This window comes from Platalea leucorodia (genome assembly GCF_965183815.1).
Source record: "Platalea leucorodia genome assembly, chromosome: 6".
NCBI lineage: Eukaryota > Metazoa > Chordata > Aves > Pelecaniformes > Threskiornithidae > Platalea > Platalea leucorodia.
The window spans coordinates 84,123,754-84,234,993 of record NC_138828.1 but is presented as its reverse complement, the minus strand read 5'-3'; the positions used below and the strand labels follow the sequence as shown (position 1 = coordinate 84,234,993).

General features: G+C 42.8%; 1 protein-coding gene across 1 annotated transcript; it reads left to right on the top strand.

Annotated features, from left to right (window-relative positions):
* Positions 1 to 33,881: 33,881 nt before the first annotated feature.
* Positions 33,882 to 110,867, top strand: DNAAF9 (dynein axonemal assembly factor 9; the record flags this gene model as incomplete). Its single annotated transcript, XM_082315670.1, has 37 exons — positions 33,882 to 33,967; positions 44,263 to 44,342; positions 50,560 to 50,679; positions 51,530 to 51,654; positions 55,250 to 55,346; positions 56,609 to 56,715; positions 59,053 to 59,130; positions 61,381 to 61,479; positions 62,089 to 62,144; positions 63,952 to 64,087; positions 65,719 to 65,800; positions 66,837 to 66,873; positions 69,481 to 69,568; positions 69,967 to 70,043; positions 70,330 to 70,374; positions 70,831 to 70,876; positions 71,228 to 71,339; positions 72,234 to 72,304; positions 73,080 to 73,130; positions 73,939 to 74,026; positions 76,559 to 76,662; positions 80,101 to 80,247; positions 84,052 to 84,140; positions 84,376 to 84,474; positions 84,742 to 84,859; positions 86,734 to 86,822; positions 88,140 to 88,298; positions 90,962 to 91,087; positions 93,099 to 93,136; positions 98,621 to 98,756; positions 99,113 to 99,199; positions 100,325 to 100,431; positions 101,149 to 101,223; positions 101,388 to 101,590; positions 103,328 to 103,393; positions 104,028 to 104,121; positions 105,678 to 110,867. The coding sequence occupies 37 exons, from the start codon at positions 33,882 to 33,884 to the stop codon at positions 105,788 to 105,790; spliced, it is 3,531 nt and encodes a 1,176-aa protein (XP_082171796.1). The 3' UTR covers positions 105,791 to 110,867.
* Positions 110,868 to 111,240: the final 373 nt, after the last annotated feature.

Genomic DNA, 111,240 nt, shown 5'->3' with positions numbered 1-111,240 from the left:
TATGATCATCTCCGTAGGCAGGGCAAATTCGACAGGCAGCCGTTCGCTCTTGGGTGATCGAGATGAGGAGGTTGCAAAAATGCTCACTTACTCTCCTTTAGCCCGGCAAGCAGACCTCTTGCTTTTTCCTTCCCTGCCCTCCTTGCATTTCTCAACCCCCAGGTTTGTGGCCCCCTTGTGGCATCCCATATTTTGGAAAGATCGAGTCCCTGGTGAACGGGAGACACAAAGCTGAAGCACAAGCGATGGAGCTGCCTGCTCACATCCATAGCTATAGGTCCCTGCAAGTGTGAACTGTAATCCTTCGTTATCAAGGATGCCGACGAGGTTGTCTTTTATCCAAGGGCCTTTTGACATCCCTGTTTTCTTCCCCCATTGCTGCTTTCTCTGCTTCTCCTCTTCCCTGTTAACAACCCCACAGAGATGCCAACCACCTTTTACAGCTCCTTTTCTTCCCGTGACCTTTCTGTACTTTTGTATTCACTGATCAAATGTTTGAGGAGGGAGGGAGGTAAAGGTGTTTCGTGGGTTGATTTATATCTTATTGATGGGATTCTCTCCAGTGCTTTTGATACACTGACTCAAGCCTATCGATCCCTCTGGCTGTATTTCCCCCCCCCGAGCCTCCCTTCCTACCAGCAGTGACTCAGGCCGCCGGCACGGCGGGTTTGTTTTCATGTGCAGACCGTACCGGTACTGACTCTGTGTGTGTGCGAGCATCCACAAGATTCATTTGCAGAACTGCAATGCAGGTAGCATCGAGATTGTCAAAAAAAAAAAAAAAAAAAAAGTTGAGGCTGTAGAGTTGTTTTTATTTCCAGCTTAGTCTTAGAGGAAGAAAATACATAGGGACCATCTTGTGGCTGCCAACAGCCCCAGGAGCGCGGCTGGGGAGAGAAGAGAGGAGGAAACTGGTTGCTCCAAGCGTGTCCCCATTAACCCAGTCTGGGATACCAGATTTTTTGCCCTGTGTCCCCTGAGCCTGTACAGGACCATCGCTTCGGTGTCACGTTAGGGGACATGGTGGGATGCTTCTGGATGAAGCTGAGGGCTCAATGGCTTGACAGTGCTGAGAGATCTCCGCGTTGTTTCCAAAGCTGGAGATGAGAAGCCCAATTTTCCAGCCCACTTCCCAGCCCGTCGTTGTCTCGATTAGATAAAATATTCTTTGTTTCCTGCCCTAAATGACTGGGTGGTGTTCCTCCACTGTGTTTCGCCCAAGCCCAGTATGTAAATCATCTCTAGTCACCGGTGGGTTACAGGGCGGGCACAATTTCAGCAGGAAAAAATGCCACACTTCCAAATCAGGTTCTTGCTCTGAGTCAGAAAAAACATTGCAACCTCTCCTGGAGAGTACCACTGAAAATCCCCCAAACCTTCTGGTCAATCAAAATGTTCTGTTTCTATTTTGACTCTTTTTTTCAGTATGTAAGACACTGAAATAAAAAGCCCTTCTGAAATGAAAATGAAAAGGCGTCACTCTTGAATGGTAAAATGTTCTGTTTTGATACCTTTAAAACACTTGTAAGCTATTTATATATTTTTTTCAAGCTGAGTTTTAATTAAATGCTCAGTCTCAGGGAAACTTACCTCTTTGATTTGCATCGGCAAATATTTCAGCCTGGTCCAATAAGAACTGCTAGCTGTAAAAAATATGGATCTGAAGGATTTGCCTTGTATCCTGCAGATATAGGCTGCTTTTTTATTCCTCCAACTTGAGGGCAAGGCCACTGCAGGCAGAGTTTCTCTGCACAGACCCATCCTTCCTCCAAAGCCATGAGGACCGACGCAAGCTCTGCTCCAGAGATGCTCTCGTCTTGCTGGAGCTTGCAAGTCCCGCTGTTTGGGTTCATCCTTTCTTGGTGCAGACCCGTCACGGAGGAGAAGCAGGGCTGGCTCTCTAGCTAAATTCTGCGCTTGCTTGCAAGTTATTTCAAAGTGCCCAGTTTGCCCTTTCGGAGTGAAATATCTCCCGAGTGATTTAAATATAAGGTAAATGGTTCAGAGGCTCTGTGGAACAGTTTTTTGGGCAGGGAAGGATTTTGTACCATGCTGGTAGATGCTAAAGGTCACTTTCTGATAATATTTACACAGACTAAATGAAGCAATTAAAATAACCAATCTGCTGCCCTTCTCTCTCACAGGAGACTGTCCCAGCAGTGGAAATAACTTATTCAGTGGGAAAAAATCCTTGGAAGTGTCTGTCTAATTGGCCAGCTGAGGCTCTGCCTAATTGGAGCCTCTATTTGCCCTGACATTTGTGATGCAGTGGGAGCAAAATGCTCTTTTGAACCCTGGCTCTCCAGGGTTGCTCCATTGCCTGTGCAGGCTCAGAGGGTTTGGGCATTCCCATACAATGCTAGAGGCAAGAAGCTGCCTGCAGCCTTCCTTTCTTAGCAGATTGGCAAGAAATGGAAAACCTCTCCCTCTCTCAAGCTATTTCTAACGCTCATTCCCATCACTGACGCATCCTAAAGGCTGCGGCGTGGTGGTCTATGAGCCAGGTGGATTGACCGTCAGCCGATACCACGATCGTAGACATCAGTACTCGGGTGGGATGCTTGAAGGGGGGAAAACGAGATTGCAAAGGTGCTCCCAGCCCGTTCACATGAGAGATGAGACACAAGGGGTGAATCTCGGATGGGCTGTAAATCAACGGTGAGACCTCACTGACTGCAAGGGGGTTAAATCTCACTTCTCGGAGGAGCTGAGCAATTGCACAGAGAGCACTGCGTTTAGCTGGATCAGAAATCCGCAGGAAGAAAACAGACTGGAAGTTGGCTGCCACAGTGAATTTGCCTTATGTTGCACTTATCACACTGTTGACACTATATAAATAATAACATTTTATGATTTATTTATGAACAAGCCTGGAGGTGACCTCCAGCTGTAGACTCGTGAAGCTGCAATAATCACACAGACATTTGGATATTGATCTCTCGGAGAAAACGAAATCTGTGGAGCTGGCACCAAAGGAAATTAAAAAGACGGGTTGATTTTTTTGGAGGCGTGAGTGCATGGGGAAGGTGTCCAGGGATCTTTCATCATGATGATGATGGGAAAATCAGTTGTGGGGAGGCACCTCAGAAATGGGGCTGAGGGGGTGGTCAGGGATCTCTGGTATCTAAAGGTCAAGGAAAGGAATTGAAGAAGATGTTGCTCCATGTGGACAAAAAAACCCCATGCAGTAAGGAATGAATACATTGGAGATAATGCGATAAAGACTGGAAATTTTCAGCTGAGTGGTGCCTCAGGGCTAATGTCTGCAGTCATTGCAGAAGTCCCTGTGTCTTGTGTGCACCTTTCTACCTCCCCACCTTGGATCTCCTTGCTCTACTGGGACCAGTCCTCACACCCTTGTCCTCCAGCACCCTTGGGGAAGCAGAAGGCAAATGTGGTAGAGCTCCACCATAAAAAGAAATCAGACACTCAGCCAAAACCTCGAGACCTGAAGAAAAACCCACCCCATTTCACTTGAATTAACTGAAGGTCCCAGACACCAGCTTGGAAGTCCAGCGACTCCTGATTTGTTTCATTTTTCCTGTGGTTCCCCATCGATGTGCTTGCAAGTCACACTATGTTGGGAAGTTGTCAGCACTTGTTTTTCGTAAGAGCCTCCAGACTGTCCACATGGGACGTGATTTACTCAGGATGGGGAAGAGGAGCCACCAGGGCTGTAGACCTCACCTCCGTACCTCCTGTCCATGCCCTACTCGCCCAAATCCACCTTGCATCCAAATCTGCCCCTGGACAATGGCCAGGGTTGGCATCTGCTGGACCACAAGCCAATGTCTCCACCAGCCCGACCAGTCTCCCTGGTTCTTTGGTTTGACTAATGGTGACAGCGCAGATCTCTCCGCGGCTCCCGCGGAGGTGGGGAAGCAGGCCCGCCTGCTGATTATTTATAGGGCACATCATTATTTGTGTTCCACTTATCTTCCTACTGTCATCATCCGAACTGCATTTCAACATCACAAGTTAATGATGGTGGCTCTGTGATGGATCTTTGCTTACATGTTCTTAACCAGACACAATTTTTTTTGGCCTGTGCAAATGTAAATCAAAAAAACAAGACTGACTTTCATTTCACAGTTCCTTCACTGGTTTCCTGTGCTCTTTGCTTTTTATTATTGCAACCAGCATTTATTCTCTGCAATTGGGAAGGGGGCTTGCTGTTGAATCATAGAATCATAGAATCAGAGAAACGTCAAGGTTGGAAAAGACCCTTAAGATCATCGAGTCCAACCGTCAACCTATCACTGCCAAGTCCATCTATACCATGTCCTCGAGCACCACATCCATCCGTTCTTTAAATCCCTCCAGGGATGGAGACTCAACCACTGCCCTGGGCAGCCCAGGCACCAGCACTCCTGGCACCAGCACTCCTGGATCTAACTGGCTTGGGGAGAAACCAGGCAGTGTGCGCTCAGAAGGTGATGTGAAACCCCTCATTTCTCCAAAGCTGGTGGGACAACCCCAGAAAGCACCTGAGCAAAGCGAGCAGAACAGCCTTTGGCTCTCGCGTGTAGAGGGAGGAGTACGGGGGGTGTGACACCTCCAGTTCTCCCTGCTTTCAGTGAATTATTATCAAGCCAATTAATCTGTCACTTGAAAATCTCAGTATACATAAATCGACCCAGATTCCACACTGGCATCAGTCCCTCCCTACCCAGCTGCTGCTGGAGTTATTTTTCCTTTATGTTTTATGCTCTGTTATTAATGGGAGAATAAAAAAAAAGCACTTTTGCTTTTTTTATGTCAGCTAGTGAGGAGGCATAAAAACCAGAAGATGAAAGATTAAGTATGTTTATTTATGTAACATTATTTTGTGTCTGTGGGTTATTTACCAAAACAGTAACTCTCTCAAACTATCACCCTAAAAGATACACAGCAGTTTATTTCATCACTAACTTAAACTTCCAGATGTTTTGCTGATGCATGCTTAAAATACCCACAAGTAAACCACGCATTATTGTACTTCTAACCAAAGACGACAGGATTTCTAGTCAGTAGTAGTATCAGCAGGGCTATTATTTAAGGCAATTCATTATTTAATGCTTCTTTAAGATTGCTCTTGTTCCTACAAAAATACACAGAATGACACGTTCCAAAATGCAACATAAAAGACCACAAATAAAGCTGACTGGAGGGTGGATTTGTCTGCGTTTTGCAAGTGCAAGGAGAATGATAAATAGCTGGTCCTTACTAAATCTGCCCAGGAGCTGCGCACTCACTCGAACCGCCTTGGACCGCAGTGAGAGAGAGGCTGCAAATCCAGCAAAATTGCACAGGGGCTTTGAGGGATGGGAAGAAGCAAAGGGGAAAAAAAGGTGTTGGGGAGGAGTTTTTCTTTTAAATTGATCAGAAATAACCCTGCAGGAGAGTAGGTGTCGTATGCAAGACCTTTTTTTGAGCATCCTTTGGGAAAGCAGTGTGCTGCCCACCGCCTTTTGCCTTCTGTGCCTGGAAAAGCCATTTTTCCTCTTCATTTCCCTCTCTCATCCCCTGTTAGGACTGTGCCTGTTTCGGATTATTTTTTGCTCTGAAGCATAGGTGCAGGCTGCTCAGCTGCCGTCCCAATTTACCAGTGTTTTTAGCCTCATGGGAACAACCTGTCTCCAAAGTTACCAGAGCATCTCGCACAGCCGTAGGCACTGGCGATGCGAAGTGCGTGGTGGTTCAGGGCGGTGTGCTCAGATCCCAGATGGTCCTGCCATGAGTCAAACCAAACAATATATGTTTTTTCCCTTCTCCAAACAATAAGTTTTAAAAACTTCTCCAGCCTTGCAGGGAGATTTGATTAATTTTATTTCTTCTGTGGTCCTGTGGAGCTTTTGGCAAAGAGGCAGGTCCTCCAAAAATCCCTCCCTCGTATGTTCTTCTCCTTCATCCCGTTAGATCAGGTCTAACAACTCTTCCCACTGGCGGTGATGAAGTGCAGCCCATCACAATTTACTTCTTTTCTGCCTAAAGAAGCAAGTAGCTGTGGAACACCAAAACCTGGGCTGTGAGTAATAGCAGAGGGATCTGAAGGCATCCCATCGCCTGAAACCTTGGGGACTACTGATGTTTTTAATAGCTGGCCACCTCCAAGGGTTCTGGACCACACAGTGTCCTTTCTGTGCCTGGGACATATAGATTGTGCATGTACCCACTCCTGCTTCATCCACAAACCCTGCTAAAAGCCTCCTTCTTAAAAATTGCTCGTTTATGCTGGTTTTTCCTGTCATGCAATTCTCGTCTTATAAAACCACCCATCCACTTGGCTGTGCTATCGACATTTGTAGTGAGGCATTTGCAATGAGTGATGCATCGTCCTCCTGGGAAGCAGTTTGTGTACCACCATCCTTCCTCCTCCTCTCACCCCCTGCAACGCAGCCCTCGTGATGAGCAACGTCCCTGTTGGAATAACCTGAGCCTGGCTGAGGTTGGTGAGAAATATCAGATCTCAGCCTGGAAAACCACGGGGACTCCAATTTACTGATTTAAAAGTGTTAAATTTGGACTTCAGATTCTGAAAACCTTTGATATAAATGGCGCCTGTGGCTTCATTTGGGCACAGTACTCATCATTGTGACCACGAATGACTGCGTAACAGTTTTTTGGCTGGCTATCAAATTCTGCCTTTCCCAGGAGGAGGCTGCATTTTCATGATTTAGGGAGGCAGTTTTGAAAACACTGGTGATGGAGCAGGTTCCAATATAGCGGTCATTTCTACCACGCTTTGGGATTCCCTTCTGGTGAAATGCCATGAGGGACATTGCTGAAGTCCCTCAAGACAAGAAGGGCTTTTAATAGTGAGCTTTGCTTAGGCTCAGCTTGTCATCGCCATTGATCTGTCCTTCCAGGATCTGGTCTTCCTCCCATTGATGGCCAATGATTAGGTGCTCCACAAAGCTGAGCAAGAAGGAAGGTGATGTAAAAACTCCTGGCTTACCACCAAACAAGCCTTCTGGCAGAAGCACTCTGTCCCTTCTTGTGAAGCATCTGACAGAGGTACCGGCAGTGACAGCCATGGACCTGGGCTGGTGCAGCAGCTCCTCTTCTGCTTGATTTTTTCTGGCCATAGGCAGATGTCCTCTTGCAGCTGGGAACACCTGAGCTCATTGTGATCATAAATGGGGAGTCTTCATTGTCCTCTAAGAACTGGCACCCAGATCAAGAGTTTCTTGAGATCGGCAGCAGAAAATTAAAAGTGTGACGATATTAACTCCCTGTCGCGGATGGAGTGATGCACTTCACTCGTAAGAGAGAAGCAGCAATATGTTTATTGGTAACAACGTGATAGCAAATGCGACAGTGGTTTCACAAGATTCAATGGCAAGGTACGCTTGGTTATTTACTGCATAGGGGATGGGGTCAGGGAGACCCTCCCGTTGAGTCATGAGGTTCAGAGAGGACCCCCTTGCTTTCTAAATTCCTTCCTCAGAGAGGAGTCTGGGTGCGGCTGGATCCAATCCTAGTCCCAGACTTGGTCAATGGTTTATGTCTAAAGGATTATGTATGCGCAATCAATCCTTTATATCACTTAGCTAAGATTTCAAAGTTTAGCATGCCATTGGTCACTGACCGAGGATCTGTTGCAGCAAGGAATCCCTCACCATCGAGGAGCAACCTTGAGAGGCGTCCCTGCTCAAGGGGAGATCCCGGCGTGCAGCCCGCTGCCGGGCGGGAGAGCTCAGAGGGCTCTTGGGCTGCTCACTATTTATGGGGGTCAGATGATTGACTCGTAGTCATATTTGCATATGCAGATGCCAGTTTCTTCCAAATCTGGCTTGAGTCGGGCATGGATCAGCACTGTGGTCAGGTGGACACGTTGCCATAAATTAGCCCTTGGCTGTTGTGTTGCTATCTGTCTCCCCTGAATCCACCTTGAGCCTTGAGCCGGCTGCAGCCATCAAGACCAGGTGCACCCATGGTGGGCACGGCTGGTCGTCATCGTTTGATAGAGTTTCGGGAAAAGGTCAGGTCGGGGGGCAGGGGGAGCACACCACCGCACTCCTCTATAGAGGACGTTCAAATGGGGAAGAGCAGAGCAGGATGAGCTACGCAGGAGGTGATGGACTAACTGGACAAGCTTGATGCTATGATAGGAGTTCCCCCCCAGGAGTTATGGGGTGTGATGAGCTTGGCTAGACGTTTCCCTGCTTTTCAAGCTGTGTGCATCCATGGCTTTTCTCATTTTCTCACCAGCAAGCTCTGAAGTGGCAAAATGGAGCTGAAAGCCCCATTGTCTCTTCTCTTGAGTCAGCCAGTCCCTTCTTCATGTCACAGTACACCACCCTGCAATGTCTGTCACAAGAGATTATTGCTCTCTGATGCCACTATGTTGTCATGTGTGGCAACTCTTCATGCAACAGGTTAAATTAAGAATAACATCCCTCTCACTGCTTCTGCTCTGCCTTCTCATCTGCCAGGCAAACATCCATCCCGGAGTCCACTTTTTCAATTAAGCATTGAAAGGTTAAGCACCTTAATCAGAAAGTTAATGTATCATCTCTGGCAAAACATCAGGAATTTCTGCTTGTTCTCCAGGACTCTGATTGTATTTGCAGGGTTCAACGGCTTCCCCCAACACGCAGAGCCAAGAGCTGTGCATCGCTACGGGACAACCTCGGTGCGAGCAGGACCTGGCGCGGGATGTGCCCGTCCCCGGGGGGAGCAGCCCAGCCCTTCCCAGCCCAGCCCGGCGGATGGGGAGCGGTGTAAGATGCCTGCTGGGTTTGCAAAGCTTTTCTGAAGCGAAACATCTGCTCAGGTCATCGTCTGCACTCTTCGTGCACTGCTGCGCTGAGCCACGCTGCTGGGGTCGCGGAGTGTGTTTTACAAGGGTCGGGCGTGGAAAGGCTGCAAGCTGGACCTGTGGGATTGACCCACGCTGTTGTAGGGGATTTCGGCTTTCATTTTAGAGTTGACATGTAAATATATTGTCATATATGTCAATATGAAAGCTGCTAGGCAGTGGTTAGAGGGTATGGGGCAGAGCTGTCTCCACCAGCTAACAGCCTACACTGCTGCCAGATGGGCATGGCTGGGAGAGAGCGGTGGAGAGGAGACAGATGGCAAGATGGGACCGACTGGGTTACAGCTCAGATGTGCAGGGATACGGCACTCTCTCATGAGGCTGCAGATCCTAAACTATAAGCAGAAAAAATGAAAGCCTGAGGAGGGAGGGTAGAAGGCAAGCAAGGCAGGTCCTGATACTCTGGATTAAGTTCATGCTGCTCTCAGGTCCTCTGCAAATCTCTGGCTTGGTCTCATGTGCTCAGTAAAGATCAGAGCACCAGGGACTGCTCCTAGGAAGCACTGGAAGGGGTTAAACTCCATCTATGGCCCCTATAGATCTTCCTTCCTCCAAAATTATTATCCCCCTATAGAGCAGATGTGTAGATACCCCATGTTTTTCACTGGTGGCCCTGGGTAGGCCTTCCCAGAGGACTGGTGTGTATGTCTGTGTGTGTAGGTGTGCATGCTTCCGTGACCAAGTGATTTCATTCTCTCTCTAGCTAATTAAGAGGCTGTTTGTGTCAGTTTGCATTCAGCTGCAGCAAATTCACTGCTACCTTTATGGATCGATTTTTCCCTCCTTGTTTATGTGGTCGGTGAACACAGTACAGCTTTGAACCGATCAAATTCATGCTCCACGTACCCAGAGAAGCTAATGAAATTACACTGCAGGATGTAGCCTGCCCAACATTAAATGTAGGGAGTTTCAGCTCCTCCTGGTAGAGTGTTGAACAAACAAGAAAGTAAAGATATTAAACAGGCAGCACGTTTCTGGTTCCCGAACAGCCTATGAAGCCTGGCCCAAGGATAACCCCGCAGATGAGTATAACCAGAAACACACCTGCGCCAGCTGTGCCTGCTCCGTGTTTGTGCAAATCAGTCAAGTCCCGCTGCATGTTCCCTCCTCCGCTGGAACGGCAGCATCCCTGCTTGTCTGCGTCCTCCTGGGCCGTGTCGGGCGCCCATCCTGCGCCTTCGATGGGCGACGTTCACAGATGCGTTTGGTGCCTTACGGAGAAACAGTGGCATGAAAACAATGCCATGTTTCTTTGCTGAGCAGGTGAGAGCATGACTGAAGTTGGTTTAATCTTGTCGTATTCCTATTTCCTTGGCTTCAAATGAACCAAGTGATTTTCATCTGACAGGCAAGGGTTGGTGACTTGCTGCCTGTGAAGTGTGCTGAGACCCTTGGGTGGAAGCTATTCTAGTTTATGGCTCTGTGTAGTTATTGGGCCTCAGAAATGTGGATAAACTACTTTTCTTTTGCATGGCTGACCCCCTTCACTTGCACTCTGACTGCTAATGCGTCTCCACCAGGATTGCTTGTTATATTGCAAAGTTCTGAGCAGCTTCCAAGTGGAGCCATTATAAGATATTAGATCTGGCAACGCAACTCTTTTTCTTCCTCCTTTAGAGACAGACGTCTACATCAGGTAAGAGCAGAACCCCTAAAAGACCAGGATTTATTTTGTTTGGTGCTGGACTCCTCTGAGCCAAGGACTTTGCAGAGCCCAGTAATTTGCAATTTGCCGTGGAGAGAAAGGCTGGCTTTCTTCCCACGGGAGCCCAGCGATCCGAGCGGTCCTGGGCATTGCTTTGTGTAGCACGTGCAGCCTCTGACCCTAATCGGGGTCATGATTTATAGGATCACACAAGTCCCCTGGTTTCCAGAGCAGCTGTCTGGGAGCTTGTTACAGACCTCACAGTTCAGGGCTGGCTTTCCTCCCGTTGCCTTTACGCAGGATTTACTAGGCTGGGGTGAGCTGTCTCTAAGAAAGAGAGAGACAGGGTCTCGAAATCACATGCAGACATAATTTATACCTGGGTAGGTGGGTGGACAGATGGATGGATGGACGGACGGACGGACAAAGAGCATTAAACACATGTGCGTGTGGAATAAATAGGTGTAATTATGCCTCGCTGGAGTAAAGTGTATCATTCACTCACTGCCTCCCTTGGATTTTGTGGTTATCCCAAACTCATGCCTTTAAGAGAAACGCTCATAAAATGTCAAATGATGTTTGCATGTGGATATAATTAAAATCCAAGCATGAACACACAATTATTTGAAACTTGTTTCTTCCAGCTTCCAAGCCCTACGAGGCCAGGCTGCAGAGATCCTAGCGAGATCGGAGTTTAAATGCTGATTCACTGTATCATGAGTTCCTGGCAGGTTATTATTAATTTTAATGACTTTTGTTTTCCTAGAGGAAGCCTGCTTTGGTTTTGGCAGTTATGAACACTGCTTACAGCAGCCTGAGTGTAATTGGCGTGCAGATCCTGGCAGCAGAGGAGAAGGGAGATGCATGGACAGATGACAAAAGCCAAGCAGAAAAGCTGTCTGAGCCTGCAGGAGGAAAAGGTTACAGTCAATCCCTTCTCTGCAGGTCCAGCAGAGACCAAACCTTTCTTCAGGATCCAGGTATCTCCAGCAGAAGCTGAAGATATGGCTGAGATTTCTGCAGAAGCCTACCATCAAACTTCAAAGAGCACATGAGGATTTGTCAAGCACCCAGGTGGTAAGATAGGAATCAGAGATGCCTGAGGAGTATACAAGAGGCAACCTAGCCAAGATGGTTGTCTTCATTAACACCATGACGAGGCTAAAAAGACTTGCAGGTTGGGACATGGACCCAGCTCGCGGCCGGTGCGAGATGGGATTGACGGATATTGCATTGCGCTGAGGGTGGTTTTGGTTTCTACCTCCAGGTATCTGCAATAAGACTGAAGATCCCAGCTGATCATTTTGCCACGCAGCAGTGGATCGTTTGCTGCTCGGGCGCTCCTGCTTCCTGACGAAGTCTCGGTTAGTGCAGTTAGGAGGGACAGGAGCAGATCCTGACCTCAGAAGCTCAGGTCTGAACTTGGCCGCTCAAGGCAGAGCCACTCCACATTATCCCAGCCTTTGCAATCAGCCCAGGGACCATCGTTGTAGGGTAGTTTAGGGCTGAGAGCCAGCAAATCTCTGCAGAATGATGGTCCTGAAAGGAGCTGAACTCCAGGAGAAAGAATAAACCTGAAACTACAAGCTCGTGGGGTGTCCTTAGGATCAGGTGATTTGAACCCAAAGCCAACATCCCCTTTCACAGCCGGACAGTGCAATGGGCTAGAGCAGAAACGAAAGCATCTGTGACAAATGTGTAGACGTGACAACCAGCCAACACAGCAGGACTCTCGATTGTCCATGCTAATGCTGCTACCTCCAGTGCAAATGAGGCAAGAATCCAATGTCCCGTTAAAAGCAGAGCTTCAGAACCAAATCCTGAATTACTTAACCTGTATGTAAAAGGAATTTTCTCCATCTTTCCAGGCTGTACAAGGACTTTACATGTTTTGGTGGGAATGAAAGGGTTCATCGCGGTCTGTGGGATGCTGTGGGACAAGGCACAGCCAGGTTGTCCCTCCTGGCTGGGTAGCTGAGGGCACGGACAAGGCGCCTGCATGCTGTTTTGCAGGAATAGTTATAACGAATCATCTTCAAACTATATGAACGAACCGAGGTGGAGAACAACTGTCTTCTGCATTGTCCATCTGCTGTACGGCGCAGCCCGTCAGAAATGCATTCACACGTGGAGGGATGCGGCCCAGACTCTCCTGTTTCAAGAGAATGGTGTCCCTCTCGATTTGGTCTGGAGATGGACGTGTGGGAGTCACCGCGATAGCTCAGACCAGCCACCACAGAGGTCCAGTCCAACCTGGCAGAGAGAAGGAGAGATGCAAAGGTCAGGTTTTGCCTTCTGCCTGTCATCCAGCAACAGAGGAGCCATTTCAGTGCAAGGAGGTCCACGCAGAGCCAAAAATCCAGACATCGTTTAGTTGGGCTGGCTGCAATGTGGATGTTTTTTGGGAAGTGGAGAACTTTTTTTTTTGGAGTTTTCATTCCAAACCAGAAACCGCTTCCCCCTTCCTCTCCCCTGGAAAGCTAGAATGCTTTGGGATGGAAGGGACCTTTAAAGGTCATCTAGAAGCCCCTAGACTTGGCAGCTGCTCATGAACTCTCCCAAAAAGCCTAGTCTTGCTGTGCAGAAACGCGGTCCTTAGCTTTGAGGTAGACTCACTATTGGGTGTCAGACGGAAAGCTGAACAAAACATTCAGGTGAACCAGCGTTTTTCAAAAGCAAGCCCATGATATTTCCAACCAGCCCAACCATGTACCGGCTGGATAGCCCAAACTGACTCCCCCGGGTCGTGTCCCTTCTGGCCCAGCCCACGGTGTTCGCAGTGGCTGTCGGGCACGGTGAGTTATTCCTGCTCTGCTTTGCTCCTGCAGCTGAAAATCTACCCATCACAACTGAAACCCGTGTCCAGTCTTACAGCATGGGCTATTCTGCCCTGGAGCAAAATGCATTCCCCCCTCCTCTCCACCCCGCAAGCATGTCTATGCCACTGCTTGTGATTCAAGGATGGGGAAAAGCTTCTCTAATCCCAAGGGAATTGTAGGAGATCAATGCCAAAAGTGAGTTTCTGAGTCTTTTTGACACGCTGTGCCCTGTGGTCTGTCAGACACATACCTGATTACTTTACCTTGTTGGATTTGTTTATCCTGTCACGCCAGTAGAGAAGCTGATGGTGTGCTGTTCTTGTTTCTTTTTCTTTCTTTCTTTTTCTTTTTTTTTTTTTTAACCTTGAATTTTGCAAGCATTAAAGGCTTCACAGTGGCTGAATAACTTGAAATTGGATTTTCAATCCCTGCAAAGCTCCTACAGAGGTATGGCTCCAGCACAGCTGATTTTAGCCTCCAAGTAGTCTAGCACTGAAGGCTCAGTTCCCACCCAGCTGTAGCAGGTCACTCAGCGCTAATCCTTTAAAGCATTTGCGTGCAAAATTTCTAAGGGAATCCATAAGAGATTGAAGCTTAAATGAATTTGGTGCTTGTTTCAAACACCTTTGAGCCAACGCTGTAAGGTGGGGACGACAGCATCTCTGCCACATCTGTGTTGGGAAGACAAATCCAGAGCATTGCAAGGACCTCAGCCATATTAGAGAGAGTCACAAATACCAGTTGCTCTTCACTTCACCTTTAGTTTTCAGTTCTGCCTCCTGCAGTCATTTATTCCAGCGGGGTGTTGTGCTTTGGAAGTAAGGCTGAAATACTCAAAAAAAAGTAATGGGCCTAGAAGCTTAGGTGCTTATTAACTTTTTTTCCTAGATGCAATACCCAACATCAATATTAGGGCAGTCCTCTTCAAGCAGCATGTTATGGTAAGCATCTCCACTTTCCTCCTCCCTAGCTGCACTAAGGATGTCATTCAGCGCACTAAAATGAATAAGTTATAGGTGTATTTATTCAGCACCGCATCTGTTTAGTCTGCAGATGATCTAAGACATTCATCAAGTTAGTGAAACTGGTATTATCCTGTGCCGACAGGCTGAATTACACGGTGGGAGAATTTGGGCAGAATCCTAAAGAGTTTGCGCATTTCCATCCCATTTAACTCTGGCCACGGACTCAGCCGTCCTGATGGGATCCCTAGAGCCGTGCTCAGCTCTTGGCTGGAAGGATAATAATTTTCCTGGGGAGGAAGAAATATAATTTTTTCCTAATATAAATTAGGAAAAAAATGGTATCGGGTCCTCAGGGCTTTTGCACATGCTGCAGGGAGCTTAGGGGAGTGAGCGAGCACTATTTCAATCCTGCTGTTTGCAGTTGGCATCGCTCAAGGTCCACAGTGAGACCAAACAGTAAATAGAGGAATAAGCAATATGTCACAGCACTGCCGTTTAGTTCATTTTGTGCTTTACTGAGTCGATAGCTGTTAAGGTACCTCCCGAGAGAGAGAGATGGAGAGAGAGCTTGATCCTCTGCTCATAGCGAACCTCCCAGCGCTATGAACTGTAAATACCCAGAGATCTCAGGTGTGGATTTGCTGTAAACATTTCAGAGAGGTGCCCCAGGACCTGAGCTAGGGCCTCCTGCAGGAAAAAGAAACCACCAGGTTGATGCCCTTTGGATCAGCAGTGATTTATTTAGACCTGCCTGTTGGTACTGAGCGCCATGTGAAGGAGCGGTCCCACGGACCACGATGGTTTCTTCTCACTAGAAGCTGCACCTGCAGCTTCTCCTCCAGGTTTGTGACTCCCCTCTTGGCTGGAAATGCCTCTTCTCCGTGCAGCTGGAGACCCCCATCACAAATGTCATGATCCCAGCCCGGGGATCCCAGCCCAGCACCTGGACCTGAAGCACGAGAGTTCGTGTTGCAGGCAACACGTGGCACAAGGCATCGCTGTACGCCTTCTGCTGCACGGTCAGCCCTTCCAGAAGAGGAAGCCTCCTTAAATATGCACCTCAAAATAAATACAAGAACCAAACTGAGTGTAGCCACCTCCTTTTGTAAGTCCTAGACTTCAGCAGTGGTTCAGAAACAACCTTGAAAGTCAAGCCAAACTTACAGTGATGTCTGCCTACAAATTTAGGGAGGTCAGTCACTTGGCTTTCGCATTTGTTTCTTTGCCTTACCGATGACAAAGAATATTCTGTTTCCTACCCAGAAATATGGAAAGCATCAGATCATGTCCATCCAGTACCATGTTTCTAGACATTTAGCTGAAATGCGTATGTCTGCATTCCTCTAGATGGTCTGCTCCCTGATTATCAAGCCACCGTGACCATTTCTGGAGAGGACGGTCACCACGTCACGATGCTGAATTTTGCTGTGCAAGTGGAATGGCTTAGTTATATCTATCTATTCCAGTACCAAATTTTTGGACTTAGGCTAACTGTGTGCCAGAGGAGTGCCCTAGAGAATCTGTCTCAGCCGTGTCAGCCCTGACACCTCCGAGGTCTGTCCAAGAGGGCTGACACAATACAGGGACATTGGGGAAGCAATAAAAACACAGATAAGCTGATTTATGGTGAAGTTTCTGGTTTGCTACCTCGCTTTCGTATCCAGCCAAGCTGCAAAATATCCACAGTGGGTTTTCTTGGACAACAAGGGAAGAGGCTGCGAGGCTGGAAGCACAGTGCACGTCTGGGTGACCTTCTGCCCCAGAGCCAGGGGTGACAGCCCTCTGCCACCTGCGGAGACCGATGGTGGAACCGGAGCACCTATGGTTGGAAGCATCTCAATGAACAGAACCGGTGCCGCAATATCCCCACCTACCCCTCAGCTACCTGTTCAGATAGTGAATCTCCTTTTCCATTTAAAAAACATGTTAAAAGCCCTTTTTATTTCCCATATAAATATTGCTTCATTAACTTCTGACTATCGGGTGTTGGTTATATCTTTCTCTGGCATATGGAAGAGCTATGCAATATCAAAGATCTGCTGTGCAGGTAATTCATACGTCTAATCCACTGCAGCATTTCTGCAGGGACTGTTTGCTGTACCAAAATTTATATCGCTTCAGATGAAGCTTTGAAGAAAATAAGCTGGTGGTGTAAGGGAATTCGTGCTGCTGTAGATGGACGTGCTCTTCTCCGTGGCAATCTCTCAAGAATCCTGTTTTGCCATCCAGGGTTAGACTCACCCTTTTGGCTTTTCACTATAACGGGGTGATTCTTTGGCATGGGGAGGAGGAAGAAAAAATGTTTTTTGCATGTAGCAGAGAGAATTAATCACTGAGCGCTCACACTTTGCTGCGAGGCCCTGGTGTCGCTGTCCTCCAGAAATGACTGCGTTGCTTTGAGGATGTAACCATCACGGGAAGATGATTTTGCCCCAGGGACCCGCTGCAACCGTATTTTGCTGGCCATGGTGATTCCTTCGCACAGCCTCCTTATCCCTTGCCTTAATTTGGGAGCTTCTCACCTGTGATTGCCCCCTCCGGTATTTTTGAGGATGGCATCGATATTTGCCTGCTCAGCCCAGAAAGAGCTCTCCAGCCAGTTTCCAAGCACCCGCTCGCGGGAGGCTTTGGAGGAAGGGCACCTGGTGTGTGCCCATTGCAGAGACGGGCACCAGCTAATGGGATCTCCCCCGGTCCAGGGCAGCCATTCTTGCATTCCTAGGAGTAAATCACAGACCCCACGTTACACCAAATTACCAAATTTTAAGGCACTGACACAACAGCCACTGTATTTGCTACCCCCAGGAGCAAGCTCCGTGTCCATGCAGAAGCCAGGAGGGCAATTCCTTTCCTGCAGAGTTTCCAGCCCTGGCACCAGGGCATAGGGCTCCTTTTAGGATCCAGCTGCATCTCATGGTGCAGCTAGAAGCAAATGTCAGGTTTTGCCTGGAGGTAAAGGAAAGGGACAGCGTGAGCCAGCAAAACTCTGCAGACCCAGAAGGAAGAAGCTGCTGCAATTAAAAACAGGAACGTGGTCGTACATTTTGCTGCTTCCTCAGCTAAGCAACAGCGATAGGAGGCAAAGCAACAGTCAGGATGTATTTTCTCTTTGGCTTTGCACCTTTGTTGTGTATTTGCTGCCTCCTGGTGCCTGCGAAGCAGGGAGTTCGCTGCGCACTGCTCTGTGCAGGCACTTCTGGCACCACTGCGGCAAAGGCGAGAGGCACGAAGCCACCGGAGATGTGGAAACATCAGCACACGACCCAAGGCACATCCAGCTGCAAATATTTTATGGTATTTGACAGCAAATTTGGGCCAGCCTCCATTGTTGATGCTGTTAAAAACCGGGAGCTTGCCCACCTATGCACAAATAGGTGCACCTACAGAGAAAGGATTTTGTTATAAATTCAGATAGTGGCAGGTAAAAACCTTTCCAGTGCAGAGAATCAGCTATATAAGCAAAGTTTTCTCAGGTGTGTAAATATTTCTGAGGTTTTATTTAAGTTAATAACAATGTGATTTATTTAAGTTAATAAGAATGTTAATTCCAGAAGCTTTTTGTAGCCCAAGGAGAAAATATACCCCGCTCAAGTGAGGGTTTTGCGCATACAGTGAGGACTTGAGTCGCATCCTGCTGACTCGTCATCTGCCCTTTCCTATGCTTTGGCTGAATCTTCTTCAAATCATAAACATGGTCAAGAAATGACCGGTCACCAGCTTCAAAGCTCCTGATATTTAGAAGGCGTATCCCCCAGCGGCGTGGGTTTTGTGCTTGACATTTATGTCTGCGCTCTGCGGATGGGTGCTGACTCGTCGGGTCGTGTTGCGGCAGCGTTAACAGAGAAGCTTAATGCACTGCAGAAGGGAAAATATAAATTCAGAGAGAAAAGAAATCCTGCCTCCTGTGTGGTTAACGGAGTCAAATCCAGTTGGTGGCCGGTCACCAGTGGTGTCCCCAGGGCTCAGTGTTGGGGCCGGTCCTGTTCAATATCTTCCTTGATGATCTGGATGAGGGGATCGAGGGCACCCTCAGTCAGTTTGCAGATGACACCCAGTTGGGTGGAAGTGTCGATCTGCTGGAGGGCAGGAGGCTCTGCAGAGGGCCCTGGCCAGGCCGGGGCGATGGCCCAGGCCCCGGGGTGAGGGTCAGCAAGGCTCAGGGCCGGGTCCTGCCCTGGGGGCACAGCAACCCCAGGCACCGCTGCAGGCGTGGGGAGGAGCGGCTGGGAGCTGCCCGGCGGGAAAGGGCCTGGGGGTGCTGGTCGACAGCCGCTGGACATGAGCCAGCAGGGTGCCCAGGTGGCCAAGAGGGCCAATGGCACCCTGGCTTGTGTCAGGAACAGTGTGGCCAGCAGGAGCAGGGCAGGGATCGTCCCCCTGTGCTGGGCACTGGTGAGGCCGCCCCTCGAATGCTGTGCTCAGCGCTGGGCCCCGCACCCCAAGGCGGCCATGGAGGGGCTGGAGCGTGGCCAGAGCAGGGCAGCGAGGCTGGGGCAGGGGCTGGAGCACAAGGCTGGGGAGGAGCGGCTGGGGGAGCTGGGGGGGCTCAGCCTGGAGAAGAGGAGGCTGAGGGGAGCCCTCATCGCTCTCTGCAACGGCCTGAAAGGAGGCTGGAGCCGGGGGGGTCGGTCTCTGCTCCCCAGGAACAAGCGATGGGACGAGAGGGAACGGCCTCAAGCTGCGCCAGGGCAGGGTTGGGTTGGGTATTGGGAAAAACTTCTTCCCCCAAAGGGCTGCCAGGCCCTGGCCCAGGCTGCCCAGGGCAGGGGCTGAGTCCCCATCCCTGGGGGGATTTAAAAGCCAGGGAGATGTGGTGCTCAGGGACATGGTTTAGTGTCTGGCCCTGGCAGTGCTGGGTTAACGGTTGGACTTGATGATCTTAAGGGTCTTTTCCAACCTTAACGATTCTGTGATTCTATGATTCTAAGTGGAGGAGCAGGCAGCCGGGTGTACTCTGCTCCTGAAAGCCACCGCGCATCCTCTGTGTCCACTCCCAAGTGCCCCATCGTGTGACTGGGTTATCCTCGCCTCTCACTGCTGTAATCCCCTCTCTGTGGCCGGGAGATGGTTCATGGTTTTCTCTTGGGACTTCTTCCTAAGAAAATCCTTACACGTGTTACGTATTTCTTCCTCCTTTTTTTTTTAAAGGAGAGTTTTCTAACTGCTTTTGAATACCAGGCGGAACTAGGGGATGTTGTTTGTGGCTGTCTGATTGCAGGAAGATTTACAAAGCAATTGCAACGCTAGCAACGTGCCCTTGGATAGTTTTAACTCATCTGCATGAAAAGCTTTACAAAGGCTGACGTGTCTTCTTTGCATTTTTTGATGGGATAAGTGAAGTGTGGTGATTTCATGACTTTTTTCCCTGAAACGAGATGTTAGGAGTGAAATCCCATCCCCTTGGCCCTGCTCTTCTGCCTGAGCTCAGCGACAGCAGTGAGATCTTCTGATATGAAACCAGAAAGACTAGATATAAGGAAGAATTTTTTTACGATGAGGGTGGTGAAACCCTGGCACAGGTTGCCCAGAGAGGTTGTGGATGCCCCATCCCTGGAAATATTCAAGGTCAGGTTGGATGGGGCTCTGAGCAACCTGATCTAATGGAAGATGTCCCTGCTCATGGCAGGGGGGTTGGACTAGATGGTCTTTGAAGGTCCCTTCCAACCCAAACCATTCTGTGAGTCTATGAAACCATTCATTTTATATTTCTGGTTCATCTCTTAAACCCATGACAGCAAAGTTATCTTGGCCACCTCTGGTAAAGGCTTCTTCCAGGATGGCGCAGCAAAGGCAAAGCTCCAGGCTTTAAAAAACTCGAAGGGTTTTCTAAGTCAGTGGATGTTTTTACACCAAGTGACCCGACTTGCTATAACTAGTTCATCCTAAAGCTCTCATGGAGACATGGACACTGTGCCTTCTCCTTCATGGAGAAGGTCAGTTACAATGTGGTTGAAGTAAAGCCTGCTTGTCTCTAGTTGTCACAGGGAGATTTGGGATGACACATAGATCACTCCTACTGCCGTGGAGATGCTGCAGGGTTAAGTGTAAGGTATGTGTTAAAAATGAAATGAGTTTCACCACAAATGTCCTTTTTCCCAAGCCCTTAGCTGAAGGTACATTTTGCAGGCTTTTGGTTTCATAGCAAGTTTTGAGCTGTTGGGGTTTTGTACTGGGCTAGAATTTCAACACAGCTTTCCAAGAAGTTGTCGTGGTTTTAATGGAAGGGAAGATAATGCTGTGATTTGCACCGAAAGTAGACATGAAGTCCCAACAGAGAGAGGGCAGAGGCAGGTACCTCTGCACGCAATATCAGTGTGGGGTGAACATTGCCCTTCCTCACCCCACACACCTCTGTGATGATAAAAGCTATCTCCAGTGAGTCATCTGATGATTGTAAAAACACCCCTTTTGACAAAAAAATAGGGTATTATTTTGGCCTTTGGAAGATTTGGTATCGTTTGCCTTCAGAGCAGCCCAAAGCTGGCGGCAGGCGAAGGGCTGTGCCTTGCTAATGAGATCAGTGGTACGGTGTCATTTAACGGGCTGCAAGAGAGCACTTTGCTGAAGGGCTGCGCTTGAAATTAGTGTTGCCAGGAGGCCGGCGTGTAAAAGCCCAACTCCTTTGTTTCCGATGTGGGCGACAGCTATAAATTGCCATTTAACTTGACAGCTCGGTTCCCATTGTTCCCTTTTTGAAGATCAAGCAAGGTAATGGGCTAGATGAAAAGCTCAGGATAACACAAGACAGAAGGCAGACAAGGTCAAAGTCAAGGTCAAAGACGGGAGATTCCTCACGCCCTTCTCTTGACAATAGGACAAGCTTATTTCTGTGCTCTCCATGGAGGACGCTGGTTTATATCCTAATTTTAGCTTCCTTTTAGCTAGTAAACAGGGAACGTTGTTGTGCTGGCTAAATAGGAATTATACTCACACAAACCCCGCTTGCATTTTGCAGATACTTCCTATTCAATACCCAACCCTATTTCCTCACGTTATTATTTTACAGTTAGGAAAACGAGCAGCAATGAAATCTCATTTTATATCACCGGACCTCAGACCTTGTTTTATTATAATACCAGCGCAGCACGGAGGAGCATCGTGCTATTTGCTCCCGAGCGTGGAAAAAAGCACAGAGCATGAACACGAAGGGTTTTGTGGACATTTCCACAGATGCTATCGCAGTGATTATCCCGGACAGTTTTCCCCCCCTCCTCCCTTTTTAGGTCTCATCTGGCTTTTATGTAGTCCCCTCCTCTGCATAAAGCACTCCTGGACTCGAAACCTCTCCCAGCTGGTGGGGGAATAGTTTCTGATCGTTGTCCCCAGATCTGTCACGCAAACGCAGCATCTCTGCTGTGCCAGGCGAGCGGCACGCTCCTCCTTCCCCTCGCTCAGTGCTCTCTAGAAAACAGACAGTATTTCGAAGGTATTCTGATGACAGTATTTTGGCCATTTCGCTGACTCTGGGGCAAAAATGGATCATTTCTGATTATCTGTGATTGCATCTTAAGTGTCCCGTTTTGCGCAGGAAGACATCAGATTTCTTAATTTTTTTCTATTTAGGAAAAAAAGCTTTTCCTTTGTCTCCCATAGAACAAAGAAATGCGAACGCGCTATTTAAACAGTGAGGGCTAAGCCCATCCCCAGGGTAAAGGCGCTGCCTTAATGGGGTTACATGCAGAAGCAATTTGGCTGGGAGTGTGTAATCACTGCCTGAATTAATGAAAAAAGGGTTTCTTTGGAGTAGGCTGAATAGCCCAGCTGCAGCAATTATCTCGTCACTCATCAGAATGACGACAAAATTAGTTCCAGATATAAAACTGGACAACGGCGGTGAGACACCTAGCGTGTATTTATTTTCCCAGTTAATGACACTTGAGGTTGTCTTTCTGTCCCCATATGTTTTGTGCAGCCTGTGGCTCACAGCAAAGCACGGGGGGTTCACGTAAAGCGAGACGGGGCCCTGGGACGTCAGTTTGTGCAAAAATTGGCTGCTTTTTCAGGAATCTGCTGCAGCTCCATCTCAGCTCTCCTGGGCGGCCCCCAGCTCCTGCCTTTAAAATGGAGATCCCAGCCTGGCTGAGCCCCATCGTTGTGCTCATTGCTGGGGAGACGGGGAGCAGCAGCATCACACCACGCAATGTGCACGGATATTTATCCATCCATCGGGGGCCCACATCTCTCTCGTGGCTTCTAGGTGCCACCACGGTGCCCATAACAGCCAAGATGGGCAATTGGTTTCTTGGGGAAGCCAAACACGGGACGTTTCCCCTGTTGCTGTTTGTAGAGCGGGGGGCTGAGCCTGCTGATTTGGTTATCATCTCTTCCGAAAACGCTGGGACTCAGTTTGCACGGCTGTGATTCATGTCTTGTGGTGAGTGTCGAAACAAAGAAGTCCAGTTTAGGATGAGGAGGGAACGGAGACATCGTTTGCTAATAGCTCTGTGCGTTGGCTTACGGCTGCTGGCCAGCCTCCCCGTGGGTCTGGGAGCCAACAGACATTCGCAAAGGGCTCGTCCTCTAGCCCTTGTGAGTGAAAAAGGAGAAAAACAGTAAGACTAAGAAATTTCGTTACATGTTTAACAGGATTATGGACTGAACACCCCTTCTGCGCTGCCTGCTGAGGGCTATCGGCAGGAAGCTTCATTGCTGGGGGAACTGGCAGCAGAACTGCCCCTGGAAAGATGGGAGCTGCGAATTTTATCACAGAATCATAGAATCGTTAAGGTTGGAAAAGACCCTTAAGATCATCGAGTCCAACCGTTAACCCAGCACTGCCAAGGCCACCACTAAACCATGTCCCTAAGCACCACATCTCCCCGGCTTTTAAATCCCTCCAGGGGTGGGGACTCAGCCCCTGCCCTGGGCAGCCTGGGCCAATGCTTGACCACCCTTTCAGTGAAGAAGTTTTCCCTAATACCCAACCCAACCCTGCCCTGGCGCAGCTTGAGGCCATTCCCTCTCGTCCCATCGCTTGTTCCTGGGGAGCAGAGACCGACCCCCCCGGCTCCAGCCTCCTTTCAGGCCGTTGCAGAGAGCGATGAGGGCTCCCCTCAGCCTCCTCTTCTCCAGGCTGAGCCCCCCCAGCTCCCCCAGCCGCTCCTCCCCAGCCTTGTGCTCCAGCCCCTGCCCCAGCCTCGCTGCCCTGCTCTGGCCGCTCGATGTCCTTCTTGTAGTGAAGGGCCCAAAACTGAGCACAGTACTCGAGGATTTTGATTCATGGGAGCAAACCATAGAGGTCCAGTGGGGTAACGTAGCATACAGAGTGCTGTTTTCCACCTAAAATCTGTTACCAGCCCCTCTGCTTGAGCATCCACAGCTTTTTGCACAGGAGCAATGGGACTCTCACAGCCCCGCTGTGCTTTCCTGAGCCTGCGATGATGGATGTTGCTTCCTGACCTACCTGGAGGTGCATCTGCGATCTGGCACCCAGGCAGCCTCCTCCCTGCCCTCCTCCCAGCCCAACTTTAACGTGTCCGCGTAATCTTGGCCAGGTTTTGCCCCCGGGGTCGGTGCAGAGTGAGCTCAATGGGTGCTTTGACACCACAAATCTCCCCTACATGTTCAGGACTTGCATAGGCAGCCCCAAGCCAGAAATAGCTAATAAAGGCTGTATTCTGTGTTTTGGGGGACTTTCAGCTGGTGGACACACGCTGGTGTTGCATCTCAGCTGCAGCTGCATCAGATGGCGGCGGGGGAAAAGATTGGTAGATTAATTCTGCAGTTTCATTTAAAATATCTGCAGGCATGAAAGCTTCTACACGGGGAAAGATTATAATAGCTGCCGTTGCCTCACTGCACTCTCCCATTGAAGGAGGCTCGTAAGATGCTGGGAAGAAAAGCATGTGTTTTTTTAAAGAGGGTTTTTTTTTTCTCTCCTGGTATTTGGAGGAATGCAGAGCCTTTGCTTAAATGAGAGCTGCGATTTCAGTTTTGTTTTTGTGCCCTGCATCCCTGTGCGAGTAGCTACTAGAGACCATTTTGTGTATTGTACTTCCAGCCGACAAGCAGGGCTACATAAATAACCCAGCTGCTGCCACCGGGTGTCACGCATGACTTCCAGGAAAGGCCTGACAATGCCCCTTCCCGAAGGAAAGCTGGCAAGTGTGAACCGAAGCGGTGGGAAAACCCCTTGGGAAGAGGCTGCCCAGCTGGCTCGGCGCGGCGTTTCTCGGGGAACGGGAAAACCAGCCGCCTCCTTTCCACGCCGCCCGTCAAATCGAGTGACCTTAGGTGACAGCGACGAGCGTACGTGCTCCGTGGGATGTAACCGCCCCTCTCGGATCGCACGTGGGCGATGAGATGGATGCCGTCTTCGGGGTGAAATACAAAAAGACATCACCGTGTGGTTAAAGAACTGGTGGCACCACTTCCCAGCAAGCCCATTAGCCAGTTGCCAGCTGACCGAGCTCTGGGAAGGTTTCTGTGCCTGTGCACCAGGTATTTTAAGCTCTCTGCTGCTGTATTAGTATTATTGCTACTAATGATAATCAATAAATTAAGGCCTATGGGATTCCCCACTGAGATATCGCTCCGTTGCATCTAGCGCTTTACAAATACCCGCTGAGAAAGCCGTTCCTGCTGAAATGGCTGTCGCACCGGCTGGGACAGCCCTCGGGGTAGATAGAAAGTTGTAAATCATGGTCTTGTAGAGGCTGGTGCGGGCTTAGAGCAAGGGATAAAGAGCCCACAAAGGCTTTTGTGCTCCGGCTTGGAGCGACACAATTCCTGCCCGTGCCCAGGGATGAGGAATCGGGGCTGCTGTCCCTATCGAATCGGGATTTTTCTCTTGTAAAAGACGCAGGTTTGATCTTTGATCTCCTCCCTCGGCCCATGGTGTGTGTGACAACACGGTGATGTTGGCAAAGGGGAAATAATCTGAAATAATCCTCCACCCAAGTGCTTCACGCTTGTCCTGCAGCATCTTCCCTGCAGTAAATTGGGAAGAAAACCGATGGGAGCTGCTGAACAAGGCTGGGGTGATGCAAGACCTGGAGTTTCTTGAGTCATGAAGAAGTCGGCTCCAGCACTCGGCGTTCAGCCCTGCAGCAGAGACCAGCCAAAAAGCAGATCTGGGGCCGTTATTTCTCAAGACGTGGGGCCAAAGCACAGCTTACAGGGAGCCTCAGCAGCTGCCTGCGCGCACCGTCAATGCCGTGTCTTCCCCGTAAGCTCTTCGCAGCTGGGTCTGACTTCTAGATGCTTTCCTTTAAGTCTCTTAAGACTCTTTAGCTCAGGAAACACAATAAAGGTTGCTCGCTGGCGTTGGAATAGAGTTTCTCTGAAGCCTGCCTGCCAGCTCTGATTTTCGGTGGAGATTTCCCCAGCTGTTAAGCAACAGGCTGTAGCATTTCACTTTCCAGCCGTAACTGTCCTAGAGGTAGGGAGAGAAGCGTTTATTGGTAAACCAAGATTTACGGCTGGTTCCGCCTGTGTGCTTTCCCAAGCTGTGCATTTCACAAGAATAATTGGGAACAGGGAAGCTCTCAGCAGTTTTCCTTCCCAAGGCTGGGTTTTAGGCTCTGGTTTTTGTTTCGTAAGTGAGCGGTTTTGTTTTTCTCGCTCGCAGATGCGAAAATGCCTCACTCCGAAGGGCAACGAATTGACCAAATACAACATTTTTCCCCGCGTGTCCCCTTCCAAATCCCGTAATTGTGCATTTGATTTGCAAAGGATCCTTTTGCTAGCGGCTTCAAAGCTGACCCGGTTAAAGCAAGCCATAAAATGAAACCGTATTCTTCTAATTTGTCTTGGTAACAGAGGGACGCGGCGGCTCGCGAGCCCTGAATGCTGCCACGCAGAGACGCTTGCTGAGCGCATCCCAGCCTGCCTGCGGCGCGCGCCCGGTGGATCACCAGGATCCGTGCCGAACATCAAATCCGTGAATAAACGGCTCGGGGGAGACAATGCGTTCGTCCCCATCCATCACGGAACAAAACCTGGGAGCTGAGCCCGGAGCGGTGCTTCGGCTGCTGGCTTTGTCCCACTCGCGGGTCCCCGCCGGTTCCCACGGCCCCTCCGCCGGCCGTGAGCTCAGCCTTCCTCCCTCTGGACCGAGGCAGGATGGAAGAGGAGGATGGAGTGCTGCTGGTTTTAATTATCATCGTAATTTCCACAGATGAGCAAAAATAAGTTTAATTTCTCACAGAGGGTGAAGGCGATATTGCCATTCGGTGTTTGCTGATCAGACTCCTGGCTTTCCGCTGGGCAAGCCAAATCAGAAAAAAAATAGCTTTCCAAATGATCTCATTGCTGTTTCCTTCCCTTGGATCCAACAAGCAGAGCGCACGGCAAAGTGGTCAGCAAGGTACTGCTTCACCGGAGAGCCGGGAGGCTCTGCAGGAGGTCCTGGTCAGGAGCTGCGTTTTGCCAGAAAAGAGGTTCAAAAGGAGATGGAAAGGTAGCGGTGACTCTGTGGGATGGAAATTAGTGATGGAGTCTGAGGATATAAATGTCCTTCTTCAGAGAAAAAGGAGAGAAAGGGGTTCAGAGGAGTGAGGTCCCAATTCCCACTGCACCGTCGGTGGTTCCCTCCTCTTGCAAAGGAGGTGGGCAGCACCGGACTGAACACGGAGGTGGGTGGGAAACCGTTGAAGATGTTGGCATCGGTGGCATGAATATGTCACTTAAATGAAATGTTGGCAAAAGGAGATGAAACGCTTAGGTGGATTTTCCCTTCCTGACATCCCTGGCCTTGTCAGCTCACAACCTTTCTGAGCAAGAAACCATTGCAAGCTGGAAACAGGGAGTCCCAGAGTGCGAAACTCCAGATAAGGAGAAATTCTGGCTCTTTTCTGGGAAAAGTGTTGGGCGAAAGATGGAGGGAAATGATCTCAGGGAGGGAGCAACGGCTTCTGAGTGCCTGTTTAGGAGAGGAAAACTGAGAGGAGAGGTGCACCAATGCAGCATGGCTCATTCATATCTTCATAGAGCCCCTAAAAATGTTCCAGTATGATGCAATGGAGTTAAAGTGAATATACGCCTGCTGGCAAATTTGCTTTCTTCTGTGGGCCCCTTAGGAGGAGGCCAGAGCTCTCCAGGACCACCGGCTGACGAGCTCTGCTGAACGTGGAGAGGCTCAGGGATGCTCTTTCCTTACACATCCAGCCTTTGAAGACGTTGCATTGCCTGAAGTTGCAGCCTTTCCCCAGCCTGATGGTCGAGCCAACAGGTAGAGACTTGAGAGCGAGCTGGAGAGCTGTAAAATCAGATGCTGTTGGCTTAAATCATGTTTTAAGAAGTGTATCCCCAGGCAGCGTTGAGAGGAGGCTCCTGGAAGGGCGAAGCACAGTGAGAGGAGGGATTTGAGCCCTGGAGGAAGCGGGATGGGAGAGGTGGGAAGCTGTTCCTGGAGATAACGAGACGCGGGGGAGGCCACACAGCAAGCGCTGTAGGTCTTGGCTTCCTCTGTTCATCTGAGGCTGAAATGACTATATCAAAGGGAGGGGAAAAAGATGGGTGTAGGGCTGGTTGCCTCCGAGAGCTGGTAGCCAGCCAACGGGAAGACAGCTGTAGTGCTGAGGGTGGGTAGGTGGTGGCTGTGGGCAAGCACTTGAAGAGGAGCAGGTCCCAGGGCAATCTTTGAGGTTTGGGCTACGGGGCCCAGGGAGGTTGCACCGTCTCCATCCTTGGAGGTTTTCAAGAGCAGACTGAATACAGCCCTGAGCAACCTGGCCTGGCCTCATGGCTGACCCTGCTTTGAGCAGGAGGTTGGAGTAGACACCTCCTGAGGTCCCTTCCAACCTGAATTTCCCTGTGATCCTATGATCCTAAGACATATCCAGACTGTTCCACCTTTGCAGAGCCTTTCCGGAGCATCCAGGGTGTTAGGAGAGAGGACATGCCCAGCACATCACTCCAGACAATTATGTCCTGTCTTTTGTCAGACAAAATCCCACACTGGTAAATCTGACATTGCCAAACAACTTGAGAAAATGCTGCCTTTAACCTCCAGGGTCACACGGTGAGTGGGTAGATGAGATCTGCGTTTTACTGCATGGAGCCAGACAGAGCAACAGCATGGAAATTATGCTGGGCAGAAATTTAGAAAATAATAATATTTCTTTTTTCATCAGGGAGTGTCATACCGTAGCACCTGGAGGTGTCCCAGGCCGTGTTGGGATTAAGAAGCCATGGCATTAAATTATTCTCAGGGATGGCGGTTCCCCCATCGGGCAGCAAACACCTCTCTGCTCCAGCCACCGCTGAAGAAGTCAAAGGCAACTTCAGCAATGACCACCAACAGCACCAAATTCCCTACTTGCACGGAGTTGGTTATTGCAAAGGGAACATCTAATAAACCCCTTCCACTTCATAGTCATCCTCAGCAGCATCTCTCTCTTAGCCAAACTCTTCATTTAAAAAGAGCAGTGGCCTTAAGAAAAAAAAGTCCGGGTAACTCTGGGTCAGCGCTGCTATTTTTGTGATACGTTTCCTGTGCTTGCAGGATCTCGGTCTCTGATGTCTCCATCATCTCCTGCATCCGTGCGCCCTGTGTTTCATGGGCGCACGGTGCCAGATTCACGGTGGTATAAACACGCAGACCTCAGCTTGCTGGAGAACTAACTCGCCTTTTTATTTTCTTTGACTTGGGGGCTGCCTTTTGCAATGAGAATACAACAATAATATAAGGGTAGAGGAAATTTTAATATCTCTCCTCTCAAAATAGCGCTTGAGAAGAACTAAGATCTTTTAGCCTGAAGAACTTGGATAAATGGAGTAGGAGGTTTTCATCGCCATCCTAGTTTATTATTCAGTTTTCCCTCCTGAGGTAAAAAGTGGGAAACTTTTGTTAACAGTCTTGTTTTATCCCTGTCTGGTGCTATTCATAAATTTTTCATGAGGAGCTCTGTAGGCAGCAGGTTTGTTCTCGGTACAAACATCCACCGCTCTCAGGACGCTGCCTGGAGGCTGGACTCTGCCGAAACATTTATGGGATCCCATAAATGCAATGGGATCCCATAAATCTGAACAGAAGGGAGGAAAAACAACTCTTATGAAACACAGCAGGGGACTACCTGGTTTGTTTACCATGTAAGCACGGCATGCTTCGTTTTTTCTCTCTGAGAAGTCTGAATTATTTCCTTAAAAGTGCGGTTATGGTGGGAAAATAGCTCATTGCATTCTTGATGCTATATAGGGATAAGAAAAAAAATAAAATTGAAAGCCCCAAAAGATTAATCTTTGCTTCATAGGAAGCTGGAAGCTGACAGTGAGATTTCTGTAAGCCATAAAGCTTTTCTGTTCATTTTTATTTGTAGCCGTCATGCTGTCACTTCTCCCAGTTACCAGCTGCTTCTCGGCTGTGCCTGGCACCATCAGGAGAGCCCGAGCTGGAGCTCTGACCTCTGGTTTTATTTCTGGGGTTGCCTCTGCCCGGTCGAACACAAGGGATGGAGACAGATCTTCCTGCTGGTAAACTGAGGTTTGACCATCCTGGAAAGTCCTCCAGGATGGTTTGTGGATGGCTCCTTGGCAGGCACCAGGACATTAAAGCCTTCCCGCAGCCGACAGACCCAGCAGCCCACGCCTTCCGCGGGGAAGTACGTGCCAATAGCATGGGCCGTATGGGTTAATTTTGAAATAAAATGCAGTCTCCAGCCTCCCGAGCAGTTGTCAGCCCGGGGTGAGAAGTTTAGGTGTCCCTCGTGGCGGGGGGAACAGAAGACCTCTCCAGGTGCATGTCTCGGGGCGAACGATGGCTATTTTTGGCCTCTGTGTATCCACCATTGTTTTCTCCATCGGTGCAGCAGGGATTTACTAAAAATAAAAAGGTATTCACGGGAGAGGGTGCGAAGGCAGCTGTTTCCATAGGCAGATGCCAATGTTGAGGTACCCAAGCTGAAAGCACAGCGAGAGAGAGCCCTGTCAGGTCAAGCGAACAGAGACTTAACCCAGATTTGGTGGTTTACTGTTGGACAAGATCTAGGTCAGAAGGACCGGCCAAGGAACATCAGCAGCAGCTTCCCCCCTTTTCCAAAGCACTCTGCTTTCCTCTTTCTTTCTTTCTTTGGCAATTGTTACAGATTTCATTCATTTTTTGCAGCCTTCAAAACATGGAACAATAGTGGGACAGCGAAGCTCAGGAAGCCGGGAGCAGGAACAACAGTTGACGTTGTGTCCTTTCCCAGCCGTGGTGCCAGACACCCCTTCTCCTTCCCAGACACCCCTTCCCCTTCTCCTTCCCTCCTTCTTCAGGAATTCTGACCTCTCTCTTGGGTGTTTTCCAGGCTGTTGATCTGCTTTTGCATCGCCGTGCACCCAAGGGAAATGCAAGGCTGCAGATAGCAGCCTGCGGCAATGCAAAATGTCTTCCCTCGTTGGATGAAAGAAGAGCCTTGGGAGCAAAATTGCACTAACCCCTGTCCTGGGAAGATCCCTGTCCTGGGAAGATCCCTGTCCCCTCTCCTCTCCTTTCTCACCGTGGCCTTGCTGTGTTTCTGGGGCTCTGGAGCTCTGTACACCCCTGGGCAGGCATGTGAACACCCCTCTGGTGATGGATGATGGCCATCAGGGTCTTGGTTGCATGCTAAGAAAATGGAAGGAGCCAACACAGAACCCAAATGTTAAGAACGGGGCTCATTGCAGGGAAGGGACAGCAGGGACACGCTGTTAGGACGTGTCCCCTTCCCTACATGAGTGCTGGATGCAGAGGGAGCCTGGGAAAAGCTTTTGGAGGCTGGAGGTCCGTGGGCTGGGACAGGGACAACCAGCAGAAGCTCAGCATACAACAAGAGAGGCAGGAGGGACACGTTTCAGGGGCTTTCTGGAGGGAAGCCAAGGGTTTTTAGCCATGCTGATGAACACCAAAGGTGCCTGCTTTTCCTTTCGGTTCTTCAGGTCCCACTGCCGATGTTGCCTTAGCGAGCTCATTTCAAAGCATGTCCAGGGGCTCAAAAAATAGGGAGAGCTCGGGATCGAGATGGTGCCATCTCCCTGTCAGCACATGAGACGGGGCTGGGTGGTGTGACCCATGGCTTAGGGACATCTGTACATCAAACCCATCTGAGCTTTATCGGTGAGGCCAGCTAAAACGCTTCCCAGTTGCCCCAGGGCAGCTGGGTCATGGCCCAGCATATTTGTCTTGTCTTCTCTGCTCTGCAGCAGTGAGCAAAGTCCAGTTTGGTTTTGGGGGAAAAAAAGGAAATAATACTTTGGAACGTGTTCTCACCTGCACCGAGTTAAAAGCGAGGTGTGGCTGAGAGCCCTTGATCCCTCCCCGTGTGCCCCCCGTTTGCACCGGGGCCCATTGCAAAGCAAAAAGGAGTTTGCTCTTAGCAGCCCATTTCTCCATCGCACCCAAAGGCTGCAGATTTAGGGCTTTACGCTGCTCTTGGCAAACGCCAGCGTAATTAAAATCAGATGCAGACAAGTGGTCTTATCTCGCTCTCCACCAGAGATGAGGAGCCAGGGTGATTAACGGGGACAGCAAGGAGTGCGGAGAGCTCGGCCGTCGCAGATTAACGCTGGGCTTTCTGGGGGGGGAGAGCACCACACGGCGGGATGAGAGCGGCGAGGGCAAATGTGGTTTTTCCTTAGTGCTTACTCAACGGCTTGTCATGGCCCGGGGCAGCCTTCCTTTCCGGCCGGCTACGATGACAAGGTCAGAGGATGCCAGAGGAGAAGGATGTGTTCCCCGCAGCCGGGGGATGCCTGATTCATAGGTTTCAAACCATGTGCCCCTGCACGGTTTATTAAACCCTGGCTCCAGATCCTTCCCCGCATCGTGTTGACCCCACTCCTTTAATTATGGGTGCTTGGGGGTGTTTGTGTGCAGGACCGAAAATCCCTGCCCCGGCATCACGGTGCTGGAAGCTGGGTGTGCTGGCTCTTTTTTTTTTTTTTTGCAATGATGCAACACACGGGCCCACGGGGACGGCGGAAAGACGCAATAACAGTAAAATGGGAAAGACTGGGGACGGGAGGGTCGAAGTCCAGAGCCCGTGGCGAGGCTGGCACCTCCGAGCTGGGCAGGACAGGGCAGGACGGAGGAGGTGAAGCTTGTCTCATGTTTGCAGGAGAGGGGCTGGGGGCTCTGCTCTCCTCGCACCCCGAATTTCTGGTGTAAAGCAAATAAATGGTGTCCCTGAGGGCGGTTGTGCTACCAGGACACGGCCAGCACAGAGCGGGGTGATGTGCAGATGGGTGCTGGTTGGAAAGGGGGGGTATTTTGGGGGGGGGGGGTAACAAAAGACCATGGGAGATAGTGGGGGTGCTGGTGACTCGCCCCGGAGGGGTGCCCGGACGGGGCTGCCGCAGTTTTGGGGCATGGCGGTGTGGGGAATGGTATTTGGGGTTTACACGGGGGGTGCAATGCTGGGGGGGCATGGGGGGCTGGGGCACCTCCGTGTGCTGGACGGCATTTGGGGGGGGCAATGCTTCGGGGGAGGCCAGGGCACATCGCTCCCACGGGGCTCCGGGGGGGTCCGCGTCACCCCATCCTGCGGGGCTCCAGGAGGGGGGTCCAGGGGGTCTGTGTCACCCCATTCCCCGGGGCTCCGTGGGGCTCCGTGTCCCCCCATTCCCCGGGGCTACGTGGGCTCCATGTCACCCTGTCCCCCGGGGCTCCGTGTCCCCCCATTCCCCGGGGCTCCATGTCACCCTGTCCCCCGGGGCTCCGTGGGGCTCCGTGTCCCCCCGTCCCCAGGGGCTCCGTGTCCCCCCGTCCCCAGGGGCTCCGTGGGCTCCGGGTCCCCCCATTCCCCGGGGCTCCGTGTCCCCCCGTCCCCAGGGGCTCCGTGGGCTCCGGGTCCCCCCATTCCCCGGGGCTCCGTGTCGCTCCGTGTCCCCCTGTCCCCAGGGGCTCCGTGAGCTCCGGGTCCCCCCATTCCCCGGGGCTCCGTGGGCTCCGTGTCCCCCCGTCCCCAGGGGCTCCGTGGGCTCCGGGTCCCCCCATTCCCCGGGGCTCCGTGTCGCTCCGTGTCCCCCTGTCCCCAGGGGCTCCGTGAGCTCCGGGTCCCCCCATTCCCCGGGGCTCCGTGGGCTCCGTGTCCCCCCGTCCCCAGGGGCTCCGTGGGCTCCGTGTCCCCCCATTCCCCGGGGCTCCGTGTCCCCCCGTCCCCAGGGGCTCCGTGGGCTCCGGGTCCCCCCATTCCCCGGGGCTCCGTGTCGCTCCGTGTCCCCCTGTGCCCAGGGGCTCCGTGGGCTCCGGGTCCCCCCATTCCCCGGGGCTCCGTGTCGCTCCGTGTCCCCCCGTCCCCCGGGGCTCCGGACGAGCCCACGCCACGGCGGGGGGGGGGGGGGGGGGGCGAGGGCTGTGGTGGGCGTCGGACGCGCCCATGAGCGGCCGGGGGGGGGGGGGTGGTAGAACGAAGGCCGCGCCGGGCGTGTGTGCGCGAAGGTAGGAGCTGGACGAGCCCATGCCTCGCCGAGGGGGGAGCCACGCCTATCCCTCGCTGTGTTTGCGCCCAGCTGCTGTCAGCGGTAGACGCCTTTCCGACCCCGCTCCGTGGGAGGCGAGGAAAAGGTCGGGCTGAATCCTGCGCCTTCAGCAAGGCGCAGAGCGCGGGCGGCGGCGCGGCCCTGCCGCTGTTGCGTCCCCCCCCGCGGCGGGGAGGGCGGTGGTGCGTGCGGCGCGGGGCGGGGCGGGGCGGGGCGCAGCGGCCGCAGTGCTGCCGGCTCCCTCCCGCCCGGGCCGCATCGCCGTCGCCATGGCGCTGTGCGGCCGCTCCGCGCTCCTCCCGCCGGCCCCGCGCCCCTCGCCCCGCCGTCCCCGGGCCGCCGAGGCCTTCGTCAGGTAACGGGGGACCGGGGTGGGGTGGGGGAGCCGCCGGGTGAGGGCGAGGGGAAGGAGCGAGGAGCTGACAGGGAGGGGCCGGGCTTTGGGCTGCGCTGAGGGGGCTGCGGGGTGGGGCCGGGCCGGGTGTTGGGGAGCACTGAGGGGGCCGGGGGCATGGAGGAGGCCGGGGGCATGCATGGAGCGGGGCTGGGGTGTGAGGGGTGCTGGGAGCACCGAGGGGGTGATGGGGAGCTTTTGGGGGAGCTGGTGGTTGGGGTTGGGGGCGTTGAGGGGTTTGGTGAGGGAGGGGATGAGGTGTTCAGAGAGCGGTGGGCACTGAAGGTGGTGACTGGGAAGAAAACGGGGTGTTCCAGGCGCTGGGGTGGGCTGGTGGGAAGGGTGGGGGGTTAAGGGCTATGGAGGTGCTGAGGTTGGCTGGAACAGAGGGGTTGGGGGTGTTGAGGAGAGGTTTTGTGGAGTGCAGGGGGCATGAACGAGGTTTGGGGGGTATTGCAGGGGATCTGGAGCCGTTAAGGAGGTTGGGGTGGTTATGGGGGGCCGGAGCATTAGGAGCAGCATTTGAGGGGCTGGGGCTATGGGCAGAAGGGATGGGGCATCATGGCGGGGGCTGATTTTGCAGGTGGCTACTGGGAGAGAGCTGTTGATGGCCTTGACGGGGTGGCAGGCAGGGGCCTGGCTTGACCTTGTGGGTGCAGGGATTGGCGAATCCTGAATCCGGCTGGAGGAGGGTGCGTGGGAGGCTGTGATGGACTGGGGGACAAAAAGAGAGGTTTGGGGACCTCGGAGAGGGGCTGGTCTGGAGAGAACGGGCTTGGGGTAGTGTTAGTGCTGGGAGCTGAGCCTGGGTCTGGTTTGGGAGGGGATGGGTGTGGGGCTACCTTGGAAGTAGGGAAAAGGGGCTTGGGAAAGGTAGGAAAGCCAAATTAGGGTAGGGATAGCAGAGATTTGTGAGGGTCTGAGGGATTATGGAGAGCAAGGAGGTTGTATATTTGTGTGGGCACCTGCTGGGGGGCTTGTGGAGAACTGCTTGAGGGCATGAAGGCAAAAACACTCTCTGAGCTTCAGAAATACGGAGGATGGAGCTTGACAAGAGGTGGGGCGTGAGGACATGTTAGATGATAGCGTATGCTCTATGGGAGCTCGGGTGTCAGCTCAGGTATCCTTAGGTTGCTAGAGCTCTATTTCCTTTTAAAGACTTAAGGTGCACCCATGTGTGTGCATTAGGCTACAGTGTATTATCTGAAGTGTCTGAATATCACAAAGAACAACCCAGGAACTGAAGTGCTTGATGCTTTCAATCGTTCTGGCACAATACATGGGAGTATTCACCAGGTGAAGGCAGATAATAGAGTGACTGGGACATTGCACGTAAATTACAGAATTGCATGTAAATAGCAAACAAACGGCTGGCTGAGCTACCTGGGTGTTAACGTGGTTATATGTTTGCCATAGCTTTTACATTTTTTTTTAAAAAAAAAGGCTTTGATATTTTGTTCAAGGAAGGGGGAAAAGCGTTTTTACTTTTCAGACAACATGCCTGTGAAATGAGAAATTCTGCACTGAGAGAAAGAAATGGAGGTCGTTCTGTTTGCTTGAAATACAGGAACATGGCTGTTCCGTGATGGTTATGTTCCCTCTCTGCCTGCAGTTAGAAATTGAATTAGTCATAAGAAGGAAGGAAAAGTGACCTTTTCAAATAATTTTTTCACTGAATAAATTAATCTTATTTGTTTAGAAAGAGCTTAGTATTTGTTTATAGCTGGAAACTATCCCAAAATTCATGATCAGTCACAAAATACCAAGATGGTAAAAAAAAAAAAAAAGAAACAAGCTGAAAGAGAAAATGGTTTCCACTCAAACCCTTCTCTTTATGAGTGATTTTGTAATCTGAGATCCTGTTTTAGAGTTGTCATGAGAACATTCAGGCTCTCTGTGAACATCTGCAAGCTTTTGAGCTCCACTGGGAGATCCAGACAGCATCTATAATTTGGCGTGTTTGTAGGAGGCATGTCATCTGTTAATTTTTTTTTTCCCTCTTCAACATTCGTTCTTGTACAGTTTTTTTTTTTTTTTTCAGGCCAGATGGAGGCAGGGAGGCCAGTGTTTGCAATAAATTTCCTAAGCAGTCAGCAGATACCAGGCAGTTAATAAAAATAACTTAAAACAAAACAATCCGTTAGCCTCCTCCCCCCGCCCCCAAGTCCCAAACAGGAATGGAAAAATTCTTAGGACTATATAAAGAATAGAGAAACGGTCAGAGATAATTCTTGGAGTTCTTCCACATACTTCAGAGTTTTGGTCTGCCGTATGGTGTGTTGGGAGCTGGCGTTTACCACAGCGACCCTAGGCTTTGTAACAACAAAAGGAAGTAAAGAGTGGTTTTGTAAATAAAAAGAAAAAATCCCTTAACTAAGAGATGAGTATTGCCCAAAAAAGGGTATGCCTTTTTAGAAGATGATGTCATGTTTCATGTGTCTGTGTTTAGCGGGGAACGAGCGTTTTCCTTAAGAATACTTGCATTTCTGAGCAAAATTTCTGTTAAATGCTTTGATTTTAGATGGCGATACTTAATCAATCCTAAAACTGGTCTATCTGATAGGGCTTTGGACACACCCAATTTTGCATTACCTTTATGTAAAATAGAGTAGGCAAATCCTCCTTATTAATTACCCATGTTTGTAACATAATACAGATCGGTTCTTCCTGTGTGTCTGTGTGGGGAAATGCAAAATAAGCACTTGGGCTCATTTTTATGTTGTCTCTGCCTGTATGCCTAATATTGTCATCCTCTAAACCATTCTGGTTTTAATCACATAGCAGTTAAGTATGTGGCGTTTTTCCTACGGCTTCAGAGGAGCAGTCAGTGGGGTGTTTGGGAGCATGATGGTGCAGGGATGAAATAGCTGTGGTTTCCCAACTAGTTCTAGCAGGGGACATATCTGTGTTGAAAGATTAACAGTTTGTAGCCATGAGTTCCTTATGTAATTATGCCGAGGTTCAGGATTTTGTAATAGCACCATTTCACCAAAATTTTTTTTAGGGAATGTACTGTATTTTAGCTATGCAAAGAGAGCGCTAATTTAACTTGCTGAAGTACTGGAGGGGAGAAAAAAAGAAGAAACAAACCCTATTCCTTGAATATGGGTGGTTTTCTACCATGTTAGGGAAGTAAGATGGCTTAGGGTCTACCGAGTGCTAGGCTGCGGCCAAAGTTAGGAGGGCTGTGGGGCTGTATGGTTGATAGGAATAGGAAGGTAGAAGAAGTGCTTGGGAAGGAAAAGTTGCCAAGGAGAGGAGCAGAGCTATTGCATTAACTCGGCCGCCTGTGGACCTTCAGCCCAAGTTACCCCTTTGCGATCGTTCAGCTTGAACTGATGGCAAAGCATCTGGCTTCATGCTTTGTGGCCGCGTGGCTGCAGTGGTTGCGGTCCAGTACCGGGCTCTGAAAGTAAATTTAGTCTTCAGGCACAATAGCTTAACTTCTGATTTCTGCTGAAGTGCTAGCCGCTTGCCTTGTCTTTCTGATCAGAGACTGACTGATGGCAGAATAACTACGCTGCAGCTGCTAGTCTTTCCTGCTTCTTCAAATATTGTCATTTTCTCAGGTGATAATGCTTTTTGGGGGAAATAGTTGGTGTCCTCGATAACACGCTGTGATTTAAGAAAGTGAAAATACAGAGCTGATGTTTGTAAATCAGCCTGTTAAAGAGAGAATGTGTGAAGGCTGCAGGTCTAACGGGCACGTACACGTGTGTAATGATGGGCAACCTACCATTTGATTGCACCCATGAAAGAATTTCACTTCGTTTCCAGCCCGTTAGCTGATGTTGAGGTCCTACCTGTGAGTGTGGCACAGTAAACAAGTATGCCGAAGGGCTGCGCTATCCAGCGTGGTTATAGAAAATGCCAGTGTGAATATTGATGTGCGTTCTTAATAAATAGTGCTACTGTTCGGGTGTGCTGAAGTGCCAAAGATCCTGAACAAGCTTGTAGTTTGCAAACGGCATCAGGTAGTCCCAGACGTTTAGCAAGGAGAGATTCATGCGTGTTCCTACGTGCTTTGAGGTCTCTGAATTACAGAATTGAATATTACTGTCCATTTAAAGTCGAGAAGCGAGGAATTTGGTCCCGTAAAATGCACACAGAGTTGAAATTTCTTCCTTTACGTCCAGTTTTAATATTTGCTACTTACTGTTGCTAAACGTGCTGAGTGTTTTTAAAGTTGCTAGATCTCCTATTTACAGTCAAGTTCCCCCTGTTCTTTGTAGAGAAATTTTGAAAATAGCTGGAAAATTGTCATGTATTTTAAGGTGGGTGAATGCCATTGTCTTTTGTGAGTGCCAAGCAGTAAAACAGAGTTATTTTGGTGAGCTAAGAAGAAAAAATAAAACTGAGAAAGCATGTTAGTGTTCAAGCTAGATAGTAAATTGCAAATAAACTGTGTTTGAAATTAATGAAATTCTGAGAGTCTTTAACTCAGTCTGACTTCTGGTTTCTGTTTTCACAAATATGTTAAGATGATGATAATGCCAGACTGTGGGAAATCCAGGGAAATCCTGTACTCTAATATAAGCAGACAATGATGTTTCTGGTAGGAATTGTGAGGTCAACAAAAGGCCCATGAAAAATAAACTTGATTTTTTGGGGGTAGAGTGGAAACAGATGGTAGTAGCAGCAAATTAACAAGAAGTGGGATTTGGAAAAAAATAAACCGTTGTATCCTTCCATTTCATTTATTTATTTGTTTATTTTAAATCAAGTGCTTAATGTTAAAAGCAGTGTCTGCTTTAGGTAGGCCGCATGAATCTATTCAAGCCATTCCCTCAAGAGGAACCTTGTTAATGTGAGGATTTGCACAAGCTTGCCAGGGGTGTCTCAGATTTTTCCCCTTGCTCGCTGCTATCTATCAAAGCTTTACCACGTGTGGGTTTTTAAGACTGCCTAGCCTTTGTGGGGGAGGAGCGTAACATCTGCCAATATGAAGCAAAACCTACTCAACACAGTGAAATCACATCCTTTGTCAGCTGAATTGCACGTTAACCACAGCTGCGGCCATCCCAGACATACGGTAAGCCAGCCTGGGGGAATCAATCGGGAATCAATCAGGGATCAATGCTAATATCGTCGCTGCATTAGTACCACTGGATTACGACGTCAAGAAAAGGAAGCTTGCGCGCAGAATAAATTCAGCTAGCAAGAAGGGATGCAGGAAAAAGTAACACGTTGTGGAAATATAAATAAAATGAAAATTAAAATGCTGTGTGGCATTATTTAAAAAATGTATTTGTTCTTTTTGATTGAGAAAGGCACGGTTGTTAATACTCTCTCTATTTGCCAACATACATGGCTTGCAGCGCCGTGTCTGTTACTAAGTTGTGACAGGCTAGACTGTTGTAAAGCAAGGTACTTTGCATAATTAGTATGAAGACGTGTGAACAGATGAGCACTAATTCTTAGAAGTTAATGATTGTCAATTATCTTTCCCTTTTTTTGGATCTAGTCCAAGATGAGCGGAATATCAAGTGCCTCAACGTATAGTTTCTTAATTGGCCCAAGCACACTTTATTGCCAGATGCCACCCCAAAATGTGGCTTTGCCTTCTGACCCGCCGTCATCAGCGGTCAGATCAGCTCGCTGAGGTTTGAAAGTGTTTTTTGTTTTTTTTTTTTTTTTAATTCCTGGGCTAGAGTTTGTTTGGATCCATAAGCTGATCTGACTTGACACATGGCTTGAAGATTGTTAGTGCAGATACAAAGGCAGTGAGAAGGGCGAGACCATCCCTTGCAGCACCATGGGCTTTTATACTGGTTTAAGACGATGTAGAAGTCACGTCTTCTGTTCAAAAGTGCATGCTGGAAAAATTCTCACTTCACCTACTTCAACTTCTTGTCCACTTCTAAAGCGGCCTGGTTGTCTGTGGTTGTCTCGTTGGATAAGTAGCTTGCAGCTCATGTCTTCTCCAAGTCTCCCTGAAGTCCAGGAATGTGGGGCTTCCTTAGAAGGGCTTCATGTAATTCTGTTTTCGAACACACCTAATCCTGATTTTTTCAGCAGCAAGCTACCATAAAATGTCGTGGTGGTTATGTATGTGGGGGATCCAGAGCCGCATCTTCCAGGGAAGCATCCTGAAGCCCGGAGGGTTACGCCGTCGTGCGGAGGTCGTTCTTCGTTGTTTCTCTTTGAAATTGTGTTACTGTGGTAAAACGAAAAGGAGTAAAAAGTCAGTACCTTTGCTAGGGCGCTTGCTTCGGAGGCGGGAAAAGTAATGGAATTTTGTTCCCAGGACAGTTTCTTTGTTTTTGTCAGATGACTGTTTAATGTGAAATGCAAGAAAATGCTATTTTTTTTTCTCTGACTTTGTACACAGTTTAGCCTGTATTGTTTAAAAGCATTTGGTAAGAATTCTAATTATTCTCTTCACTATTTCTGAATAACGTCTTTCTTCAGACACAGAAGTCTTCTGTTTTTAATGTCAGCCTTTGAATGTAATGATTTATACACACTTGAAATTACGTTGAAAATATTTCTGTGAAGAAGCTTTTTCAAAGATTTCTTTCATAGAAACCACTTCTTTAAATAAGGCAAGGAAAAAATATTCTGCTGAAGGCTGTTAAATATTAAGATTGAAATAAAAGCCTTTATGATCATACATCTCATTACAAAATAATGAACATATAATTTGCCCTATGCTTTTTCCTTTTGTGTCAGGACTGTCTCCTGAAGGAAGAGGAGCACTGACATTCAGCTTTACTTGGCAGAAATTTCTTAGCAGCTTAACCTGAGAAATGTATATATTTTTAAGGGGTGCACCGAAGTTATAATTTCTGTGAAAGACACTGAAAGTAATTCCGGGAGAGTAAAATTCCTAACCCTAAATCAAAACTTAAGGAGGGAAAGAAATACCCAACCCAGAACAAACATGCAAGTACTGTCCTCCCCCAATTCCTCTTCGCCTTTTCCCCCCACCGCAGTTTACTTGAACAGATCAGAAAATATTTTCACAGAGCTGAAGAAGACAAAAACATTGTGCATTTTGCTTTGCTCTGCTCTGGTCTTGTTGCACAGGCTCATAATGCTACTTTTTCTTTTACACGATAAACATATTTGATCAGGTCTCCCTTTGGTTGAAGCTGTTAGTGTGAAATTAAAATTTAAAGATCTTAGGAATAACTTACCTTGTATCGTATAATAATGTTTTTTAATAAATGGGAGTATCTTTCCCCACGAGTTTCTTAAAAGGAGTTTCCATGCTTGTTCTTTGTCAAACTGAGTTCTAACTGTTCCTTTCTTTTAAAAGTGATAAGTATAGGGGGGGAAAATGATGGCAAAATCAAGGTATGTATTCATGCTGTGTTTATAATGCATAACAGGTGTTAAAAATATTTTACAATCCAGAAAAACCTGTCTTGGCCTGGAAAACTACTTAAAATTGCCTTGAGAGTAAATGTTGAACGCAAGTAGTAGAGGGATTTTTGCATCTTGTTTGTGACAGGAGTTGTATGAAAATCTGCCTCTTGCGCCTTCAGCTTGGAAGCATTCATAATATTGTTTCTGATGACAGTTTCTTTTCTCACTGTGGGCAGGAGCAGGAAGATGCATCCTCTGATATGGTAAATGTTTTAATAAAAGTCAGTCTGGCAGCTGCTGCTTGTGTGCCCGCAGAAGTCCTTGGGCATGCTTTCTCGCAGTCCCTTCAGTCTGCCCTTCGGATAGTCTCGGGAAGCATGGGTTTCTCTTAAACAGTCCTTTGCAGGCAGGCTGAGAAGCATTTTTGTTTTCATATGGGCTTTGTCTGTACATAAAATGGCTTCCATTTTTCTTGTGTTCTACAGAGGCTCTAACAATTCCCCTTGCCTGCAGCTAGTCCTTAAACAACTGTAGGCTTGTTTGCATGCTAGAAAGTGAAATAAGTCAAATTTGTTTGTACCCACAGTGAAACGCCTACCAATTTTTTCTCCTCTTCATCTTATGACATGGGAAATATAAAAATACAAGTGCTGTATAGCTTGCCATAGTGGATCATCTCTCACGAAGCTAGTCTGGGGTCCTGTTTAACGATGGGACGAAAATCTTCCAGAATAAGATACAAAACCTTAAGTTTGGGTAGCTGTGAGATTCAGTTTTAGGTTACGTTTTAAAGAACTAATCATTACAAGTTGCTAAAATGTGCAGCATAAAGTTCAGTGTTTCTTTGGCAGACTTCATAGCATCACCTACATGGGCAACAACATTTGATAGTACCTGATGAGGTGTCTTTTTGCTGTCATCAGTGGCTTTAATTTCTGGTTTTGTATCTAAGACTGGATGAAAATATCCATTCATACAGTAGACTGTGATACAGTCCAGCATATAATGCGAATTGGGAAGTTTCAGGCAAAAAGAATAATTGAGGGATTCAGAACTCAAATAGGCAACGTAAAAATGGGGAAAAAAAAATAAAACTGGAGTGGTTTGCACTTGTTTTTGTATTCCTATGACAGTATCTTCAAATGTTGTCTGTCCTTTACTGTGGATGTTGGAATTGCACTGAGTTTATCTATAATGTAAACCTTTCGTGTTCATTCTGTCTTTCGGAGAAAGTAGAGCATGATAATTGTAGTATTACTGGAAAGATCTATTTGCTTTTTACTTGGCTTAAGTAACTATGAAAATAGGAATACCTGACCTGACTTTCTTGTTTGTTTGAGCTGATGATAAATTTAGGTCTGTTTAAGTGTTTCTGTAAGAGACATTTGTTTCCTAGAGCTGAACAGCTCATAGTTTATATAAACAAGACTGTAAACAAGAAAATACTTTCAGTAATATCAGCAGTGAAATTTCTTGCCTTCTCTCTGTATTAAGACAAGCTCACAAAACGTTGCCTAGAAGCACAAATTGTGTTGCTCTCTGTCTGGCTAGTGTAGCTGAATTTTTTTGCCTGGTTTAAAGATGCGTATTGGACAACTAAATTAAGCTTCATATAATAATTCATTTTGACGATGAGAATCTTGGCAAGACTTGGTATTGTTTCATTTCTTTTTCATGTAGGTTATCAAAGATAATACTTTAGGCTTATAATTTTCCCTAACACTTGATTATAGAAAAATTTCATGGCTTTAATACAGAAGTTATGAGAGAAGTAACATGCATCTTATGAAAATGATCTAGATATTTCTTTGGGTATAGAGGGGAAAAGGTTCCTGCTGTTATGATCGCATTAAGTATTATTCATTTAGAGTTGTTCTGAGCTGCGGTTTACTTTCTGACTAGAAACCCAGCAGTGTAAGTTGGGCTCGTTAATTTGTCTTGCAGAAAAAAAATCTTTCTTAAAAAGTTACATTCTTCTGGAGTTCAGCTTTTATGATGTTAAATGAGAGTATTGGCTTTATTTCCATTATGGACTAAACAAAATTCTAGAGAGTAATGCAAGTTGCAAGGAAGAACCGTAGCACCTGAAGCTTAAATAATAAGAGAAAATCCCCTGGTCAGGAGGTGTCTATCTCGGAGTGCTCACTGAAATTGCTTTCTCTTTTCTGTCTGAAATTTCGGTTCTAATTTCGGTTCTACATTTCTGCTTATGTATGTGCTTGTAATAATGACAGGGTGACCCGTTTGAGTCTTCGTGATACTGGTAAGCAAAAGCATCGCTGGGACACCGCGGATAGCATGCCTCTGGTGCTTTAACCAAGGACATGGGTGAGACCCTGCGGGTTTGCGAGTGGAGGCAGACTTCTCTGTGCCTTTCCCCCATCTCCCCTACACGAATATCGTGCTTTTCACTTTGATCTTGCAAGAGGTCTGGGATGTGTCCGTGTTACGTAGTTACACAAGGTGGTAATGGTCTGATGGTGCTGGAGGTGCTGAAACTCACCTTTTGCAAACTCCTCTTGGGGTGTAGGAGCTACTGCAGTCCCTTCACTTGTCAGCTTCCGACTTGGACATCACCTGCCCCGTGTTACTCTGCTCTCTACTTCGCTGGTAGAGAAAGGAGTGTTGCTGGCTTGGTGAGAGGAAACTTGAACAGAAGTTTTTGCTAGAGGTTAGAGATTAACAGGGCACTTGGTTGGAAGGGATGGTTACAGGTTCTAGTCTTCTCTCAGGGCTGTGTGTGTCATCTTTTAGTGGACAAAAATAAATAATCTGGGGATGGTTTGATATGAGGTCTAAATGTATTTCAAACAAAAGATACCCAAGTTGAAGTGTGTCTACTTAGTTTATATAATAAAGAAAAAAAGCGAGGTCGACTCTTTAGCCTACCAAATTTGAGCATTTCAAAACACTGACTTTAAGGACGAATTCTCTTTCTTTTGCAGCTGCAGCCGCCTTCGAAACATTCAGAGTATCCTGACACAGAGCAGCAAATCTCAACCTGATGGAATCCTTTGCATTTTAGGTTAGTTTTACTCTTTCCCCCTTTTGTTCTCACTGTACTGATAAAGATACCATGAGTTTCAGAAAGGTGATGATCATCTCCTTCCTGCCCCAAGCCCCAGCCCTGTTTCTCAGTGAACGGACAGCTATCTGATTGTTACACTCTTTTCTCCCTAAATAATTCTTAAGCCTATTTACTAATTTCAGGCAAACTTGCCACAATAGTAATAGTGGCTGGAGGGAAGAGGGGATCTTTGTTAATGTCCAAATTTGAAGGAAAGATGGAGAGAATGTAATCCATATCTATTTGGAGTAAACACTCAGCTGTCTAGGCAGCGTTTGCGTTCTGGCTGGTGCTTGGCATAAAAGCTCCAGGCTGAAGGCACACGCGTTGCAGCTGGTTTCCCCGTGGAGGCGGAAGGGATTAGAAGGTGCTGAGGTTAAAGGGGTGGAGAAGAGCAGAGGAGCACCAAGGTTAGGGATGGTGATATGCAGAGCTACGGAGGGTGGTGTCTGAGAACAGGCTTGGCAGGGAGCGGGGGGAATAGTCAGAAAAGTGACAGAATTAATAAAACCTGAATTTAGGGGGAGGGAGGTCTTGCCTCAGGAGAAGTAATTCAAAATGCATTTAAAGAATCGCATGAGAAACCCGGGAAGCAGTTGCGAGTTAAATGGTGGCATATAAACAGCATGTGGTTTCAGTCCTTTATTTCTTCTGGGGTTGGGAGAAAAGGGTGATACGAAATAAAGCTACATGTGCGAGTATGCTGTAGGAGAGTAACAGGTTTTTTGCACTGCTTTAATATCATTTCTGTATGTAACACTGACTCTTCTTTCTTATTATACAATCAGCATCAAGATATTAAAGGAAAAATTCAGGAATGATGATTGAAATTCCCTAGAGAATAGGGCTAAGGAGTGATTGTTTAAATAATGTATTACAGTTAAAGATGGAGAGATCTAATGTAGCCCTAAAAAAGCTATGTGTAGTAACGGGCTTGCGTTAAGAAATGATACAACAGCCTGGTTTTTTAGTTTGTTTTTTTTTAATGGGGTAGCAAGAAAACTTCAAGAAGCTCATTTACTGAACCACAAAAAGTTGTAAATGTGTATAACCTGGTTCTGTTTTGGTTGATGCTAACCATATAACATGGCACTCCCTAAGAAGTCCTTGGCTAAGTAGGAACTTTACAGCTAGAAGGTCTGTAAGGTGACTGTGTCAACCTTCCCGTGAAACTTAATCATACAGGATAAAGTACTTGTTTTTTGCCTTTGATGCTGATCTAATTTCATAAAATATGACAAGTTGGGCCATCTCTTAATTCTCACCACTGACACTGTAGTATTTCTTGGCTATTTTTAATTTTGAAGCTGCAGTAAGTCCCAAGCAAAGAATAGTCACTCGAAACATTGTGTGGCTTTAGGGAAAACTTTACAGGCACAAGGAATTGCTTTGTGTAATCCTCAGTGTAATGTGGAGTATTTAAGTCCATGCATAAGACCATAACCTCTTAATAAGTAAGTATTTCTGTTATGGAAATATAGGAAGCGTGTTTTGTTATGAGACTTGTGCTTTGCACTAATCTCTTTCAGCAGCCACAATGGGGCTGTTGTTGTCTAATCTGACCTGTCTAATGTGGCCTGCAGAATTTCTCACGTAACTTCTGATTAAGCAGGCATGTCACTCTGTTATAAATGCATTAAATCTGTCTTCAGATACAAGGTTGGGGTGGCAAAAAAATATGTAGTCTTACATTTTGAGTCCTGTTGACTTGCATGGAAAGCAGATACTCATGTTTTTTTCTTTTTACAGTCAGTGCATGTTGTATTTCACTTGGCTGTCTTTAACGACCTAGAATTAATGCATTTCCCTCACCCCAACTTTAATTTTACGTACTGGTCTGTGAGATAAAAACAATATAAACTTTCATAGCTTCGCTTCAAGTAGGTTAATATTTATGCTGACATTAAAAACAGCATTCTGAGATTGCAAAGAGATGAGAACTGACCAATTATTGATACAATTATTTAAATGTAGTTACAGCTGATTTTTTAAAAGAATCCTGCCACCTCATTTTAAAGTAGTGGAATGGTCGCATTCCTGCGTTCTTTGCTGGGGAGAAAAGACATCACAACTGGCAGGAAAAAGGAATTTGGAGGTTGGCATGTCAGGCATCTTTAAAAAGCTGTGATGTCTCAGCTGGAGTGTGTTGCTCTTAAAGGTGCTAAGAAAACAGTATATCAAACTGCTTAAATTATACTCTAAACTATTTTTTTTTAACAGTGGTGTTTCTCACATCGTACCTTTGAATGGAGATTTTCAGCTCACGGTTAAGTTGATCTGATTTCTGAGGGTGTGTATTTAGTTTCAGTATGTTTGTATCTATAAATCCGATTGTAGTTGTAGCTGTTCTGATTGTAGATCAAGCTGTTTCGCAGTTCAGCATAGCTAAGCTAAATTTTTACAGACCTTGATATTTGTTTTTTCTCTTCCCTGAAGAGGCTAGGAATACTTCAGAGGCTGTGCCAGTGAATCTTCAAGTTTATTTTCCCTTGGTTTTTATATCCGTCCTACACAGAGCTCTTGCTCTTAGGACGTGGGAGAAACCTCACCAGTGTTTAGTACGTTGGGAGTGATTGTCCATCCCATTCCCTTTCCCAATGGAGACGATTTTGATGATTATTGTGCTGCTTCTCTTAGGTGGCAGTTCCACACCTGCGAGTCCATTTTCGGCAGCTGTCTAAAGGCGATCTGTCCATGCTCCCCAGCCTCACCTCCCTGCCACCGCTCTGGTGTCCCTAGAGCTCCCGTGGCTGTTCAGTGTCTTACGGAACAACTATTCTTTGTTTCGGTACTCAAGGGTGTGTCAGAAATGCATGGCTGGGACAAAGAAAGCAGGACTTTTTTTACCTATAGGCTATGTTCATGTCAGCTTAGCAACTGTGAAATCGCAGATAGGAGAGATGGCCGAGCTGAATGCTTTTTGCAGCACAGAAGGGGACCCTCAGCCTGCCCCTAGACTGCTCCTCTTCCCTTTCCTCCCCACATGCCTTTTGCATCAGTGCTGGTGGTGGGTTGATATCTTCCACCCGGTTCATCCTACTAAGCAGACAGAGGTGATTTTTTTTTTTCTTTTCCTCCTGTATTTGGACTAGTTTTTCTGCCAATTTAGCAAACTGAATCAGCTCGCTGAGAGGTCAGATAAGCTCTGACTGCAGGAGAAGGAGCAGGAATGGCAGCAGTGAGCTGTTGGACTGAGTCATTGCCTAACTACACCCTTGCGATGAGTTGGGAACGGGCTGGGAGTTACTGAACTCCCAGCTCAGTTGGAGGCAGGCGTCGGGGTTTCCTAATTAACAGCGTTCCCCATTGTTCTGTTGAGGACTCTGATACGCTTGCGGGAGGTATCTTATCTTCCTCATTGTTTCATTTCCTGTTTATTTTCCGCTAACTATATCTGTTCGTTTAACTCCATATGTTTCTGTAGGATAGTGTTAAAGCCTCAGTATGAAAGCTCCTGTCTGTGCTGGATACTCAAAACAAAAGCAAAACCCCAAAAAACAATTATTCTGCAGAGTTAATTCTTTCATGGTAAGCTAATTTCTTCTCTGCCAGCCCGCCAGTGCTCTGCAAGCAATAAATTCACCCATGTCCTCTATTATAAGAGTTAAGCTTATCAGCTGCCCCCCTTGTTAGCATCTCCTTTTTGTCTTCTTTTCCTCTCCTTCAGTCATTAACTGAAAAAGCAGAGTTTTGGTGTTCAGCTTTGAAGATCTCTGCTTCAAGCCTGAAGAGCTGGCGCACCCAGATAAAACCTCAAACTCAAGTGATGGCAACCTCTTAACTTTTTTTCAATGCGGACAGTTTCTCATTCTTCTTCTGATCTTCCAGACTTCATAATAATCCGTTTTTTTCTGCTTCGCTGTATGTTATTCTGTTAGCCTGTCCCTGAGCACACCACCATGGCTGTTTAGGCTTTGGGAATCCTAGCAGTGAGCCTGATGGGGAAAAGTGCGAATGCCATGGCCGCTTTCATCCATGCTGTTCGGCCTGTAGTGGAGGGTGCCTCGCCGGATTAACATTTGATATCGGTGATGTTTGCTTGTGAAACAGAAATAATGCTGCTTGCAGAGCAACTGATCTAACAGCTTGCTGCTGCTGAAAGGGACTGTCCTAACTCCTCCTTTGTGCCAGATTATTGCTCACCTGATTGCCTTCAGAAGTTGCTTCAGTTAGGCAAGTAATCAGTAAAACAGATTATCTTCTGGCATTGTGTGTGCTAGCTTTCTAAGGCTGTAGCTGATTTGAAGGAGACTGATTACATTTAAATGGAGTTCCCTAGAACAATGGGACGGTCCCTTCCTGGAAGAATGGGGTCTCCGCACTTGGTTGTAACTAAAATCCCACCTAAAGGCGGGGGCTTTGGCACCAATATCAGTTTGTTGAGTCGCATTGAATTCTAGATTACATTGGTACGCCTGCTTTCATGGGGCTGGAAATGTAAGTAAAATAAAAAGAGACAGCGTGTTCTCCCTCTCCTCCCTCTTTTGCGCCTTCTGTCTCTCTGAGTTCCCAGATGCAGGGCAGTCTGGTTATGCAGAAAATTATTGGCACAGCAAAGATGTAACATTGCAGCGGGGGGGAAATGAGAGACTGGGTCTGAGCATTCTTCAGCTGAGTCTTATCGATGCCACGACCTGAGTTACAGATTGACTGCTCAGGCTCTTGATACTCCCTTTGTCAAGGGATGCCTCCTAACACACAGAATTGTGACTTCTCTTACAAAGAGCATGCTTCAAGGACGTGTATATATGAATGGGGGATCAGTGCTAGAAGCCAGATAGCAGAGGAATGAGGATTCAGAGATTGTGCCTGGAAAAATTTGTGAGGCTGAGAAAGCCGGGGCAGGTGTGATGCAGCTTCCACCTCTCCCAACACAGTTCAAGGAATGCGATGCTGTAGGGTGTTACTGGTGCCGATAACCATGAAGCCACGAGCGGGGAGCAGTGTTAGAGCTTCAGCACAGTTTGAAGTGATTGTTTCTCTTCTGTAGGCTTAAAGCAAATACCTTGGAATATTTGTGAGCTATCCAAAGGTCAATTACTACACAAACAAGGGAGTTTATTAAGATGTGGGATTCAGTAGCTGGATGCAGACACGGCATCTGATTAGCACTTTAAAGCTGAAGCATACCATAAAGAAAAGGAACATAATTAGGAGAACCTAGGGTTTGTTCCAATTTCTGGTAAGTTCAGGTGACTCTTGAGTAGTTTGGTTTCCGGTGCAAGTCCTGAAACCCAGACATCCAGGCTGTGTTGTTACTTTATCAGTGTACTGATCTCTCCTTTGGACAGTGGTAACAAATCTTGATTTGTTGGCAACCATCCGACTGTATCCTAATATAACTTGGTAGGAAAACTTGACGGTAGTGTTGATGAGAAATCTTGCAGCAGTCAAGACTGGTGACCTCTGTCAAGTGTGGATGTCGAGGATGCTGCTTCATGCATAGTTATACTTGTGGAGAAAATGTGGTTTATTAGAGTAGAATTAGGAATTATGACTGTGACTGTCTTCCAGAGAGATGAAAATACTTCCTAAATCTGTGGCATGTTTCCTTTCTTCTTGTATTTATTTTATAATCTCTTCACATTCTCCATCTTCAATTGTTTTATTTTCTCAAGGACCAGAAAAGGTTTTCCTTGGAAGCTGTTCGTATACCATATATTTTATCAGAATATCTTTTCATGATTTGCTGGAAGCCTGCACTGGCTTTCTGGTGACTCAGGGATTGCACTGTAATACTGATAAGATAATGTTTAATCATGTATTCTAAAGCAGGAGATTTAGGTCACAGGATTAGTTTGTTAGGAAGCTTCAATCAAGAACATATTAATTCGAATGCATACTGCATACAGACAGATGTTTAAGTTTGAATTACTAGATAAAATTGAACTTCTGTTGATGCACTGCTCTGTAGAAAACTGGTCTCATTTAGGTTTTTTAAGCAACGCCTGTGGATTTAGGTCAAGTGGAATGTCAGCATGTGGCAATGAGCTTGCAAAAACTCCTCTTTCCCTACCCTGTTTTCCCAGTATGTTCAACGGGCATCAGTGCCCACCGATTATGTGAGGGAGTTAATACTGCTGTTTTAAAGTTTTCTTATTAGGGAAGAAAACAGACTTTTCAGGTGTACAATGTTAGGACACACAACGCTTCACATACGGTTTTGCTTTTGCAGGAATAGATAGTCGATACAATGAAGGTTGCAGGGAACTGGCAAACTATCTGCTTTTTGGCTTGTATAACCAGAATAACAACGACTTTGAAAGAACTGGGTTTCCTGAAGAAGTTCTTGATGGTGAGTGATATACTCAGCGTTTTTACCTATTCTTCAGTCTTTCTGGAGAGAGAGTGAGCAGAAAAAGGGGCATACCTAAAAAAAAAAAAGTCAGTAAATCTCTAATCATGTACAGACACCTGAAAAACTTCTTAAAAATGCTGCTGAAGAACTCTTTATTTTGAAACACATTCCCCCTCCATACATTCCCCCAGGTGTTCTAAACCTAGGCAAATACAGCCCATTATGAGAAGTCCTAGTTCAGACGTGGTGTGTCGGTACATGCGTTACCAGTTATCGTGTGATCACACCTCTGGAGTTCTAAAATACTTGAGCTCTTTTTTACTTTAACATATTAACTCACTTCTGTAATATTTGAACGGTGGCCAATCACCACGATCATAGATTATTATTCCCTTATTTGCATGAAACTTTGAATATCTACCCCATATGCTTTAGTGCTAGTTTTTAGTTGGAGCAACCTTCTGATGTGATACATCAGGCAAGAGCGACGATGGTTTACAGTTTTGTAAGTGCTCTGTAAGGACTCACCACTGACACTCGTGGCTTTTCAAAGGACAGGCTGATGCAAGTTCTGTGCAAGACTTCAGAATAAACCCACAATTGTTCTGAACAGTAAGAAGTGCTATTGTACTTGGAACTGTATATGGCTGCCAACTGGTTTTTTGGGTTTTTTTAAAGAAGTGGAGAATGGTTGTGTGTTCAAATAGTTAAACGATTTTCTTTTAATGAGGTACTTTATAGGAAAAGGGTTTTCTGTTCAGCTTCTGTGGGGGGTTTTTTGTGCCTATGTAATTCTTCTGTGTGTGGAGTCTTGATGCTGGAATAATATTTGTTCTGCTTGTTGCAGATATGATTATATTAATAAAACCTGACAGTGTCCATCTGTACTGTAACCCTGTGAATTATAATCATCTTTTGCCGTATGTGGCATACTGGAGGAACTTGCATTTTCACTGTCTAACTGAAAATGAGGTAAGTGGCAGATGAATGCAGATGAGAATTCCTAATGACTGTGCTAATGAAATGATATTCAAAGTGGAACTTTTTTTAACATTCCTTCCAGAAGTCTTTTTTCTTTTTCATACTCAGCAGGGGAGTGATCTGCATATATATATGAGTATTAATCGTTTTGCTAATGTGTGCAAGAAGAATGTTTTTTGTACTTTCTATTTGTTGGTGCATGAAGACAAATTGCTCCCCTCTCCCATTAATTACTATTGTTTTGACATGAGTCAATGATCTTTTAATGAGGAAAAACGTGGGTTGTGAGAAATGCAGAATCTGAATTGAGTAACACAGTCGGCCCTGAGATTTCCGATGATAGCCTTATTTGCTACGAAAGGAGGGGCTTAATGCGTTGTTTGCCAATAGTTTTAGAATATTAGAAAAGATTGGCTTAGTAAGCCGTTTAAAATCAAGAAACTTTATTATATATTTTCATTTTAACTTTCAGCTCTTCCTTTCAAGAGCTATTAACCTCGCTTTCATTGGACCATGTGAGTGATAGGAGTCTTACCTTGCATTTAAAAGTCAAGGTATTCTTAGAAAAGCTCTGTTTGTCATAGTGAAGTACTTCTAGAGGAATAAAAAATGAAAATACTGGTTGTCTAGGTGTAGAATAAGAACCTTTTCATTCCAGTTGAGACTGGAAATGCTTCTTCCTAAATGCCATCATGGGAAGCTTCCCCCCCCATTCAGTTCTGTGTAGATCCTTTTCTAAATTAGAACTACACTGAAATCTGAAGGCAGTGGGTTAGGAGCCCGCAATGTCAATGGGGGAAGCTGGGGTGAATGGGGAGGTCAGGGAGAGAAACCTTCTGTTCCCTTGAGTTTCCAGCTTGAAAGCGATGGGGTTTATGATAGATTGATTGTGGTTTTATGTGGCTGTTTGATAGTTTAGATCACAGAATTATGAAATAATTAAGGTTAGAAGGGACCCATGGAGATCATCTTGTCCAACCTCCTGCTTAAGGGCAGGGTTAGCGATGAGATCGGATCCGGTCACTCGTGGTTTTTTGCAGTTGGATGTTGAAAGCGTCCAAGGATGATGACTGCAGAACTTCTCTTGGCGATCTGCTCCGTGACCTGACTGTCCTAATAGTGAAAAAGCATTTCCTTTTATCCAATCTGAACCTCCCTTGTTTTAAATCCTGCCCTTTGTCATGCATCCTGCGACTGCAGACCACTGCGAAGAGCCTGGCTTCACCACCTCAGTAACGTTTTCGTGGGTGTTGGAAGGCAGCTATGAGGTCCAGCCATTGCCTCCTCTAGGCTGAACGAGCCTGGGTCTCTCCTTGTAGGGCAAGTGCTCCAACCCACTGATCGTCGTGGTGGCCCTCTACTGAACTTGCTCCAGTTTGTCGACGTCTTTCTTGTACGTGGGTCCCAAAACTGGATGCGGTGTTCTAGATACAGTCCCACGAGCGCTGCACCGAGGGGAATAACTACTTCTTGTTAAAGTGTAGACAGCTGAGCTACAGGTTAAAGCATGCCGTAGCAAAATCTAAAGCCTGGCTTCATAAGGTTTTTCTGTTGCCAAAATCCCTACTGAAAGGGCAAATCTTGAAGCATACCTGAGGGTGGTAAAACACACGCATTTTGGAGTCAAGACTGCGGTAGTTCTTAACGCACTATTGCTAGCACAACTGCAATCTCAGCTCTTGAGTTTTAGGCTGCATCTGCTTATGGGCTTTGATATGATTTATCGTGGTAAGTAGTAACCTTAATCACGCAATACTGGCTTGAAATAATGGTGTAACTAGAAAGGTAAACCATATGCCTTGCTATTTGTAGAAATGTGTGGAGAAGTTTGATTTCTGAAGTTGAAAACAGAAGGTTTACTTCATTGCTGTTTCATGTGAATGAGCTGAGCGATGCACTTCCAGTCACGTTTCTCATGTGTAAGAATTGCCCGTTTCCTAGATTACTTCTGAAAGAGAAACCAAAAAACGTTGCTGTGTCAGGCTTTAAGTGCATCCTGTTTACAGGAGGATTACCTGTAATGGCTTTCATGCATTTTTTTTTTTCAGTGATAAAGCAACTTTTGCTTGCTTTTATAAAAATGAAACCTAAAAAACTCAAGAGCTTTAGAAATAAAGCAAGCAATGCCATACCTGGCTCTGTGCAGCTCTTAATGAATCTGGCAGACCTACGGCCTCTCCTTCCTTTCTTCCTTCCTACTTGCCTTTAACTAGACCATAGGAATTGAAGTGAATATCCTAGTTATCGGAAGAGAAAACATATTATTAAAGAATGCCCGTTTTCAAAATGGCCAAATAAGATAAAGTACTGAAATTTGATGCGTACTGCGTAAGCTTTCTGGGTGTCATGACTGTACTGTGTGTGGAACGAGCTGTATTTATACCTGCAGTAGCAGATAGCGAGCAAGCCTTTAGCACCCTGCCAAAACCCAAGTTCTTATTCTAATGGCATATTAAGTCTTGAGAAGCTGGCAGTTGTTTGGGGCTTGGCTTTGAACTGGCACTTTGATCTGGTTTCCTGGGATTGAAGAAAGAACACATCATGGAGGAATTCGGGCTGCATCTTAAATTCAGGCTCGTCTTAAAAGAACTTGTTCTTAAAATAAATTTGTTGGGTGTACCCTGAAGCTCACAAGAGCTATATACAAAAAGTTCATAATCATGTAACTTACCTTGATATTAAGTTCAGAGCGCTGTACATAAAAAAAATAGACAAAACGTCACCGCCTTCTGATCTCGCTCCAGAAAGCGAGTGACTCTTGAAGTGCCCAGCAGCGCTAGGCCTGTTGGTTTCAGACTTGCTACTAAACTGTGCCTTTTCAGGTAGAAATTGGGAGAGCATTTCTAATTTTTTGTTGTGTTATAAAAGTGATTTTTGTGTGATTTGTCTCGTCAGTCCAGTTGTTACGCTTTTCTGAGCCATAAGTACGATATTTGTTCTTCACTCCTGCTCTTCAGTCTGCTGAAGTCTTCAGATGACTTCACGCTGCTGCTAGCCTGAAACAGCAAGATAGTGGTGCATGGTGGGGTCTCCTCTGCTTTCCTCTTCTTTTTTCCTATACATACCTCTCCCTCAGACAGCAGTTGGTTCTTATCGCTTCTCCTGCGACCTGAGGCATATCTTGTCAGTTGGCTTGCCCGCTTTAGTGTTTGTTAAGCTGGTAATTTTTTTTTTTTCCCCTCAGTGCTAAGTTTTTTGTGACAGATCAGTTAATATTCACACAATATCTTTTATTGTTTACAAATTGTCCAGAATCTAGTAGATGATGTTGAAAGATTTCACTGAAAGCTGAAAATAAAGTATATATTTATGCCTTTGTATAACCTTATTGAAAACCTTGCTCTGAAGTTTGATTTTTAAAGAACAACTTCCATTGGCTTGAATGCATCCCTGCCACGATGGAGGTTTTCAAAATAAAGAGACTAAAGAGGTTCTTTAGCTTCTGGAAGCTATCGGTAATATTTTAGTGGATTACATGACATTTGCTATGGAATTAAAACAGTACAATACATGCTCTTTATAGTGCAAAACTAACAATCAAATTAGTCATGCCTAATCAACTTTCATTTTAAATGACTTCTTTCAGTATGAAGATGAAGAAGCTGCAGAGGAATTCAAAATTTCCAGCTTTGTAGACATGGTTCGAGATTGCAGTCGCATTGGCATTCCGTACAGCTGCCAAGGTAGGTTAGCTTGTTTTATGCTTATAGTGTAAGTGTTTTGCAGCATGCAAGTCATGCAGTTCAGGGACTGAAGATTTCCTTGCCTTTGGTAAGAAATGAGGATTAATATGTCAATAGTTTCCTTTTTTAGCCTCTTGAGTAAGAGTTGGGTTTCTTTCTGAAAAATGTAAGCCCCTAGACTTCATCTGAAGAGTGAATGCTCACAGCGTGAGGCAAAGAAATAATTTGCATTCAGAGAAGTCTGTTCTGCTGCTACAGAAGTTCTCTGTTCAGATGGGAGCTCCAGATAAATACTTCTTTATGTAAGGAAAGAATAAACATTTCGTTATGCAAGTTTCCTTTTTTAGCAGCGAAAAAACTGGACTGCATGGCTTCCTGTTATGATCTGTAGCCAGCCTTGCAGCCTGAACAGTGCAATCTTACATCGTTCAGGAAAGTGTGCTTTGCAGTGTCCCCAACAGTGAATAATGCAAAATCAACGCAGTGCATGTCCTTCACTGTGCAGCGTGAGCGCGTGGGGTTTTTGGTCCATGACACAGCAGGTGAGAGGCAAACAAAAAAAAAAAAAAAAAAAAGAAAATTGCTTTCTATTTTTGAACCATGTAAGTTCAAACCAAGCTAATTCAGTTTGGGGAATTTTTGTTTTTTGTTCTTAACTCTTCATTGCTTCTCTCGAGGAAAGGGTGATATGCTCTGCCTGCCTGAAGAACCATTAATGGGTCAGGGCATGGGGGAGGATGGCAGTTCTTTGTTAAGAAGTATCTAAAGAAGGTGTGCAGCTTAAGGATGTTAATCACACTCCACTTCAGATGGCTTACAGCTTCACCGATGAGTACCCGGCTGAAGAGTTTTCCTCTCCCTTGACTTAAAATTCTGATTAACATGGGGATGATGTTGACAGTATTTGACTTAAGGCCAAATATTTAAAGAAATTGGCGTAAGCAAAGCTCCCTGTTAAATATTTTGAATTTTAATGGCTCAGTTTTGCTAATGGTCTTAGAACGAAATTTGCGAGGGGACATAGTATCTTTTACCAGTGTGATAGCTGGAAACAAGGGACAAAATTTGAGGTGTAAAGAAAGGAATTTCTAAAAGCTACCATCTTCACAAACCTGATTTTTCAATTACAGATTTTAAGTTGTACAAAGACAGGATAATTGAGATCCTTTTGTTAGAATCTCAGAACAACTCTTAAGATCTCACAAAAAGTTAAACTGCCAGTATTTGTGAGAGAATGTTTCTGTGAAACACTTCTTTTGCAGGTCATCTACAGATATTTGATATGTTCATTGTTGAAAAGTGGCCAATAGTGCAGGCTTTTGCACTGGAAGGAATTGGGGGTGATGGCTTCTTTACAATGAAATACGAAGTAAGTAGTTACATTTTTCATTTTCTTCCATTTCCATTCTGAAGCAGAAATTGAATCATGGAATAATTTCAGTTGGAAAGTACCGTTTGAGATCATCTAGTCCTGACTCACCGCTCAAAGGAGGCCAGCTTCTAAGCTGGGTGAAGTTTTTTCAAGATCTTACGAAGCTGAGTTTTGAATGCGTGAAGATGGAGACTCCACAGTCTCGCTGAGAGACTGTTAGGAGCTACACAGCGCTCTGTCCTGGATGAACCATGATTGTTGGTGTGTCCCCAGCCCCCCTGTGGGGATTTAGAACTTTTTTCCTTCTTTTCTAATGTCTCCTCTACCAATAACAGAAAACACTTTTTTTTTTTAACTCTGCTAGATGGGTATAGATCTTAAAGAGCAGTGCAAGAGAAGCTGGTTAGTGACAAATTCCTTTAAATGAATTGAGAAAATCAGAAGTGACTGTATTTCTTGGGTCATTAGTTCTGACACAAGAGATGCATCTACTTTTCTCATCAACATATATTTTTGGGTCATCATAGCCTGCTGAATATGGCAACAGTCAAGATTTTGGATGATGCTCCTAGCTTTAATAATGATTTGCTGTTCCTCTCTGAGCAACTTGTGTCATTTGATTTGCCTATTTGTTAAATATACTCTAACAGCCTCTTCAGAGGACAGCTTTGTATTTATGTACTTGTTTGAAGCTTCTTTTATTTCATTTTCTTGGACCTCTGCCACAGAAATGCAGATGTCCTATTTTTCTTATCACTCCTCCATTTTTACAGCCAGAATGTTCTTTGTCTGACTTCTGACAACTGGAAAAAACCCAAGGAATTAATAGTACCATTGTTAAAGTCTCATCACATGTAGTACTGTACACGCTTGCTCAAAAATCTATTATGTGAGTTCAAGTGTGCCTTTCTCTGAACACTGTACTCTTTCCACTGATACTTTTCTTCATGCTTTTTTTTTCTCTTCATTCTGTCACTGGTACCGTAATCATCTTGTTGTGTGAACCTGTCAAAATCGTTAAATACAAAGTGCAATTAGATGAGCATCCTTGTGGAGGCCTGCCTAAGTATCAACAGCCCTTCCTGATGTCTGAAATTAGTCAGTGAAGATTTGACTGTGAATTCAGGAGTTGTTTGGGTCTTGAATGACCCTTGCCAATTCTTTTCATTAATCCGTAGAGACCTTGAGAAAACGTGTAGACCCAGTATGGCAATGACTTTATAAAGACGGAGCCTCTCCTATTTCACGGTGGGAGCTGATACTGTCTTTACGGCACTTTTGCAGACGTAAAAAGGAGAAATGCAAATTCTCGGTATCTCTTTTTAAGAGTGTGTTAGCTCTGGCGGTTCAGCCAGTTCCAGCTTGAGTTCTTGCTTTCTTCCTTCTTAAAGTCATAAGGGGATTTCAAGTGGGAAGTGGAATTCTTCACGTTTTACGTAACTGTTTATGCATGGCTATGTGTTAGGCAGCTGCTGTATGTCACAGATGGGGAGGAAAAACCAATCTATGGGAGGAAATGATCTAAATGAATGATCTAGAAACGAATACTTCTGCTGTTATAGAAAGAGGGTGTTCTCGGTGCGTTTTTAGCTCCTCAAACTGGCTTTCCCTGTGCTGTGCATTCTGTGCTGTTAGATTTGAATGTAATCTAATGATGATGACTTATTAATTTTTTCAGTGTTTTAAGGGCGGTTGCTCTCCTAGTACAGAAGTCAGAGTTGCTCAAGATGCTGTAATCCAGAGAACAGGCGAATGGAAGGGATGTCTGGGAAAGCATTATTGCCATATCTAGTAATACGAGTAACTAGAATAACTGTAAAGCAGTGGTTTAAGAAAATTCCAGTCAGTGTTGCATACTTAATTAAGTGGGTGGTGGAAGAAGGTATTGCTAATTGCTAAGTTAAATGAGCTTTGCCTAAATTTACATTGTGCTTACAGCAAAAATTGGCTGGTGCGTAGGACGAGTAACCTTGGAATCTGCTTCTTGTCTGTCTTGTCTCAGAAAACTGATCTTTCCCTTTTGTTTGCACAAGCTTCTACTGTTCATTGCTATTAACTCAGTTTTGAAAAACTTTGTGAAATGATTTGTTTGAAAGATGCAAGCAAAACTTTGCACGTACTTTAAACCCTCACTTGGAGGTGAGTCTCTGAAGAACACTTGGCTCTGGTCAATTCTTTTGTACCCAGTAACGTAAAAATATTTATGAATTCAGAGTTAAGGAGGACCGTTAGACTGGGCAGCATGCCGCAAGTCTGTCTCAGTGTGTCTTAAACCTGAATCTGTGGTATTCTTCATGGCGTTTTTCACAGAAGTGTGTTTAAAATATTTTTCAGTTAATGGATGTCAGTGTTGATTTGTGGAAGACATACAGCAAAATGGATCCTGTTTCCTTGGAGGACTTGCTCTTTGAGGTAATGTGGGTGAAATATTCTGAATCGACTTCTAGTCTGTTAGCGGAGCTGCAGAGCAAAATTGTTGTTATTTTGTTTGTTTGTGTTTAATAGTGCTTATGTACTTAATCTACTGGCTTTGCATACTGTTGTTGGCAGGGTCTCTTTCCTTTCTTCAAATCTGCCACAAAGTCTGCAAAGCTTTAAGATCGCTTGTCTTGAATTCCTTGAATTTCTTAATTTGCCTGAAATTCTCCTAAAAATTTCTCTAAATGGTGTGACAATTCTTCAGGTCATAGGACTGTGTACAAAGTCCAGAAAGTTGGTATGTTTGTGTGTGTTAATACTCCTTTTGCAGCAAGGGAGGGGGGGGAAATCTACTGTAACATATCCAGCCATTCTTCCAGGAAAAAACACTTCCACGATTGCTTTGTAACTGCTGTAAGTGGGTAACAGTGACACACAGTGGCTGCCCTGATGCTTTGTGAAATACAAACACCGTGTCAAGTGATTCCTCATTTTAAAGCGGTGGTCCGATCTCAGGGCTAGAGAAGACAGCAACGTATGACTATTAGTATATTATTTTGTTGTTAATTTTTTCATCAGTTTCTAGCTTAGCAGCAAAGTAGGCTTTTAATATGTAGCAAGTTCAGCAGTAAGTATCCTTTATTAATAAAATACTGGTAGTTAACACCAATTTGATTGTTTAATCAACTGCTGTAATGAAAATGAACATGTCGTACAGTTGACAAGGCTGTCAGTCTAAACAGTCACTCTGTGATATTCACTTCCCCCTTCCTGTGGAAGTGAGATCAGTGTTTGGGACTGTTTTCTTGTACCTGCTAAGTCTACCCTGAAACAGACTTATTTATCCTGTTTTGAAGTTTTGAGCCTGAAAGTTGTTGCTAAATTGACTTCAGATTTTCGGGGCGCAGGGGGGGATTAATGAATGGGGTTTTCAAACAACTCTGGTTTCATAGAAATTGGGGATTTTAAAAATGATTAATTTTCTCTGTGAGGATGAAGCTAGGTGCAGCTAAAGAGCATTTGAAGCTGGTATATGTTCATACCTTTTTTGTTAACACGGCTCTGATTTCAAGAAGTTCTGATTTTAACTCTACTTGGAATTTAAAAGAATATTCTCTACATGATTGGCGTGATCCAAATGAGCTCACAAAAGTACTTTTTAGTTCTTAGCTTCTATGAAAAGCTTATTTGAGACCAGAATATTCTCCAATGATAGTTTCTCCCCTTAAATGTAAACCTTTATTTTAAACCTCTAATATAAGCTTTATTAGTATTTTGGAAGGCTTGTAAGAGTTCATCAACATTCACTCTATAAATGTCATTCATTACTGCATTAATGAAGTGGCCGAAGTCAAATACTGTATAATACTCATACCACTGCGAAAATCATAATTCTAATTTTGCCTGTTATATGTCTGAAAAACTATGTTTTCTAAAATCACAATGTCTCTTATCTTCCAAGTTAGTATGTGACAAGTAACTGAAAGTAATCTTGAGAGCATTTTAAAATTGCCTAATTCTGTAAGGTTCCTGCTTTATCAGCATGAAATGGTCTTTTCTTTTTATTGATTTTTTGATTTTTTTTTTAAATAATTTGAATGCAACACTTACCTGTAGCCATCTTCCTTTTTTATTCTGCTTCAGTGAGGTGTTACTGATATTTCCTTTTCCACTCTACCAATTTTTTTTTTACAAATGTAGATAAAGAAGTAAATGTCTGCCACTTGCATATCATGAGCTTCCCAAATTCCCCACCCTGTTCCTCATTTTCTGGCCTCAAGCTTACTTAATGTCAGATACAAATTCCTGCAGAACCATATGCAGATTTAAAAATTGAAAATTAAATCTGTCCAAATGTTCATTTTGGAAGTCCTATGGGAATCATGAGGTCCAAGTTATGAGTGATCTCCAAACAGTGTGCTTCCTGAGGTTAAAAGCAGATAGTGATAGATAGATAGGGCTCTGGTCCTCTTCCCTCTCCAAAAAAAACCCCAACCCTAAACAAACAAAAAGCTCCCCACCCAAAAAAGACCCCATAAAACCTAGCAGAAAGTCCTTATCTTTTAAAAGATGTTTATTTTCTTGTACTTATTGTTTCATTGGGCAGGCTGCATAGCATACTGCATAGCGAAATGTAATCTGTGTTGTTCTAAAGTAATTGGGATTCGTTCAGTACAATCTGTGACTTCCTTTCTCTGGTATAACGCTTGCCTTACTAAGTAATGTTGAATATTTTTCTTCTAGGATTTAATGATTTTTGAACACCAGTGGACCAACTTTTTTGCTAATTTTGATACTGAAATTCCCTTCATTCTGGAGCTATCGGAATCTCAGGCAGGGGAGGTATGCCTGCTTCAGTAATCCTTTGAAATGCTAGCGTCATCCGTGCAGAAGTGAGAAGTATTCAGCATTAGATGTTTTTTGTTTTCCTTTTTTCCCTCCCCACCCCATCTCACCTTTCATGTTTGAAGAGTAGAAACCTGTTGGGTTTTTTAAGTTCACTACCCACCTTACCTATCCACGGTAGGATGGCTTAGGACTGCCTAGGGTAAATCAGTTGAGTGTTTGTTCACTGATAATTGAACTTAGTTGATTTAAGTCCACACAACAGATCGCTGTTTGTAGGCAGCTTGACTTTCATTTTGTTGGCGGCTCTGGTATGTGCACTTCCTAACAAGCTGAGGTTGCACGTGTCGAATCTCAAACATAACTGATGGTAACATACAGCACGGGTGAAAATAGCACGGTACTTTTTGGTAGTTGCTGTTGCTTTTTAAGAATAGATGAGACTTAATGGGGTTTTGGTTTGTTTATGGAGGTTGGAAGTAGTTTTTGAGGGTTCAGGAGTTTTCTCTGAGAAGGATAATTCAGGTTTATTCATAATGATAATGAGGATATATCACACTTTCTGTTCATTTACTTGTTAATATTTTTTTTTTAAATTCTTCACAGCCTTTCCGAAGTTACTTTAGTCATGGAATGATCTCAAGCCATATAACAGATAACAGGTATTACTCATTATTTCCTGTGAAATTGTGGTGTCACTAGTACCTCGATACATTATTTCCATATCTCTGATGCCATAATGCTTATAATTCCTTTTGGGACCATCTCAGTGTATCACATCTCGTCTTTGCATATTTAAAAAAAAAAAAAGTGCAAAGACACTTCTGGGAAGGATAAGCTGAATTTTCATGGGATTTAATGCTGTAGTTATTACATATACAATGCCAATATGTTTGAAACCATCCACCTTGTGCATTATAATATGATAAATTTCTTCATGGTCAGATAGCTAAACAAACTCATGAACTTATTACACAGGACAGCTATGTTTGAAAATGTTGGCCCTATTTGGTTGACAGCCGCTGAACATGAGCCAGCAGGGTGCCCAGGTGGCCAAGAGGGCCAGTGGCATCCTGGCCTGTATCAGGAACGGTGTGGCCAGCAGGAGCAGGGAGGTGATGGTGCCCCTGTGCTGGGCACTGGTGAGGCCGCCCCTCGAATGCTGTGCTCAGCGCTGGGCCCCGCACCCCAAGGCGGCCATGGAGGGGCTGGAGCGTGGCCAGAGCAGGGCAGCGAGGCTGGGGCAGGGGCTGGAGCACAAGGCTGGGGAGGAGCGGCTGGGGGAGCTGGGGGGGCTCAGCCTGGAGAAGAGGAGGCTGAGGGGAGCCCTCATCGCTCTCTGCAACGGCCTGAAAGGAGGCTGGAGCCGGGGGGGTCGGTCTCTGCTCCCCAGGAACAAGCGCTGGGACGAGAGGGAACGGCCTCAAGCTGCGCCAGGGCAGGGTTGGGTTGGGTATGGGGAAAAACTTCTTCCCCCAAAGGGCTGTCAGGGCCTGGCCCAGGCTGCCCAGGGCAGGGGCTGAGTCCCCATCCCCGGGGGGATTTAAAAGCCGGGGAGATGTGGTGCTCAGGTACATGGTTTAGTGGTGGCCTTGGCAGTGCTGGGTTAACGGTTGGACTCGATGATCTTAAGGGTCTTTTCCAACCTTGACGATTCTATGATTCTATGATTCTATTTATACCATACTCAAAAGCAGTTAAAATATGAAGGTTGAAGAAGTCAGTATACTTTTGTGAGTCACAACATGCACGAGACCAATGCTTAGAACAGGGCAGCTTAAAACCCAGATCTTAGCCAATATAAGCTGGGCAATACAGGTCAGCTGTATTTTATTTCAGTATAGAACTTTAACTGAGAGAGGAAGGTGGTTTGTCGTATGTTGCAAAACCAAGCGTTCTGCTGTTTTGAGCTAAATAAAGGTTGCTTAGCTACTTGAATGTCTCTGTAGATTCTTCTTTATTTGGAATTAAACAGTGGAGTTCAATGTCCTTTATTGTTTTCAGCATCCTATGTTATTTACATTTAATGAAAAGAAAAACTTTGACGTCTTCAGTTGAGTCTTGGGCCCAAAGCCAGAACTAAAACCAAAATAGTTCTGTTTAATTCCAATATAGTTATTTCAGAGTTTTTTTCAAGATGGAAAATGTTAAACTAGTCAGCTTTTCAAGGCAATTTACTTTAAAAAAGAGGAAATAAACCCTTCTAATAGCATTTGGGAAACAGCCTTGAGATATGTTCTTATATATGAAAGAAATTATAGTCTTGTTCATTCGAGTAGGTTTTTTTCTTTAGAACTTGGTCTTTTCAATGGGAAGCTTTCTGCAGCTGTAGTAAATTTTTTTTTTTTATCCCACTCTTTTAGTGAGAAATTCAATAGTTGGTCCATCAGACTTGAAAGCTTTGATTCCATTTGTTGTTTGTAAGTTTTCTTCAAGTATTTTGGTGGTGATACCCTCTTTTCTCCTTAGCCCTAGCCGGCAGCCCTTTGTTCTGTTTGGTAGCCACTCAACTAAGGAAAACTTGAACTCTGGTAACTTTAATTTTCCATCAGAAGGACATCTTGTTCGAAACACTGGCCTTGGTGGAAGCACTGCTAAGCATATGGTAAGGCTTTTAAGTAGCTATCTGGTATTTTGAAGCAGCGTATATTTTCTTTTTCTTCGTATACTTTTTGTGCCCTTAAAATGCTTACCTTCCGTGAGTTAAGTACCTAGTTCTTCTTAACATATAAAAACATATGGTACCTTAACAATCAGTCAGTTTAAGGAACAAATTTCCTTTTTCTTTCTCTTTCCAAGTCAAACTATACTGAAGTTTTATCAGGGACAGCTGAATGAGTTAAAATATTTTTCCCCTTTAAAGAGACAACTTTTTAAACACTTGTGGTGCTGTAAATGTGTGGGATGGGGGAGAGGGAAATGCTGTTCACGAGGTCATTTGTCCTAGCCATAAAGGGAAAATCTTCCTGGTGGTAGCATATGATGTACTTAACTTTGACACACAGATTGTATTTTAATCAGAATTGTTTAGCCATTTCTTAAACAGAAATGGAAAGATGCTTTTTTTGATAATGACTTTGTGAACAGACACAGGATACTTATGTGTATCCAAATGTCAGTGTATGCTTCAGCAACTGATCAGTTCATGAAACTCTGAAAATCTTTCTGGTGTTCAAAGAATGTTAACATCAAGTTGTAAGATTAACTTGTTTCCATTTTCAAGTAAAAGCTTAGTTTTAAAACATATGATGAGGTCGATGGCTTGTTGCACCGCCGCGCAGGGGACGTAACTGGGGAAGCGACCCCAGGGAATTCAGATCCTCTGGCTGGCTGGGCTGGGTGCATCAAGAAGGTAACTCGCAGCGAAGGAGGAGAGGTAGCGTGCAGCTTGCGTTGTGTAGTTCTCCCTGCTAGCCGATTGCCGTGGGCTCTGGGAGCGTCCGTCAGTTGTGCGAGTCCAGAGTCTGTGCTGCTGCGGAGATGGATGTGGTTGAGTACAGGTCATCGTGGAGTGAACGTATGATTGAGGGAATGAGTTTATGGTCTTGTCATGACAACATTTCTTGTATAGTTGCCTTAGGGATGGATGGACGTGGGTATTCTGGACACACTGCGTGTGCCAAAAGCCTGAGAAAGGATTGCTTTAGCATCCGAGTGAAATCTTATTCTCTATTTGCTGCTCTGTCTAACCCTATTTTTGTAAAAACACTTCCAATTTTTTTCTCCCCTTGTTAATATTCCCATTAAGACCATTTGATATCTTTCAAAATGCAAGTACAATTTTATCCTGATGTACTTGCTCCATCTGTTGTCCTCAGATTCTGACATTGTGCTTAAAAAGGTGGTTTATTTACAGGTACAGGTGATACTGTTTTAATAGGGTGTCATGAAAATAGTAAATAAGACCAAGTGCAAGCATAGTTGTGGGAACCTGACACACTTTCCTCTTCATGAAAAGAGCAGTTGACATAGGAAATTGAAAACACACGCTTAACACTTACGGAAGTCAGAGCTCATCTCCTTTCCAAAGTCTTTCTACCATTCAGGTCAAGTCAAAAGTGAAATATACCTTTGAAAACGTAAGTTGCTTTTTTAAAATCCAGTTCAGTCTGTGTTGTACACTTCTGTAGCATGTCAGTGGTTAGAAGACTTAAGGGGAACTTAGCTTATTGTTAATTATTGCACCAATTTTTTTTTACTAAGGGCTTTTTGTGTCTCATTAATACTGACAACTAGGTAGTGCAGTGTGTATCTCCAAAGGGACCTCTGGCTTGTTCAAGGACCTATTTTTTTGGAACCACTCACATTCCTTTCCTAGGTAAGTATATTAAAAATACCAAGCAGTAATTTAATGTGGTTATTCTGATTATCTAAAATTTGTGGCAATTAAAAGACGGCTTTGATTCCTTTATGAGCGTTAGGCCATGGAGTGGTAGGTGCTGTGTAGCCAGTGCATGAAATCCTAGCAGGGCGTTGTTGCACATCTCGCCTTCACGTGTGGAAATCTGTCAGATATTCGCAAAGAACGATTCAAAGGTCAAGAAGCGTATTTGTGTTTGCATCAGAATGCAGCGTGAAGGTAGAGAGCACCTGAGCGTGCAGGCCTTTTGCAAGTACTAGATGAACGTTAAGTACATGTTCCATACAGATTGATAGAAAAACAGTCCCCAAAAATATAGTAATTCAAAGTGGTAGTTGTCACATAAGCCTGCTTTATTTTTTTTTCTCTCTCTCTCTCTTTTTTTTTTTTTTTTTTACAAAATAATTGAGGATTTTTAAAAGGATAGAGAAAACTCTATCCAATATAATGTGTCCAATACAGTGTGTTATAATAACTGTCATCCCTAATAAAAACAAGCCATGTGAAATTTTTAAAACCAATTTTCTTACCCATTTTAAATGGCTGCCTGAGTCCATAGATAAAGACGATCTCCTTAGGGTTACTATATATCATGAAACCATATCCAGCTCAGAAAGTATCTGAAGAGAAGATGGTTGGAGGCTTGCAAAATGGAAGGAGCTATAGCATACCTTTGCTCTGGTTGTGCTTTTTCCTGGGCATCCAGGAACGGCCGCTTTGGGGGAGAGGCTGCAGCACCAGGGGGATCTTTGTTCTGACCCCGTGCAGCTGGTTTTAGGGGATGCGGGTCTCAGTCCTGGCCGTGGTACGTACTGCCTGCACTGATACAACTTAGCCTGTGCTTTGCTCTTTTTCAAATCTGCAAACAAACTGAAGTTATATAAAATACTGGATAAATGTCATCCAAGATATGCAGCAAAAGTGTTATGTCCAAGAAGTTCTGTATAAATGCTCCTGAAAGTGCTTAAACCAAACATTTTTGTTTTTAATACAGGAGATGACAATGAGATGCACAAGCAAGCTGAACAAGTGTAAGCTGCCAACTTCTTATTCCTTAACTCTTCACTCTTTCTACCTTGTGGCAGTAGGTCAAAACCGCTTTTAGTCAGCAGTGGCTGTTGGCATTTGCCGAGCTACATTTTTATTTAGAATAATATGAATGTGAGAGGGTTTCAAAGGCAAATTGCTCATTGAGGGTTTCGGTGAGCCAAGTAGGAATTGCTAGCGTGACATCCCTTCTGCTGCACAGCAAAGTATGAAAGCAAATATTAGTAAATTTTGCTTAGATTTTAAAAAAGCTTTTCTGTCTTAACACTTATTTCAATTGCTTTAAAATGCACTTCATATACACTGAGGGGGAAAAGTAGCTATAACTGAATGGGAGCATGTTCCACAGATAGAAATAAAAGTAATTTTTAGACTAGTTTTATTAAGCTAAATAATGTATAAGATTTAGAACGGTTAGTGCAAATGCCAACAGGGAACACTCAAACTTGCACAGAAATTTCACTATGGTAAAGGACAGATAAAAAAGTTAAATTCTGAATTCTTTTGTTAGTAAGCTTCCGCACGTTTTGACCTTCACAAAGTAAGACTTTGTTTATCCATGTTGATGTCCACTTCTCTGCGTGTTGTAGATACCTGTCAAGCTTTAAGAACATGGTAGATAATTTGCTTTGGTGCCACTCTCAATCTTGATAAACCAGACCTTTCCTTAGAGATTTTGTCCTCTTTGCTAGTTGGGATAATTTTAGGAGCCGGTTCTTGCTTCTGTAGCAGAGCAGTTTGCAAGCCCGCATGACATGGTAGCAAGATATTAAAGATGTGTCAGAGGGAGCCAGCAGCGGTGACCTTTCATGCTAAGTACTGTTGACTTTTGGTAATTGTGATATGGCTCTCAAAGATGTAAAAGTAAAGTTACTAGACTGAGCAGCAGATTTTTCTTTTATAGTAAAGTTAACTTTAACAGGTAATTTTGCTTATATATGTTCTGCTCAAACATATAGAATATTTCTTTTCCTACTTCGACAAGACTTTGTATTAAATACGGTTGTAACCAAGATGGCTAGAGAAGTTCTAAGCGAAGCAGGGGTCAGTTGATAGAGGCAGTATTTTTTATGAGAATATCTTTTTGTCGGAAGCATCCCTGTATTGGATCAAATAATCTAGTTTCAACAACAGCAGCAAAACTAGCTTTTCTGGCAAATCTGAACTTGTGATTCTGGAATTAGTTTGCAGTTGAGTTCTGTAACTGGTTCTTAGAGTTGTCAATGTTTTCCAATGAAATAAATAGTGCTTATTTCATAAGCACTATTTAGTCCAAATTTGGCTGTATTTAGGAAGTAGAACTGCAACCTACAGTGCAAATTGGCTGGAGTGCATAAACTGACTGTGTAACTTTAAGTATCCCTGGGGTATACTTAAAAAATCCCTCCATTTTTTTTTTCTTTTAAGAAAATACGATTTCCTATTTTGCATTGTTAGTGTTAAAATTTTAAAACGGGAAGAAGAGTAAGGTAACTATAGCATATTAATGCGAAGCACAGCCCACTGTGAAGTGTTTTCTTGCAAATACATATGTGAATTTGAGTGAAAATAGGAATGGTTACAGAGTTAGGAAGAATTACATGCATCTCCTGTGACGAGTGTGTACTGAAAACATAAGTGCATGTGTTGGTACATGAAATGACATAGAAGAAACCTCAAAAAGCAGTAAGAAGGTTTGATTTTACAGTCTCTCCCTGCTATTGGGGATGAAGTTCAAAGACAAGCGTTGGTGCATTTTGAGGTTCCTCCATGTTGGGCCGTGTTTGGGAGCTTCAGATGCTTTTTTCCATCCTTCAGGAATGCTTTGCATAGGGCTTAAATGCTGTATCCTTCTCTTTCCTCCCCCCTCGTCCCTCCCTCAACGTCCTGCAGTTGCAGAGGTGTAATGAGAGGAGTTAAAGGTTGGGGAAGTAGGACTGGTTTGTCGATCTCCTTATCGTTTTCCTCCAATTTAGCTGGAAGACAGAGGCCGATGTTTCTTTGTTGGGCACAGGTGGTTTTTGCAATAGTTCTGGAGCTATAAATACCTCAGTAGCTGTAAGTCAAGTCTGGCTTTGCCTAACCTTTGTTTATTTCTGTACCGTTTTTTTAATTCCCTTTTAAGAAGGGAATCGGCCTAAGCTGTGATGTAGAAGTGCTCAAAAGGTTGTGGTAACGGGTTTGTTTTGGTATCTTTTTTGCTTGACATGCTCCAGACCAAGTCAGTCTCTGAAGTCGGTTCACTCTGTTTTCCAGTTCTGTGGAACGTGGGGCTACCATTCTATTCGTGAATATTTAGGATGTGATCCTCAACACAACTGCAGTGAAAGTCAACAATAAACCAATTTTTTTTTCTTGACTGATGAGAGCAGGGATACATTTGTACCAAGAGGTTTTTTTTCCCAAGATATTCTGTAATTTGAGCAATTTACTTGCTCTAATTTATTTTTTTAAACTGAAACGTTAAGCATAAAGCTATTTCTACGCTTATTTGCACAAGGACCCCATCCATATAAGGCAGTTGTGTTATGAGAGGAAAAATTGCTCCTTTAAACAGAGGAGGAAGAAAACTCTATCTGTCTAGTAAATGTTGTGTTTGTATTTCTCTTCAGTACGCTGTTGTCGCAAATATATACTGCTGTTGTAGAGGCTGTGCTTGCTGGCATTGAGTGCTATGCTAAAACTTCCACTGAATCCAAGGTAAATGAAGCACCGATTCTGTACACTGTAATTGTTGATTTGGATTGCTTGCAATATAAGATTACATGCAAACCAAAATAAAAAAAATAGTTTCCGTCAACTGCATAACATTAATGAAGTTAATTCCGTGGCCTCAAACCAGTCTCTCTGAATTCTCTTTAAACAAGAAATTTCAGAGTATATCTAATCGTATCCATCTACAATTGTTTTTCCATCTTTCATGAATTTTCCTAACCTTATAGTAAGGAAAATCAGATGGTGAAAGAACAAATTTTAGCCTGGTGCATCAGTGTTATTGTTTAGTGTATGGTCTCTTGTTTATCTTATGGGTGCTCCTGTAGCTGCTGGGATTTGAAAGTATGGGAAAAGATATTTTATTCTCAATTTCCTTTTTTCAGGCAAAGGAGGTAGCAGAGCAGATGCTCATGTCTGTGTTAGATACCCTTCATTTAACACAACTTAAAACTGCATTATGGTATGTGTTTTCAAATACTTATCGATGTATTGTGTCAATGTATTAGCTTCTTTTGGGGAAAAAAATATATCAAATGTTAATTTAAAACTGAACTTGCATGACTGCCAGATTCCAAGACTTCATAATGCATTCAGACTTTTAGAGTCATTATAATTATTCCATTTTTCTTTTCATGCTTTTTTAATCACTTCAGCAGTTCTTTTGCTTTAAATCTATTATTGCTTATTTTTTACATGTAGAAGAAGTATAAAACACGTTTTTCACCAGTACAATTTCTGTTCTACAGCTCCAAAATCACTTTTCAAATTCAGGCTGTGAATAATCATGGAAGGTTTGTATCACTGTCTTATGCTTCTTGTTATTAATTAGTGTTTTTAATACAGTAATAAGTTTATTTTTCTTGTCTTGGAACTTCTGAGAAAACATTGCATTTGATTATTTCATACAAGATGTACTAAATGCTTTTGTGTATGAGACAGTTTAATGATTTCATGTCTGTAATTCTATGGAATCCTAAAAACATTTAAAACAACTGGGCAGATCAGTTTTATTAACTGTTAATGAGTAGAAGCAGCATGAGCCCAGTAAGAGTTTCCTTTTAAAACCATGCTTTTAAGTTCGTTGATATGACAAGCTTGTGCTTTTTTTAATCCCCGCGCTGTCTAACTGACTGAAATGGGCGACACAAATAAGATGTTATTTTAAAATGAAATAGCTTTTTTGGCTGCTATGAAGCAGCTCAAAAATGATGTAACCTTTAAATATTTAATTATCATTATTGTTCTAGAATTACTCCATTAGATAATGAGGATAGCCTGAGTTTGATTAAAACGGTAAGTAAGCTGTTCAGTATTCTGATTATACATTTTATTAGAAAATAGAGCTTGAGTGGACTTTTTTTATGGTGCATGCTGAGATTTTTATCTGTGTGAATACAAATGTAAGGGGGGAGAGATGAGGGAGATTCCAGATGCTTGAAGCCGAGGTAAGATTGAGTTTTAACATGAAGTCAGACAGTGGAATTTGGAATAAAACATTAACACAGAGTTATGATCTCAGACTTTCCACTACAATATATCAGCAGTGTTTTAGGCGGTTTAAAACATATGGATTTTGGTGCTTCAATTGAAGTGTTTCAAGTTCTGCTTTCTCTTCCTTTCTGTCCAATTCTTGGATTGCTGTAGGCGTCCATGATGGTATTTGACATTCCAGACTTGCTCACAGGAAGGGGATGCTTGGGATCTGTTGTCTTTTCAGAGTCTTTCCTAACATCACAGATACAAGTAAAAGAAAAAGGTAACTATTTTAAATTCTGACACCAGTGTTGCCGTTCTGTTAGCTTTGGTGTGATGGAAGAGCAAAAGGGCTTCCAATGCATGTTATTCCTATTACCATTATGGTTTAAAGCCCTTGGGTTAATTAAAAGACCTAAATGTTTTAGCTTGCTAGTAATGAATATCTTAAATGTCAAGTTTCTCTAATCTCACTGAAAGGACTTTGGGGTTTATGGCTGCCTTGTGATACAGCAGGGCTGAGGTATAAAAAAATGCAAGTATAATAGTGCCCTTCCTAAAATTTCTTCAATCTTGGTGAATGTTTTCTGTTGTATAGGAAACTCAAACAGCTCTCTTCCATCACTTTTGTAACACTCATTTTATACGATATGTTTTAATTTCCGTTGCTCTTTGTTTGGAAGAGATGAAAGAAAACTAAAAACGGATATAATTTTTAGAAAGCTTGTTTTTGGAACAGTCTTGCATTTAAAATACAGGATGCTGAGTAATTTCCATAACTTTAGATAACCGCATATTTACATGTGACAAAGATAGGTAGTTATTGAGGTTGTCTGAACGATATTAATGGACTCTTGTATCCAGACAGGCTGTGGGTTTTTAACCGTGGGAGTTGGAACCCTTTGGTGGGGAGGAGAGCAAAGGAAGAAGCCGTATACTAAGACCAGAATAAAAGCAGGGTTTGTTTGGTATTGTACAGCAGCTCTGTGTGTGTTACAGCACAAGAAGGCTGGGAGCTAGCCTGCTGTGAAAGCTTCACTTAAACACTAATAAGTCCTTAAAATAATGAGGAAATCTTCATATTTCCTAAAGAAATTTCAAGTCATAAAAGTCATTGAACAGTCTGAAGTATATGGATGGTATTATACTACTTTGCTTTCCATTTACTTCCCTGCAGGTGGCAGCATTAGTTCAGAAACCAGCCACATAATACTGACTGCAGCTATCCCAAGATACGCTTCTTGGCTGGTTAGTACACAAAAACTTACTTGAGTGTTTTCTATACTTACAGATTCATAAATGAAAACTTGTTATAAAAGTATGGATGTTGAGGAAAAAGTATGGAACTTGGGCATTGAAACAGAATATTAATATATTAATACTGTGCTGATTTTTGAATTTGGACATGAAGTGAAAAACTCATAAGTGGAAACAGACTGATGGTTCCGTTCATAGCACAAGTTTTAAATTATTTCCTTTTCACCACTTCAGTTTTTAGCTGTGTGAAGGCTTGGGTGTTTTTCAAGTACACAGTGTGACTTTTGAAAATTCTGGTGAGTGTGGGGCACTTCAGGTGACTTCAATGTCTGCCCCAACAGAAACACACACCTGCTTCCAGACTCTGATGTGCTACGCTGTGGTAGAGGTGTAGTTCCAATGAATGTTGTGAAGTTGGGCAACGTTATGTCCTTTGGCAATCCATACTTCTTAAAGACTTTAACAGTAATAAGAAATAAGACTGAATGGGATACGCTGCTTTGTGACTATACAATATCATTTTAGTCTATAAAACAATTTAATGGGGAGTGTCCCCTTGAATATGTTTCAAGGAACTATTTAAGTCCTGTGGTAATACAGTATTGAAGAGCACAGAGCTGTCTTTGAAGCGCTCTGGTCTCCGGGCTATGTCTGTCTGTGGTCCCTAAGGTTCTTGTTTGCCTTGAATCTTCTTTAATGCTTTTTATTTAATGTTAGACTTGCTTTATCTACTAACAGTACAAACAGAAACTGTTTCTGGCTACAGGTTGAAGATAGTGATGTGAAACTGTCTGAAAAGGCACAACATATTTTGAAGGTAAAATGAAACATTTTTATTAAACTATGTAAGTTACACTTTCAAAAGCTCTTAGCTGCTAGTAAAACTGGCTTTTATGATGGTTGTTATTTCTCTTCTATGAAAGACTTGCCTGTTCTACCCTGTCGCTTTCAAACTTTGACCTACAAAAAAAATACATCGTGTGTAAAAGTTTGAGGTTTTCTTTATTTCAAAGAATGACAAAACCCAATAGCAAAAAGGGAGTTCTAATAAAGCTGCGATTTCGTGGAAGTCTCACTAAGTATTACCCACGGAGCTCATGTGTTTCAAAAAAACCCCCAAAACTCAATGCCACTCTACATGCAACTTTCTTCTAACTTAATTAGCATGTTACATGGCTAAAGGAAAACACTTTAAGCACTACGAAAAAGAAAAGAATTTGGGATATGGGAACATCTCAAACCACATCAGTTTCACATTTGTGGTTTAATTTGTGGTTACCAGAAATCTTCATTACAAATAGATTTATTTTCCTGTAGTATACTTTTAGTTCAGTAGATTGACAATCTAAAAACAAAAAGCTATGCCTTGTGGTTGTGACAATAACTTGTAACTTAATAGCTGCTGGCAAAAACGGGGGGAAGTGCTTTTAAAAATTATACTCTTGACATGCTTTCTTTCACTAGTTCTTATGTATCAATGCAGTTTAAAACTCTTGTAAAAGTTCTGACAGATGCTGTTTAAAAAAACCCTTTTTGTCTTGAAGCAAAAGCATGAGAAAATATTCTTGCCTGGATCAGAGTCCTTGATGCAGTCTGTGATATTACCGTTTGTTTTTCCTCTTCAGGAAGACAAATCTTTTCTGGGCACTTTACTCGCTGGAGGTGATGGAGCGTATATTTATTCTAGCAATCCCCAGGCCCTACCTGCAGAAGGTGAGATGTGTTTTTTCAGTTACTTAGACTTGGTCCACTTTTTTTAAACAGATTGATGCACAGTTTCTGGGATTTAAACATCTGGTGGGCATACTTATGCCATCGTCTTAAGCTTTCTTTCCATTTGCCTTTGCAGCTTTCTCTTGTTAAACTCCATGTTTCACTTTTTTGTCCCTAACCTCTGCTCGGAACTTCTAGTCCTAGAAGAGGGATTCCTGTCAGAGCCATGGCGTTGCTTTTGAGGCACATGAGACTCACCTCACGTGATTGAGTCTTTGAAGACCTGGAAGATGGCTTTCTCCCATAGTTGAAGTTCAAAAGCATGCACAAAATGGCTGCTTCTATCCTTACTGCATGGTGTGCCATATTTTCTGCTTTTTCTGTACCTATATGAACATTAGGTTGGAAAGATTGGGAATTAAAGTAGTGACAGTATGCCATGGGCTCTCAGCTCAAGAAGCGAAGGCAAATATGTACCTTTTGGGCAACGTGATACGCTGTCTGTGATGTAGGAGGGGACTGGAATCATTTGCTTCTAAATTTATTTACAGCCTTGTGTTCTTTGCTCCTACTGAAGGCTCCTTCTGGAGCTGAGATGCTGTTCCAGTTTTTTTCCATTGTCATTTTCACTCAGGAACTTCAGTGTTTATGAGCACAGATGCTCACCGTATGACAAAGATGCTCGATCTTGGTCCTCTTCAGATTCAATCAAGTTACTGCTTTCTGACACAAGATTACTAGCAACAATCTTAGATAATTCCTCTTCTTTTGGTGCCTTTTTCTTCGAGAACTTAAGGAACATGAATATCCCAATAATACAACTAAAGACAATTTGGGAGGACTGTTGGGAGGGGTTTCCCTCACTCCACAGCCTTGCGTTCATGTGCCTCGCTTTGCCTTGAGAAAACTCACAGACAAATAAATAGAAGTTGTTGAATCAAAACATATTTCTTAAGGCACAATATTTTTATGTTTCGCTGTCCAGCGAAGCTACTGTTGTCTCGGTATGGATGTACAACCCAAGAGAACTAATATCTGACATCTAAGTGCTTAGTATAAGCTGACGATCTTTAGGGGAAAATCTTTAGCTTTAGTGGTTTTGTAGTTATGCAAAGAGAATATTGAGGATAAATAATGATGTACAGGGCAACTGAATAGTGACTTTCACATAGCTGCATTTGCTTTTGCTCTAATTGAACAGATTTTAAAGAAAGAAGGTTAATGCAGAATAACATATTTAGCTATGTTGCAATACAGTGCTGTGGGCACAGGTTCACTCAGTAAATAACTAAGGAAAAGAACGGTGGATTTTTTTTGTGTTTTGGCTTTGTGAAAACTGGCTGTGTCTGCCCCAACGGAGCAATTTACTTTTTCCCTTTTTTGGGGAGATTTGTGAAGTTGAATGTTTTGATAACTCTTGGGATGGAGAGTTTTAAGTAGGTGGTAGAAGGACTATTATGTAACACTTCAACGAGCGAGATATTTCCTTAGGTGTCAAGTGAAAATGAACTTGATCTCGTTCCCTTTCACGTACGCCGCAAGGCAGTTTGCTGCGCTCTAATTTGGGCTGTGCTGAGGTTGCAGCTATGTAGTCTGGCAAGATTAGATTAAAAAAGGTGCTGTCACATAGGTGCTCGTCGTCCCTCTCTGTCACTTATCTCTTACTGGAATAAGGTATGCATTCATGACTAAAATGCATCAAAAAATTTCAGCCTTTTCCTTATATGCTAATACAGGTGCTGTGTTATGGACTTCTGTAGGATGAACTTAACTGAGTCAATCAGTCTTGCTAATTAAACTCTTTCTGTGATTAATTACTTGTAGAAAATATACAACTAGTGTATCAAATTGTTCTTGATATAATTCACCATGTTAAAGGAAGCCAGTTTAGTTTGGATTAATTAATACTTTTTTTGGCTTGTTTCTCTGTTACGAAAGAATTAACATCTTTGATTTCCTTTCTTTCCCTATTGACACATTCTCTGTGAAGTGTGATATTCTGTGAGATTTGACAGAAGTGTAATTGAAGTGTTGTATTTTGCATTTTTTTTTTTTTTTCTTTTTTCCTCAGCCACTCAATAGAAGGCACATACCTGTGCTGTGCTTTGGCTTTTGTGAGCCCTGGAAGCATCAGCAATGAACATATTGTCTGTGTAAACTGTTAAACCTCCACATCTATGTAATTATGTGTGACTTTGTCTCCATTCTACTTGCTCTGAAACTTTTTGGCTTTAAAAAAAAAAAAGCCACAGAATATTTACAGTAAGTGGGCTCCAGGGGATAAGATTAAGTGAAACGCAGTCATAGTCATGATTCCTGCCCTTGATAGTGAGATCCAGTAAAGACCGAATGGTTGTGCTCTGAATTCTCTCTAGAAACTATCCCAAATCTTTACTCAGATGTACTGCATGTTAAATAGGACAAAATTCTGCGAGAACATAGATTTCTTCCTCAGAAAGAAGAGGCATTTGTCACATGATGCTGAAATACTGACCTATACCTAATACAATTCTTTTTTCTTTCAAATTCTAGGCAAATTGTACTTCTTTTCAGATGGCATTCTCTTTTCTGATCCCCACCATGGCAGCATTTCCATTTCAAAGAACCACATGAGTTCCATTTCTCTCTATGATGGGGTGAGTATTTTGTTTGTTCCTAAGGTCATAAACTTTTTATTAATTTTTAACAGTACTTCTGTAGGGTACTGGTACAAAGTTTTGATTTCAGTTGCAGTTTTACAAGCGTGTGTGTAAAACTAATAACTGATGCAAGTCTCTATACTTTTGGTATTGGTTAGCTTAACCAATTACTGATGAGCTAAACTGTAGGGAGGAGAGAATTTTGTATTAGACTGAGTTATCAATGTGGTCTTAATAGTGTGGAAAATCGCTTTTTATTAAAAGAAAAATTGCAGAACATAGCATTTGTAAAACATCTAGGAGTTTTAAGTGATGGATAGAGAAAAGTTCAAGGCGCTGTGAAGTCATACGGTGTATTGGAAGGTGAAATGCTGCCTTCTATTCAGAATGTATGTAACCTTCAGTCGAATGTTCGTGGCAGTGTACTACTTATCTCTGGAGAGGTCACGAGCAGTGTCTGTCTACTGTCGTAGAGCGTTGTGTAACTGACAGGTTGAAGGGAATGGCTGGTTCGTGTTTCCCAAGCTGAGGAGTGAGAAGGAAAGGCATGTTGCATGTAATTACACATATTCTGAGTAATTACAGTAAAAGACACAATGTTAGGCATATACTTTGGCCATTCCTGTGATCAACCTACATCACTTCACTTGGCCAACTTGCCATGCTCATAGTTTGGTCTCCTGGCTTAGTGGGAACTGAGAGTTAGGTTAGTGATGGCAACTCGGCTTTTTTTTTGTTTGTTTTTAATAACTCTTCAAGGCAGACATGCTGGGTTAACTATCACTTTTTCAGAATGGAAAAGAGATTATTTTGGTTAGTTATTGTTTCCTAAGCACTGGAAAGAAAAAAAAAATCTGTGTTTCCTGTAGTTTCTATTTTCTTCAGGTACAGTATTAGACATTTGTTTAGTGACCTCCAGAAAGCATTGTGTTGCTATGATTTCATCATATAATGGAGGAAACCAGTGAAGTACAATAAAAGTATGTGATTCAATTGAGATGAAAACACAACAGTGAAGAGAATCTTACCTTAGCTGCCTTTTCTTGTGTATCATATTGATTGCCTCTTGGTAGTTTAAGAAGCTATTTTAACACTGACCTTCCTTCTATTGTTTGATTCAAGACACTCACTTTCATAAAACTAGCTATTTATGGGACCTGGCTATCATTCTTGAACTGATGCCAGATTTCTGTGTAAAGCTAAACCTTGACAGAGAGCATTTTATTGTTCGACTGACTTGGCATAGTGCAAGGGTGGAGAGCTTAGACTGTTAAGAAGTGACAGGAGAAGAAGGGTAATTGTTAGTATGCTTTTTCCGACGGTTATTGCAACAACAATATTGATGGAAAAGAAAGGATAGTTTAATGCTAGGATTAAAATAAAAGATACAAAGACTTTGTGATGCAAAGTACCGTTTCTTCTCAGCTCTATCACCATGCCTGCTAGATGCTTCTCTCTTTAACTTGAAAATGTCTGCACTTCTGCTTCCAACACGTGCTGCAGTTTCTCTGTTCTGAGAAGCCGGGCACCTAGCTGCCACCTAAGCTCCTGAAGTCCTTGAGGCTCATAGACATCGAGTGCTTGGAGGACAGGGTAGATTCCTCACAACACTGTACCATGAAGGTCTAAAGCAGAAACCATCCCAATCTTAGCGGAGTCAAACATAGATCTCCCATCTCGTAAGGCAGCACTATTCTAGCTTAGGACCAGCCATACTGGGAGTAAATGAAAACCCGACAGGCTACGCTGCCACCCAGTCTCCAAACTCCCAGGTTTCTTTCTTTTTCTTCTGTAGCTGTTCAGTGTCTCAGTGAACTGTATCAAGGTATCTTTACTGTATAGAGCTTAAGATGCTATGTGCTATGTTTTCAGGTCTTATTTAAGACCAAGTATTTCAGCTTGTAAGTACCTGAATCCAGCATTCATTTTGGCCATTAATCAAGTGAGCAAATATTACTTAGTAATACTTAGGTTTCACTACAACATTAACATCTTGTAAAACTTTGAAATGGATTCTTTTAACCTCATGCCCGTGGGAATTATTGCTGCTTCTTTTCAGCTTTTCTCAATTTGTGGAAGCCTAAACATTTTCCAGGAGGAGGAGCACATTCTGTTGGACACTTCACATGCAGATTGCAGCATGTATGAGTTGGCCTTTTAGTCACTTCTCATGAATTCTGTAAGCTATCCTGCAGAATCCAGTATCTGTGGACCATGTTCCAAAAGCCATTTTCTCTTAAGAGACGTTGTTCTTTCTTAGGAGAACATTTTTGTGTGTTCTTCGGTAACCTCAATGACTTTGAGAGGATTACTTTTATAATTAATCCCTCAGTCAGCAAAGGGTAGAGATTCTGTTTGCAAATGTCTCTGAATTGATACCGATTCTTATGTAAGTGTTCCCCAACTTGAGCTTTTTCTTCTCGAAAATTAGTAAGTAGAGCTCTTTGCCCACTTCTTCTGTGGAAAGGGAGATGGATGCTACTCAGTTTCTGATGTGAACCCGACGTAACGGAATCCCCATTTTCCAGGGATGTTTCATGCTGCTGAATTGTACTGTTTTTCTAATACTTTGGTGTGAAAAGAGTTACAAGTCAAAGCTTGAGCATAAAACACTTCAGCATCCTGCAACGTTGTACATAAACGCCTATCTTGAAATCCAGAAAACCAAGAGTTCTTTTATTAGAACAAAAATTGGACAACCTGAGTTCAGTGCTTCTGAGGGAGACCAATCTTGAGGGCTTCAGGTTCCTGTTGGTGAAGACACAATTCAGGTGAAGAAGCAATAGATTTAGTAGAACTTGTGCTCATTAAAGAATCTGAGAGAAACAGGACACTTGCAACATGCAAGCGACTTACACTTTAAATTGCAGGCCTGATAGTTGCGTCTCGTTGCAGCGTGGTGCCTTTCAGGTCAGAAACTCAAGAGCATGGTATAAAAAAAAAGATTGCAATAGCACTATGCCATCCTTCTAATCTTTTTAGCTGACATTTAATTCATTCTTCCAGGCTATCTGCGTCAGGGGAGATGCGTGGGTATAGATGAAGGTGGCTTTGTTGTGAAGCATCAGCAGAGGAAAGGGCTAAAGGTCTAGTTTTTGATGGAGGGAAAAGAGTAGATATTAAAATGCAAGCTTTTCTTTTCAAGACAAGACAAAGCTTAGGTGCTTAGAACAATCTCAGATGCTTTCTTTGAAGCTTATGATATCTCCAGTAGCTGCAAAGCAGAAACTGAGGAGTACTGTAAATGGCTGCAGTTGATCCTTTGCTCCATACCTGCGCTATACACGCTAATGAATGTTCAGATCTTTATGCATGCCTAGCTAGGACTGTAGTAGTTCTCTTCTGATCTCTGCTGTTTAATGTATTAAGCCTTTTTTTTTTTTTCCACCTTCAATAACTGTTAATCATTATTTGTCCTGTTTCTTCCTTTTCTAGGATTCAACCAGTATTGTTGCTGCTCTCTTCATAGACGTCAAAAGTTCCTTGCTTGCTCATCTACCAATTGAATTCCATACCCGAGACAACTTTTTGATGATTGCACTTTTCCCCAAAACAAAGATTTATAAAGCTTTTTATTCACAGGTAAAGTAAAAGAAAAGATTGGTTTGGGTGAGGGGAAAACCACACAATTATTCTTTGTGTTTCAGATGAGAGGCAAGGGTGAATTTGTTGATGTCTGTCTTAACTAATTAAATTTGGAAAGAAGAAGGGGTTTATTTTTCATGTTAGTTGAGGCAGTAAAGCTTGTCACCTGGTAAGTAAATACAGGAAAGGAAAAGTTCAAGGTCTTTCTTGCATCAGTCTTCACAAGCAAAACCTTTTCCTATATCTCAATGAACAAGCACAGTTTAGAGAGATGGGGCAGTTAATACTGAGGGAGCACCAGGTTAGGAAATACATTGAAAACCTTCTCTGTGAGGCTGGATGGGATTCGTGCAGGGTACTGAGAGATAGCTGATGTGATTTTGAGGCTGCTTATCTTTTATATAAAATCAGGATGTTGCAATAGGAAGGACTGTTACAGATAACTTTTTCAATAGTGGCAGATAACAAGGGGCAGTAACCATAGATCGCAGCTTTGAAGATTCAGACTGGATGTTAGGAGGAGGTTGGTGCAGTGACTGGAACAGGTCACCCAGACAGCGAATCTCCCCCTTTGAAGATTTTTGAAAACTTGGCTGGACGAGGCGATGGCTGAGCCGATCTGTACTGCCAGCAGTAGTCCTGCTTGGAGCAGGAGGTGGGTCTGGAGACCTCCAGAGGCTCTCTTCCAACTAGAAACTCTGATTTTCTCTGTGACCGATGGCATCAACCTTGCAGACTTGAGATTGTTGCAGACTGCCCTGCCATGTAGACCTTCCTAGGCCTTCCCAGGAGTGTGATTGCTCCTGATCTTAGGACCTCGCATGTGTGAGAAACTTTAACTTATGTATGCATTTCTAGTGATGGTGTTGCTCGTTAAGTTTAATGCCCACCATGTGCTTTCATTTTGTCTTCTGAAGCCAGTGAGTGCTCTAAAAGCTTGTTTTCTAGTAGTTGCATTTTAAATGTAGCACTGGTGTATAATTGGCTACAGCAATTGTGTGTAGTGGCAGAGGTTCTATTGTGTTTTTTTGTGGTTAGACACATTTGGATCGTGATCCTTAGGGAAGTTTTGTTAAAGTCTTTAAGTATCCCATATGGCATTGTATTATTCTCTAAGTAGATTGGCTTCATGCGTTGTAATGCAGAGGCTTTTAATAAACAAAACTTTATAACAATAGCACTTTTGAGGAAATGAGCCTGGAGATTTTAGGACTTCACAAGGGTTTTAGTATGCGATCATAACACTGGATTGGAAAAGACCACCTAGCTCAGTGAGTACAGTCCCCACTGGTAGTGTTAATGTTACCATAAAATTTCTCCTCCTTTTATCTTAAGTGTTTCGATTCCTTCCACTGTTCCGCTGTGTGAGTGGTTGGGAATAGTTTGTTTGTTTTGGAATTTTCAGCCTATTTTACTAGGTCTACTTTTATATTTGTCTTGTTTTTTTTTTTTTTTTCTTTTGCTCTACCAGCGGACATCCTTGAGGTATTCAGAAATTTCTGGCTTATTTGGCCTGATAAAATAAAACCAGATCCTTTTTAATCCATGCTTATAAAAAGTTCTCTTTTCCTCTGATCATTGTAATACTTTTATTTTGATCTGTTTTTTGGCTCTAGATTTCTGGACTGTGTGTAGTAGCTGAGATGAGGGTATTTTTTTCTTGTACAGAGGCAATAATAGTTCTCTCCTGAAAATGTTCAGGGGTACCCTTGGTTTGCACTGCTGCCTTGAATTAATAGATTGTGCTCAATTTTTGAGAAACTCCTTCAGGTCCTTTCTCTTTTGCTACCACTGATACTCCAGCTGATTCTAGAAGCGTTTGTGTGCTCATTCTTGCTTTCATACTTACCTTCCTCCTACTTTTCTTTCTGTTTCTTCCATCCTTACAGTTAAATCCATTTTGCTATGAAGCATCTCGGTGCTGTGTAAACTGTCTCCCAACTTAGTTCCCCAAAATGCTGTCAATTCACTTCAGCCTATGCAGAGTTCTTTGCAAAGGGTGTCACGGGGCATTCCCTAAGCAACTCTGCCGGTGAAAGTCCCCAGCCTTCTGCTGCTAGGTTTTGGTGCTATTTATTCCCGTCCTCCTTTGAGTTAGCTTTTTGCCGAGCAGTTCTATACTGAGGTTCAGTTTCTGCAGTTTAACAGTTTCTCCTCTGGCACCAAACCAGTTGCTTTGCTCAAGTTCAAGTAGATGAAACATGTCTTTTGTCTTCAAGATGTTATCTCATGAACAAGAACTATTCATAAGATCAAGTGTACCTGATTGTGTAAGCCATGGAAACATACTATTGTATTTTGTTACTGTTTGCCTTCAGGTATTTATTGATTTCCTCCAAAATTTTTTCAAAAAGACTGCATGCCATTGAAGTCGCACAGACGTAGTGGTCATTCTACAGATCTGTAGTTACAAAGGTTCACTAAAATGTAGGTACTAGTTTTACTCTTCTACCGTTAAATGCCTTGATACCTCACTTACTGGATCTAGGCTTAATTATTCCAAGCCACCTTGAAACAGGGAATGGCAATTACCTGTTCCTTCAGATCTGAGTGTATTAAATTCCTTGTAACTGAGATGGTTGCAAGATTTTGAGCGCACAGAACTGGAATCTGGTTTGCAGATCCTGCAAAGACAGGACGGTACCTTTCATGTCCTCACTCTAATTGGTAGTGGAGGAAAAATTGCTTAGGCTTTGGGATGTATTGATTTCCCTGGTTTTCTTCACCTTCTCTAATGCCATAGCAGCTCTTTTTTAAAATGTTCGTTAAGTTATACAAAAACGACTGATTTATTTCCTTTGAGTTCTATCTCAGTCTGACCTGCATTTTCACTTTGTCCCTAGCCCTTTATCTTCTAAAGGATACAATTTTCTGTTGACCAGTTCTTCTTTCCATCCCTTGTAGGCATTTTCCTTAGTCTCTTACACATGTTTTGAAGTGGTTATTTGTTTGGTTGCATGGATCCTTCTACACAAGCAATATTGTCTTTGTTAATATCAAAAGTTTAGTTTATTTTGATGGTTTTTTATCTCAGTGCCCTTGTCTTTAGGATGCCGATTTGTTAATGGAAAGCAGTCATCGTCCCCCTGTCCCCCCCCAAGTTGTTTTGTCTTGCAGCAGATCATTGTGAAAAATGACAATGGCTGTTGCCTTTACTTATTAAAAGAAGGGAAATACCGAACGCTTAAATGACTGTGTGATTCATCTGAATCTGATTTCTAGGTTCAGAGTGCCATTCATATTAATGTGACTTGGCTAGAGCAATGGAATGCGAGCCAAAACACTGTTCCCTAGGGAAACGAAGGGCTCCCTTTTCTTTTGCGAAGGAACAGAGCTTTTCTTAAATTTCTAGAAATGACTGCTGCAATCTTACCTCATGAAAATTACAATACTACTTAAAGGAGACACATTAATTCAGTTCCTGCTGTACTGCTGTCGAACTATAAATACCTAGCATATACGATAACTAAAAGATACACGTGAATGTTACTGTTACTTTGGTGGGTAAATTTTTTTCCTAGAATTTTTTTCCCCAGCTGTGAAGATTGGGGAAAACGAGACCATTTCAGTAAAGTTACTTCTTAAAGCAGTTCCAATCTAGCCAAAGAGAAGCTTACAAAATCTGGTTTGTGGAGACTTCTTCCATATTTTGAATTCTTGCAGCAAAACCAGTATTGTGAAACATTTAATGGCTAGCTAAAATGCATGTATTTTTTTAGGTGAACAAAAACAATTCCTAAACAAATTCAAAACAAATTTTGCAAAATAATGATGCTTATGCATAGGTCTGGTTTGTTCCAGGTTTTCTCTGCGTGGCAAAACCAGACAAACTCAGGATTATCGTTAAGGGTTGTCCAGGAAGAATTCCTGTCTGTGGAACAAAAGAGACTGTAAGTTCATGCCGCTTACTCCAGTTTAATTCTGCATTAACTGTGTGCTACAATCAAAAAAACGCTGTCACTCATTGAAGGTGTTGATAGTGGTTCAAAAAGGAATTGTTGCATTCTTACTGCAACACTCGCTTTATCTTTTTGTAGTAGTTAATATGTAGCAGTCTGGTTTAAAGAAGATAAATTTCTAGGTTTCTTTTATAACTAATCAATCAATTAATTTTGTTTGGTTTAGGCATTCCAATGTTCAGAAGCTGTTTAATGCCTTGTCTTTTCCTTCTGGGGAAAGATGCAGGGAGCTTAAAATATCTGCTGCCCTTCCAGAATTAGAGAGGTGAGAAATTGTTTGTGTTTTCAAGGGATCGGTTTTGTCAGAAATAATACAAAAACATTCTCGTATATGTAATACTCGTCTAAAAATTGCTTATTTAACAACTCTGTCTTCGCACTAGAGATTTTTATTCTGTGATGAATTATTTCCTCTCTAGGAAGCCTCTGTTTGACCTTTTAACAATCTTATTTTAGTAATTTCCCAACTATTTATATGAATTAAGTCTTTTGGTCTTGATTGTAAGAAAATAAATCTTTTATTTTTTTAAAGGTTTGTGCAACATTTTACTGTCAGCAGCGTGAGTCACGAGCCAATAATGAGAGCACATCTTCCTATTTTATTGCAACAGTCAGAAATCATTCCTGATAGCAAAGCAGAAAGTGATAAGGTAAGGAAGCAACCCAACAATAGTTCCTACCCCTAGTATAGAATATTTAGCAAATATTCAGCCTGTCATTAGTTCTGCTGCAGGCAATGCAGTAAAGTACTGATATATGTTTAACCATGCTCTCTTCCTCCTTCTCCGATACCACCAGTTCACGCTGAACTTGCTTCAAGTCTGTTTCTTAGAATAAATTGCTCTGCTCTGTTTTCCTGATTACATTACTTAATTTTATTTTTCATTTAAACAATCCTTTGGAAGTGCTTATGGCCCTTCAGCCTGATAAAATAGAGGCAGAAAATGAGGCGTAGATCTTCAAGTGAACAGTTTTTCTCTCATGTCCAGAGAGAGTTAGCCCTGAAGCAGTAGCTTGTTTTTATGAATTGCTGAATAATTTAACTGAATTGTTCTCTGGAACATAAAAGTCCTTTAAATAGCATAGAGGTAGCACATGATATTTAACATTTGCTGATATTATCTGTAGAACACTCAGTTCTCTATAGGGGCAATAACAATTGTCAAACTTAAGGAGTGCTTTAAATAGCATTTTCAGAGAAAATAGTTCCTTGTAACTTTCCAGCATTTGAAATCTGCTGTAAGCAAGAAGGTCAAAGCAGCAGGAATAGAGTCTTATATATAGTCTAATATTATATATAGTCTAATATTGCAGTATGGTGGCAGCCTTATGTCCTGGGGTCTAGTTCAGAGACCATACTGATGCTTAAACTAAGTATTAATTAATAGACATTTATTCATGTTTTAAAATCTGATTTTAAGGTTAGTTTTAAGTGGTTTTCTGTATGTTTAAAAAAAAAAAAGAAAAATCTTCTTATAATGTTCATACCAAATTCTATGAAACACGCGAACTTAGTACCTCTGATTTTTCTGAGTCACTTCTCTATATCTCTTATCATGAATACTCACTTTCTGTGAGCATCCAAAAGTGGTTTTGAGGATAGGATACAAATAGTCTGCAGACATCTGTCTTCAAATATCCCGTAGGAACTGGAAGAGGTAATTTGTCAGTTAATAACAGGATGATACGCAGTGTGATGGCTGATTACCAGTGACATAATTTGTGAAGTTCAGTGCAGCACAGAGTTGTTTTAGTCGTGTTTTCTCCAGAACTCATTTGCTTACTTGTGTAGCGCACTCCAGTATATGGTGTAGAACTATATCTATATACTTTGGGGATGTTCTCTGACTTCTTATCAGTGTCTCTTTGCTATGATCCCTCTCTAAATACCACAAGAAATGCACATAATGGAAACAGAGGTGCTTTATGCAGAAAAGCTGTTGGTATGTTAGAGCTGTTATTGTGCAGCCTCTTACCCATCCTACTCAAAATGCAGCTTTGCTGGAATAAATTTTGTGTATAGCACGCTCGGTTGAGTATCAGAAACCTACAGTTGCTCTCTGTGTTTGACAGGACTGACGTACACCATCACTTTTTGACCCATTTTGCTCAAATACTGTTCTATATATTTGAATGTACCCTTTTCATCGTAGGATACATAACCTGTCAGGTGTCTCTTGCAGTGTTTTGTCTGACATTTGCATTAATACTTAGACTGCAGACTAGATTTTAATGTAAAGGTTTCGATAATACGGTTTGCTGTATTTGTTAATTGTCCTTTCACTGTATTTAAGGTGTGAAAACTAAGAGAAAACGCATCTTTCTAAAATGATGTATATCTGAGTAATTGCGTAAACACAATTTTAGTTCTACACTATCTTGCTGTTTCTGTGCTTAGTGTCACGTAATTTTGTGTTTAGACTTAAGATTCTATTAAGATAGAGAGCCTTATGTGCGTGCAATTGTTGTAGCTCATTTCTAGTCTTCAAGTTGCCCCCCTTCTTATCTGTTTCCTGTGTTTCAGGTGGTTATCACCATTATAACTGGTCTTCCAGGATGTCGTTGCAGCGATCTGTGCGCCTTCCTTGTAACTTTTAACAAGGAGCATGGAAGGTTTGTACAGTTCTGGTTTTACAGTCTAAAGCAGTGGTCATACTAATCACCAAAGAACTGCTCGGCATGAAGGAAATGAAACTCTCAATGTTTCACTTAATTTATTTTATTTTTTTATATATCCCAGTTTCTAATTTGTAAGCAGATGTGTTATAAGAATAAATTCAATAACTATTATGAGGTACCTTAACTAGTTCTACATAGCACACTGTAGGGCAGGGTATATTACTTCAGTTCTCTTACTTCAGGTATCTCATTTAACTGTGTTATGCCAGGTAGATTTGCCCTTAGATTTTAGACATTCAGACAAGAAAAATAGCAGAGGAGATTTCTTTGTTGATATTCCAAATTAAGAATAGCGCAGGTATCGCTGTAGATCTATGATGTGTGTCTGGAACTATCACTGATGCTACAAACGGTTAAGAATAATCTCAGAAGGGCCAAATGAATCCGGCCTTAAGCAAGTATGGAAGTCGTCACAATTTGGAGGAAACGGGTGAAGAGCTTCCATTTATTGACTTGTGGTAGCGAGTCTAAAATGCATTTTTCTTGGAGAAAAGACTATACCAACAGTCCTTGCTACAGCATTGTTTTTAATCTGACCTGGTTTCTATTCCACAATAGCAGGAGATATATTCAGGACATCTCTTGTATGGCAATAAGATAAATCTACTGTAGGAATTTGCCATTCTGTGTGTTGATATAGCTTCTGGAAAATCAAAAGAAATTCCTATCCTTTTAAATCTTCCAGCCAAACACCTTAGCATTTAATCTTAGTGATGTTCTGGATGTTTTTTTTGTATTACTTTTAACTCAGTGTCTTGATATTAGCAAGTTGATTCAGAACAGTTTTGTGGTTCTGTTTTTAGGGCAAACATGTAAGGTGACTTTGCATGTTCTGTGATAATACGTTCCATCACGTTTTCCTGCAAATGTCATCGTTATTTTTTATTTTTGCAGTGAAATATTTTCATGCCCAGAGTCTTTTGAATTGGATTCATATAACTTTTGTTTACTGCATCACTAACAAAGATCAGAATTAATCATATGGTGTGCTGCTTTGAAGAAGCTGTTGAACATTGTTTTGTTAAAAAACAACAACAAAAAACCACAAAACCTTTTGGCAGTAATGTAAAGAATGTGCTTATGCTGGAAATGATAGAAAGCCAAGTAAATTCCTCTTTCCCATGTGGTATGAGAGATGTGGAATCTTAGGGCTTGTCAAATTTATTTTTGGTCTGTTGGTTCAAAATAAAAAGAAAACAGGAATATTATGTCATAGAACATTAACTTCTTTCTTTGTTTTCTGTTGTTTAGGTGGATAGTTTATCGGCAAACTATGGATAGTCCGGAATGTTTCAGTGCAACCCACTTCCAGCGTTACCTCTCCAGTGTCCTGGAGGCTCAGCAAAACCACAGCGTCCGTCAGTCCACTTATGCTAAAAAGAACAAGCGTCTCTTAGTGGTCTTGCAAGGGTAAATGTTTGAAACTGTTTGAACTGTTGCACAGAATAAGGGATTTTCTGTTCCCTTCCACTTCCAAGGCATTTTGAAACTTTCCCATCACTCTGAAGCAGGCAGATTTCTGTGCTGAAGTGTGGTACTCCATGAATTCCGTTTTATGTATGTACTAAACTCAGCCTTTCTGCCACCTGTTAATTTTATTGGTTGTTACTCCATTGGAAAAAAGGCATTCATAGTCTTCCTTCAATCATATGGAAGGAAGGATTGCATTTGGTGGTTCTTCCCGATTTAGGAGATTGACTGTGATTTTTGGCTTCTCAAAAGAAGTTTTCTTGCCCTTTCCAGCTGCATCTTAGACTGTGGTTAAATGGCACTTCACATATTGGTGCAGCTGAGTGTGGTTTGGTTTTGTTTTTTGTTTTTTTTGCCCTGCCCAGAGGGCCTAGATAGAGAGATTTGCCCTTCAGAGGCTGGTGAGACTTCTTCATGCTGGTTAGCTGTCTTTAAAGACTGCTGGGGTACTGGTTGTCCGTCTTTAAAGCCATAGATTTGGATGAGGGCAATAGAGCAGAAATAGCTTGAGACTCTTTTGCAAGTTGGACGCCAGAGCTGCAGGTGAACAGTACTGAATATTACCTGCTGGAGTGTTGTCTTAATATTTAGAGGGAGTGTTGTGTGTTGTAGTCCCTGTTAGTACACAAATGAATTATTGCTCCTTTTTCCCAACAGACCTGTATTTTGCTGATAACCAAACAAAAAACCATGGAATAAACACTCAGCTTTTTACAGAGTGCAGAAAACTGTTAGCTGAGTTCTCGCCCTACCTTTCATGTATGATTTTCTTTGAAGGTTTGCTAAAACGTTGACATTGTTTTGATGAAAACTGGGGGTGGAGCACCTCCCTATTTCTTTCAGAGGAAAATCTGTCGTCTTTAAGGCATTAGGTGACTGAGCGCGTTTTGGTAAATTTTGAGTTGCTTCAGAATATAAATTAATTTTAGGAAGTGTGATATGGTATGACATAAACATTATAATTAATAATCTCTCAAGTGCTTACAGTACCTTAAACTTTTGCAAGATCAGTAAGTGCTCGAGAATCTTTAATAAATAAATTCATAGTTTCCAGAATTAAATGGTCCATTCAGTCTGCAATATTTTTTCCTCCAAAGAGAAACTTAAAAGCCCAAGCTACTGTGACTCTTACTGAATTTTTTTAAACAGAGCACGAGTGCACTACAGTAAGTGTAAGAATCAATCTTTGCTTTTTTCCCAAGTATTTAGCATCTTTATGACATCGATGCTTTGTCTTTGCATTTCTGGTAGTCCTTGCTTTGATTCTTCGGCAGTATTAGCTACAAAAAATGTGACACAAACTTTCAAAGTTCCAGTTGATGAAAGATATGAAGAAAGAGAGGCAGTATTGCATGCGAGTTGTTATCCAAGTAAATGTTTGTGCCATTTTTGCACAGCACTTCTCCTATGGTATGTTTTGGGTCTCTGTACTTCAGAATGAACGGCTCTGTAAGGATTATGACCTCTTAAACTACTGGCAGAAAGCAGGCTGTCAAAAATACACTATTCCCGCGTTCCAGCAGGAGATATTGAAGTAAGACTGATTAACATGTTTCAGATAAATGCCACTTTGTTTGTGGTATAAAGGTGAAGACTCTGAGCCATCTGTTTGACATTTCCATCTCACGTGTAGCACTTGAACTAGCATCGTCTGCAGTAAGTTTGCCCACTGTGTTTGGGTCGTTAGCGGTAACACAGACTAGCTTGAGGGAAGTAGTACCCTAATCTGGCTGGAGTGCTTTTGGTTCCCAGGCTACTGAGTGTTCATTTCTTTCACTAAGGCCATACATACGGAGCTTAGCATTTTCTTCATTATGGTCCATTCTGATAGTGCTATAAAGCACTAAAAAGCATAATTATTTCCATGTTAGAGTGAGATTTTTTTTTTCTTAAAGTTAGTAGGAGTGGTATAAAGTCTACTGATGAAGTAACTGATATTCTGGTAGCAGCACTGGCTTCAGGAATGGTTAATTATAGGTTTTCCATTCTTTTCGGAGTAGTTGAGTGTTGGTACAGACAGCTTTAAAGTAGTTGGAGTTCTCTAAATAATCCGATAACTGACAATACAGTTTTGAGAGAAAGTTGCGACTGGCTGAGAATAAATAAACATCTGGGATAAAAACTCAGGTTCACCTAAACTTTGCTGTCGTACAGAAGTATAACACAGCAGCGTCTGGAGTAGTGATAAATGACGGACGTGTTAATTATAGAAGCAAGTTTCAACTGGAATGCTGAGAAGTGAGAGGTGTTGCTTTTTAATTTCATATTTTACTCGAATCATACTTAGTGCTTAATATGCTTCACAGTAGGCACAACATGCTTGCATTTACGTTCTGCCTTTTGTGCTCCCTGAAAGCCAGACTTTTCAGTTGTTCAGCATGAAGTTTATACTGCTTTTCTCTGTAGTTGTCAAGAATTTATTTCTAATGTTACTTGCAGTCTGCTTAATTTGTCTGGATTTGCCAAGTTTTGAACTGCTTTGTAACTGTTTTGGTAGGCTTTTCTAGAAATCTAACCTTCTTGCAAGCAATTGATTTCTTACTAGATGTTGAAATGTGTCATTCTGTTTCTCTGAAACCATATTTCATTTTGTTTTCTTACAGATATACTGATGTGATTGATGTTGTACAGGCTCTGCAAACTCATCCTGACCCAGATGTGAAGTCGTCTTTCATCATTGGAGCAGTTAATACTTGTGTAGAGCCACTGAGTTGCTATATGGAACATAGGTATGCTTTTAAGACGTTTTTACTAGTTTGAAAATAGATATGTAAGTTTGGGATCACTTTTGTAATAATTAGAGATACATGATGGTTAAAGGCTATTGAACTGTCTTAAATCTCATAAAGCTGCGAGGTAATCCATCTTGGATGAACTTTGAAGTGCTGTTTAGTTTATAAGGATGATACTTGGTTTCCACTAGGTATATAATTATATGTAATATTAATGAAACTTTAGCTTGTGGAAGAATAAACAAAGATTGTCATGAGCATACTGCTTAAATACGTATACTCTGGCTCAGGACTTTGTAAAATCTGGACTATCCACATCATTCTTTTTCTTACGATCTTTTTGTAAGCATGACTAAAAATTGAGATGTGCATCTCAGTGTGGGTTATTGATTGTGTCAGTACTTTTGGATATTAAAGGAAGACTTTACAGATTTAAAATATGGAACTTATGGGAAGCAGTCCCAAATTTAGTGGAAGAGAATGACAAAGCACGGAAGCAAAAGCATTGCAAGTATTAAAATCTGATATCCTGGGTTACTGCAGAGGCAGGGTGGGGAGGAAACGGTAGCAAAGCCAAGTCACTGACATTTTAAAATAGTGCGGTATGGTTGCTGTTTCATAGTAGATGTATGTGCTCCAGACTTCAACAAACATGCAACTAATTTCATCGACCTATCTGTAAAATTATACTTAAATTTTGCAATTATGCAGTTATGCCTTGCAGCTGATTTGATCAAAGTAAGTTAAAGCAGTTACCATTTTCAGAGTTCTTAGCATTGCTGCTATTTGTGATAAAACTCTGTGCATCATAGCTTAGAGGTGAACTGCCCAATCATTTTATAAAAGTGCATTCCTTAAACTTCCTAGCTATTTTTAAAACACTAACCAACATGCTTCTTGTGCTTTACACTAGTCAGTAAAGAGACGTTACCTCAGTGCTTCTTTTGTCTCTGTGTCAAAGATTGTAAATAAATAATAAAGGCAATATAAAGACATAAAATATTGTTGAATTGATGCTGAAGCGCTGTTTCAACTTGTTCTTTCTATAAGTATAGGAAAGACAAGATCTATTCCTAGGTTTTCTTTTTTAACTTACTAACATGTTACTGGTCACGGTACTGAGCAGTATTTATAGCAGCAGTAGCCTGCAGTCTTTGACTAACATTGTTTGTCTCCTGAAGTGCAGTAGCAGCAATTGAAGGAAGAGGCTTAGCCTATGCTGTAGGCTATTTGTGTCTCCCTTTGAAGTTTCTTCTGATAAGAACTTACCAAGTTAACCACGTGCTACCAGTGCCAAATCTTTCAGTTGGGAAGCTCTGGTGATTTCACTGTGAGACTGGAGAAGAGTGATTTTAATGTCTGACTTGAAACTTTTGCAGTCAAGAAAATCAAAACCATTTCTTACTTCAGAAAGTTCATTACCGTAGAGATCTAGCTCTTTCGTGAGCCTAGGATGAAGCTCTTCCCCATGTTGAATAGCAAGCCAGGGCAGGAGAGAGGTAGTTGAAGGGGGACAGATCAAGTACTCTCTCTGGAGCTTTTGTGTGCATGATAAAGCTCATAAAAATAATTGTCGCTTGTCTGACACGGTACCAGAAATGGGTACGATGTGTACAGAAAGCATTATGTACATACAGTCTTTCCATAAAGAGTTCCCACCGTGTTTGGAAGGCACAATTCTTTAGGGCAAGCTTAAAATTCCTATTGTTTAAATAGGAATTAAAGTAATGTTGAAGCCTTTCTGACTTCCTAGAATACAGAATAGATTGCATGGTTGGAATTAGCTCTTAAATCCCTTAGAGAATTAAAACCATCTACAAACCTAATTTTTGGGGAAGAACTCCCAAAAGATGTAACCTGTGGGGATGTTCGTTATGTGCATTGAGGAAAGGAAACATGAAAATGGGTTGGATAGTAAGACTCTAGCTGTCAGTGTCCAACTGAATGTAAATGCTTTACTTAAATAATAATATCCATTCTTGATATACAAACTTCTGGGTTTTTTTAGGCTTCTTTTTCCCAAGTTCCTGGACCAGTGTTCACAAGGTACGTGTCACTTTTCTTGACTTTGAGCTATACAGAACAAGTAGCTGAGCCATATGGCCAAATAAATACACTGTAAATGCATGTAGTCAAAGGATCATCATAAACTCTTGGAGGTAAGAACCATCTGTGCAGAACAAACAATCTCTCTCTGCCTACATAATTAAACACTGGAGAAGATGTAAGAATATGGAGTATGATGCGTTCTGGTTGTCCTCGTCTGGAGGATGCGTTTCCTAAGACCATGAGTTCAGCTGCTTACCTTGAACTGTTGTAACCTGTGCTGTGGTGTTAATCTAGGAGCAAAATGGATTGGATTTGAGTTCTGTCCTCTTCTGGGGAGGCATGAGGAAATGAAGCTCTCCTTTCTGCTATTTTAGAAAGGGAAAAATGAGCTGGTTACCTTGTTCCCCATATCCTCCTCTTAATGCAGCGGGGAGGATCCTTGCAGGGTTCATTTGACTTGATGTTGCAGCAAAAAAGCTCATTTGCAAAAGAACTGTTTCTTACCTGTATACTCAGTTTTATATCCTGACTCTGAAATGCATCGTCCTCCTTGTCAGGCTTGGAACTTAGAGCAGCTGTTGGTGTAGATGGGATACCATCCTTCCTGACCTACCATCAAAAAGCTCTTTAATTTTCAAGAGCACAGAAGCAAATTCGGCTACAGCACCTTTACAGTTGTTTTCAACAGTTGGATAGCTGACTCACAACATTAAGACCAGTACACGTGGTGTATGTATATATGAGAACAGATCTCTTCAGTCAGATAATCTTTATTTTAGGCAGACTATAAGCTCAACCTGAAATTGGGTAGACCAATGACAGTTCAGATTTTTTTTTTATTAAGTTGTTGTTGGACCGCAGTTACTGCAGCATAATTTTCTGGTCTTACGGTCGTGTCTTCCCAAGTGAACTGCAGGACTGTAATTTTTGTGTTTGCATTTAAATGCAGGTGTCAGAGTAGGATGCTGCCTTTTCTTGTGGCTATTTAGACTCTGTAGGGCTCTGTTTTGCTGCCAGAATTGTGCCACCTCCTGTTCCTGTGTGAAGGGAGCCCAAATGAATGAAAACCAAAAGAACTCAAGAGAATGAAATGGTGAACAAGCTGGAAAGTATATAGGTGCTATTATATAAATCAGTGTTTTATTCTTATTTGGAGAAAAATGTTGCTGCCACAAATTGGGGGACTGAGCAGTAGATAAGTATCATGGTTATAGCCATGGGTGAAGCTGAAGAGAGCAGGAGAATGTCAACGGTTAAGAATATAATGAAGTATCAGTAACTACTGAGAAGTTAAGAGTGCAAGCATGCCTTTTTGTTTTATGACAGAATAAAAAAAAAAATACTCAACGCTATCTTCTATCTTTTTTTAAAGTGCAGTTGTACAGACCTGACTGGGTGAGAATTTGTCATTGTTCAAGGAGGAACTAGAAAATGCTTAGGACAAGTATAGCTCATTTGCCTGTGGTCCAAACACTGAAAGAAGGAAAAATACCGGAGGTTAGAAGAATGTTCTTCTGGCAGTGAAGTACTTCTGCATGTTGCAAGGTTTTGTCATTTAGTTTTCAGACACAAAATGTGACATTAGATAGCCTAGAGGTCTATTCGTGTAAAGCAAATTGTTTCCCATGAATAGGGGTATTTTTTGTGTAAAAAGTTTTAGGCGAAAAAGTATGCTTTGATCCGAGATGTGGTACACTCTTCAACTTTCCAGACAAATGCAGAATTGTATCGCATGTATAGTAGATAATTTACTGCTGCATAATTGAGAATTCATTTCTGGTGCAACAATAGCAATATCTCATGAGACATTGGCTTTGAGAGATATATTGTTCTACTTTTTTTTTGTGTCATGCACCCCAATATTATTGTTTGTGTTACTGTGGCATCAGTGGGCCAAGACAGTGTCGTACTGGGCGTTGTACAAATCTGAAACCAGAAACTCGCAATGCAGGTGTAAGACAAGACAAGTATGGGTATAGGCAAGTAGGAATTAGACTTTTGGGTGGTTACCTTGTCCACTGAACTGTCTTGCAAATTTTGGGAATGAGTAGGGTTAGCCTTTTGCTGCTGCTTTCCAGGTTCCTTCTGTTGTGTGGCTTTCTGAAAGGGTACCTATGCATATTAGCAACATGACATCACTTGACAACATGACATGACACTTTTCTGCTTGGACAGCCACAAGACTAACAGAGAGATGAAGATCAGGGAGAACTGGTAAAGCCTTGAGCAGAGTGACCAACATTAGCAGTTTTGTTTTGTCTCTCCCTTGCATGCTCATTTAAACTTTAAAAAAAAAAAAAAAAAAAAATCTTGCCACTGTCTGTGTGCTGTAATTTCCTTTTGTCTCACTCCTTCCAAATATGCCTATTTTTTTTTTTTTTTTAATTTTTATTTCTTGCACAGAAGCTGTAAGATGACACCTCACTAGTCTAAAGGCACATTGGCATCTCTTGTGTTGTATATGAGGTTGTTTTACAGATGAAGACATCACCATTGTTAATTATGCCCATTGTACGCTTGGGAGCAAAGAGGATCCATTTTTTTTTTTTTTTTGTCAAGCATGCATATTTTTAATCTATCCCTCCTGTTTCTTTACTGCTGCTATTGAACATGCTATTCCCCAGGCTGCAAAGATTTTTTTTTTTTCTTTAGATGAATGTATAAATAAGGAATTAAACAAAACTGGGTGGTCTTCAAAATGCAGTAAAAATAGAGATGGCAGTGACAATTTAAACAGAAAAGGTCAAAATTATTTGTTACTTAAGCTATGTAGGCACCTTCCAGTTCTCAGCAAGCTATTTTTTCTTCTGGGTTACACTACCTGTCGGCCAGTTCGGTATCGTGGACTGTTGCCTGCTAACCCAGGGCCAATTTTTATGGGATACCGGCACCTACAAGATTTATGCATAAGTGTGGGCAGAGCCAAAGCTTGCAGGTTCCCCAGCCTCTGGGCAGTCTTCTGCCACTTCCAAGGTTGCGTGGGAGTTGACAAGGAAGGATGACAGCTACTGCCCGAGAGCCGTTCCCCTTAGACAAGCGCAAATGAAGTGATGGGGAAAGAGTATGGGTGAGACAAGATGCATAGGCTTCTGATTTGCTAGCGATTTTATTCCTTGAATCTTTTTCTTCTTAACTTTAAGCTTTGCCAGCTTAGGTCTTGACAACTACCTATTCTCTCCAAGGCATAGTGCTTCTAACTGTAATATATGCTTTGTAGCGTTTATGTTATACAGCCTTTTTATTGTTCTGTGCCAACTTCACAGAAAGTATAACCGTGTTTTTAATTAAACTTGACTTTTAAATCAATATCAAGTTTGGGGATATGAAAGAAAAAAAACCCACTGCGCGTAGCACAATAACGTGGTGGTTGTTGATTAGCTTATTCATACTGTTCATCTTAATGGCGTGATCTACATAATAATTTCAAGCATGCGTGTGACTTAAATTTCGAAGCGTGCTTGCTGTTCTCTCCCCCCCCTCGTCTCTATCAAGAACAACTGTGTGTTGGAGAAAACTTAGATGTTTCTGAAATTGGAGTGGAAACTTCTGTGGGGGATTAAAAGAAAGAGAAATACTAATGATGGAAATTTGCTTGGGCTATTATTAAAATTCTGACTTGAAAGGGTCAGTGATGCAAGTAACAGTGACTGGGAGCATATGGTATAATGTAAGTAGCCCAGAAACATTTGGTATAGCAATGTCTGCGTAAGGAAGCCTCTGCAAGGATTAATGTGCTTTAAAGACTTCTGTAAAGATCAGGAATAACTGTGGGCAGCAGTTCACGGTGCCCTTCGTTACATATTCTGCTTTAAATAGTGATGAGTTGGGAGCAGGGGAGATGCATCCTGGTTCAATCATTCGCGGATAGTCAGGAGTTTACTGCTCCGTCTTACGCCGTACCAGTAGTTACAGGAAAGTGTCTGAAATGAGCTGTACATCTTGAGTAAAGAAATAGCATTCCTTACATGTTCTGGACAATATTGACATCCTAGGGAGTGCCGAAGAGTTGGCACTGCAATCTCTTTGAGGAACTGGGCTGAAATTCGTTCTGATGTAACGCCGCCTTGCTATAATTGGGAAGCAGAGATCCTATAACACTGAAATCAGTCGGATGATGTGCGATATGACATCCTGCATTTTTTTTTCCCTAATGAGATCCCTTCCCGTGCCCAAGGCTTGACGGCTGTGATCGCTGGTGTGTTATTTCCGATTGCCTTCAGAGGCATCTGCAGCAGCAGCAGTTGCTTCTCATTTAACACGAAATTTGTCTTATACCTGGCAAGACAGCAGGTGTAAATGAAGACTGTGCTCCCATCTTCAAATCTTGGCAAGTTTTTGCTTAAGAAAAGTAACTGTTTCTTCAGTGAAATCGGTGGCACTAGGTGCAAGGTGAAGGGATGCTGCTAAGGCTGAAAAAGGAATTGCTTTTCTGGTGACACAGCTGAGTTTTTTGGGGAATTGGGGACTTGGGACAAATAGTTTTCCTATTGTTTTTCTCTGTTATCTTTTTTAATGCCTTGTGGGTTCACACTTGCTGTCTGAATACTGTTTCAGGGTCTGTCTTTAAAAATAGAGACCAAAAAACAAACAAACAAAAAAAAACCAAAACCAAAAAAAAAAAACCAAACAAACAACCAAACCCTTCTCTTGTTTTTGGAAGTGGCAGCTGTCACAGTCCAAAATACTGATTTTTAACTGTTTAGCCTATATTTCTACACATTGAATTTGCCAAGAGGCTTTAAACGTTAGTGTTTTTTATTAAACTAGTCCTTCTCAAATTGAGTCTCATATGAATTTGTTTTTTTTAATTAATTATTTTGATTAATTGAGTCTAAATTGCTTCTGTTACACTGATTGTCTAATTGTAAGAATTAATTGTATTAAATAATACAATAATAAAGAATTAATTGTAAGAATTAATTGTATACCTTGACCTGGTATAGCTGTGTTTTGGCAAAGCAGGCTGTCCTTACCAGTCAAGTCATCTTCAGTGACTGGTGCTGTACTGGTAGGCTCATGTTTTTAATTTTTTTTTTGGTAAGATTGTTTTCACTGAATCATAAGAACCCACAGATTACAACATCCCTGCCTCTTTCCCCTTGAGTCATTCCAGTGACTGAAAAGGGTTGTCTCCTTCAGGAGGTACCATTCCTGCGTGTCTCCGGGTTGTGACAGCGTGGGCTTCTGAGCTGGCTGCCCTCTAGATGCAGTTGCAAAATAAATAATTAACGATAATTCTGTGCTTGGTTATTCCACAGTATTTGTGTGTGAAGTTAGGTGGGCTTCTGGGTTTTTGGTGGGCAGGCAAGAGGTAAAAGGTTCCTTGCTTGTTTGTTTTTGTTGTTGTTTTTCTCTTAATAATGTTAATGTAATGAGATGGAAGGAAAATAAGAGAAGACCGGCTGTTATATTACTTAATTGTTTATTAGTCACTGTTGCATACCTGACTCCTGTAAACTATCTTCTGATTTCCTTACACAGGACTAGTGAGTAACGTGGTTTTCACAAGTCATGCTACAGAGCAGAAGCATCCACTCCTTATGCAACTGCAGAGCCTTATCCGAGCGGCAAATCCTGCTGTTGCGTTCATCTTGGCAGAAAATGGCGTTGTAACTAGGTAATGTTGATCACTGTCCAGTGTTTGTCACTTCTGGCAGATGAGACGCACGCACTTAGAAACTTGTATTCTCTTGTTTTACTCTGGTAACTTATACAAAGGCGATTTTTCTTAATTGCTTCTCGTGCAAAAGGCATCTTCCCTTTACATTTATGGCCATGTGAATATAGCGATTAGGAAATGCATGGTTTTGTTTGCAGAGTATGACTTATGTTACTGTTACTGCCATACTAAGGGAAAAATACTCTTAATTTTACTGTGATTTAACACATTCTGTGTTATGTAAGTAGCATACAGATAGTGGCCATTTTATTGAACTTTAAAAATTAAAAATCTTCATCTTTTTCTCTTTATAGGAATGAGGACATTGAATTAATTCTCTCAGAAAGCAGTTTTTCAAATCCTCAGATGATGAGAGCTCGATATTTAATGTATCCTGGCTGGCAAGTATCTAGACTGAGAAATATTAAAACTATTTTTCTAATTAGCTTGAAGATTAAAAAGTCTCGCTAACTTTAATTTATATTTTTTTTCAAGACTACTCATTTGGAACAGGCAATAGCTTTGTAAATCATTTTTAAAAGAGAGCTGATGAGTATTCTTGGTAGATACACGATTGCTGTCCTTTTATGGGGAAAAGGATCCTTTCTGGACACCATTTAAATCAATGGCAAGATTGCTGTTGCTTTTCAGAAGAATAGAAAAGAACCCTCTGGGAATAAGCTGGGAAGGATTGGGATGGGTGAGGTCAATAATGACTAGAGTAATTTCATTTTGACAGCTATTCAGTCGTACTGGAATGAACTTGCTATGTCAGTCTAGCTATTAGCAGAACAATTATTCATAAAAAACCAGCAACCTTATTGACAGTCTTGGCAGAGGCTAAGGCCACAATAATACATGGTATCAAGCTTTCCATTTAGTACTGAGGGAGATTTTTCATGGTTCAGGGCTCTTTACACATCTTGTTGCAGTTATCTGTGCTGCACCTATTTGGCAGAAAATGTAAACCTGTCAGCCACTCTAACTCCTGGCTGACTGCTTTCTAGTTAAGTTTATAGTGCTGGAAGCATGATTTATTTACTATACCTTGCCAGTCCTGTATGTATGTATATCCCTTTATTCATAATTCTTGCTCTAAATTGGATACAAGTGGGGCTCTTAAAGTAAACTGGCACAAAGCTTGGGGTGTCAGAGCTGCTTGTGGATTGCATGGAGCCAAAGGGGGAGAGAGAAAGCAGGAAAAGAAAAATACTTAAAGCTTTTGGACAACTGTTAATCTATCTGATGGTAGTGTGCAAGAACAGTATGTAGATAGTAGGTAAGAAAAAAAAAATTGCAGCAGGAAGACCATCAAAAGGAGACCTGAGCGCTTTGAACAACCTAATGCTGTTAATAGCACATTTTCATGGATGTCTTAGAGGAGAAAGCTTAGTATTTTTCTTCCAATGAGCAAGGCTTACCTGTGGTGAAATAATAGATGTTCCATTTCAGAAGCTTGTTAGATGAAAAGCACAAGTGCGTGTGTCTTCTATATGTTGAAGGTGCGTGTTTGTTTTTGTCTTAAGGTATGAAGGTAAATACGGAGCTGGGTCTGTCTTCCCTCCGATGGTTCAGATCTGTGTATGGTTTAATCGTCCTCTAGAAAAAACACGATTTGTGACCAAATGTAAAGGTACAAATGAACTTTGACTGACTTGATTTAAATCCAAGTTTGAAATACTGAGGAACAGAGGGGAAGGAAGGCACTGACGTAGCACAGTTATTTAATTACTGCTGAAGTAAACTTTTAATTGAAAATTCAGCTTTCCTTCCTTGAAGTGCAGTAAACTATCTTCTTTAGTGTCTGCTCTGGAAAACTGGCCCATGACTTTGTTCAGATGAAAATTTAATTTCATTTTTGGTTTCTGGAGGCTGAGACACTTATGTTTATATGTTTGCTTTTTATTTTATGTTTAATTTTATTTGGTAGTGTTGAAATGCAGTTTATAAGTGAGCATCAGCTTCTACTTTTTACGCCGAATAATTCCTTGTAGTTACTAGAAAATAGGCTCAGAAAATAGGCTCAACTCTGTGTTAGGCTACTAGAGCAGATATATAATCATGCCTTTCCTTCTTTCCTTAGCAAAACAGTGTTAAGGAGCACCATTTTACTTTCCACACACACTGTAAGCGTTCATTATGCCAAACACATGTTATTTCCCACCTACCCCATAGCAGAGAAATGAGAACATATAGAAGTGTTATGTAGTGGGCTCCGGGGGACACTGCAGCTTTTTCCCCTGAAGCATTAGGATGTGGATTAGAGACCTGTAGCATAGGTCTGACCAGAAGCTACGCCAAGCAGAAGAAAAATAAGTGAGATAATCTGTTTGTCTTCTATTTCAAACAGCGATTAAGTCATTGCTCAAGCCAAGTCCTTTTTCTGGAAACATTTATCACATCATGGGCAAAGTTAAGTTTTCAGGTAAGGGCAAATTACTACTTGTGTGTTGTCCTGCGATTGCACTGCATTTATATATATTTGAAAACTTTTTTATGTGCTGTATTCTGTCTACGCCAATGTGTTGATGTTAAATTAGATTAGCAATTTATCAAGACATTTCTTTCTTCTGTCTTCTCCTTGTTAAGATTCTGATAAAGTAATTGAAGTCTGTCACAACACATCATCTAATTCACTAAGCCTCGTGCCTGTTCAGGAGGGGCCAACTCCTCCTGATTCAAGAAGCGATAACAGAGATTGCAGCAGTCAACAGGAGTGCTTCCTTGTGTTCATTGGCTGCTCTCTTAAGGAAGAGGATATAAAAGACTGGCTCAGAGAAACTGCAAAACAGGTTCGTGGGCATGTTTACTTCTGTTCAGTGTGATCTGTTTTGGCATTTCTTAATAACAAAAGGAGAAATCTGAGTGTCTTGATGAAACTTTTCTTTTTAATCTCCTTTCTCTTCTACCAAGGTATTAGTGTTCCAGGGTGTAAATCTATTTCAGACAGAGGACTAACAGTTTGCAAATGTGTACTGTAATTTGTGTATTGTTTTAATATCTGCTACAGCATATTCATGGATTGGTCTGCTCTTGAACGCTTGAGCAAATGGAGTATGTCCAGAATAAACACAAGATGATTTAGTTGAGACATGATTGCCAAAAGCTGAAGTGTAGTATGAAATAAATCTTCTTCAAGTACCTGAACACTGCAAAGCTGAAAACTTTTGATTCACAAAATTAAACCTCCTTGGAAGTAATCCACTGAAATGGAGGGTATCGGGTTTTTTTTCGTTTTGTCTTGCTTAATTTGTCAAGCGTGCAGATATGTAAGACTTCATGTATTTCTGCATGGCTAACGTACCTATGCAAGAGAAGGTGGAGCAGGGAAGAGGGAATACGCGCATCGTAAGGAGCCTAGAAGGCACGCTTTGCAGTTGTGGTGCCTTGCTAACTTCACGCAGTGACTGGCGTGACCTGGCCAGGAGCGCAGGACGAGATGGTTCGCTGCTACACAGCTAAGTAATACCAGCAGGTATTACTTTTGCCAGGCTGCACATTAAGGTCTTAGGAAGTGAGTCTTGAGGTTTGGTTCACAAAAATATACTTGGACAGAAACTGTTCAACCGTACAAATTGCATATTTTAGCACTCTAGTTGGAACCTGAGCCTATAGTTCCAACCGTGCCCTTTCGTGATGCCCATTTTGGAACATTTTTTCATTAAAAATACTCATGGTTACTTCTTTATGGCTTAGGATTTGCATAGTATCTCTAAAAAGTTGTGTAGGAAGGAAAAAAGTTTTCTCCTGACCGTTGTTGGAGCTGTTTCTAAGGATCTTCAGGTTCTCACCCCTGTTCTCCTAGCAGGTTGTGTTACTTCAGGGAAGTATATATTTTCTGTGATGATATCTCATGCTCTGTATATATCACATGGCTAATATATGGAGACGAATGTTTTTTATATGTAAGAAAGCACCCCATGGAATACTATCTTAATTTTATGAAAACTTGGAACTTAAAAGCTATCTATCTCAAGTGTGAAGTGCTTCCTCCTCGAGCAGTTCAAGGCTACAAATAGTCTTGGTACGGTCTCACTAGTCATGGCTAATTAAGGGTTTCGGATAGTTCTGAGAGTTACTGCATGCTGCATGAAAGAAATGAATTATTAAATTTTTCAGGCTAAAAGCTAGATTGTTTTTCTGTTCATGTGCCAGTTTTTTCTTCTTTTTTGGCAGTGGAGCTGTATTAAAATTGTATTGTTTAAAATCCTTTTAGATTTGTCATCTCTAATGATGCCTTATGTAAGATCACTTAATTTTTACTTTTGTTTTGAGAACATAGTTGTGAGTGCCTTGATATAATTGAATAATTCTGTCTAGAAATTAATTTTTAAAATACATGCTTCTAAAAGGAGTATTTCTGTGCTGGGCTTGAGCATGATAGCATGTGATTGTGGATTTCACTGCCTTTCCCCAGGTTTTCAAGAAAGAACCTACTTTTCTGTGTGTTTCTTTTCTTAATGTAACTAAACTGTAATACCACATTGTCACTCAGTAGGTATATAACTGGGGTCTAATTCTTCATACAGAAACCGCAGCGGAAAGCTCTGAAAACCAGAGGAATGCTAACACTTCAGGAAATAAAGAACATTCACGTAAGTAGAAGCAATTAATAGCAAGTCCTTCTTCTGGCCAATTTTCTTAAATATCCATTTGTATGATAGAGCACCTCCCCTACTTGCCATAACGAGCGTGCTGAGCGCTAAATTATTGCGGCACTTACTGTCTTTTATATACTCGAAACACAACTGAGACTGTCCAGGAGGGATTTGAGATATAAATCTTGGTGTTATCTCAGGGCTTCGTGAGCTCTGAAAAGCAGGGGGAAGCGTGAGATGTTGGACAGGCGTGCGCTTTCGGTTACCGTAGTGGTCTTTCCTCCCTGCTCTGTCCTGTGCAGGTTGTCACTTGCAAATTAGGATCCCAAATGCCTAATCCTGCCCTCATCAACTACCTTTAGGTTTTAAGGGCTGTCTTTGGAGTTGGGTTCCTAAAAGTTTGGCGTGGCTACGATCAGTGCTGCTGTACCTAACTCCCCTAGTCTAGACGGATGTCATTTGTCATACCGTCTTTTCAGAGCGCTCCTTTATAGCCAGGAGCCATACCTTCCTCCCTGGCCGCCAAGTTCAGCGGAAGGAATTTTTCTTTTATCTATTGAAGTTTGTTAGGACTGTCTCTAAGTTTTGAGTTTTAAATGTTTAATGTACAGTACATTCTTTCTTGATGTAGGTGAAACGCCACTTGGATCCACTTCCAGCTGGTTATTTTTACAACGGGACTCAATTTGTGAATTTTTTTGGTGACAAAATGGATTACCATCCATGTATCCTTTAAAATGTGGGGGGTTTTGGTGAAGGTTTTAGGTAGGCAACAGGCTATGCACATCTGAAATGTAGACTGTCAAAGCAAATGATACGGTGAAGAGCCACTTTGATTTGCAGGTAGTAATATGAAGTGAAAAGTTTTGTTCTTTAAATCCGTGCATGGCTACTTGCCATTTAAAGCTTACTATTAAAACACTTTTTCAGAGTTATGATCTAAGCAGCAGACTAGAACCAACAAAACAGTCACAAAACTGTACATGAGCTCACGCAGAGAGCAATTTATGGACCGCAGCTTGTCCAAGAAATATTTTTCAAACCAAATAGTGCTGTATTATTGCTTAATGCCTGGTCATGACTGACAGAACTTCCAAATGAATGTAATTTTGTGTGCACGCACATGCATGCACACACTGAAGTAAAAACAGTCAGAGTTGGTTTAGGTTTTACTACAGTATCCTTTTTTTCTGCCACATATCTTTGTGGTGAAGCTGGTGTTAAATGATTGCTCTCGTTTTATAACTCGGTATGAGAAAAAACTTACTGGATGCAATGCAGTAATATGAACAGGGTGTTCAGAATTAGGTGTGGAGGTGCATTTTTTGTAATCACTTTTTAAACTCACTTAAGCAAGTTAAACCTCATTGTAAAATCTACTTCAGCTTAGCAAGCAGCGTGATTTACTTACCAAATTGTGGCATATACACAGCTGTAAATGCGCTGTCCTTGCTGGTCTTGTTTGGTATCGGTTACAGAACATGAACTACAGCTGAAGTAGGGTCCGCTGGATTTCTTTCCAGAAACTATTTTTTTTTTTTTAATTTAAACCTGATCATATTTTTGTCTTTGGCAGAAACACTAAAGTAATAGTAATGTTCCAGTGTATTCCTGTTCTTCTTTCTTGTTTCCATAGCTTTCTATTGTTTTTGTCTTTGTTTTATTACTGAAATTTCAAATTTGGTTTTATATTCCCAGTTTCCTTTTCACTTTAACTTTGACAAACTTTACAAAAATCCAAGTGATTCTGTTTTGGAATAAGAACAGTTATTTTCTATGCCCTATGGGACAACTTTAAAATTTTAAACCAGCAGACTTCTGTCTGCCAGGTAAACTCCTAGTTATGGTATACTGGCAGAAAATAGCCTGACAGCAAACTTGGACTTCAGTATTCACTGGACCTTTACGCCACCACCATCTTGGTGTTTGGCAATAAAAGATACAGGCACTGGTTAACCGCTTCTGGATGATTTGAATTTTGGGCAGAGCTTTTTAGACTTCCACTTAACCAAAATAGCTGTCAACATCTGCAAACCTGCTGTAGCTTTGCTGTTCTTATATTCTTCCTCATGATTGGGAAATGTCTATTGTGCAACTTCTTTATTTCCCCGTAATACAGAGTAGTTGTGGTTAGGCCTGACGGCGGGACTCCCGGAAGGTAATATATTGACTTTCTGCTCTCGGTACGCGTCCCTGAACTGGCATATCCTTCAAACCTGTATGTTCTTTCCTGATGAACGCTATTTGCACAAATGTGTTTTCCTTAGCTTTTCAAAATCAGTAATGGACCAATTCATGAACGATTACTTGGAAGAAGCCAACAGGGAAATAGAAAAGTACAACAGAGAACTAGAAGAACAAGAGTATCACGATCTCTTTGAGCAGAAGACATAAGCACGTGCGTTCTGTGCATTTCTGAACCACCTACTGTCAGTAACCAAAAATGCTGTCGTCCTTGCTGGTTAACTAGAAAATTAAGTGAAATAATGTCGGTTTTCAGCACTCCTTTTAAAACTAAGATCATTCCTGTAAGGTTGGCATTTTAATATGGTAACTGCTTAGCTGTTTGTACTGTCAGGTTTGCTTCCACTTCACCTTAATTCCAGACTGTAAAAAGCATCACCTGGAATCTCTGGCTAGTAGTGGAAACTTATTTAAAAGAAGAAGAAGAAAAGAAGCAAAACTATATTTTCTAGTAGGTCAGAATGTAATCATGGAATTGGTCCGTCGTGCAGATAATCAAACCACTTCAATCTCTGGATGTCCCTTGAAACGTGTGGCACAGGAGCATTGATGAGCCGTGGTGTACTTCAGTCTGTGGGATTGGGGGGTGTTCCTAAAGCGAGAAATGGGGGAACATTTAAAAAACTCCATAGAGTACCTAATCCTAAAGCTGTTACGGTGTTCCTAAAGCGAGAAATGGGGGAACATTTGAAAAACTTGGAGGAGTACCTAATCCCACAGCTGTTAGGGGGTTCCCAAAGCGAGAAATGGGGGAACATTTAAAAAACTCCAAAAAGTACCTAATCCTAAAGCTGTTACAGCGTTCCTAAAGTGAGAAATGGGGGAACATTTGAAAAACTCCAAAGAGTACCTAATCCCAAGGGTGTTCCCAAAGCGAGAAATGGGGGAACAATTAAAAAACTTGGAGGAGTACCTAATCCTGTATCTGTTAGGGTGTTCCCAAAGCGAGAAATGGGGGAACATATAAAAAACTCTTGAGTACCTAATCCTGTATCTGTTAGGGTGTTCCCAAAGCGAGAAATGGGGGAACATATAAAAAACTCTTGAGTACCTAATCCTGCAGCTGTTAGGGGGTTCCCAAAGCAAGAAATGGGGGAACATTTAAAAAACTCTGAGGAGTACCTAATCCCAAGGGTGTTCCCAAAGCGAGAAATGGGGGAACATTTAACAAAACTCGGAGGAGTACCTAATGCCACAGCTGTTAGGGGGTTCCCAAAGCGAGAAATGGGGGAACAATTAAAAAACTTGGAGGAGTACCTAATCCTGTATCTGTTAGGGTGTTCCCAAAGCGAGAAATGGGGGAACATTTAAAAAACTCCAAAGAGTACCTAATCCTAAAGCTGTTACAGTGTTCCCAAAGCGAGAAATGGGGGAACATTTGAAAAACTTGGAGGAGTACCTAATCCCACAGCTGGTTGGGTGTTCCCAAAGCGAGAAATGGGGGAACATTTAAAAAACTCTGAGGAGTACCTAATCCCAAGGGTGTTCCCAAAGCGAGAAATGGGGGAACATTTAAAAAACTCTGAGGAGTACCTAATCCTAAAGCTGTTACAGTGTTCCTAAAGCGAGAAATGGGGGAACATTTAACAAAACTCGGAGGAGTACCTAATCCCACAGCTGTTAGGGGGTTCCCAAAGCGAGAAATGGGGAACACTTAAGCATCTGCTTTTTTCTGAGGGGACAGCATGTCTCATAACCTTTGCACAGTTTGAATCTGCAGTCGAAATTTTGACTTTTCTAAAGAAAAGATGTTTATACATTTCAGGGTGAAACGAGATCAGTGGAGATATCTCGCTTTCTTCCCAGTGTTGTTATTGGTGTTCTAGAAAATATGACATGAATGGCGGTAATCTGCAACTTGCTGTTGCTTAAAAGCTTATCTCTAAAGGATTTCTTATTTCAGTACTAAAAACTAAGCAAAGCAGGAGAAGAGGGAGATTCTTTAGCTAAAGAATTTCTTTTCATGAAAATTACTTCTTTCCAAAGGTAAAAAATATCAAAAGATATACTTGAAATATGAATTAACTTGTTCGTGAAGCTTTCGGCAGAATTTGCACGCCGTAACATTTCACTAAACTGGTTTTAAGTACTTGCAACAAAACCTTTATAGTTACTAAACGATATAACAGGAATTCTGGCAACTTGTCCTTTAACTTAATTTAGTACAGTTTTAAGTGAGACTTCATAGATCACTGACTGAAGGATTATAAGGTACCCCAGCAGCTACTTAAAGGTAATTATTGAAGCGTATTTGAATAAGCAGATTATTGCAGCGTGCTGTGTGTTCAGAATTTAGTCAAGTGAAAACAGTCTAGGAGGAATTCTTTATTTTCGTATTCCTTTGCCTTAGGAACAGCTCAATCTTTTAATACAACTGCAACTTTTCTTTTTGGTCAGATGTACGTAAAGCAGTAAGAAATGGAATGAATGATCTCCCACAGCACGCTTACATACTTCTAACATGTCCACGCAGTCTCTTCTCGTGGCAGGAAAATGAGATTTAACTCCTGCCATCGAACCGGAGGCTACATACAGTTTTATGCCTTACTTTAAGAAATACAGGGTTTTTTACCTTTGGAATCTGAAATAGCTGAAATTTCAATAAGCCTGTCAAAAACCGAAACACCTTTTAGGTAGACTTTCAGAACGCGTTGCTACTCGCTGGCTGGGTGCCTGTGCTGTGGGGGTTATACAGCGCAGAGGCGGAATTCCAGGTGCTGCAGATTGGGATCCAGCCGTTGATAAGGTTTCCTTACTAGCTTTCCTACTAGATTTAAAAAGCTGTCTGAATTTAAGAATTTTTTTTTTTTTTTTTTTTGCACACCACGAGACTTTATAAACTACTTGTATCCTGTTGAAGTACAATAAAAGCCAGCGATTAGTTTGTGTTTCTAGGCTTTCTGGGGTAACCCCTATTACAGGTATAGAGCATCATGATAAGGCTGGTGAGTTTATCTATGCATGGCTATACTTTAGTCTTAATATACTGTAGTGCCTGGTAGAGTAAAGGTAGCTAGCAGTGGATTCGGGGGGCTAGCGGGTGTTTACAAACTAAGTACAGCTGGTTGCATGAAACTATTTATCAGACCAGGATTATTAGAGTACAAAATTCTGGTCGTAACACTGCAACAAAAAGGGGCATTAGGAAATTCTTAACAAATTAATAGTTCTTTGCCAATAAACTTAGCGTAAACCCGGCGCGCTCCTTTTTCAGTACAAGTTATCTAATCTGCAAAGCCATATTTCTAGAATAGTGGTATGACTATGTACTGTCAGAAGAAATACCAGGGGTTGGGACAGCAGGCACGTCGTTGATGCTTCGTCTCAACTTGCAAGTCAGTAACAGAGTAGGTTTAAGTGCAATTGATTGAACGATAGATGAAGATACTGTAGTTTATTTTGCTCTGCTGAACTCATTTTTAAGAACTCCGATTTGTGCAGCTCTCAAAATAAATGTTGACGGGGCCAATTCAGCTGGGGTTGGCGTAGCGAGTTGCAATTACAAAGTGAGATGCCCTGTGAACAAAAAGGAAATAAGTGTTCGGAATTGGCGCGCTGCTGGGCAAACGGAGCTGTTCCTTAAAAACTGAAGCAGAAGAGCTCAGAACAAAGGCCTAGTATACTTATATACTGTACTGCATGCTATATGGTAATAGCTGTGTATTATAAAGACCTTTCACCATACTGGTACTATTTCAATTAATATATTTTGGTATTGAAATAATTTGATTACCTCAATTCTTTTTTTTTTTTACGTTTTTAACTGTGACTTTAAAACAGAAAAAATACCGAAATAGTGAAACTGTGACAATGGTATCCTTTAAACTTAGTAGTGCCTTGCAGATGACAGCATTTATTCACAAAGCGTAAAATAAATGGATGTCATGGGTTGTATTGCTTGCACCCTCTTTTTTTTAAAGGAAAAACGGTTTTGGTGAAAGGACTTAAAATTAACCTAGTGAAGAATATTAGCACAAATGGTTAAACTGTTTAAAAGAAAACTCTTTGAGGACTGAAATGTGTAAATGCCTGATGCTGCTGATAGTTTAATAGCAGTTGCTGATTATTTTGGAGTTACTTCTAACAATCAGCAGCACTTTTTTTTAGGAGAAGAGCGTAACTTTTGTACTCTGGTCAGAGATGTTTATACTGTATCAAACCCCATCTGTAGGGTAATCTGGTGTCCTCACTCTTTTGAAGTCGAGGTGAGGATCGAGATACTTCTAAGGATCTAGTTTTGAAAATTTTTTTAGCTACTGTAAAACTAAAAAAAAAAAAAAAAGCACCATTTCTAAACCACAAATGTTTGGATACAGAAAAAGTGCCATTACACTGTTCCTTTACCTTTTACTGTATTTTGAAAATTGGTAACAGTAACTTTGTGTCCAGGCATTTCTGATATTGCGAAGAAGTGCTGAGAGTCCTCAAGGGGTTTACATGCTTTGCTGACCTTCATGTTAGCAGCTTGTGGTGGTGTTTTTTTTTTTTTCCTCACCGAGAATGAGTGTGATCAGAAGTTACTGAAGTTATAGGGAGAAAAATGTGATAAACTTAGGAGAGGAACGTTTGCAACTTGAACTGCGCTGCAGTCTCGGAGTATTTTATATTAAGCTGTGCAATTTGGTATTAGTCCGGTTTTACACTTTGCAATTAACAAAACTGATTGCAGGGAGGATTTAAGTTGCACGTAAAAGTTCCCTAATAAGTTTTTTTATTGTTATTTTTTAATTGAAACTTTTCTGAATTTGCACAGATTTAAGCTCTGGAATACTTTTTGTATTCTTAAAAGGGAAAAATTGTAACTAGTATAGTGAATTGTAAACTGTGAGTCGTTAGAACTGCATTGTTGATCTAATTTTAGATTGTTTAAAAATGTACCTCAGAAAGCTAGTGAGAAATTGCTTCATTTTTACACAACGGTCAGATACTAACGTAACACTTCTCACTTGACCATGTGCCAAAATTCACTTTTATACTAGTTCTCAATGCTTTAATATTTGCGACTTTAAGTTAAAAACTTGTATTTACAAACACTACTGTAACTTCAGTTAAACTGAATTGTGTGATTGAAGCTTTTAGCCTGTTGTATTTATTACACAACTTGATTCAGTAAATATAAAATTACCTTTCCATTTATTTTTGTATTGTTTTACATGTTTATACCTGCAGTTCGTGTGACTTTTACACCCGTAACTCAGATGTGATGGAAAGAACCAATAAACAGTATCCATCTGCTGTCTGTCTTTGACTTCTTTAATAAACTCACTATTTCTTAAACTTGGATTTTTAAGCATTAAGAAGTTTTCTTTTAAAATCCGTTGGTTTTCTAAACTGGCAGAAAAGTGCCTAGTTTTTCTGCAAACTAAAAGGTAAAGATTTAAGGAAATTGTTGAGTTTTTTTAAGCTGCTGTTTTAGGTTTAGACCTTCTTGCTTGGGCTTCTGATTGAGTAAAGCTTAAAACCAGGCGTAGGATGAAGGACCTTAATCGGCTTCTACCTGCCATCTCTGTCTCCAGCAGCTGTCCTTAACCGTAAGTTGGTAGTTGCATATACACAAATGCAGGAGCTCAATCCGACGACTCCTACTCACAGAAATGAGG